This window comes from Akebia trifoliata, chromosome 15 (genome assembly GCF_017979445.1).
Source record: "Akebia trifoliata isolate Shusen 1 chromosome 15, ASM1797944v1, whole genome shotgun sequence".
Classification (NCBI taxonomy): Eukaryota; Viridiplantae; Streptophyta; class Magnoliopsida; order Ranunculales; family Lardizabalaceae; genus Akebia; species Akebia trifoliata.
This window is the reverse complement of record NC_141389.1, coordinates 19,614,791-19,758,969: the sequence shown is the minus strand read 5'-3', so window position 1 is coordinate 19,758,969 and position 144,179 is coordinate 19,614,791. Positions and strand designations below refer to the sequence as shown.

At 34.1% G+C, this 144,179-nt stretch overlaps 2 protein-coding genes and 2 long non-coding RNA genes across 10 annotated transcripts; 2 read left to right on the top strand and 2 right to left on the bottom strand.

Annotated features, from left to right (window-relative positions):
• The first annotated feature begins 43,451 nt into the window (after nucleotides 1-43,451).
• On the top strand, nucleotides 43,452-63,461 carry LOC147384528 (Tetratricopeptide repeat (TPR)-like superfamily protein). The gene is made up of 8 exons (XM_086425535.1): nucleotides 43,452-43,649; nucleotides 43,765-43,893; nucleotides 44,706-44,801; nucleotides 44,896-44,968; nucleotides 62,016-62,077; nucleotides 62,280-62,361; nucleotides 62,964-63,024; nucleotides 63,131-63,461. The coding sequence occupies exons 1-8, from the start codon at nucleotides 43,512-43,514 to the stop codon at nucleotides 63,180-63,182; spliced, it is 693 nt and encodes a 230-aa protein (XP_086281661.1). The 5' UTR covers nucleotides 43,452-43,511; the 3' UTR covers nucleotides 63,183-63,461.
• A 734-nt stretch (nucleotides 63,462-64,195) lies between these two features.
• On the top strand, nucleotides 64,196-113,340 carry LOC147384527 (callose synthase 5-like). 7 transcript variants are annotated; one of them, XR_015172591.1, is made up of 5 exons: nucleotides 103,895-105,123; nucleotides 111,555-111,659; nucleotides 111,791-111,883; nucleotides 112,761-112,867; nucleotides 112,991-113,340. XR_015172591.1 is itself a non-coding variant. In XM_086425540.1 (5 exons), exons 1-4 carry the CDS (start codon nucleotides 104,866-104,868, stop codon nucleotides 112,785-112,787), a joined length of 327 nt encoding a protein of 108 aa, XP_086281666.1. In that variant the 5' UTR covers nucleotides 103,895-104,865; the 3' UTR covers nucleotides 112,788-112,859; nucleotides 112,991-113,340. The 7 variants fall into 7 exon arrangements, 4 of the variants coding, with proteins under 4 accessions (XP_086281663.1, XP_086281666.1, XP_086281665.1 ...); XM_086425540.1 differs by having other exon boundaries at nucleotides 103,895-104,967; nucleotides 112,761-112,859; XM_086425539.1 differs by having other exon boundaries at nucleotides 103,895-104,967.
• Nucleotides 113,341-115,448: 2,108 nt separating this feature from the next.
• On the bottom strand, nucleotides 115,449-117,530 carry LOC147384526 (uncharacterized). Its single transcript, XR_015172430.1, has 3 exons — nucleotides 116,904-117,530; nucleotides 116,366-116,495; nucleotides 115,449-116,278 (listed from the first exon to the last, which is right to left on the bottom strand). It is a non-coding gene; the product is annotated as an uncharacterized LOC147384526 (long non-coding RNA).
• Nucleotides 117,531-117,921: 391 nt separating this feature from the next.
• On the bottom strand, nucleotides 117,922-118,981 carry LOC147384525 (uncharacterized). Its single transcript, XR_015173115.1, has 3 exons — nucleotides 118,786-118,981; nucleotides 118,531-118,614; nucleotides 117,922-118,450 (listed from the first exon to the last, which is right to left on the bottom strand). It is a non-coding gene; the product is annotated as an uncharacterized LOC147384525 (long non-coding RNA).
• Nucleotides 118,982-144,179: the final 25,198 nt, after the last annotated feature.

The following is a 144,179-nucleotide window of genomic DNA, read 5'->3' as shown; positions in this document are numbered from 1 at the left end:
CTTAGTCCATTATCTTCTTCAATTTTAATATTTTCACTGAACTTAGTTCTATAACTTTTGTAATAAGATATGAACTTGAGCATTTGTTCTCATTTTAAGTTCTAATATTAGTCTATAGGTTATGTAACTCATGGAAATTGATTCTTGAAAAAACATATGATCCTGAGGGAAAAACTTGATTGTTGAATTTTGTGTTTATGGAGTCAGGATCATATATTTTTACACGAGTAATTTTCAATGAATCATTAGAACCCAAACTTTCAATTTACAATTCACATTTCTTAAGTTGTAATTGTAAATTATAAAATAGCTCCAAACCATAGGCTTGCCCCTTGGTTCTTCAAAACAATATATTTTGAAAACTATTTTTTTCTGTTAGAAGTATTACTAATGGAAATTTTCTCCAAGAAGTGTCCTTTTTTAAGTGTCCTTTTTTATATTGTTTTTGTGTCAAAATTATTAGGAATTTTCATCTTTGGATTTATAAATTGCATTGAAATTTCAAAAATGAATACAATCGATCTAGATTTTGTATTCTTTGAATACAACTAGGCACCAAGAAGATTTATGAATCTTTGTATCTACATAAAGTTTCCATATGATTGTTTTGCATGGGTGCCATTTGCTTCTGCAACAAGGAACTTTTGTAAGAGTCATTGTAGAATTTTTTTTTTTTTTTTTAAGGATTCTGCAAGAAATCCCTCATGTTTTATATATATATATATGGGTCTCGTTCGGCACCCTACGCTTTACCCTACATGTTTTGTCCTACGGAGGAGATCATCCTTACAAAAAATCAGCCCATTCCAAAACTTCTAACCCCATCAAAAATGGTTTCCAAAAAATGGACGATCCACAATTTTTCAACTTGTAAACATGAGGTTAGAGATTTCGGAATGGGTTGATTTTTGGTGGGTGCCAAACATTTTCCTACATATATATATATATATATATATATATATATATATATATTATTTTTTAAATAAAAAAATGAGTAATTTTAATGAAATTATTATGATAGTTCATGTCTTATGAGTTGGTTAACCCTTACCATTAGGGGCTAGCTGAGATGGTAAGGGTGGTTTGTACGTGCAGCCTATCATAGCCAAAAAAAGAAAGTGTTAGCTAACCGTTTATAATCATTACACTCAAACATAGGAAAAAATGTGGTTATTTGTTAGAAGTTCATTTTTTTTTTCCCATGATTACCTTAGTTTGTATTTATTGGCTCTGTGAGACATTTGTCTATTGGTTTTGGATTTTTATCGAAAACCCAATGTCAATGGCCTATATCTCACTTTAATCAATCATTATTTCAATTTTTGCATATAACAATAGTTTTGTGAGGTACTCATGAATCAATTTGCTTTATTTAGAATTACATTAGAAATAAAGCAACAAATGGTTGATTCTATATGCACCAATAATTAGGTTTGAGCTTCTCGGAATGTCGCTGTTAACATCAAGAGTAATTCTGTCTTTTAAGTCGAATGAACTCTCTCACAATTTTTTTTTCCTTCTAATTCTTCTTTAAAAAATATCTGAGGTATTTTGTTTCTCTTGTCAACTTTTGTGGGTTTTGATTTGTCTCTAAATATAGGTTTTCATTTTCTAATGCAGAGGGATAGGGAAAGGAATCCCAATGAGGTCTTTGTCTCCTTTGAGTAGGTGCTCTCTTTCTCAAATCTATAATACTCTTTTTTATTTAGATTTCATTGATGAAAAAATTGAATTTGGAAATGACCTTTTTATTTATTTGCATTCATGTTCTGTTTTAGTCTTTGTACAAAATACGGACCATAAAATGTGAGATTTTTTTGTCCCTTTGGTATAATGACTTCCATACCCTTGTTTGTCTAACTATTTTTTGGATATTTTGTTTGAAAAATTTGTTCGTCTAACTTCATGCCTTCTTGGATTGTAATTTTTGCATAAAGAATGGTTCCTTAAAAGCTTTTTTGGAGCAATGTTTATTTTTTCTCCCACAAAATGATGATGATTTGAATTTCATTATTAAAAAATGAAGGATGCAATTGATTTTAAATCCCAATCTAATCAGGTATCTATAACTGACACAATTAGTAGGAAAAAAAGATATTTTGGAGAAGAGTGGGATTACATTAGTCATGATCCCACAAGCTAATTAATCCACCAAATCCTATTCGCAAGAGTATCTTTCTCCCAATTCATAAATTTAGTTAGTGATCCAAAGGATAATTCTAATCCAAAGAATAATTCTATGAAGATACGTAATTTATAGAATACATGACATCAGATATATTGGAGTTGCTATGATAATCTCAATCAAATATGAATTATCGTTCAAAAGAAAGATTCAACTGATTTGTCAAATGTGAAACAATGGCACAAACATACTTATAAGAGTGAGCGCTATTTATTCAAAACAGAGATTAGATTAATTCCAAATAAAAAGAATATCATGAACCTTTGTAATGCATATCAGAATGTCTCATGTAGTTGGTAAAACGTTGAAAACCTCTCTAAAAAAAATAAAAATAAAAATAAAAATTTAGAACTTTTTTAGGATAGACTAAATTAGGTACAAATAATTTTAAATTTTTATAATCTATAATTTCATGTTAATTAAACATGTATTTCACGTGCAACGCACGTGCATTTTACTAGTATATATATATATATATATATATATATATATATATATATATATATATATATATATATATAGGGAGCGGTTCGGCAACCCTAAAGTTTGTCAAGTTTGGTGCCAAACATTTTTTTTAAATCACTTTTGATGGGGTTAGAAGTTTTGACATAGGCTAATTTTTTGTGAGGATGATCTCTACGGTAAAGAGATCATCCTCACAAAAAATCAGCTCATTTTGAAATTTCTATCCCTAGTTTACAAGTTGAAGAATCGTGGACCGTCCAATTTTTGTAAATCACTTTTGATGGGGTTAGAAATTTTGGAATAGGCTAATTTTTGGTGAGGATGATCTCCTCATCATAGAGATCATCCTCACAAAAAAATCAGCTCATTCCAAAGCTTCTAACCCATATTTTGAAAAATGTTTGGCACTAGACTTGGTAAACTTTAGGGCTGTTGAACCGTCCCCATATATATATATATAAATCAAATAAGACTAATGTGTATTAAAGTACAATCATTGAAACGCGGGATACAATATTTTTTTAAAAATAATTTTTTTTTCAAACATGTAGATGATGTAAATTCTAATAAAATATGATATTACATCAAATGATGATGAACCAAAACGTAGTGTGAAAACAATGATTTTTATCTCATTTGATATAGATTTTCTAATTTTAATGATGTTGTGTCCACTCCTAAAACACTATTTTGAAAAGACATTGTGAATAATAAGATCGAATCCATTATGCAAAATCATACTTAAAAACTGGTAAGTTTTTCACCAGAAAACAAATCAATAGGTTGTAAATTGATCTTTAAGAGAAAAATAAAATTCGATGATTCTATTGATAAATATAATAAGACAAAATTTATTGTCAAATGGTTTAAATAAAAAAAAGATTTAAATTATTTTGATATGTATTCACCTATTACAAAAATAACATCCATTCAAATATTAATATCAATTGTTGTTTTATACAAACTTTAAATACATAAAATGAATGTGAAAATAATATTTTTAAATATTAAATTAAATGAGAAAATTTATGTAAAACAAATAAAAAAGTTCATTGTCAAAGGATAGGAAAAAAAAGTATGCTAACTTTTCAAATTATTTGATGGATTAAAATAAACACCTAAGCAATGACATGAAAATTTTGATAGTTTTATAATAAATAATGATTTTAAAATCAATGAATATTACAAATGTGTCTAGTTAAAAATATTGATAATGCATGTATCATTCTTTATTTTTAGGTGGATGATATATTTGTTATGGAAACTAATACAAATATCATTAAATCCACTAAAAATAATGTTAACTAATAATTTCGATACGAATGATTTAGGTTTAGCGGATGTTAGTTTTAAAATTAAAATTATAAGAACTTCAGATAACTAGCTTTATCTTAATCATACTATTTGAGAAAATGTTGACAACATAAGTTTGACATTAGTCCTATAAAAATACCTTTTGATCCTACTCATAATTTGAAGAAAAATATTAATCCTAATATATCTCAATTAGAAATTTTTTGGATAAACGATTGTTTAATGTATATCATGAATTGCATAAGATCAAATATTACTTACTTAGTTGAAAACTTAAGTAGATATACTAATAACCCTAAAGTTACTAATTGAGAAGTATTACTCAGGATTTTGAAATACTTAAGATACACCCTAGATAATGAGTTGTATTATACCGAATATCTAATTATATTTAAAGGATATAATTATGCCAATTGGATATCAGATTCTGAAGAGTCAAAATCCTCTAGTGATTATGTATTTATACTTGGTGGTGTAATCATTTCATGGAAATACTCGAAACAAATGTGTATAACAAGTTTCACAATGGAATCTGAATTTATTATTTTAGATAAAATGAACGAAAAATAATAATGACTTCGTCATTTCTTAAAGGATATTTTATTATGAGAAAATCTATGTCTGTAATTTATGTTCATTGTGATAATTAAACGATTATCCCCCAAACATAGAATTTTGTATATAATGGAAAGTCACGACATATACGTCGTAGATATAACATTGTTAGACAATTGCTTTCAAATGAAATTATTTCTATTGACTTTATAAAATTTAAAAAAAGTTTTGTGGATCCATTTACTAAAGATTTGTCTAAAGAGTAAATATAGTATACATCGAGAAAAATGAGATTAAAACCTATGTTTATGAGTCACATCAATGAAAACCTAACCTAGAGATTAAAGGTCACATAGATTAAGTTTAATAAGAAAACTAGTTGTAAGTGACTCAACCAATAACATTTAGAAAATTTTTCTTTTAACTATTTTTGTGATGCATTAAGAGCTGCATGTAGTAAGTGTTTAAGATAAGCTAAACTTTTAATGACATATATATCTTGTATTTACACGTGGGGTACAATATGATACTCTTAATATGATACCACCTATGTGAGTATAGAACTAGATCGATTTTATGAGAACATTAAAAAGGTTGGATTCTTTAAAGTACTCATGGACCAAAATTGTTCAAGTCCAAAATGAACACAATTGTAAGAACTACCTGTGATTGAAAAAAAGTGTGCGGAGTCTATTGTCTTAATTTACATGAAAGATTGAATAATTCAAGACTAATGTTCATTATTTAATTTAGTAAATTCGATAGATTTTCCTTAAGAAAAATTCAAAGTCATAAATTATTTTTTTTATGCATAATCTTTCCTATTGTGTTTTCTGTATTTTTTAAAATATTTTATTATATTCTTCCTCTACTTTTGACTTTCTCCATTCATGTAATGTAGGGAATTATTAGAAAAATATGAAATTTATCCCAATGTTTGAATGGAAGTGGAAATATAAATAAAAATGGTTTATTTTTAAGTTATGATTTGCAATGCACCTTCTGTTTTCAAGATATTATTTGTGTGCTATCGAAAGTACAAGTTCAGTTGTACGTGTACATTAGGATTGCTGTATTTTACACGTGTGAAACGTTGTATCATAAGAGACAAACGTCCAAAGTTTGTAAGTACATCGCAATGGTGAAATCTATTTTAAGGTTATTCTGTCCAATACAACTTTCATTCTATTCAAAACTTAAAATTGCATTTTTATGATATTTATTTAATTATTTTGTTTTACATTTTTTATATATTTATTTTCTCTAATTTAAAATCATATAATTAATATGTACAAGTAATTTTGTTATAATGGGAGTCTGTAGACATGAGAATGTTCATTTTTGAACCTCCATGCTACGTTGTTTGGAGTCACCACCATTCTTTTTTGGAAATGGGTGTGAATGGGCACCCGAATTGATTATTTTGAAAATAATTTTTTCATGGCATTGTAGTGACTCTCAATCATGAAAATGTATGGTCTACCTAAGATCTAGGTAAGGGGATTCGGTTAGAGAATGGGGAAGGTGTTAAGCACCCCAGTCTCTCCACCTATGATGGTTACCTTTAAATTTGGCCATTTTAAAAATGAATAATATAACAAGTAAAGTGCATGGGATGCATGAAGTGGGTGGGTGCACATGGTGTGTATGTACCTCTATAGAAAAGGATTTGATGTTGGTGTTGACATAAGAAATATCTCATGGAAGAAGATATTCTATGTAGTCAACACACTTTTGCATGAGTTGAGATGTTGGTTTAGGATTTTAGAGAAATTCCATGGATGGAGTACCCATAGATCCATAACCTTAATGCATGCATGTTTAGCTAGAAACTTAGTGTTTTAACCCATCAAGAGAGTTACACATTTCTTCATCATAGTCAAACATGTGTGAGGTGTGTGCATAGTGTACATTATGATGCATGATATGAGAATGGGTTAAAAAGGGCTTCAACCTCCATCCTTTCGACCAAACCGCCTCAAGCATTCCATGCCCAAGGTTGAGGTTCAATCTACTCGGGATGAAGGAGGGTTCTCCATTACATCCTAAAGGCTTCTAAAATAAAAAAAAAAGAGGGATAGGAGAAGAAGATGCAAGTTAAAAGATAAATAGATAATTATTGTCCCACCTTGTCCCTTTTGGAAGTCTTGAAATAACTTGAGCTTGAGTAATGGACTTGAGAGTTGAAGGATGTAGTTGAGGGTTGAGAGAGTTGAGGGTTGAGAGATGGGAGATGAGTAGAGAATTTGGTAGAGTTTTAGGTTAAGAGATAGGGGCTTGAGAGCATGCCTTGTTCATAAAAAATGAGGGTATTTATAGAGTTTTTGGAGAACTTTTGGGGATAAAGTGGTCCAACTCTAAAAATAATGCGAATGGACATAAGGTTTAGGTAATTTCTTTTTGGATTTTTCATTTGTATGGGGGTAAAGATGACATTTGTGAAGAAACCCTAAAAGCATTCTTTGGTCCTTGGTTTTTTGGTAAATAGAGGTGAGAGAACAAAAGGACTTTTGGGAGGATGAATAAGGGAGTGACATGTGTAAAGGTGGAGTGGTAGGTAAAAAGTAAACCTTGGTTGATTTGTAAATAACTCATAAAGCGATGGTGGAAGTGTATTTTTGAAATGGACCAATAGGAGAACAAAAGTGCTTTTGTGAGGGTGAATGGGAGCATGACATGTGTAAAGGTGATGTGGTAGGTAAAAAGTAGATCTTGGTTCATTTGTAAATAACAAATAAAACAAGGGTGGAAGTATATTTTTGAAATGGACCAATGGGAGAACTTCATGTATGTACTTGAAGATTCCCACCTTTTGAGGGTATGATTGGAAATTCTCTTACCTTTATGCATTATTACTAAAGACCAAATAACCTTTTTGGTTTGACTAAACTTTTTGAGAAAGGCATTATTGAGTTTTCATAAGAGGGAAGTTGACCCTCCAATTAGATGATGCATTGGGTATTGGGGACTTATGAGGTATCAACATGTGTCATCTTGTGAAGGGGTGAGAGAATGGACTTGGAGTGGGTTTGGTGTTGGGCTTGGGTTTGGGTTAGGATATGGACTTGGGTTTGGGCTTAGAATAGACTTGACTTTGGGTTAGGATATAGACTTGGGTTTGGGCTTAGAATGGACTTGACTTTGGATTTAGGATATGGACTTGGGTTAGGTTAGAGGAGGAAATGGACCTTGGTTATGGTATGGGTGATGGAGCGGTGAATGGAAAATAGTTACGGGTTAGGGACAAAGTTGAGCATGCAAATTATATGACATGATGTATGTATGCATGTATGCATGAAAATGATGCCACGTGGCAATGCGGGTCCATTGAGAGGCTTGAGTCTAACTCGGAATCAATTCGAGGAGAATTGAATTTTCTTAACGGGTTCGTGCAAATTGGGGTGTCTACAGAGTCATAACAGTGAATTCTGAAAATATTTAGAGTAGATTTAAAATATTTTGGAAGTTATATCTTAGTATACAAAGTGTTAAAAATCAAAGTGGATTTGGATGGGATCTCAAAATAAAAATGGTAATGTGCTTGGAAAGATTTTATTAAGGTATGTGAATTTTACATATGTATATTATTTACTTTATATCAATTTGCATTTAATATTTATGTTTTAAACTTAATTATTTTTTTCCTAATTAGAAATATCTTTAGAAATTAGGATATAAGTCGAAGCACATCCCATATTATAATGATTTTGTAAAATTAATTAGAAATGATTAAGTAATTGGTGATCATAGTACAACATTGTTAAAGTTAGACGATGATATGCCACCTTTTGATGAGATAAATTAGTTGTCATATTTTTTTAATTTAAAATAACGATAATTTATTACAATTATTCACATATTAATTTCTTGTCTTAGACCAAAACACAATCCAAGATGATGATAATTTGGATGATATTATTAAAGAGGTTACTTATAATATTGTATATTAATCCTTCCGTGTTTCAAGTGAGTACATTTTTGAAAGAAAAGATAAATCATTGTGTTAGTAATCAAAATAATGTTTTCTAAAACTTAACTGATGCGGTTGGACGGATAGTTGTTGCATTGAAATTTAGTAATGTAACAAATATAATTATTATACATGATGAGTTGCAAAAGATGTTTGATATCTTTATTGATATTCTTATGGACACCATAAATTATCTTGGAGACAACCCAATTTCTGTTACTATGGGTACACATTGGATGGGTCAAACCAATAACCGAACCGAACTTTGGTAGTTAATGTTGGTTTGGTTCAATTTTAGAGACAATCAATTCTATTGTGGATTGAAAAGTTGAAAAACCAATTGATTTACTTTGGTTATCGAGTTTAAGGGTGTCGTAGAATAGAATCAAATCGAGACCGAACCAATATTTATATTGCATGTTAATATAAGTAACTAGTATTTACTACTAAAGAGTAAATACTTTCATTTATCATATTTCCCAACAGAGAAAGCAACCTAATTGACTTTAAATTTTTGTCTTTGAGAAAGAAACCTAATCACCATCGTCACCCCACCAGTGATCCATCATTGATTCATCGTTGCTAAAAAAAGTTTTATTTATTTATTTATCTATCTATCCATTTGTAGATTTGCATGCATATCATAGTCATCCATTTGTTTTGTTGATCTTGGTGTTGGACGGTTGATACCATCACTTTAACTTCAAACATTTTAGCAGAAGTCTTAAAATTACTTTCAAGAAAGTATAGTGGCCAATTATCTATTTTGATGAGAGCTACAACTCCTCTCTTTAAGCTACTGCCCAAAACATTGAGTAATGAAAAAACCATCAATTGGATTAACATATAATTACAATGAGCAATCTATTGAAATCTTGAAAATAATATCTTTTGAGAAAAAAAGGTTATTAATATTGGATTGGATTCATCAATTCTAATCATTACTCCATAGAAATCACTTTGTGAATAGTAGACTAAGCATAATACTTTTATCACTCTGGACTTTCTAAATATTTAATGATCCTACTATTGGATTTGTGAGACATAAGATGAAGTATATGCTGTCATTATTGTTTTATCCAACATTTGAAAGTGAGGTGCATTAAATTTTAAAATACCATTGGCACTGAAAGCGCCCTCAATCCGCGGGGTGCGCGGATCCGCTTTTGATCTTTGAGGTTTGAGAGTCGCCACCTAGTTATTACGGTCTACGAACCGAACTTTAACTCTAAAAGACAAATAATCTAATCTACGAAAGAAAAATACGGGTCCGGGGATCACGTTACGGGGTTGGAAGGTGTTAGGCACCAACCCCGCCCGGCAAACGCCGGTCTCTATTAATTCTCAAATAAAACTACATTGCTAACAAGACCTAAATAATAATAATAAAATACTCACTTTTTCTGAATGCAACGATTTTGTTCCCTCAGATCTGATAGAATAGCTCCTTGTATAGTATTCATCGTTTTATTCTGTCTCTGGATCTGATCTCTGAGCTCCGAGGCAAGGTATCACTTTCTTAGATCTGGATTCTTCGGATGTATTTATGGATTTCTGGGTGTTTTTGAAGCACTTATAGGTTTTTTTGAGCTAAAGTTAAAGTAGGGGTGTTAAGTAAGGAGTTAGGGCTTCAAAATTAGGGTTTGTGGGAGGCTAGGGAAGCTTTTTGACCTACTTCTCTTAGGATTTATTTTTTTATACGAAAAGAGGGTATGAAGGCTCTTATTTATAGATTTTTTTAAGTGTTTGTTTAGACAGAATTAGACGATGTTTGTTTGCGCTATTTTTCAGCGCTTATTGCTAAAAAAAATTAAATTCAGCACTTTTGTCAAAATAGTGCGTTTGTTTATTCTATATTTTGAGCGTTTATTGCTGAAAATAAGTGAAAAAAATTCAGCACTAGTTTGATGCTGAAAAAAAGTGCTGAAGCGATAAGCACTTCGCTTTTTTCAACACAGACAAGTATGCCCTTTGTTTTTTTTTAGCATGGACAAGTATGCCCTTATTCTTAAAAGGATATTACCTCTTATATCCCATAAATAAGTATATAAACACCCCACAAATTAATAAACCCATACCATAGCTAAATTATTTTGTCTTATATGGGTTAAAAGTTTTGGAATGAGTTGATTTTTGGTGAGGATGATCTCTATAATGAGGAGATCATCCTTACAAAAAATCAGCACATCTTGAAACTTCTAACCCTATAAAAACAAGTTCAAGAATCGTAAATTGTCCCTTTAAAAAAAAAAAAACTATTTTTGACGAGTTAAAAGTTTCAAAATACACTGATTTTTGGTGAGGATGATCTCTAGACCATCCTTACTAAAAATTTGCTCATTCCAAAAAATTTAACCCATATAAAATAAAACAAAAAATGGCTATAGTATGGGTTGCCCTTATTAATTCATATGGTGCTTTTATAATTACACATCCTTCATTTCCATCGAAAATTATTCATACAAATTTAAGTTATTTTAAAGTTGATTTCAAATTTTGGTGACTTGTATGACATTATTATTTTTAATTTGAAATTTGTGGGCTTTTATAAATAGAAATTATTATTTATAAATTGAAGATTTGAGTATTATTTATTATTTAAAAATAAATTATATTTTAATTTTATAAGAAATAATATATTTTATTGTGTTTGATAATAAATAAGCATTTGAAACATGCAAACAATGTATAATATGATTATAAGGGTAACAAAGACAATTTATCAGTTTCAGCAATGTGTAACAAACATGATTCAACATCTAAACAATCAACTTTTTCCGTACTTAAATTCAGTGCTTATAAGTTTCAGCGCTTAATGCTATTCAGCACTTATTTTTTCAGTTTAATAAACAGCACCTTAGTGCTTAATTATAATTCTTTTAGTTAGAGTTATATTTTAATTATAATTGTTTTAGGTAGAGTTATATTTTAGTTAGAATTCTATTAAATAGAGTTATTATTTAATTAGGATTGTTTTAAATAAAATTATTGTTTAATTAGAACTCTATTAGGGTTTTGACTTTTAGTCTTATTTAATTGACTTTATGATTTTGACTTTAGTCTTACTTGATTGACTTTTATATCTTGACTTTAGTTCTACTTGATTGACTTTAATTTTGACTTTAGTCTTACTTGATTGACTTTAATATATTGACTTTAGTCTTACTTGATTGACTTTAATTTTTTGGAGAACCCCCCTCTATTATATCTTTAATTCTTTGAACCCCCAAATGGAGGGGTCCTTGAATAAATATCTTGGCAACCATCAACAATTTTGCTTAAGAGCCTGATTGATCGATTTTTTTTGTTCAAAATTTTAAATTAATTTTATTAATGTTTCACTTTAATTATTTAATATTTTATTTATTAATTTCGAAAATTTTAATTATAAAAATTAAAAAATTACCGTTTTACCCTTGAAGAGAACTTTTACTTTTCAAGTCGGTTTTTGATGTTTCAGGATGTTTTAGAACCGATTTTTCGTAAGAAATTCAATGAGAATATTGGTTTGTGTCATTTATAAATTTTTTTGTGTGAAATGGTCGTGAACTTTATGAGGGGCATTTTCGTAATTTTGTCGAATTCTGTGAAAATTGGCGGAATGGTTTATTTGGTTTCGATTTGTTATTTTATGTGTTTGAATGAGTTTTCCTAAGCGTAACGTAGGCTCTAGGGATATTTAAGGTTAAAGTATTTTGATAATTTGGTCATTTTTTAGTGATTTTTATCGTGAAACTTCTTTTTATCTGAAAAATGATGATTTCTATGTTTCTGGGGTCATATTTTCCTAGCGTAGCATGGTTTCTATAGTCTTGTCAGTTCGAGATACCTCATCCGGATTTCTGAAACATATCTAGTAATAAAATAAAGCATTGGAATAAACATCCATCATTGGGAACCATTGCGTTCGGGTTGACGAGTTGATTAATCAGGCGAGTGCAAAAATGGGATGTCTACAGATGCCCCTCTTTGGCAGAGGGTTGAAGCAAACTAGATAGCAAATCTATTTTGGTGGATAGTGCGATATCCGAATGCCAAAGCTAGTGACAGTTCATTTTGCAGCCTGATTTAGCAATTCGTCGGGATGTTCAGATCCTTGAGCGTAAAACTTTTCCCGAACTAAAAGGTTGTCAGGTCATTGAGCGAGAACTCTCACTGACAGTGTCAGATCCTTGAATTTTGGAAAATTCTCCTTGACTAATGTAACAACTATGCAAGTGTGTGCACTTAAAATCTGAGATAAATTTCAAAGAGTCTGAGTAAAATCTGAGCACAAAGTGAATATAAATTGAGCATAATTTGAGCATAATCTGAGCATAAATCGGGCATAAACTGAGCATAATCTGAGCATAAATTGAGTATAAACTGAGCATAAACTGAGCATAATTCCGAGAAAACCCTCAGTGGTAACTAAGCATAATTTCGAGAAACCCTTGGCGGTAACTGAGCATAATTCAGAGAAAATCCTCGGCGGTAACTAAACATAATTCTGAGAAAATCCTCGACGGCATCTGAGCATAATTCTGAGAAACCCTCGGCGATAACTGAGCATAATTCTGAGAAAACCCTCGGCGGCATCTGAGCATAATTCCGAGAAAACCCTCGGCGGCATCTGAGCATAATTCCGAGAAAACCCTCGGCGGTAACTGAGCATAGTTTCGAGAAAACCCTCGACGGTAACTGAGCATAATTCAGAGAAAACCCTCGGCGGTACTGAGCATAATTTCAAGAAAACCCTCGGCGGTAACTGAGCATAGTTCCGAGAAAATCCTCGGTGGCATCTGAGCATAATTCCGAGAAAGCCCTAGCCGGCAACTGACTGAGTAAAACTAGGAAGGAATGAATGAATCTAGAAAAAAATGATTGACAATAAATCTGAAAAAGAACAATTGACAATGAATCTGGAAAAGAATGATTGAAAATGAATTTGAAAAATGATGATTGAATATGGGCATGAATAGATCTAGGAAAGAATGATTGAAAATGAATCTGAAAAAGAAGGATTGAATCTGGGAATGAATAGATCTAGAAAAAAAATGAATTTGAAAAAGAATGATTGAATCTGGGAAATAATTAATGAATCTGGAAAAAAATCAGGGATATAATGAATGAATTTGGGAATAAATCTAGGAAATAATGATAAAAATTAGGAAAATAATGAATGAATTTGGAAAATTTTTTAGTAGAATAGAACTTAAAGGTTGAGAAACCTCTGGAAAAAAAACAAGTTTAGCGATACTTTTATCCCCAAACAAAAAAATTGAATAAACACTAATGAAAAGAAAGTTTAAAAAAGAAAATCTTGAAAACTTCTGTTCAAAACATATTATGCATCTCATTCTCTTTGGGCACATGTTCCAAAACGATCTTTAAATCAGAATTTCTTTCTTTTTGATAAACCTGGTTTGACAATATCTGGATTTATTGAGATGGTCAATTTTTATTAGGTCAAGATTGCTCAACAGACAATTTGAACACATGAAACATAACAAGAACTTCTACGACTGAGATAAAAAAAATGTCCTTATTTAGAGATGACAAAGAATAGACGAACATGCTTGACTCAAATGACCTTATCCTTTGAAATTCTGAGACTCTTAAGAGCATCATATGTTCAACTTTGAATAGATGAACATTATTTGAAAAACTCAAAATTTGATGATCATTGAAAGTTTGGATTTTTCTTTCGAAGTTTGAAATTAATCTGTCTTTTTCCCTTTCAGATCATTTAATCAGATGAACATTCCTTCGAAAATCAAAGATGATTTCGATGTCTTCTGAGTTTTTATCAACTTTGACTTTGATATTGTCCTTCGTCTGATCTTTCTACTACGGCACGAGCCTTGAAGGAAGTTTCTTAGATTCTCCTATCAGATTCTTCTTTGATGGTACCTTAACTTTTGCCTAAATTGCCCTTATGGGTTTTCAATCTAGCAGGTTAGAAATTTTATTTTTATTTTTTATATGCTCTTCTTTTTGCTTAGACCGTCATTTCGGATTTTCAACCTAACGAGCTTTGATTTTTTTTTTTTTTTTGCCTTGACTTTTGCCTAAGTCGCCCTTATGGGTTTTCAACCTAGTAAGCTTTTACTTTTCTTCATTAATAGATCCTTATTAGCGATAGAAAGAACTTCCCTTGACCATTTTACGTAATATCCAAGAAGACTTTTTAGGTGGGCTTAGGAGGATTTAGAAAAAAAGGATATATGGTTCAAAATCCCAAAAAAATGCCCCTAGTCTAATGTACTCTCCATTTCTAAGTATCTTTTTTCTTTGATTTTTTTTTATTTGAAAGAATGCCCGTAGTTTGGCATTCTTGATATTCTTTCTTCTATACTTTGGATGAAAGATTTTTCTTTGAAAAATACTCTCTTCTTTATTCATTTTTTCTTTGTGTTTATTCTGGGAATATAAATTTTTTTTTTTTTTTAACCGGGCCTGAAGTAACTTCTCAGGTTGCCTACGTACCCCAATTTAGTTTGGGATCAGGTCTAAATGTAGTTCGAAATACCCTCCCCTAGGTTGGTTGGTTGGTGTGGTTTAAAAAAAATGGTTATCTTTTCATATTGGATAGAGGGGCTAGCAAAAGAAAATATTTTTTTCGAAAAAGGGTGAGATTGGGAAAAGTGCATCTATCAAAGAAAGGCCTCCTTAAATGGGGTATCACATAATTTGATTGAGGTTAGTTAATGCTTTGCCTTGTAAGGTCTTTTTGATGATAATTGATCTATCCTAGTTGGGCTCAAACTTCTGAACGAGTGATTTCATTTTTAACATTGAGTACTTGAGCTGGTTTTCTCTTATAGTATTGAATTTCAATTCTGGCTCTTAGAGATAGTATTTTCTCTAAAGGAAATTTTTTGCCCCTTACTTGATGTCCCCTTTTTGACATCCATTATATAATGTTCCTTTCCTTGATACTTGGGATGATAAATTCTGAACACTGTGATCTTGAAGTGTTTAATCCAATTTGATGGATTACTTTGAGTATTTGAACTCATTGGTGACATTTGATTCTTCTGAGTGTAATTCATGTTCTAAATTTTCTATCTCTTGACCATGACTCCCTCGAGGTGCGATGTGTCTTCGAACTGTCAGAATAACCTCCGATTCTAAAGATATAGGCCATGCCCATATCATTAGATCAAAGATTCATTGTTGAAAAATATTAATGCTCACATTAGGCGTATCTTCATAGGATCATGCAAAAACATCTCTGAACTCTTTAAGTAAGTCCATTATTTTCTCATGTTCCTCTTTGGATTGGACAGTTTTGATTCGCACCTCTCAAGAATTATCCTTAGATTCAATTTTTAATCAAATTCATTTTTAAAATTTGAAGACTTGTTGCACACATGATAATCGAAAGAATCTTTTTATTTAATTGGAATGGAAGGATTTCATTATTAACCTAGAACAATGACCCTTGTAAAAAGAAATACTCTTTAAAACTTGACACAACTTGAAAATTAACAAGATAAGAAATAATAGAAAGACTAGGATAATTAGATGGTGTTTTATCCAGCAGACTCAACATTTCACTTAAAGGTTATCTTCCCTGCGTCGATGAGGTCTTGAATAGCATGGCGGAGAGATATACATTTGTCGGTGTAATGACTAGTAACTTGGTGAAACTCGCAGAACTGGTGACTTTCGTCATTACTTTGAAGGGCATTGGGTACGGATTTAGGCTGTAATAATCCTTTCTTTATTAACATCCTCAAGGCGATACTCAAGGTCATCCCGAGATTATCAAACTTTCTTCTAGGCTTAGATCGCTTAACAACATTAACTGTCAATTGTGTTGGATTTGAGTTAGCGACCTTCAGACTAAAATATTTCATAAACTCTTCCATGATTTCTTCCCAAATATGAAGTCGAGACTGTATTAGTAATGTAAGCCATTCAAGAGCGGGTCCTTTGAGAGTGGTGCAAAATAATTGTGCCATTTGTTCACTCCCTAAACCTCGAAGATACATGTCCCCGACATACAAGCATAGGTGAGTTCTTGGACAGGAAATTCCGTCGTATTTAAGCATGCTTAGTAATTCATATTTTTTTGAAGTATAGATTTTAGTCGTTGAATCCCCTCTATGTCTGTCTTCGTTATCTTGATATACCCCCATCGGATGGCATTGGCAAGCATGATTCATTTGGTTCACAAAATCTTGCATGATTTGATGTAGATTAGCTGTGTTGAAAATTGATGATCCTTCGGAAACAAATTAGAGATCACGATCAACAAGGACAAAAAATTTGACCAAACAATAGAGACTATGCTTAGACGATAAGTTAGATGACTTGATAGAATGACTGAGGTAAAGACACAAAATAAGATGATGTAGAATGTCTCAGAGCAATTTCGACTAAATAAAATATTTCATTCTTTAGTGAATCCGGATGCATCATTTATCATTACCAAGTTTACCAAAATAAGAAATTAATATAATGACCTACAGTCCGATGGGTAAAGTGATGTGACCAATTTAATTCATTTGATCAGATGCAAGTATAATGAAATAATAGGAACTCGTTGATTTGACTGGTTCCATGAATGAAACCACGCGTCCAATCAAGTTGTTAGTTCTATTTAGACCGATCTAACCGAATGGACTAAATTAAACTTTCTTTACTTGTAATCAATTGATCAATTTGATCATGTAAAAGTTGATCAAAACGTTTATTCCAAATAGGTCAATCGATTAACTACGAACTAACTAGATCTATAGGTATTTTAGTACGTTTCCAAAGTCCATGCAAAATATATCTTTGTAAGTAATCATTTTCCTTCATTTTCTTTTCTTTTGGAAAATATTTTTCTTCTGAAAAATACATTTAAAAAAAAAATACATTTCTTCATTTAAGATGGGTTGAAAACCGAATTAGAAAAGGGTTTGAATTCCATTTTGATTTAAATGGCCCGGCTCATTATGATCGTTGGATCGAGATGGACTGGGTTATTATGAATCATTGCTAAGTTTTAAAATAGATTTTTTATTGGGTTGATACACCTAGTAATACAGATGTTTTAAATCAGGTTAAACAAAAATATTTATTCTTGAGGACAAAACACACATTCCTGATCTCATCATTCCTGAAGTTCGATTCCAATAAGCAACCCAGGAACACCCATGATAATTTCGAGTTGTGACCTATAGGGTACGTTTCTAGACTCTAAGCTTACTATATGCAATGCATTTTTATCTGGCCACCTTTGCCCAAGTACACCTATATACCTCTCGAGCGTATTCAATCAGATGGTACGTGGTGACTTGGTTTGATATACCGTATAGGTGATAACCTAAAACTCCAACTCACTTCTCTGAAGTCAAAAACAGTCAGTTTGATCCCCAATTGAGAGGTGGCGCACGATGCTGAGCAAGGGCCCACTTAAATACCTCTCGTCTAGAATAAACGTAGTCTATCCCCCTCGTACAGCGGGGCAGGATCTCGCTTAGGCACCGGTTTTGACCAAGAAGTGCAATTGATGTACTTGGATTATCTTTGATATACCTATGGGTATGGGTCAAGAGTTGTAACTTTCATAAATGGTTTGACATCCCACGAGGGGACCGACCACGTACTAGTACTACGTTGCCATACGGGACATGTGACTGTGCGACTTACAGTAGGTCAAAGGCTCAAGTCGCTATAACCTGGGTGTATCGATATACCTTTTAAAGTCACCTGATCAGACGGTACTGATGCCCCAGTTTTATATACCCTTAGGTACGTGATTAGAGTTGTGATTTTCATGAATGACGTCGCATCTCCGAAGAGATCGGACCACGCACTAATACCACGTTGGCTATATGGGACGTGTAAGCGTGCAAAACAGTAAACGTACATGTGGTGTGTGCAAAACAGGGTGGGGTGTGCCCAGGACTTTTTCAAACAAATGGGCTCATGGGCTAGATCATACTATTAACATATCAAAATACATAAACCATAGCATTGAAATCAAAATCAGGGCATGTATATCAAAATTAGGATCATGGCATGTGTATGAGATATCATGTAAATATTTACTATCAAATCAATAAATGAATGTGATCAAGGTATTAAAGAAAGATGGATATACCCGGGGTATCAAAACATGGTCCAAGGTCAATAATCAAGATATATACCAATCAAGATCAATCAATAGCTTAGTTAAATCACAATTACACACATATCACGGCAAAATGACGCACCAAGAAAAAAATCGAATATCACATGGTATACTACGAGTTTAACTAAGAGATTTCCCAAAAAAAAAAAAAATTAATGGTTCAATCAGGGGTCACTTTTGACAACCCAAAATAATCCGAAATTTCAAGGGATATTGAAAATAGAACAATGATTAATGAGATGAGGAGCAAAAAATTATTTAATACATACATATATATATATTTTTATATATATAAAAAATCGCTGCAAAAGTCTAAAAAAAATAAAATTATGTAATCCGCAAATGAGTCGTTATTGCTATACCACCTTTTATTAAGGTCACACCAGTTCATAGTTTGCAATTACAAATAAAATTCGCCAATATCTAAACGTGGTGTACTATAAGTAAAAGTTGGTGTGATAAAAAAAATCTTTTTATCATTATTGCAACCAGTGAGTCCCCTTTTTTTTCTGTTGTATTTTTTCTTTTCAAAGATCCACGATTAACAAAACCAAAGGTGAATCGGACACAAAGCCCAGTTGTCCCAACCAATTATCAATCTAATCGAGATCGATTTAAATCAATTAGCTCATAAATCCCAGCTTGAACCATGACCACAGGATCTGCAGAAGTAGTAGAGGAAAAGTTTCCAACGAAAGAGAATAATCTAGAGGTGACTAGTTCTTAGGCGTCTAAAAACAGATCTCTTTAGATGCGCCAACCGAGCCACCAGAATCAAACACAAGAATTCCAAGACTCGATTTTAAAGATCCAATTCCAACAAAATCCTTAAATTTTTCTTCTGTTTTTTTTTTAAATTGGACCCTCCAAAATTTTGAAAGATTACTCAAATAATGATAAAAGAACATAAAAAAACCAGACCAAAATTTTGATATTTCGTGTTTATCACAAAACCGTTGAACACATTGAATAATCCTCATAACCTGCAAAGTCATTTAAATTTAATTCTCGCATATCTCAAGCTTCTACTCTTCTTCGAACACTAAATATGAGGATTAAAAAAAACGAGTTGAATTTCATGATTTTTTTGTCGGATAAAATCCATTTCTTTGAGGTCGAACCTAGAGCACAAATAATTCCAAATCTTAGCATGAGAACAAAGACGATGAACGATCCAACACTTGTGAGGAAGATAACAGTGAATCGTTTTCTTCTCTGATTCTCCAAAGATCGCGAAGGTCTAGGCAAGGTTTGATCTATTAGAGTCGTCCTCCGACGACTAGCTTCCATCACTTGTCGTTGTTTCTATTAAAATCGCAAAGGGAGAGAGAAAGAGAGAGAGAGAGAAAGAGAAAGAGAAATGAGAGAGAGACGTCTCTCTCTTGCTGGTTTTTTTAATTTAATGTGAAGAAGAAGATGGAAAAAAGAAAAAAAAATCGCTATCAGCACACCATATTAAGGGTTTGGAAATTAACATAACATCTTTACTAACGACACCCCATAACGATTTATCCATTGTAGTTGCTAACAGTATTTTTTATCTGTTTATTTTATTTGCTGTCAATGGACAGCACAACTCGCCATACTTAAAAAAAAAACTAAACACATCTAAAGCAAAATAAATAAATAAAAAAAAATTGAAAAAAAAAACTATATACAAAAAAAACAAATCCCATTCCTAAACATGAAAAGATTTTTCTTTATTATTTTTGAAAAGCATATTGTCCGAGGATAGATTAGACACGTCTAAATTTTTTTTTTTATTTAAAAAAAAAACTATTAAAGGAAAAATCATACACCTAAAAAAAAAATAGCTTCACGATTCGACAAGCATTATTCCATCCTCAAATAACTTCCATAAATCTTACATTATCTAGGGTCATTCCAAATAGCCCTAGATTGAACCATATAAAATAATATGCCAAAGCCAAATATTCAAAGTCCAAACACATGATCAATAATTGAACAAAAAAATAATGATAAAAAATAAACAAATAAACAAACAACTAAAAACATTCTAGGTCGTTTTATCAATGCTCTCATACTTGGTGTAGACACCCCATTTTGCATCTGTCTGATTAATCAACTCGTCAACCCGATCACAATGATGGATGTTATTTCCATTGCTTTATTTTGTTATCAGAAATGTTTCAGAAATCCGGATGAGGTATCTCGAACTGATAAAACTGTAGAAATCACGCTACGCTAGGAAAATACGACTCCAGAAACATAGAAATCATCATTTTCTCATATAAAAAGAAGCTTCATAATAAAAATCACTAAAAAATGACCAAATTACCAAAATACCCCTAATCTTAAAATATCCCTAGAGCCTACATTACGCTTAGAAAAACCCTTTCGAACACATAAAATAACAAATCGAAATCAAATAAATCATTTCGTCAATTTTCACAGAATTTGACAAAATTATGAAAATGCCCCTCATAAAGCTCACGACCATTTCACACAAAAATTTCATAAATGACACAAACCAATATTTCCATTGAATTTCTTATGAAAAATCGATTCTAAAATATCCTAGAACATAAAAAATCGACTTAAAATCCTCTTCGGGGGTAAAACGGTAATTTCATAATTTTCATAATTAAAAATTTTGAAATTAATAAATAAAAGATTAAATAATTAAAGTGAAACATTAATGAAATTAATTTAAAATTTTGAACTAAAATAATCGATTAATCGGGCTCTCAAGCAAAATTGTTGAGGATTCGCAAGATATTTCTCTAAGGACCCCTCTATTTGGGGGTCCAAAGAAATAAAGATATAATAGGGGGGGTCTCCAAAAAAATCAAAGTCAACCAAGCAAGACTAAATTCAAGGTATTAAAAGTCAATCAAGTGAGACTAAATTCAAAATTAAAGTCAATTAAGCAAGACTAAAGTCAAAATCTTAAAGTCAATCAAGTAAGACTAAGGTCAAGGTATTAAAGTCAATTAAATAAGACCAAAAGTCAAAATCATAATAGAGTTCTAATTAAATAATAACTCTATTTAATAGAGTTCTAACTAAAATATAACTCTACCTAAAATAATTCTAATTAAAATACAACTCTACCAAAATAATTCTAACTAAAAGAACTCTAATTAAACACTAACTCTATCTAAATCAATCCTTAAAAAAATCTATAAATAGGGGTCCTCACACCCTATTTTCGTATCAAATCAAAAATCCTAAGAAAGTAGGTCTAAAAACCCCCTAGCCTCCCATAAACCCTAGTTTTGGAGTCCCAACTCCTTACCTAACATCCCTTTCTTTGATTTTAGCCTAAAAAATACCTAAAAGCCCTTCAAAAACACCCTAAAATCTATAACAAACTCGAAGAATCCAGATCAAAAAAGAGATACCTTGCCTCGGAGATCAGAAATCAAATCCGGGGACAAAACGAAGCAAGGTATACGGTACAAAGAGCAGTTTTTGTCGGATCTGAGGGAACAAGGTCTTTACTATCGGAAAGGTATAATTTCTTATTTTTTATTATCTAGGTATTTTTTTAGCAATGTAACTTATTTGGGAAATTAGTAGAGACCAGCTTTGGGCGGGCGGGGTTGGTGCCTAACACCTTCCAACCCCGTAATGTGATCCCTGGATTCAGTTTTTTCTGTTATAGATTAGTTCTTTATCCGTTTAGAGTAATTGATCGGTTCCTAGATCATAATAACTAGGTGGCGACTCCCAAACCTCAAGGGTCAAAAGCGGATCCGCGCACCCCGCAGATCGAGGGCGCTTTCACTTGGGGCTTTTCAAGTTTGATCCTCAAAGTCCCCAGTGGAGTCTCCACTGAAAGCGCCCTCAATCCGCGGGGTGCGCGGATCCACTTTTGACCTTTAAGCTTTGGGAGTCGCCACCTAGTTATTACGGTCTAGGAACTAAACTTTGACTCTAAAATGCAAATAAACTAATCTACGAAAGAAAAATACGGGTCCGGGGATCATGTTACGGGGTTGGAAGGTGTTAGGCACCAACCCCGCCCGGCAAACGTCGGTCTCTACTAATTCCCAAATAAAACTACATTGCTAACAAGACCTAAATAATAATAAAAAAATAAAAATACTCACTTGTTCCGAACGTAACGATTTTGTTCCCTCAGATCTGATAGAATAGCTCCTCGTATAGTATTCCTCACTTTGTTCTGTCTCCGAATCTAATATATAAGCTCTGAGGCAAGGTATCTCTTTCTTAGATCTAGATTTTTCGGATTTATTGATGGATTTCTGGGTGTTTTCGAAGGACTTCTAGGTGTTTTTTGAGCTAAAGTTGAAGTAGGGGTGTTAAGTAAGGAGTTAGGACTTCAAAATTAGGGTTTATGAGAGGCTAGGGAAGCTCTTTAACCTACTTCTCTTACGATTTATTTTTTTATACGAAAATAGGGTATGGAGGCTCCTATTTATAGATTTTTTTAAGTATTAGTTTATATAGAATTAGTGTTTAATTATAATTCTTTTAGTTAGAGTTATATTTTAATTATAATTATTTTAAGTAGAGTTATATTTTAGTTAGAATTCTATTAAATAGAGTTATTATTTAATTAGGATTGTTTTAAATAAAATTATTGTTTAATTAGAACTCTATTAGGGTTTTGACTTTTGGTCTTATTTGATTAACTTTAAGATTTTGACTTTAGTCTTACTTGATTGACTTTAATTTTGACTTTAGTCTTACTTGATTGACTTTAATATCTTGACTTTAGTCTTATTTGATTGACTTTAATTTTTTGGAGAACCCCCCTCTATTATATCTTTAATTCTTTGGACCCCCAAATGGAGGGGTCCTTGAATAAATATCTTGGCAACCATCAACAATTTTGGTTGAGAACTTGATTGATCGATTTTTTTTGTTCAAAATTTTAAATTAATTTTATTAATATTTCACTTTAATTATTTAATATTTTATTTATTAATTTCAAAATTTTTAATTATAAAAATTATAAAAATTAAAAAATTACCGTTTTACCCCTGAAGAGAACTTTTACGTTTCAAGTCAGTTTTTGATGTTCCAGGATGTTTTAGAATCGATTTTTCGTAAGGAATTCAATGAGAATATTGGTTTGTGTCATTTATGAAATTTTTTTTTGCGAAATGGTCTTGAACTTTATGAGGGGCATTTTCGTAATTTTGTCGAATTCTGTGAAAATTGGTGGAATGGTTTATTTGGTTTCGATTTATTATTTTATGTGTTTAAATGGATTTTCCTAAGTGTAACGTAGGCTATAGGGATATTTTAAGTTTAGGGGTATTTTTATAATTTGATCATTTTTTAGTGATTTTTATCGTGAAGCTTATTTTTGTCTGAAAAATGATGATTTCTATGTTGCTGGGGTCATATTTTCCTAGCGTAACGTGGTTTTTATAGTCTTGTCAGTTCGAGATACCTCATCCAGATTTCTGAAACATATCTAGTAACAAAATAAAGCATTGGAATAAACATCCATCATTGGGAACCGTTGCGATCGCGTTGACGAGTTGATTAATCAGGCGAGTGCAAAAATGGGGTGTCTACTAGCGCTATCATTTTTTTTTTGCATCCATTAGTTGAAAATATAATTTTGAGACAGTATCATCCATTGACTCATAGTATGATTTTATAGAAAACTCACTTGGTTGTGTATGATCCCATATTACAATTTGTATTTCAAATTGTTCAAGTTTAGATTATTGTTAAGTTTGCATTTAAAATCTTGTAGTCCAATTTTGAAGTTAAAGACTTAAATCTGGACCAAATTGTAAGTTTCATATTTTGTTAATCCCGAGACATATGTTGAGTATCGGATTGATTTGAAGACATATAAAGACTTCAATAAAGATGCTCAATCGCATGCGCCTAGACAAAAAGCTTTCATGTGTGTGTACAAAGCCTAAAAGGTAATAAAACCATTCTCCGACACTTAGATGATTGATAGGTCGACTCGTAGTGATTAGGAAAACTATTTCCTCGACCTATTCACTCATCGGATCTTTTGAGAATCGAAAATGTTAATAGAATGGATATTAGAGATTTGAAAACCCTAAAACCATCTTCTATCCATGGTGATTTTTTCGTTGCTGAACTTTTCGAAAGCTCATTTTGCCCAGAAATAACAAAAAAAAATATTTTTGTCATTTTACTAATTTTTATCATGACCTACCCCTTGGTGGCAGTTTGGAGATGTTATACATAGTAAGATCTATCAGATCCCCGAACGACATGTGAAATGGAGCTACTATTGAAAGTTATGGCCAAAATACTATTTGATGACATTTTTGTAATTATTCCGATGCTACCTTTGTGTCTAATGGCGTCATCGTCAGCAAGTGCTCAACGGTCATATTTCTGGCTGTTGAGGTACGAACTCAACCTCTTTTTTTAAAACCAACTCCATCTCATTTTATTTTGTTGGTTGAAGCTTTAGAGATGAAGTTCTTTCATTTTCAAACCCTTTCTCTGGCCATGGAGGGTCTCATACTTAGTCGAAAATCCTTTCAACCCAAGCCCTTCCCACAGTTGAACCACTTCTTCCATTAACTTTACTTGCACACACATTAGTAAATCTCATGGAGCTCAAAACATCATCTTGAAATAAGGAACACTTTGGATTTAAGAAGTCCTTCTCAAGGATATGGAGAACTCGACTGATACATTGGCAAATTAATCTAGTTAGGTCAAGTCCTTGTGAGTATTTTTGTTATTTTTTTCTTTAATAAAAGGGGTTCTTGGTTCCAACACAAAATCAAGCTCTTGAGAATAGTTGCAAACTCTACTCAAGAGAATAAGGTTCTAAGTTTCCTAAGGATAAAAATTAGAGTTTGAATGAGTTTCTACCTCTTTTGAATACATTGGTTTAGGGATTCAACCGATGGAAAAATCCCATTTTAAGATAATGATGTTATCTTGATCTTAAAGGTTAAAACTTGTTGTAGGTATTAAAAATTTGTGTAAGGTTTTGAGATGAACCATAAACTTTTATTTGATAATGAAACCCAAGACTCGAGAGTAAGGTACTTGGTAGTGGATGTAGGCAAGTTGTCAAACCACTATAAATCTTATGTCTTCTTTTCTATTATGCATTATACTTGATTTTATGTGAATGACATAGATGCCATGACATGTACATTAAGTGTTTGATAAAATCTCTACTTTATGATTGTATGTTGTATGTTATGCCATAACTCAAAATAGATTTGTAAAAACCCGAGTTTTTTATTCGTATCTCGAAAAAAATAGTGAAATTTTAAGAAAATCCTAAAAGTGAGACTTAGGATAAAACTGTAGGATGTTGTTCTGATCATTTTTAATAAAATATGATCTTACCATTGGATTCAAAATGATCAAAAAACATACTTTAGCCTGTAAGTACGCTCAAGTGCGAGTCCGAATAGAAAAGTTGCAAAATCCTTGATTACCGAGTCGGACCAAGCTAAAATAATGACTTTTTGCTAGAGTAAGAATTATTAGGATTCAATTATACCATTGGGTTCATAATAAACAATTATTAAACATGGACTATTTATTTATCATTTTTGGAGCACAGAAAGTCGAATTATCGTCAAAAACGAAAATGACGTCAGTTTTAAGGGTTACCTCAGGCCAAAAATGTAAATTTTTGTTAGAGATAGAATTTTTAGAAATTGACCATACCATTAGATCTAGAACAAAAAATTAGACGAAATAAAGTATTCATTCATCACTTTTGGAGTCCAGATGATAAAATACCGATTTCATCCCAAAGTTTATATATATAAAAAAATTTAATTTTTTTTTATCATCGTCTTCCCCAACCCATCCAAAAAAGACCAGCCAACGATTTTTTTTTTTAAATTTATTTATTTCTCAATGTTCCAACTCAGATTCGTCACGAACTGCTCGTCGTTGACGATCAACGCAGAAGGGAGAAACGTCCGCAGCCGCGTTCTCTACAAAACTCACCCAACCTCTTTCCATTTCACTTTCTTTTTATCCCATATCGTCAAAAATCAGCCGTATTTATATACGGGAATTTTGAAACTTCGACCTCGAATTTCATCCGTTTCGGGATCAAATCGTCCTTCGTCGTAGAAGGGAGAAAGGACGACGACGTCGAGATCTTCAAAACCACCGGTTAGATTTAAAAATCAATCATCTTGAAGTACGAGTCACCTCGATTTCCGTGTTATTCATCTCGATTTTCGCACACGCATTTTAATTCTTTCGCATAGAGATAGTAAGGAACTTTCAATTTCTATTAGTAATCGTAGATTGTGAAAAATTGTATTTAGGATTTTATTAAAAATTTGTGATATGTTTCCAAAAATATAGAATTCTTTTTGTTATTTCAAATTCATGCAAGAACTTACATGTTTGATATGTTTAACTGTATTTTATAACAAAATATACGTGGATAAGATATATTACTGGGTTATTTTCGTCAGGTGGGTCGTTTGCACTGCTCGGACCCCGTTTTGATTTAAGTTTTAGTATTTTTTCAATGTTATTGATAAAAATGAATTTCATAGTTGGAAAAATGATTTAATATTCAATGGACTCAAATTGAGTTGATGAATATCAAAAAGTGGATATTTTGTTTTAAAGATTGAAAATGGTAAAAATCAAAAAATGGGAAAAAGGGTATCAAACGGTAAAATGTCAGAGTCACACTTGAGGGGTGATGTTTGCATTTTACATTGTTGTGTTGTGTTGTGTGTAGGTTGGTGAACAGATATCTAGAGATAATGTTACTGGTTGTATGTTTATTTACTTTCTGTTAGTGCGAGGCGTTGTTTATTTTTCCGTTATGTTGTTTATTTTAGGCCGGATGGTCACACTTGCATGATAGAAAACCGGATATCCATTCTCAATCTTGTATTGTTAATTTCTCTTTTGTTTTCAAATGAAGATAATATATATATATATATATATATAGGATTCCATTCGGCACCCAACCATTTACCCAACAATTTGCCCAATCATTTTTGTCTTACATGGGTTAGAAGTTTTGGAATGGGCTGATTTTTGGTGAGGATGATCATCCTCATCAAAAATTAGCCCATTTCAAAACTTCTAACCCCATGTTTACAAGTTGAAAAATCGTGGACCGTCCATTTTTTTTGTAAAGCATTTTTGATGGGGTTAGAAGTTTTGGAATGGGCTGATTTTTGGTGAGGATGATCTCCTTACCATAGAGATCATCCTCACCAAAAATCAGCCCATTCCAAAACTTCTAACCCATGTAAGACAAAAATGGTTGGGCAAATGGTAGGTTGTTGAACATTTATATATATAGGGGACGGTTCAACAGCCCTAAAGTTTGCCAAGTTTAGTGCCAAACATTTTTTGTAAATCACTTTTGATGGGGTTCAAAGTTTTGGAATAGGCTGATTTTTTGTGAGGATGATCTCTACGGTGAAGAGATCATCCTCACAAAAAATCAACTCATTTTAAAACTTCTAACCCTAGTTTACAAGTTGAAGAATCGTGGACCGTCCAATTTTTGTAAATCACTTTTGATGGGGTTAGAAGTTTTGGAATAGGCTGATTTTTGGTGAGGATGATCTCCTCATCATAGAGATCATCCTCACAAAAATCAGCTCATTCCAAAGCTTCTAACCCATATTTTGAAAAATGTTTGGCACCAAACTTGGTAAACTTTAGAGCTGCTGAACCGTCCCCATATATATATATATATATATATGTAGTTATTTTATGAGCTGTTAAAAAGTCTGTGAATGCCTAAAGAGATAGTGCGTCATATCATCCGGAGTGGTGTACTATCTTGGGATGTACGGTAGGGACCACCAATCTCATACGTGGTATGGGACGCGTATTAGAGTGGAGTCACAACTAGAATCTGGGTTTATTCCTCTTTATCTTTACCAGTGAACTTATAATTTAAAGGTGACCATATGAATGGTTTGTATATTTGGGAATAACATACACGCCTGATAGGCATAGACGAAGATGATTAGTTAGTGATTACTAACAATCTACAGTAGTCGAACATTCTAACACATCAAAAAGAGATCCATTGCTTACGGTCACGTCAAACGGCTAGCCTGAGCTTGATAAATGATCCCTCAAGTGTGGTAAACAGCGACCAGCCACAAAATCAGGAACTAATACTTATTATGAAACATCATGTCCCGACTAGGAATGATCAAGTCGTGAATCCCAACTCTCTAATTCCACTACTTTACCATTGTGTATTATGTATATGTTACTTTATTTTAATATATAAAATGAAAGGCATGTTTAATGTTTTCATTTGATCAATTAGATTTGTATAAAAAAAATGTTATAGTGAGTACTGCTGATCGATGTAATGTGAGTTTTAAAATATTTAGTTGCCATCGTTGGCTATATGTACCAGTTAATCGTAATTTCTTTTGTAAAATTTTACAGATTTTAAAATGATTTAGTATGTTTATTCGTTTATGTTAGAAGAGGTTATTGGCATAAATTTTTTTCTTCTTTACTGGGTAACCATTGTTACTCACCCTTTCCTTCTTTATTTTTTTTGTTTCAGATCTGAAGCTTGGCAAGGCAAGTGTAGAAAACGAGTGAGAATTATCTGATGGATTAGATAGACAGTCAAAGTCCATCACTTGGTGAGTATTGGGGTTATAGCCCCTAGTGGTGTCGATTGTCCAAAACTAATTGATTTTGTTCTGAGCATTAGGACTTTTGTTAGAGTAAGGAATATTTGTATAATCATGTATTCTGGTTATTCTTTCGCACTCTGATCTTTCGTACGTTATTAGATGTATATAAGTTTTCGCTAGTATTATATTTTGTATATATATATGCAGGATTGTATGTTGTTGATCAGGTGCAAGTTGAACGCCTTAGAATGCTAACATAAATAGAGGAGACCATGCCGAAATTTCGAGGTGCCACATAATACCTCGAGATCTGACATAGGGATTTGTGTTAGCGTTTGACGAGGCACCACAGATGGTATCAGAGCATAGCATTAGATCCGTATGTGATACGTATCTACTATATTTTGGGGAATTGGTTGATTCCACAAACATTGGAGATAATTATAGAGTGTCACTAGGAATCTGATATTCGAGCTCATTAATAGTTTCGTATTGGAATTATGAGTTCTTCCGTGTATAAAAGTCTATAGAATTTAGTAAGCCTAGGATAGGATTATAGGTTTGTTATGTTAGTAATGAAAATGGAGGCCATTACTAAATTACAGTTTACGATAGCAATTCATAGTTATATAAAAACGGTTTTGGCCTTATTCTGATAAGTACCTTGTTACGGATAAACATAAGCGAGAGGAGTGGACGAACCAAATGTCGAAACGCAATAAAGACAAGACAGGTTCTGAATCAGACCATTGACCCGATAGCACAACTAATGTCATTCATCAGACAGATGGTCGAGTCTCATGACAAGTTAGAGAGGAAATATGAATAACACAACCACCACCATCTCGAAGTCAAATGGAAGGAAGGCAATTAGTATTTAATAAGAGATAAATAATTACGAAACTAGAAAATTCATAGAAAAAATAACCATACATGAGGAATGAGATTATAGATATACTAACTCAATGGATGAAAGAATTTTATAAGAAATAACATATACTACTAACTCAGTCGAAAGAAAGAATTGTTGTATGTTGTAAATGTGACATGTTATGAATGTGGCAAACGAGACATAAAGGAGAGAAATGTTCGGATCGATGTCAACTGATTAAGGATGTATGGCTTAAAAAGATGCTAGACAAATCAATTGAGGGAAAAATAGGGCCACCATATCTCAATAAAGTTGATAACGTACTCGTGCCATCCCGAACAGACAAGACTAGCAATCAGAAATAAGAAATGGTACAAAACTTACCACAATTGCAAGGTGCACTACTAAATCCAAGAAGTGAAGGAGCGTTGGACTTCTTCGCAATAAACAAATACTACTCCACCTCAGGGACCACTACCACAGGGCGTGCCTTTAAAGAATGAGAGAATTCTTTAGCCCAAAAGATAGGTAAATCTAGGGATGTGATTGTAAAATTTCCAACGATTACGTCTACCAAGATTTAGGGGTTTTTCTAATCCGATTGAGGTCAATGAGTGGGTTTTGAAGACCTAAGAGATTTTGAGTGCCATGTAGTGCCCGAGAGATCAATGGGTGACGGTGACTACATTCCAATTGGACGGGGATGTCATTATTAACGTTTTGAAAGGAATGTATTGGGAGATGGATTGTTTGAGTTGGTAGACTTCGAGAATATGTTTTTTGATAGATTTATATCTGAGACTACTCGAGAAAACAAGCACTATGAGTTTTTTAGATTAGTGCAAGGTAACCTATCGATTATAGACTATGGTATGATATTCACTAACTTGTCATGATATGCGCTCGAGCTTATCCTAACAAATCTGCAGAAGGCTATAGATTATTTAGAGGACTATTACCCTATCTAAGGGCTAAGGGGTCAATGATTGAGACTACCAATTATAGAGATATGGTAAATCGAGTTTAAAAGATAGAACGAAAGGAGATAGAGTTACAGACCTCCAAGAGACAAATTAGTTGACTTTAGATTTCTTTTCTTCCCAGAACAGATTTAAACAAAAGGCCGATGTATTCGAGGCCAATCTCCTCCGGATCCATGTATCCATAATATAGAACTCCTCCACTATCAAGTTGTAAAGTTTCTCAATCGTTGAGTTATAGAGCAGCTGGAGCTCCAATGATGCCAACAGGGCCAAAAGAACCAACAAGGCAGGCTCAGAGCTTACAGACCCAAGTCCACCAACTGTTCGTTTCACAGAGATCTACGAAGACAGGATTGTCAACATGTTACGCATGTGTTCAGGTGAGACATATCAGGAGAGAATGCCCTTTATCATAATCGCGAGCAAAGGTTGTAACCTAGGAGAAAGTACCTGTCTTCGACAAAGTTTTGGGAAGGTACGATTTTTAATTATAATATTAAAAAGTGGAGTTATATTCAACATTAGTTCCTCTAGATCATATAATTTTGTTGAGATTTTGCACACTTGCTAGAGCTAAAAATAACTGACATAGGTCAAGTAATGAAATTATCTATACTATTGGGAGGTCTTGCGAAGAAAGAATGAGATTTTTGGAAAATCATTTAAGAACTTGCAGAACATAGGTGTTAGAATATTTGTAAAGTGTGAGAAGACGAATGCGATTTGTTAGGCTAGTGATGTGACTATATAACAAGTAAAAATATGTGTGATATGGGAGAGATAAAGTTAAATGAGTAAGGTTTAATCGATATTACAATGATATTTAAGTAATATTTAATAGAAGTTGTAATTTTGGGAGTAGAGTAAGAAAGTGTGTGTCTTGCAGAATGATTTTACCACCGCAACTCGAGTAAGCCTTCAATGTGTTCCACGTGTTCATGTTGAAGAAGTATTTGCTAAATCCTTCACACGTGGTTAATTTGCAAGATAATTTATTGGATGTGTTTAAAGGAGAAGGATAGGATGGTTGATGTAAGGTAGAATGGGAAGTACAAATATATCTCGAATTAGAGTTGATGGGATGTAGGATTTATCCCCTCGAATAAGATTTAAATTATAAAGGTTATGACAAAGATTTTGATGAAATATCATAATAAGTAGAAAATGTAATATTGAATTGAATATAAAGATAATAGTGTGTTTGCGGTAAGATTATGCATTGAGGAATAATACTCATAACAAGTATGAGTAAAACATAATAGACGGTGTAATTGATTAGAGAAATAAAGATAAAGAATAGAGAAGATGTGAAAGGATTGTTGTTGATAGACATTGGTGGGGAAGTGATACAAGGTGAATTGACTATTATCTTAGGGTTATACAAATAATTGATTAGTTAGAGTATGAGTTTGAATTAAAGTGATTAATTAATGAATGTGTTGGGTTGACGGAATATGGGAGACATAAGTCTACGAGTTATAAATGAGATTGGCTTGAGACTAAGAATAGATGGTAATCGAAAATTGGTGTTGTTTATTATACATGTCGTGTTAGTGGAATTGCGACAAAGCTCGATAAAGTATGATTTTAATTTCGATGACGGAATTTTTTTTAAGGGGGGAGAATGTAAAAACCCAAGTTTTTGATTCGTATCTCGAAAAAAAATAGTAAAATTTTAAGAAAATCATGAAAGTGGGACTTAAGGTAAAATTGTAGGATGTTGTTTTGATCATTTTTAATGAAATCTGATCTTACCATTAGATTCAAAATGATCGAAAAACATACTTTAGCCTATAAGTATACTCATGTGCGAGTCCGAATAGAAAAATTTCAAAATCCTCGATTATTGAGTCGGATCAGACTAAAATAGTGACTTTTTACTAGAGTAAGAATTATTAAGATTCAATTACACCATTGGGTTCGTAATGAAAAATTATTGAACATGGACTATTTATTTATAATTTTTGGAGCATAGAAAATTGAATTATCATCAAAAACGAAAATGATGTCAATTTTAGGGGTCACCTTAGGCTAAAAATGTAAATTTTTGTTAGAGATAGAATTTGTAGAAATTAACTATACCATTAGATTCGGAATGAAAAATTAGGCAAAATACAGTATTCATTTGTCAGTTTTGGAGTTCGGCTGATTAACTTATCGTCGATCGAAACAATAGGTAAAATATCTATTTCGTCCCAAAATTTATATAAATAAATTTTTTTAATTTTTTTTTATCATCGTCTTCCCCAACCCATCCAAAAAAAATCAGCCAAAGATTTTTATTTTTATTTTTTAAAGTTATTTTTTTCTCAACGTTCCAACTTAGATTCTTCGCGAACCGCTCGCCGTCGACGATCGACGCAGAAAGGAGAAACGTCCGTAGTCGCGTTCTCTACAAAACTCATCCAACCTCTTTCCATTTCACTTTCTTTTTCACCACGTATCGTTAAAAATTAATCGTATTTATATACGGGAATTTTGAAACTTCGACCTCTGATTTCATCCGTTTTGAGATCAAATCGTCCTCCGTCGTAGAAAGGAGAAAGGACGACGACGTCGAGATCGCCGCCTCGAAGTATGAACTACCTTGATTTTCATGTTTTTTATCTCAATTTTCACACACGCGCTTTAATTCTTTCGCATAGAGATAGTAAGGAACTTTCAATTTTTATTAGTAATCGTAGATTGTGAAAAATTGCATTTAAGATTTTATTAAAAATTTGTGATGTGTTTCCAAAAATATAGAATTCTTTTTGTTAATTCAAATTCATGCCAGAACTTGTATGTTTGATATATTTAACTATATTTTATAACAAAACATACGTGGATATGATATATTACTGGGTTATTTCCGTCAGGTGGGTCCTTTGCACAGCTCGGATTCCGTTTTGATTTAAGTTTTGGTATTTTTTCAATGTTATTGATAAAAATGAATTTTATAGTTAGAAAAATGATTTAATATTCAATGGACTCAAATTGAGTTGATGAATATCAGAAAGTGGATATTTTGTTTGAAAGATTAAAAACAGTAAAAATCGAAAAAAGGGAAAAAGGGTATGAAACGGTAAAATGTCAGAGTCACACCCGAGGGGTGATGTTTACATTTTACATTATTGTGTTGCGTGTAGGTTGGTGAACGGATATCCAGGGATAATGATATTGGTTGCATGTTTATTTACTTTCTGTTAGTACGAGGCGCTGCTTATTTTTCCGTTCTGTTATTTATTTTAGACTGGGTGGTCACACTTGCAGGGTAGAAAATTGGATATCCATTCTCAATCTTGTATTGTTAATTTCTCTTTTGTTTTCAAATGAAGATAATATATATATATATATATATATATATATATATATATATATATATATTTATTTATTTATTTTGTGAGTTGTTAAAGAGTCTATGAATGCATGAAGGGATAGTGCGTCATATCATCCGGAGTGGTGTACTATCCTGGAATGTACGGTAGGGACCACCAAGCTCATACGTGGATGCGTATGAGAATGGAGTCACAACTGGAATCCGGGTTTATTCCTCTTTATATTTACTAGTGAATTTGTAATGTAAAGGTGGTCGTATAGGAATGGTTTGTATATTTGGGAATCACATGTACGCCTGATAGGTATAGACAAAGATGATTAGTCAGTGATCACTAATAATGTATAATAGTTGAACGTTTTAACACATAAAAAAGAGACCCATTACTTACGGTCACGTCAAACGGCTCGCCTGAGTCGGATAAATGGTCCCGCAAGTATGGTAAACAGTGACCAGCCATAAAATCAGGAAGTAATACTTATTATGAAACATCATGTCCCGATTGGGAGCAATCCAGTCGTGAATCCCAACTCTCTAATTCCACTACTCCACCATTGTGTATTATGTATCTGTTACTTTATTTTGATATATAAAATGAAAGGCATGTTTAATATTTCCATTTGATCAATTAGATTTGTATAAAAAAAGAATGTTATAGTGAGTACTGCTGATCGATGTAATGTGAGTTTTAAAATGTTTAGTTATTCATCCCTGACTATATGTACCAATTAATCGTAATTTTTTTTGTAAAATTTTGTAGATTTTAAAATGATTTAGTATGCTTATTCGTTCACGTTAAAAGAGGTTATTTGTAGAAATTATTTTTTTCTTTACTGGGTAACCATTGTTACTCACATTTTTCTTCTCCATTTTTTTTTAGTTTCAGATCAAAATCTTGGCGAGGCAGGTGTAGAAAATAAGTGAAAATTATCTTATGGGTCAGATAGACAGTCAAAGTCCGTTACTTGGTGAGTATTGGGGTTATAGCCCCTAGTGGTGTCGATTGTCCAAAAGTAATTGATTTTATTCTGAGCGTTAGAACTTTTGTTAGAGAAAGGAATATTTGTATAATCATGTATTCGGGTTATTCTTCCGCATTCTGATCTTTTGTACATTATTAGATGTATATAGGCTTTCGTTAGTATTATATTTTGTATGTATATATGCAGGATTGTATGTTGTTGATCAGGTGCAAGTTGAATGCCTTGGAATGCTAACATAAACAGAGGAGACCATGCCGAAATTTCAAGGTGCCACCTAGTACCTTGAGATTTGACATGAGGATATGTGTTAGCGTTTGGCGGGGCGCCACAAGATTAATCTTGTACATCTTTATGTTGTATCCATTTTAGCATATTCGAGAGACTTAATAACTTTGTGGGGTGATTTTAAAACATAAATTTTTATTTACCTATTCACCCTTCTCTAGGTTTAGACATGGTACAAAACCCGTAATTTCAATTAGTATCAGAAAGGGTTGTTCTAAAAAGGTCTAACAACCTTGAGTTGATTTTATCGGTTTCGAATCATATCTAAATCTGAGAAATAGAGTTCTACTCGACCTCCCATGTTCGATGGTATTAAATACACCTTTTGAAAAAATAAAATGATGATAGATATCAACTCCTTAAGTAGGGACTTGTAGAACATGATAGACGAAGACTGGGAATCTCCTATTGATACCATAGAAGTTAATGGTGTCTCACTACTGTTCCGAGACAATCAAAGAATTGGTCCGAATAAAATAAGATTGATAGTAGCAATAACTTCAAAGTACTTAATGCTATAACTAGTACCATCTCTGGTGATGAATATCAAATGATATACACGTGTATGTCGGCCAAACAAGCTTGAAAAATCTTAGAAGATGAACTAGCATTGTTAAGAAGTCTAAACTCCAATTTCTCAGAACTCAATTTGAAAACATTAAGATGGAAGAGAGTGAAACTATCTAGAAATTCTATGCACGGTGAAGTGACATATGCAATTCCATGTTTTATGTGGGAGAGTTTGTCCTATAGGGTAAAATTTGTGCTAAAATTCTTAAATCCATACCTAAGAGGTTCGCCTCTAAAGTCACCTCAATTGAGGAATACCAAGATGTGGAGACATTGACAGTTGACGAACGAACTCATGAGCTCATTCACAACCTTTGAACTCAATCATGAAGGTCCTCCCTCTAAAAGGAAGACATCAGTCCTTAAAACCTCATCGTCCAAGACACCATCTAAACGATTATCACGTCATCCTATCGAATCCTTTTCCCAAGAAAATAATAAAATCACTTATGAGGAAGATGATAAGAGTGACTTTGAAGAAAATGACTTGGCCTTGCTTTCTTCAAAATTTAATAAATTCTTCAAGAGGAAGGGTTTCAATAGCACCGGTAGAAAAAGTCATCCCATGGATAGACGACCAACAACAAGAAAATTCTCGTCCAAATTCAAAGAAGATACCGAGTGCTTCAACTGTGGCAAAAAATGTCATTATTCCACCGTTTGTCCCTCCAAGCCAAAATCTAAAGGTCTTCAAAGGCTTAAGTCTAAGGGAAATACTATGACTGCAAAAATTACTTGGGATGACAACTCAAATGAGTTTGAAAATGATGAACAAAAATCATCGTATTTTGAAGACTACAAAACCCTTCGAATCCTTATAGCCTCCACCATAGTTTTCATCCCTGAGGATGATGAAATTGAGGAATGACTAAAATCTGAAAATCAAAATCACCCTCAAGATATTTCTTCCTTAGATGAAGAAAGAGAAGATATTAATGACGATGAACTCGAATTTCAATCAACATTCGATCAACTGTTCATTAGTCATGTGAAACTGATCAAGAAATATGGTTAAGAGAAACTTTTAAAAGAATAGTGGCATACTGAATATGATCAAGTTAGTGAGGAAAAACACTCTATAGGACTTCAATTAGAAGATATTAAAATTCAACTCTCAACAGCCTTAGAGAGACAGTCTAGCATGATCTCTATATTTGAGAAAGCCACGAATGAGAAGATTAAAATGCTCACAAATCTTCAACAATTGAAAATTTTTCTTACTATGGCAAACTCTACTATAGCCCGTCGAAACTTAAAATTATCAAACCTTTGTGATAGAAACAAAGTTCTTAAGTTTGACATCAATGAGTTGCAAAAATAAAAAACTAGACTTGAGCGTAACCACTTAAGGAAGTTCGAAGTTAGAAAAACTTCTAGGAGTTCAAAAATCCTATGGAGATAAAAAATGTTTGGGCTATCATAGGTATACTTCTACATCACTTCCATCTCCTACTATGTTTGTTCATAGAGAATTATCTAACACTAAGAAGAACTCCAAGAAAGTCATCACATGTAACTTCTGTGATGAAATGGGTTACTTGAAATTTGAATGCATCGAATTTAATACCATTTACCATACAACCTCATAGGCCCCTATTGGTAAATCCCTATCGGTTGAAAAAAAGAAGCATAATGAAAGGAAGTCTCTACTGCAAAACAAAATTGAAAATATTAAGAAAAAAGTAGTCTCCAAAGTGGAAGGAACGAAGAATTCATCACCTCCCAATCAAAACAACAATATAGGGGAACTCTTCAAATAGATTGCTCGCCTGAACCTAAAAGCTAAAGAACTTTCTGAGTCAAGTGGAAGCAATCAAGGTGTAAGAAGGTATCCAAAGAAAAAATGACCTTTAAGATCACCCAAGAAGAGTAGGTCCCCTAAGAGGAACTCACATGTCCAAGAGAAAATAGAGTCGAAAAGGAAAATTCCTTCCCTTCCTAAACATAATTCTCAATCACCCAAGACAACTCTACAATGGAAAGTCAAAAATGAGGACAATAAGTGCCTCGTAATTCACACAACTCTTAAGACTGGCAATTTTATAGATGGTACCTTAATAGTAACTTTTCCCGACACATGACAGGTGATTGAAGTTAGTTTAGTCACATGGTTGATTTTGATGGAGGGTCCATTACCGTTGGTGATGGCAAGACCACTAAGATTATTGGGCGAGAAATTGTTAATGGTCCAAGATTGCTCAGGATGGAAAGTGTGCTATGAGTTGATGGTTTGAAACATAACCTTCTTAGTATATCCCAAATATGCGACAAAGACCATCGGGTGAGTTTCAATCGTGAAGTCTACGAGATCTCAATCCCAAATGACAAAATTATTGTGAGAGGTTTTCGTACTATTGATAATTGTTATGTAATCGAAAACATAAGAGAAATTATCGTCTCCTGTGTAAGCAACATGACTCAAGTTGATGAAGTCTAGCTGTGGCATCAACTACTCGGTCATGTTTATTACAAGAACTTGTTTCATCTTGCCTCAAAAGACTTAGTCAAAGGATTACCCAAGCTGGGTAAACAAGTAAGAGATGTCTGTGGGGGAGTGTCAAATTGATAAACAAATTCGAATTACCCACAAAAAGACATCAACTCTTGCCACCTCAAAACCCCTAGCTATTTTACACATGGACCATGTGGGTCCCACTAAAGTTAGAAGTCTAAGAGGTAAGAGACATTTCTTGGTGATCGTTGATGATTACTCTAGATTCACTTAGGTCATTTTTTTTTAAGAGAAAAATTTGATACTTTTGATGAATTCAAATAGATCATTAAACGTATCCAAATAGAAAAAAAATATGTCGTAGGTAAGATTAGAAGTGATCGTGGTGAGGAGTTTGAAGACGGTCGATTCATACATTTATGTGATGAAAATGAAATCCGACATGAATTCTCAACTCCTAAGATCCCTCAGTAGAAAGGAGTTGCTAAGAGGAATAATCACGTTTTTCAAGAAATAGCCACAGTCATGCTTTATAGTAAAAATCTTTCAAAAAGTCTGTGGGTCGAAGTTATGAAAACTGCTTGCCACATTATCAATCGAGTATATCTTTGAGTAGGCTTAAACAAAATAACTTATGAACTGTGGAACAACAAAACTCTCAATGTCAAATACTTCATAGTCTTTGGAAGTAAATGTTATATCCTAAAAAATCGTGAACACTTGAAAAAATTTGATTCAAAAAATGACAAAGCAATTTTTTTAGGATATTCTTCAAACAGTCGTACTTTTTGAGTCTTTAATCAGAGGACTTCTTCCATCCAAGAATCTATAAATGTGGTGATCGATGATCAACCCATGAAGGACAATGATCCCACTAATGCCAAGGTTGAGGACGAGGGAGTATTTCCTACTCCACCTTCACTTCCTTCAACGTCTCAGGTACTGGAAACATTACCTATTGTTAAGGATCATCCCACCAATTAAATCTTTGGAGATCCTAGAATCGGTGTTAAAACCAGACGATAACTTGAGACGTTGAACAATCATTTCTGTTTCACATCCAAATTGGAGCTCAAAAATATTAATGAAGCCTTCATTGATAAATATTGGCTTTAAAACATGTAAGAGGAACTTCTTCAGTTTACTTAGAATTAGGTGTGATACTTAGTAGCAAGACCATCTGATAATAATGTCATCGTAATGAAATGGATATACAAGAACAAATCCGATGAACTTGACAATGTTGTCTGAAACAAAGCTCGTCTAGTAACTCAGGGATACTCTTAGATTGAGGGAATTGATTTTGATGAAACCTTTGCCCTTATTGTCAGACTTGAGTCAATTTAGATTCTGATGTCCATAGCATGCTCTATGATATTTAAATTATTTTAGATTGACGTCAAGAGTGGTTTTTCTGATGGTATCCTAGATGAGGGAATAACCCAAGGGTCTAATTGATCCTAAACAACCTCACAAAGTCTTCAGAGTCAAAAAGGCTATTTACCGTCTTAAACAAGTCCCTTGTGCGTGGTATGAATGGTTGACTCAATTTTTGATCGACCATAATTATACCAGGGGTAGTATTGATCAAACACTCTCTGTTCAAAAGGTCAAGGGTCATATCCTCATTGCCCAGATCTATGTGGACGACATTGTGTTCGGCTCTACAAATGAAAAGATGGTCCACAAGTTTGCCCACTTGATGCAATCTGAATTTGAAATGAGTATGGTGGGTGAGCTCAACTTCTACATAGGGTTGTAGGTTAAACAACTCAATGATGGTTTGTTTATCTCCCAGACTAAATATATACGTGAATTGGTAGATTGTTTTGATCTTCAACCTGGTAAAACTCATCACACCCCAATGAGCACCACACTCAAGTTTTTTAAAGATATATTTAGAAAAAGTGTGGATCCACACCTTTATACGAGTATGATTGGTAGTTTTTTCTACTTGACAGCTAGTCGGCCAAACATCTATTCTATTAGAGTTTATCCCCATTTTCAAATCGATCCTAAGGAATTGCATTTAACGATTGTCAAACGAATTATTCATTATGTGGCTGACACTTTTGAGTATGGCATCTCGTATTCATTTGATTCATCTTCCATTATTACTAGGTACTTCAACGTCGATCGGATCGGCAACATTGATGATCGTAAATCCACCAGTGGTGATTGTTTTTATATTGGAAACTATTTAGTTGCTTGATAAAGTAAGAAATAGAACTCCATTTCCTTGTCCATTGTTGAGGCCAAATACATTGCGGTTGGAAGTTGTTGTGCACAACTTTTATAGATGAAGCAAATGCTTTTGGACTACGGGTCATCTCAAGAGATGATGAGCTTATTCTGTGACAATATTAACGCCATCAATATCTCAAAGAACCTTGTCTGACACTCTCGGACAAAATCTATCGATATTCGGTATCATTTCATATGCGAACTTGTTAAAAAGATCACGTTATTTTTCTTGAATATGTTCCAATCGAGAGTCAATTTGTCGACATTTTCACAAACCTTTGGATTTGATAGATTTTGAACATCTTCGAAAATCCATTGGGGTGTGCTCTATGAGAACCCCTAGTTTGAGATAATTGGCCGAGTGCTAAATAACACTCCTGGAAATCCTCAATTTTTTGCTTCTCGCCCAATATGGGTATACTTGAGTCTCTGGGTTCTACTATTATGCTTTCTAATCATATCCGAGGTTCTTGTCTTTCTTGCGTAAAAAAAAAAATTATCGTCGTTTTTGCGTTACGCCTTTGAGCAATTTCACCGATGTTTGAACCTTTCTCGAACTTGGGATTATTGGTACATTCGGGTTCATAGACTCCTCTTAAGTTCATTTGCGAGTTTCTATTGATTTCTTTTGCTCATTTCCAACTCATTTTATCTTTTTCAAAATTTTGAAAATTTTACGTTTTGGAAAAATTTTGTTTATTTTTTTTGTGACTTATTGAAAGAGTTTTGAGGAGTATCAATAGTGTTTTTTGCATGTTGGAAACATGAGGAAAACAAAAAAAAAAATTTGGAACATTTTTTGGAATTAACGACAGCATGCTAGCGATGTTAAAATGCTCATAAACTTTGATTTTTTCTATTCTTTTCTCACTTTTTCATTCTTTTACCTCCAATCATCTTCCTCATTACTCTCTTTCTCAATTTTCTCTTGTTTTTTTTTCTCTCTCTCTCTCTCTCTCTCTTTTAAGTGAGATTTCACCATTTCCTCCAACCTTTACCCCATCACTCATCTCTTCATCACCGTGTTTTCTTATTTTCTTCTTCTTTGCCTTTTTCTCTATCTCATTGCTCGTCGTTGTGATGACTAAACGGGGGCAACTTTTGCAAAATCCGCCTTCACGACACTCCTCGCATTCCAAGAAGTCTAAAAATGTAGCTCATTTTCCCACATCGTTCCACCAACCCCTCATTTGCCTCTATCGTCTCAGATGCTGGTTGCGGTGACGGAATCGAAGTCGGATGACAAGTTCCCCACGGTTCGTGCTAGCTATGTATCTCGATGCACATCATTTGTGAGATCAATGCCCAAGAATCCACCGTTTACAAATATGGCGTGTTTAGTATGCTTCATTGCGTGGGTTGGGGTGAAATACTTCAATTTGGTAGTGATGTGTACTCTATGCAAGTGGTAAACTTCTATGCCAGTGTGACGGAATCCGAATACAATCCTTCATCACTTGTCGTTACAACATTTCACCATTGGCCACCTCTTCGCACGGTGGTAACCCCTCACACAATTGGTAGACTTTTGGGGTTGCCCGTCATTGATGTGCCCATGCTTGAGCCAGAGTCTGACTACTTGATTCAACAAGAACAACTTCAACAAGTGTTATGTGGTCCTAACAATTAACTCCGATGGTCCAAAGGTGTTATATGGTCAACATGCATGCTCACTCCTTTGCGCATCCTACACAATATTTTCTTATGCAACTTCTACCCTCGCGTTGGAAATTCCACTGAATTGGCATCCCACTAGTATGGCTTGCTGTATTATGTGGCTTACGGTGTTCCTATGTGCTTGCCAACACTTATCTTTCAACACATCATTATGACAACACAATCACAATCTAAGAGGAGTCTTGGCTTTGGTCATCTCATTTATATCCTTGCTCTGGATTGTCAACTTGGAGTCAACCTTCCTCGTATGATTTCAAAAAAGACGTTTGACGACACAAATCTGACCAACATCCTCAAAACGATCGCCGACCCATCCGCTCTGTGTTAGTTACCCGCCTCTTTTTCAGATGAGGAGCCCCCTCCTTAGATTTTGTTTAAATAAAGGATATTTTGATAATTTCATATAAATGAGGGTATTATAGTCATTTTACCCTCTCGGTTAATAGAAATGTCCTTTAAGGATTTGACCAAGTCAACCAAAGTCAAGGAGATAGATCTTATTTTGCGGGAGTACCACTAAATATCAACCAAAGTCGATTTGTCAGATCTAGGGTTTTTAAATTTTAATCTATTGTTCATCAATAAGGGATTTGATCTCCATTAGGTTTTGTTTAAACGAAGGATATTTTGGTAATTTTGCCTAAATGAGGGTATTACAATCATTTTACCCTCTCGGTTAATAGAAACATATTTCTCTTAATGATTTGACCAAGTCAACGAAAGTCAAGGGAGCAGATCTCATCTAAAATTTTGTCGATTTGATAAGAGTCGACTAAATTTCGCCGATTGTACAAGAGTAGGACTAAATTTCCTTTCTAAAATTATACTTAATTACCCTCCCAAGTAAAAAAAATTTCATACTTAACTACTTATATAAAAAAATATAGACGAAGACAAAAATATATTGTGGTCGGATAAGGCGAAAATGACGACAGTTGTTTCTCTCTCACAGAGTCCTAGCCATGACGCTTCTTCTCAACGGTCCGCTCTTCTGTTCCAAATTTACTTCAAAATCTCGTATCTCTCACCACTCAAAACCACCATATTTATGCTCATGTTCCCTCGCAGGCTATCGTACGCAGCAGGAACACTACTCACCTGTAAATAAGCCATCCACTCTTTTCCTCTCCTCCTTATCCTACGCACCATTGATAGTATAAATTAATTGTTTACTGTACTCGGCTCATTTTAGATTATCTTCTTACATTGTTACAGGGACTTCTGAGAGTCAGAGCTCCCGAGGACTTCTTCCCTTCATTTGGAGAATCTCTCGCTAGGGCGAGCATTGTTGCTTTTCTCTCTGCTTCTTCTCTTTTTTTTGTTGATCCCGCTCTTGCATTCAAGGTAATTGATCGACCAATTCTCTTCTCTTCGGTCATTATTGATTTTATAGATGAAAGACAATGGATAAAACCCCTAATTTTTAGTTTTTTTTTTTTCTTTCTGTGTGCACAGCTATTCATGGTTTTAAAACTCGGTATTCTGTCTCGTCTCGTAGTCACTAATACCGAGTTGATTCATCCTAGTCATCCATCTCAGATAAACTATTTAACTCGGATTATATGTATTAATTAATATATATTTATTCTGAAATAATTATTACCATTTTATAAAATAAGTTTGGTTGAAATCATGGTTTTAAATCTCGTCTGAGACTGAGACGACTTGTCTGATACGTCTTGGTATTGTCCACCAACGAGATGGATATACAAGTGAAATGTTTCGGACGAGATTTAAAATCATAGTTCATTTTTCTCATTGTTGAAGTTGTCCTTGAGAATTGTGATGGAATTAAATCCCAACCCATCTTTATAGTTGTGAGGGGGGAGGGGTGGATAAAGGTTGAGACAAAGGGGGGACAACCATCCTATTTTATCATATTGTTTATGAAATTTTAAATATCAAAAGTTTAGGTGTTTTTATCCAAAAAACAAACAAACAATACAAAAACCCAATCGACTTAGTCGAGTTTTATTGACTTAGCTGAAATTTTCAAAATATTGGAATCGATGTAAGGACGATTCACATTGCAAATGAAAGTCATCTCAATCTCGGACAATATCTAAAATCATGCTGCCATTTTGATATTTTCCTCTATTTTTGTTTTTCTGAAGTGTTAAATTCTGTGTGTTGGTGTTCTCTCTCGACATGGAAAGGGAGGAGGTCCATACGGCGCTGAAGTGACAAGGGGTCAAGATCTAACTGGGAAGGATTTTAGCTCGAAAACTTTGATCAAACAAGATTTTAAGACGGTATAGATCTCTAAGTTTACACGTATTTAGTTTTTTTTAACCTTGGATCACTGCTTGGCTTAGTGATGGTTGATTATCATTTTCTTTGTTCCAGTCAATATTACGACAAGCAAATTTTAAAGGTGCGAAGTTACTGGGTGCTAGCTTCTTCGATGCTGATTTAACAGGCAAGTAAACTACATTTGGTCTTGTTTTTGGATTGAGTGGCCGAAGGATGTATTCAGTTCACTTTGTCCTTCTATGCATTTCCTTGATGGGTAAATCTCATGTAAAGGGGCAAATTTTGTGTCGTTTGTGATTTATCATTTCCATTCTGTCTAATATGCTGATATGAATGGAGTCCCTATGAGGCACTCTTTCTTAAGATTTCAAATCTCTTGAAGTTAGTCCCATTTTAATCCAAGCATAGGAGGAGAAAGAATGACAATACATATTTGGATCATGTCCTTTTTCCAAGTAGTTTTGTCGGAAACAAATTGTATTAGAGAAGGGGCTCTAGATTGTTGCCTCTATGTACTAAAGAAAAAAAAAAGATTTGATAAAAATAGAATAAGTCCTAACCCTTGGACTACAAACACTGTTGTTTTTTTTTTTTTTTGGATAGATAAAAGAATTTATTATAAAGTAGGTCGAGAAGGCCATCCAAACATACAAGGCAAGACTGAAGCCAAGAGAGAAAAAAACTAACACAAGACTTATAAGGAACACAAAGAGTCCCACCTAAAATCAAATTCTTCGAAGAAGACCTCTTTAAAGTCCACATTTAACTTACACCAATGATACATAAACCCCAAAACCATCAAGACCATAACATGGAACGAACTTTCCAAATCCAAGAAGATTCTCTCATTTCTCTCCTTCGAAATGCTCTAGCAAATAGCAAAGGGGAGTAAGGCCCAGAGACTTCTTTTCCTACTAGTGAAACAATTATTATCCCAACTCAAGAAAAGTGATTTTGACGAAGCCTGGAGGACCCAACACATTTTGAACATCCTCAAGAAATGATACCACATTTTGGAAACTAAGGAACAATGAAGCAACAAATGATTAATAGTCTCTCCACTTGCCTTACACAGTCAATAAAAGTTTGGAGTTGCAAAACCCTTAGAAATGAGGTGATCTAAGGTCAATAACTTTTTTAAAGTGTTAACGAAGCAAAAAAAGAGATTTTAGAGGGAACCTTTGAACCTCAAATGATTTTAAAAGGGAAAGAATCAAGACCTTGGGGTTCTAGAGTAGCCCAGAAAGAACTCTCCAAAAATCTTCTCTCCTTGTTTCGAGTCCATTCCCAACTGTTACTCCCTGATTGTTCCGTGTATTGAAGATCCAAAATCGAAGATAGGTCAACTAATTCTTGAATTTCCCAATTGTTAAGAGACCTTCTAAGGCAAGGATCCCAAGAGGTACCATTATTAGAAAGGCTCTGGAAAGCCGAAAAGAGCATCTCTTTTTTAGAAGAGAGCTCATAAATCAAAGGAAATTGTCAAAATAAAACAATCTCACTAAACCAGATATCTTTCCAAAATTGAGCACAATTCCCACTTTAAAAACAATCCACTTTTGAAATTCTTGATACCCTTTTCTAATTCCATTCCACACTTCACAACCATTAGATGATTTCACATCCCTAGTCTCCCACCCTAGCATTTTCTCCCCATACTTAGTCTTAATGACTTTTTTTCACAAATTATTCTTCTCACTATTGGAGATAATGTCGTTTATTAGTAGTTTTTTTCTATTATTTACACATGAGTTAATATAAATATCCGCCAAGCTCTCATTAAGAGACTTGACAATTACTTTTCCATAATTCTTCTTGGTATCAAAGCCCTAGAGGACCCATCAACTCCTTCTCCTTGGGTTTTCCTTTTTGATTCTTGGAATCTTGATTCTTCTCTTTCTTCTTCTTCCCTCATCAACCCTCCAAATCTTGAAGATGAGGATTGTGCTGGTGATGACATATTGCGATAGAGTTTTTGCATTGTGTTTCTGCCCTCCGATCGTTATTTTTATGCCTTGTGATAGGCTGTTTAGAGTTCTCCCTAACCTGCGATAAGGTTTTTCTACCCATGCTGGACTGCTTGGTGATCTGCGACTGTGCAAGAGTGTAATTTGGTGATCTACGACAACAATAAGTGTGCTGTTTGGTGCCTGTGACATCAGCTGAGGTGTAGTTTTTGTGATCTGTGACAGCAAGGGTGCTGTTTTTGGAGTCTGCGACAGCAATAGAAGGTATTTGGTGGCTTGCGATAGCAACTAGTGTACTATTAGGTGCCTACAACAACAACTAGGGTGTTGCTCTGTGATCTGCGACAGCCAGGGTGCTATTTTTTGGGGTCTGCGACAACAACCAGGGTGTTGCTTTGTGATCTATGACAGCAAGGGTGCTGTTTTTTTGGAGTCTTGACAGTAATAGAAACTATATTGTGGCCTGCGATAGTAATAGGGTACTATTAGGTGCCTGCGTGTCATGACCATGTTCTTTCAAAGCGAGGTCATGTGGCGCAAGGGGTGTTAATCCATAAGCAAGTCTGTAAAAATTATCTCCAAACACAAAACGTAGCTAGCAAGCAAGAGAATGGGGACAATACGAGGAAAAGTCCAGAGACAACTTTGTTGATATAATATTCAATGACACGGAGTATTATGTTACAAAAGCAAATAGGTGTGTTACAAGCAACTGATGATCTATGACATGCGGGACTCCACGTAACTTGGCGTGAGGGCTTGAAGTCAACGTGGGTGTAGGTTGGGGATTGGAACACTAGACACCCTTCCTACAAAGAGTATGCTATGTCTTTCCTAGGTTTCCAAAAGGAAACATCAAAAGTAGAGGCTGATCATATTCTTTTATTACTAAAATGCCACTAAGCTAATAGATATACCCTGGCACGGGGTTGATATGTGAGCCTTACACAATATTACATGGGTGCTCCCGGGTGACTCTGGGGCAAGTTACACCTAACTCTAGGTGTCAAAGTACATGGCCTTCACGTTGCGGTAGCAAGGGTTCCGCTGTTTTTGAGGCAACCTCTTTTACCTTGTGGTTTATCCCATCATGGTTTGAGACTACAAGAGATCTCCTGTCAAGCCAAAGTTCCTACAAGTTACATCTTCCTTGTTCGTACTGAGCAATGACATCGCATCAAGAGACCAAGGATTCCAACACTTTTCTTGGGGTAAATTCTTTAGCCCAACGCATTACCATTGCCCTATTAGATGGTTGGAATTTTCAACCTTAATCTCGATTTGTTAGGCTTTATTTGGGAAGTAGAAGGAAATCTACATGACTTTTGGGCACCATTAATAAGTCACCCTTCACTGATCCCAAAATTGAATAATGGGAGATCGACAACTGCATCATTTTTGGATGACTTTTAACTCCATGGAGTAGCGCATTTACACCATGTTTATATATCATGAGACTGTCTCATCTTTGTGGTCAGTCCTTACTCAGACATATGCGCATGCTCTGAATGACATAGTGTAGTTGATTACTTTGAGTTTCTTTAGTCCTGTTGGGAAGAGCTATTTCATTATGAGTCTATGATTAAGTTATCTGCAGAAGCAACCAGTAATACTTACGAGGATTGCTCGATATCAGACTTATCAATTTCTCATGGGTTAACGTCCTGAGTTTGAGGCACTTCGGACCCATATTCTTAACACCACTTTTTTAACTTCTTTGTTTGAGACATTTGCAACCATTGATAGTGATGAGCGTTGTCGTGGCATTCCCTCTTAGGCCTTTAGTATTTTTTTTGCTCCAACTATACATCAGATGACTCTAACAGCCAATTCAGATTTTTCATACCCTCGTTCCCAGGGATTTAGGGGTCGGGGTCGTGGTAAAGGGAGTGGTCTTACATGCAACCATTGTGGGAAGATTGGCCATGAGAAGGCTTACTGTTTTCAACTCTATCTCTATTTGTTGAGATCTTCTGCCATTCAGTCTTTGGAGCATTCTGCTCCCCGTGCTGCTGCTGTGGAGTTTCCTCCTACTGATCCTCCTATTTCCCTTGGCACTATTGATTTGTAACAACTCCAGATTCAGATTGCCACTATTATCCAAGATCAGATCTATGCTCATACTCATTCATTTTCGACTGTGGCCTCAGTTACCACGTCTCTAGGTACATCCTCCGCATTTCATGTTTCTCAGTTTGGTTCTACTCCCCTTAATTTCGTTTTTTTCATGTAATCATAAATGTAACCCATTGGTGGTTTTTCGTCATCATCCACCAATCTTAGGACAATAGTTAGTGGTTCGGCATTTCTTAAGGTCTTACCAAAAGTTTTGAGAAAGAATAATATGGACAATGAGTTTTCCTTCATTCTTCTTTGACTAAGGCCCTTTATTCCAATCAGTTGGCACTACAAAGCTTTTAAGTTGACTTTTATTTCCATACAAGCTTTGTAGTATCAAAAAAGCTGTTGTAAATCGGGTAATAGCCGGTCTAAGTAATTTTTCACTAATATTTTTTGTCATTCTTTGCAACAAGAAAGCATGCTTATACATGAAAATAATAATTTTTCTGACCCTAACAACAATTTTAATATGTAACTTACCAATGTCTTCTAAAATAGATCAATACTATGTGCCGCACAAGGTGACGAATACAAACGAGGTCTTTTGTCCATTAACAAGTGATTGCAGTCACATATGAATTGCATTGTTCGTGACCACTTGGACAACATTTTTTTTTTTTTTTGATTTCATCAATTACATTATCTAGTAATTTTAAAAAATATTCGGCAATTAAGGAACATAGTTTAAGGAACATAGTTTAAGGAACATACTTTGGGCCGATGCATCAACAAATTTAAGGAACATAGTTCTAGTCGGACAATTAACTAAAAAGTTAATTAATGTTCGGCTAGGTCTATCAGTCCATCCATCGGCCATTAGAGTACACCTATAGGTCTTCCATTTCTCTCGATATTCATTAGGAAATCTTGAGTGAACTCTACTTCTTTCTTTAGATACGGCTATTTAATTTCATGGTAAGATGGTGCTTTAATCCCGTTCCAAGTTGTCCAATGGCCTCAATCATGACCTTAAAACTTTTCAATTTAATAGTATTAAAGGCAATACCCACTTGGTAAAATCATTTTATTATGTATTGGATAGTAGTTTTTCTATCCTTTGCATGGCTCTCGATTGTGGTTTTTGCGGGGCCTTTTACTTTTTCTCTTTGGGTAACCACATCTTCGGGATGTGGCCTACACCATCTATCTAGTGGACCTCCACACATGCTCTTTTAGATGCTCTTCTTGTTGGTGCAATAGTTGGTCTAGAACGCCTAATCGATGTGGTCATAGGGAGATATCATGTTCATGTACATAAATGTCCTCATCGTCGTCCTCATCAATCCCACCACTACATCTACCTTCTATGTAATTTTCTAATATGGCAGCATCATCTCTTATTTTCCTAGAGGTCTTGTCTAAATATTCCATTATTTTCCGTTTGATTTCGGGACTAACTTTTGGGCATGCCTTAGCACTTGACCCCGCCATGTGAGCAAGGTGTTGCTTGTGGTGTGTGATTCCTCCTTGACTTATGTAGTCACACAATTCACACACCATTTGATTTTTTTTGGTGACACTACGGTAATTACCGAATTTCCAACCGGGGTCATTCGATTTGGGCCTTAGGGAGGAGTTGGCCGATGAAGAAGCCATGTTCTTCAAATGTCTAACAAAAAAGTAAACAAGTAAAATAATTTTATAAATACCTCAACTCCAAGGCTTTATGCTTATTGATTCTTGAATCTTGATATTTGATCTTCTTGAATGATTCTTTAATCTTGATCTTGAGTCTTGAATCTTGAATCTTGATCTTGAATTTTGAAACTTGGAGAGTCTTGATTGATTCTTGAGAGTTGAGTGATGAGTCTTGAATTTGACCTTGATTCTTGAAAGTTGAAACTTGGAGTCTTGCTTGCAAGAGTGTAGAGACTAGAATGGAGATTTCTAGAGAAATTGAGATTAGAGAGAAGAGAAATGGATTGGAGATTGGAGAAATGGATTTGATCATGCTTCTTGATCTTGAATAAACTTGATGATTTTAATGCTTAAACTTGTAGAATGCTCAATGGAAGTTGTTTTTGAAGTAGCGCAAATGAGGGATCCAAGAGTGGAGTATTTATAGGCAAATAAGAAGGCGAAGAAAAAAAAAAAAATCAAGTTGCTGTCCAACGGCTACTTTTTTAGCCGTTGGACACGTATGCCATCACATATGCTATATCTGATCACATATTTTTTTGTGCCATTGCATACACAGCAGCCCCTCTATTTTCGCATATACCACCATGTTATATGCAATTTATCCCTCAGATTTTGCATATGCGATCGCTTTTGACAAAATTGATTGTCTTAGATGATTGTATTTTTTTTTGTGTGTATTCGTAAGTTGCAGTTAAATAAGTTGAACCGATTGCCTTCTTTGGGGGGGAACGGAGAGAGCAACCTGCCTCGCCGATAAAGACCTACCTATCATGAGTTGCATCTTACGTAGAAATGCACCGGACTGGGATAGATGACTAGTTAAAATTTCATTTTTTCCATTTTCCATTTTCAAGTTTGTGAGTTTATGCATTCTTAAATACTTTTTAAACATGAAATTTTAATAAAAGCATATAATTTTTTTTCTTTTCTAAAGTTACTTCAATTATTGAAGTTTTTTTTAAAGTTTTTATTTTTATTCTCTATTTAAAAAAAAAAAAATTGTTTGCATATGCTGATTGCATATCATATCATAAGCTATTCGACAACACTGCTGGGAATTCAAATGAGACATGGAACTGGATGAATTGAATTTAATTGTGAATTTGTTCGGAGAAGGATCTAAAGATTCAAGAAAGAACATGTAAAAACTAGAAGTAACTGACATTCTGTTTAAGATCATAGGAGTCGCTAGAAATTGGCACAACTATTACCATAGCAAGCTTTCAGTTGTAGAATTATAAAGTTCTATGTGATGGGAGAAGAATACTTACCAGGGAACATTTTACTACTTCAGGCGTTTCCGTGGATATTTGTATCTGTTTGGCTGTACAGATGGGTCCTGTTACCTAGGATAATCCAAGTATAAAACGGGAATACTAACATAGCAAAGGTACATATGAAGTTCAAATTATTTTTCTATCCTATACATTGGATGACTGACCTCCTTGCATGTGGGAGAATTTTAGTCATATCACATTAGGCAGAGAAAATGAAAGAGAGAATATGGAAATAATTCAATAGAAAAATAGTTCAAATGTTTAAGAAGTCTTGCAATTCATATGGTGGCCCCAGTGAGGATTTCTTGTGATATAATAAATAAGGGAAAGAATGACCAAAATAATCAGGATGGAGGATTGAGTACTCGTTTCATAATTTTATCAATTTTCTAGTATGGGGTTTGGCAAATCTCAACTTACTTCAGGTATAGGCAGGTTCTATTTTGGCTCACTCCTTGAGTAGAAGGCGACTCGACCCATTGCCTCTCCTAGTTTCCATCTGCTCCATTTATACTGTTATCCACTTCAATAGTACTTATTATTGTTGTCAAGTGCATTAAAAGCGAATTTTAGAGATTCTTGGTAAGAGGTGAAGATATTAGGGAAAGGTGGTGGGGTTATTTTCAGAAATTATGAAATCAGGACTACCAAAGACTCCTTGTGCTTAGCGAAATCAACACTAGCAAAGGTGAAAACATTTGGGGCTTCAGCATCGGATGATATCACAGTAGAAGTATGGAAATGCATGGGAAGTTTTGGATTGTCCTCCTTAACTAAGCTATTCAATAATGTTTTAAAGATTAAAAGGAAGTTAGTTGAATGGAGAAAAGACATGTTAGTATTATATATAAAGTTAAATGAGACCTATAAAGCTCTACTAACTATCAGGGTATTAAACTTATGGATCACATTGTGAAACTATGGGAAAAGAGTGATTTAACAAAGGTCAAGACAAAAAACAAATATATTGGAGAGCTAATTTGGTTCTGTGCAAGTTAAGATCAACCATCGAGGTAATCTTTCTGCTTAGACAAATGTGAAGAAGTATAGGGAAAATATGAAGATTCTCTATATGATTTTTATTGACTTAGAGAAAGAATATGACAAAATACGTAGAAAAATAATTTGGTGAGTAATACCCATCTTGTGCACATCTATCAAAATTATCTTTTGGGCATTACTGAAATTATGATGCATATATCTCCATATTTACATAAACACACATAGTTCTCATTAGGGGCGGAGCCAGGATTTTCTTGTAGTGGGGGCAAACTATAGTTTTCCAATAAGGTTGAAGAACATGAAGATGAGTGGTTTTGAAGCAAAAATTCATGGGTTGTTTGTTGGAGGTTGTAGAAAAGGGCATTTAGGTCATTTCTTATTAGTCTATGAGAAAAGACCTCAGTCAATGAACAATGTCATCAGTGAGAGTAGGGGCAACTGCCAAATATTAACCAAGTAGAAGAGTTCTAATAAATCGAAAAACTTGAGTGGGGTGGGGGCAAACTCAATATATTTCAAATTCTCAAGAGAATCTAATTTTTTTAAAATTTTTGTGGGGGTAAGTGCCCTGGTTGTCCCCACTGTAAATCCGCCCCTGATTCTCATCATTACATTATAGATTCTCTTAGGGATATCCATGAGAAATTTTACATTCCCATGTATAGTAGAGATTCCCCTTAAAGAACCTTATTTTTTAGAAAGACTCATTATGTGTATTTTCGCTCGTTAGAAGTCTAGGTGAGTTTTGAGAGCCATGGATCACTAGTGGAGCATTCAGGAACATGAGATCATGGAGTGCTTGCAATTTTTTTTGATAACCAAAACAATTAATTAAAAAAGGCGGTTGAGGTGACCAATCACTAGTACAAGAACAAAAGAGCTCGAAAACAAAATAGAACCTTAAAAGGAGTGTAAGGACTCCCATCTAAAGACAAACTCCTCAAAAAGTACACCTTTAAAAGCAACACCTAGCTTGCATCAATAAAAAAAATACCCTAATATAAACAAAAGCAACTCATGGTGATGCCTCTTCACCTGTTTCTCTCCTTCCACATGCACCAACAAATAGCAAAGGAGAGCAAGGTCCAAAGGGTTATTTTCCTACCACCGAAAATATTCTAACCCTAGCAAAAATAAACTTAAAGAAATTTAGGAGAGCCCAACTAATTTTGAAAAGCCTCAGAAAATGGGACCAAATCTTTCCCACAAATGGACAATGAATTTGTAGAAATTCTTATAAGGGTTTCTTGGTTATTTACAATCTTCCAAGGGTTCTTTCGTTATTAGTAACACTCTTATGATATATATATATATATATATATATATATATATATATATATATATATATATATATATATATATATATATATATATATGAGTGAGAGAGAGAATAATAGGAACTCTTTCTTTATCTCTTTTCTTCTTCTCCACAAAAACCCTAATTCTGAAACTCTCAAATCTAGCTAGTATCAAATCTTAAGATAAAATAGGACCTTAGAAATAAATTTAAAGAAAAAGGAGAGAGACAAGAAGACTTTTACTTGCTGTGTCTGATGACGCCAGCAGTCGACGTGTTGACGTCATCTGACGCTGTTTTATCAGATATTTTGATATTTTCTGATTGTTTCTAAGAGGGTGATTTTAGAGAATTTTTGAAACAAGTTTCATGGGATTTGGAGTTGTTTTGAGCAAGTTATAATGTTTTTAGTGGAAAATCAACAAAATGACAAAAATTCAGGATTTTTCATTTTCTCTCCATCTGTTCATTTCAATTACTTGCTCTAGTGGAGTGTATTTCGTGCTCACAAGGTGGTGGTGGTTTTTTTCGAAAGGTTTTTTTACAATGTTTGAGGTTAGTCAGTCTTTGAATGTGCCTTTGAATGGTGAAGGGAGTATGAGTATGCCTCAAAGTATTGTTCCTAATCTTCAAATCATTAAAGTGAAGCTAGATGGCCATAATTTCCTTGTTTGATCTAAATCGGCCATACTATACATTAAAGGAAAAGACAAAATGAGATATTTGATTGGTAGTTTACCAATTCCTGATTCTGAAGATCCAATCTTTGACAGATGGGATGCAGAGAATGTTATTCTATGCAACCCGACATTAGTAGTAATTTCTTATTTTTGCAAACCGCCAAGGAGATATGGGATGCAGCTACAGAGACATTCAAAAGTAGGCAACACAGCTTGTGTGTATAAGTTGCACAATAGTATTTGGCAGATGAGCTAAGTTGATAAGCCCTTGTCTACATATTACTCTATTCTCTGACGTCTACGGGAAGAGTTGGATCATTATCAGATATTTTGGGCCCATTGTTCTATCAATGCTATTGCGTATAAGCAGTTGGTTGCAGAAAATTGTGTATTTGAGTTACTTGCCGGTTTAAACTCTGAGTACGAACAAGCCAGGGTTCAAATTTTAGGAAAGGAGTCTCTTCCATCATTAATTGCAGTATATTCCTACTTGCATCATGAGGAGTGTCGTCGTAATGTTATGCTCCAACCTACCATTCGTGAAAGATCAACTTTTGCCCTGATATCCCAAAGAGGAGGTTGCAATGGTGGTCGTGCTCGAGGCGGTGGTCGTTCAGGGACAACTTTTGATGATAAAGATAAATTGAAATGTGACAATTGTGGTCGTACTCACTATACTAGGCATACTTGTTGGGATCTTCATGGTCGTCTATCACATAGAGGTTCATTAGCCGTTGGTTGAGGAGGTAGTTGTTACAATAGTGGGAGGGGTTCAAGCGTTTTTTCTATTATTTCCATGAAGATATTAGAGCCTACTCCAACTCTAACACCTGCATCTGGTAGTACTAACCTCTCTCAAGGTGAGGTTGAGGCTTTTCGACGTTTTCTGGCTCAATTGGAGCCTCTTAGTACGACTTTTACATGTGCTGTCGCTTACTCACGTTCTTCGGCCTCGGCCTTCAGTGCATCTATTTCCACTCCTAACAACTCTTGGGTTATTGATTTAGGGGCATCGGATCATATCACTGGTATGTCTTCATTTTTTTCATCTTATCATATCTGTTCTGGTAGGGACAAAGTAAAAGTTGTTGATGGTTCTTATTCTTCTATAGTTGGCAAGGGTAGCGTTATTGCTTGTCCATATATGAGCTTATCATCTGTTCTTCAGGTCCCTAATTTTGCTTTAAACCTCCTTTCTGTGAGTCATCACGAAATCATTAAATTGTAGTGTCACTTTTTTTCCTTCTCATTGTGTTTTCTAGGACTTGGATACGAGGAGGATGATTGGTATGGGGCTTGAGGAAGGAGGACTTTATTTTTTGGATCCCCCATCACGGGTTGCTACCTCAGTCTAGAAGCTTCCATCTACTGTTGGAGTGGCCATTGTTTTAACGAGTTATTACAGTGGCATAGGCGGCTTGGCAATCCCTCTTTTTTGTTGCTTGAACGCTTGTTTCCTCAGTTATTTTATTCTATTTCTGTGTCAGATCTTCAATGTGAGATGTGTGAATTTGCTAAACATTGTTGAACCTCTTATCCTGCTAGTGGTACAAAAGCAGTTCACATTTTTCTCTTGTTCATTCTGATGTGTGGGGATTTTCCACAGTTACCTCATTACGTGGTTTTCATCATTTCATTACGTTTGTGGATGATTTTTCTCGTGTTACTTGGGTTTACTTACTCAAAAGTTAAAAGTGACGTTTATTCTGTGTTTAAACTCTTTCACAAAATGATTGAAACACAGTTTTGTGTAAAAATTAAAGTCCTTAGATCTGATAATGGTGGAGAATACATGTCTGATGGTCTTTCTTCATTTTTTAGTGAGCATGGTATCATTCACCAAATCACTTGTGCAAGCACTCTTCAAAAAAATGGTGTGGCTGAGAGAAAAAATTGTTATTTATTGGAAGTTACTAGAGTTCTCTTATTTACTATGAACGTAGCAAAAGTGTTTTGGTTGGATGCTCTCTTAATTGCTATGTTTCTTATTAATCGCATGCCTTCGCATGTCTTGGGATTTAAAATTCCCATTGAGGTTTTGTCTTCTCCTGATAAGGTGTTTCTCATTCCTTCCGAAGTCTTTGGGCATGTGTGTTTTGTTCATGTCTTTCGAGCCGACCGCACCAAACTTGGCTTTAAAGTCATCAAATGTGTCTTTCTTGGGTATCTTTCTAATCAAAAGAATTATAAATGGTATCATCCCCTTTCTTGTAAATATTTTGTATATATGAATGTAACATTTTTTAAGTCTACCTCTTTTTATTCCTCTTGGAACACATCTCTCTAGGGGGAGACAAATGAAAGTAGAGAGGTTTTTTTCCCCAAGAGTTGTTGTCTTGTCCTCTTCCCTTTGACAATGTTGATAGTGGTCATAAATAGTGGTGATGATGACCAGGGGAGATTCTTATTATACAAGAGAAAGAATTACAAGTCGGCAATAATAATGGTCAGGGGGAGATTCCTATCATGCAAGAAGAGAAATAATTACTTGTGTATTCTAGACGTGACAAAGGCACTAAAGAGAGTTCTCATGAGCCCAACCAAGAATCCTCCCCAAATCCATCCGTCAACGGTAATATCCCTACTCCTAAAATTGATAATTCTAATCTTCCCATTGCAATTAGAAAAGATGTTCAGTTATGTAATCGACATCCTATCTCCAATTTTGTTTCATATGGTTCTTTGTCTTTCTCTTATCGCGCTTTTGCTAAAGCTTTGTCTTCAGTATCTGTTCCTCGTAGTATTGTTGATACCCTGTCTCAACCAAGTTGGAAAGAGGCAATGGAGGAGGAAATGCAGGCCCTTGAGAAGAATAATACTTGGGATATGGTTGTTTTTCCTAGAGGAAAGAAACCAGTGGGATGTAAATGGATCTTTACTGTGAAGCATCGTCCGGATGGATAAATGGATAGGTATAAAGCCAAACTTGTCACCAAGGATTACACTCAAACTTATGGCATTGACTACTGTGAAACATTTGCTCTGGTAGCAAAAATGAGCTCGATTAGAGTCTTGTTATCCCTTGCAGCCAATCAAGATTGGCCATTGCTACAATTTGATGTGAAGAATGTTTTTTTTGCATGGTGACTTGGAAGAAGTGTATATGATACCACCTCTTGGTTTGAAATGTCCAGCTGTTGAAGGGAAAGCATGCAGACTAAAAAAGGCATTACATGGCTTGAAACAGTTTCCTAGAGCATTGTTTGAAAAGTTTAACTGTGCCATGGTGGGGTATGGGTACAAGCAGAGTCAACCTGACCACACATTATTCATTAAATATTCCAATGAGAAAATTACTGCTCTCATAGTCTATGTTGATGACATTGTAGTGACTGGTAATAACCATGATAAAATAAAAAAATTAAAATGCCAATTAGTGAAGGAGTTTGAGATTAAGGACTTGGGTCAAGTGAAATACTTTCTTGGGATTGAAGTCGCAGCGGAAATATGTTATGGATCTCCTTCATGAGACAAGTATGATGGGTTGCAAGCTTTGTGATACTCCTATTGAGTCAAACCATAGGCTTCGTCAGTCTAATGGTGAGCCCTGTATTAGTGTTGAGAGATATCAGAGACTTGTGAGCCGACTTATCTACCTTTCTTTAACCTGTCCAGATATTGCTTATGCAGTTAGTGTGGTAAGCCAATTTATCCATGCACCAACTACAACTCATTTAGATGTTGCTTATAGAATCCTAAAGTACTTAAAATCCATTCCTTGACAAGGTTTATTATATGCTTGTCATGGTAGTTTTCGCGTTGAAGCCTATGTAGATGTTAATTGGGCAGGTTCAGTGTCAGATCATCGTTCCACCTCTGGGTATTGTGCATTTGTTGGGGGTAATATTGTTTCTTGGAGATGTAAGAAACATACAGGGGTTGCAAAATCCAGTGTAGAAGTTGAGTTTAGGTCAATGGCTCATGGGGTGTGCGAGTTTCTATGGCTTCAAATCCTCTTAAATGAATTGAACCTTTCTATTCATGTGCCGATGAGTTTGTATTGTGACAATAAGGCAGCCATTAGTATTGTTCATATCCCAGTGCAACACAATAGAACCAAACACATTAAGGTAGATAGGCACTTCATCAAAGAAAAGTTGCAGTCTAGACATATTTGTACTCCATTCGTGCAAATTGAAGATCAGTTGGCTGACATCCTTACTAAGGGGCTAGGTAGTTTACTTTTTCATAGCATTGTTAACAAGTTGGGCATGAAAATATATATATGCACCAACTTGAGGAGTGTAGAAATTCTTATACGGGTTTCTTGTTTATTTACAATCTTCCAAGGGTTCTTTTGTTATTGGTAACACTCTTATGATATTAATATATATATGAGTGAGAGAGAGAATGATAGGAACTCTCTTTTCATCTTCTCCACAAAAACCTTAACCCTAAAACTCTCAAATCTATTGAATTAGTATATGATCAACCAATTCCCCACTAGCTTAGCATAAAGCAAAAAAAGTTTGGCATTATGAATTCCCTACTAATTAGATGATCAAGAGTTAGTAGTTTATCATAAGAAACTAACCAAGCAAAGATACTTTTGAAGGAACCTTAGCCCCTTAGATAAGGGAAACTAGAAAAGACCCAGGACTTCAGGGCTTTAGAATAGACTGAAAAGAACTAACTGAGATGCATCTCTCTTTGTCGCAGGTCCATTCCCGACTGTCATTCCAGAAGACTCAAAGCATACTTGGTCCAGCTTGGAGTGCTTGCATTGAAATCATCCTGGGGCTATTCGAGATTATCCATCTCCTGTATAAAGCATTTTCGAGAAATGAAGAAACAAAAGGTTAAGGGAGATGATTAAAAAATCTTAATAGAGATTTAAAATACAAGTTTCATTCCAAGTTGACTTGTGGAGGTTTCCTATTACCTTATCACCATCTAATAAGGAATGAAACATATTACTAGATGGTCACTAAAGTCCAATTTAGACTTACTCTTCTTGGATTGGACTTGCTCTCCTTGGAGCATTTTTTGAGATGTAGATTTTAGCCATCCTTACGAGTTTAAAAGCACCACTTCTCATTTAGAACATCATGGAGGTCACAACCTTATACATGGAACCCACAACCACCTTTCATCTTACATTCTAGAGACTAATTATGCAGATGAACAAATGCATTCAAAAGTTGACAGAGACCTGACCTAGGAGAGGCCAATACTCTTTCCAAAGAATTTGAAATTCACCAATGAGAATGAGAATGAGAATTTTTTCTAGGCCTCCCCGTCTCCCCTTTCTCTTTTCCCCATGCTCATTACCACATTAAGTTTAAGCCGGATTTCTTTTTGGTCATTTTTTCATACTTGTCATAATTTGAGAAATAGTCAATTTTGCCTCACATCTACCTCACCATTTCCTTGTCATTCCTATTGATTTTCTCTTCCTCATGCCTTATTTAATTTTTTTCTCTTGTTTCCATTTTAGTACAAGGGGGAGAAGGCTAAAAAAAGTATAAGTGAAATTCAAAATAGAATAAGACACGAAGAAGAGAAAACTAATAGAAATAAATGGAGAAATGGTGAGAGGGATGTGATATAAAACGGAATTTTTTCCAAATGGTGTTAAGTAGGAGAAAATGATCAAAAAGAGGTTAGGACTTAAACTTAAAGTGGTAATGAGCATGAGTGAAAAGAAAAAACACTTAGAAAAAAGTCTCATAGCTTTTGAATGCATTGGTTCCTTCACCTGATGAGTATCTAGATGTTTAGATAATGCAAAATGAAGGGCTGATGTGAGTTCCATATGTAAGGTTGTGATATCCACGATGTGCTAAATGAGAGTGATGATGTCCAAGCTCCTATGGGTGATTCAAATCTCGAAAGATAATCAAGGGTTCTCACTGATGCTTCAAAGAGAGTAGGTCCAAACTAAAAGATAAGCCCAAGTTGGATTTGGTTGGCCCATCTAGTATTATGACTCATCCCTTGTTAAATGGTGGTAAGGAATTAGGAAACCTCTATAAGTCAACTTGGGGTGAAACTTTTGTCTTAGGTCTCTGTTATGATTATTTATTCATCTCTCATAATCTTTTATTTCTTTATCTCTTGGAGATGCTCTATAGAGGAGCTTGATACCCTCGAATAATTCCAAGATGATTTCAATACAAGCACTCCATGGTCTTCTGCTCTTGAATGCTCCACTGGTAATCCATGGCTCTCAAAAATGATCATTGAGAAATAAATGAGTCCCTAATGAATATATTGACTTAATTAGCAATGTATTCATAAGCTGTGACTAATGTGAAAGCAAACAGAGATGAGACAAATGAGTTCCGATTAATATTGGTAGCCAAGGATCAGATTGAGTTCGTACTTGTTTGCTCTACTTATAGATCGAGTAATTGCTCATATTCAAAAGTACATAACTTGGTGTATATTATTTGTTCATGATATACTATAAGTTGATGAGACTAGTGGATTGTGTTAGGTTGTCAGTTGATGTAAAATCCCCCCTACATGAATCCTGAAAATTTTAATCTTTATTTCCATGAAGAGGAATGTTCACTATAATTTGATGGTCTGGAAATAATCTGAAATGACCATTTTTGTTATCTCGAGTCTATTATACATAAGAATGAAGAGATTTGGGAAGATGTTGCCCATAGAATCAGTGTTGGACGGTTAAAGGCTTAAAACGGAGGTGCTCTTTTGGAATGTTTGCAAATGACTTGTATGAACTAAATTAAAAGAAAAATTCTGTAAGACTCAGCAACAGCAGCTATGCTTTATGGATTTGAATGTTGGGTTGTCAAGAAACATCTCCAATAGACACAGCTATGAAAAAATCGATTGAGATGGCACATTTAACGAAGGCCTATTACAACCCCAGATATAAGGAATATACAACTTGTAGGTTCTAGACGAGGTCGATTACAGCCCTAATTAGAAGGATCATATAAGTTGAAGGATCTGAAAGAGCAATAGAAAGGACCAAAAGAGCGTGGATTGAGATAGTGAAAGTGAATATGAATACACTTTCAATAGCAGAAGACGTGGCTTTGGACAAAATTGAATTGAGAAACATGGTTCTTTTAGCTGACCCCAAAGCTTTGGGATAAGGCTTTGATGATCATGATATTTTGCTGCTGTTATTTTAGATGTCACTTTCACCATTTGTATCACATATTTCGGTGGTTGATCTGTCCAATGCTGATAAATGTATGTTATTCCAATTTTTATTTTCTCATCGCTGTCACCATTTTTAACATGTGTTCAGGTGCTGATCTTTCCGAGGCTGATCTCAGGGGTGCTGATTTCTCCCTGGCAAATGTAACAAAGGTGATTCAGACATAACTTACTATACCTGTGTGAATGTAAATAAATTGTCCAAATAAGTTAATTTAAGGCTGGTATTGACATGTTAATGTATTTTATAACTGTAATTTATGAATCTGTGATCAATATTTTACCTTCAATGATGGAAAGAACTGCGATCCTATAAATCTATTACTGTTCTTGTCTGTGTCCTTACTTTCTGCAGGCAAATTTGAGTAATGCAAACCTGGAGGGGGCACTTGCTACTGGAAACACATCCTTTAAGGGATCGATTATAAATGGGGCAGGTATGTAGGAAATAAACTAATTGATTCTAGTTTTAACGAGTTTATAATGCAAGTTTGAGGGCCAAAAATCAAACAACACCTATATTAGTGCAAAGCAATACTGTCGTGAGTGTACGCTAACGTGGTCCAGTCCGGTTCTTCGACCATTTGAACAATGCATGGCCCACTGAAGTAAATGAACCATTTACACTGGTATACTGTCACAAAATACTCCACAAAGTTTTCTAAAAAATTGTAAAATTTGCTGAATAAAGGACTAGCTGATTAAATCAGAGATTCTCTTCTTCAACCTTCAAATCTCTAGTCTAAGATAAGATTTTTAGGGAGGTTCAAGATAATGGGTTTAGGAAGAAACCCAAAAACACCACCATTTGTATAATTCACAAATATATCCCAAACTTATCTGAATTAACTGACCGAATAATTGCCAAACCCAAACTTGGTTACTATGGGTATGTGTACCGCGAGGTTGTTTTCAACATCCTAACAAAGAAGCATGAGATTTCCCATCTCATACTCAATGTTTGAAGTCTTGAATAATCTCCCATATATTCCGTTGGAAGGCATTTATCTAATTTTAGCTTGATTTGTGGTGTGGCTAGACTTCACAGATGTACCATTGAGAGAAGATCAACGGGAATACCTTTGCAAAGTTGCAGACGGGTAAGAAATTCTTCCCTAATACTGTTTTTCAGTTTCTTGATTTGATTACTTTTCATTGTAAAAGCTGAGGTCTCCATTTAACTTTGAAAAATAATTTGTTCATCAGGGTGAATCCAACTACTGGAAATGCAACAAGAGAGACATTGCTTTGCAACTGATACTTCAAGTAATCATCCATATGATTATTAAAGGAAAATTTGGGTGGCTACATCTGTAACAATTGCAGTTTCTCCCGAGGCATTTTATTTAATTATAATGCTCTTCTATATATGTAATCCAGTATACACGAGAGGAATCTTTTATAATGTTATGATCTTTTTGGGTTATATACACTGGACATTGTTATGTTCCAAGATCTGATATGTAGATAATCCCATATTTCTAGGGTGAATTATCATAACTGATCAAATATGACGTGTGTTCCATATTTGGTGGAATCTAGTGTGCATAGGGTGATTACTCCTTTGGGGGTGTAGGGTTTGGGCTTTGCTTTTGGCTGTTGTTTCTTTTGTTTTTCTGGCCTTTTAGCCATTGTTTGTTGCTTCTTTCTTTGAGGATTCCTTGTCCTCTTTTTAATAAAACTTCTAGGTTATCAAAAAAATGAAAATAAAAATAAAATTGGTGTATTAAAAATTGATAGTTTTCTCCATACATATATATATTTTTTTGGAACCAAGGGATCTGTGTTTCTAAGCGCACCCGACTAATCCTCGGGTACACGTGCACACCCCGCCCCCCACATGCACCAGGTAATTTTTAGGATATATCCCTGAGCTTCACACCTAAGGGGGATTCAAACTCAAGACCTTTGCTTCGTGAGGTGTGGTCTCGCTCATCTGACTATACCTTAGATGGTTTTTTTTTGTATTATTATTATTATTATTATTATGTTCACGAAGTGGTAAGTGAATTTTATCTACATTAATTAATGCCTAGAAAATTGGCAAGTGTATATTGACACGATACTCCTAAGGGCGGGCCAAACTTTTAAAATAAAGTATAAAAGAAGCTTGGGACAATGTATTGAAAGACCTATTTTTTGAAAATATGTACGAAAAAGCCCCTTCTAAAAAAAAATATGTACTTTGTATTCTCAATTAAATATTAGTCTTAAAAGGATTTTTGAAGCTAAAACGTTGTAATTACCTTTTCAATGATTTTTTGAGGTTTAGAGAAACATGTTTAATTGAGAATATTTGGTACTCTAATGTTTTAAAATTAATGGCATGTCCCTTGATTGTAGTTATCCTCTAGATCAATGACAAAAAGATGAAATGGTCTTCTCCCATTGTTCGTGCTTGTTAACAGTCGTATTTATGAATCCTCAGGATTTTGAATGACACAATGATGGCTCTTAACTCTGCCGACATTGATGTTGTGTTGTTCGCGAAACCCAAGAACGACACTTATTGCGTTCGCCATGTGTTTGTTCCTTATTTGTCCCTTTTGCATGTGTGTCCGTACCGATTGTTTTGACTTGGGTGTCCCATTAAGGCCACGACAACCCATCATTACCTTGTCTTCCCATGCCATCTTGATCGTTTGTTTTGAATCATGAATCTCGAGGATTTTTGATCTATAATACTCCCTTACCCTTCTCATTCATTTTTTACGAATTGTCTCCCTATTTCTTCTTCTTCATTTCTTTTGCCTTTTTCTCTATCTCTGATTCTTGGTGTCATTTGCATCCTTGTGAAGCTTTCATTCAATTTCTTAGCGGGGTTAGAGAAGTCACTTGCTCCCACTGTCCTCCAATGTAGGTAAAGGTTTCTTTTGGGGATTTTTATTTATTTTTGTTCTTATTCTCTTCTCTTATATGTTTTCTTCTTGGGTTCCTCCATGGCTAAGAAGAAATCTTATTCCCCCACTTGCCCTCCTATGGGTGTGATAAGGGATGCCTAAAGAGGTTGGGACCTCTTTTATTGAGGAACTCTCATTTTCGCATGACCTTCCTTGGGATATCACTGTGGTATTCTGGGGACAATTTAAGGTAGGCCTTTGAGTTCTGGTTAATTGATTATTTCGGGAGGTCTTACACTATTATAGGAAGGTCCATGGTCAAATGAGTGGTAACTTCTACTGACTCATGAGGGTGAGAAGATGAATGCTCACCTTGATTAGGGTAAGAAGCTCAGCTTGATGAGGGTGAGAAGCACAAATTGCTAAACATCCGATCTCACTTTATCCTCAGAAGGTGCCCTAAGAAGAAGGGCTACTTCTTTTGTCCAAGAGGAAAGGGAAGACTCCCCTTTTTGTTCTACCCAACTTGGCTAAGGATTGGTTCCTTTTTTCAATCAAACTTATTGGAGGGTGGGAGCATGCAATTGGGGATGGGGATCCCACTCTTTCCTTCAACACCTTCAATAGAGTCGTTAACTATTCCGATCTATTCGAGTTGCCTTTTCAGTTATTCTTCTATCTTATAACCTAACTTGGGTGCTTTTTCTATTTTCTTAGATCCAAGAAAAAACAAGGTTCTAGACTTGACGATCATTGCCAACCTTCTCACCGGCTGAGCCCTTTAAGACAGGGTAACTAACTTTTTATCCCTCAAAAAAGGTGAGAAGGTGAACGAGGTTGTAACAAGATTCTCTCTTGGACCCTTGCACTTGTTATGGGATAAAGAAGAAGACGTGCTCGGTGACATGGCATTCATTCGTTCAAATTCCTGTAGACATGAGATGTTCATCATAGAACTTTAATGCTTTGTTATTTGGAGTCGCCACCATTATTTTTGGAAATGGGTGTGCATGGGCACTTGAAATGATTTTAAAATTGATTTATCATTATAGTGACTCTCATATATGAGAAATGCATTGTTTAATTAAGATCTAAGTAAAGATGTTAGCTTAGAGGATAGAGGAGGTGTTAGGTACCCTTTCCTGTTCACCAAAGGTGGTTTGTGCAATATGTGAAAATGTTCTCTTAGAAAAGGGTTTTGATATCAATGTATGATATTGGGAACATCCTATGGAAAATGATGACCTATCTAGCCTACATCATTTTCATTAATAGGAATATTATTTTAAATTTTTTAAAGAGATTGCATGATGGAGTTCCCTTAATGCCACAACCTTAAAGTATGTATGCAAGGGTAGAAATTTAGTGTTTCAACTCCAACAAGAATGTGACACATTTTTTCATCATTGTCAAGCATATGTGAGTAGGTGCATGATGTATAATATGATGCATGAGATACATTACAAGGGAAAAAGGGCATCATCCTCTACCTTTTTAATCGACCAAAATCCAACCTACCGGAGGTAAGAGAGGGTGTGCATTACATCTTAAAGGCTTTGTAGAACATAAAAATAAATAGAAGATTATGAGTAGAAAATGCAAGTGCTTAAATGAAAATCCTACTATACACCCACTTTATCTCTTGATGTTCTTAAATGATGTTGAGTATTGAGAGAAATAACGTGAAGGTTGAGAGTTTTAATTGAGAGTAGATGGCTAGCGAAGCTGAGGGTTGTTAGTTGAGAGATGAAAGATGGATAAAAGTTCTTAAGTTGAGGATTGAGTTGAAAGAGGAATAAAGAGGTAGAGTAGGGATTTTGATAGGGTTTTAAGTTGAGAAATGGGGGCTTGAAAACATGAATTGCTCATAATAAATAGGGATATTTATAAATTTTTTGAGGTAAAGTAGTCCAACCCTAAAAATAAATAGCAAGGACATGAGGTTTTGGTTGTTTTTTTTTGGGATTCTCAATCTTCATGAGGATAGATTTGGAATTTGTGAGATGAAATCCTAAAAGAACTTTTGGTGTTTGGATTTTTAGTAAATATAAGAGAAATAACAAAAGTATTTCTAGGAAGGTGAGTAGGGGAGTAACATGTAAAGGTGGAGTGGTAGGCAAAAAGTAGATTTGAGTTCTCTTGTAAATATCCCCAAAATTAAATGTATATATATATATATATATATATATTGAAACTGACTAATGGGAGAGCTCTATGCATGTACTTCAAGATTCCTATCTTTTGTGGGTAAGATTAGAAGTTCTCCCAACTTTAGGAATTTTTATCAAAGATTAATGTGTTTTTTTAGTTTGACCTTACTTTTTGAAGAAGGGATTCTTAGGTTTTCTCAGGGGAATTCACTCTCCAATTAGGTTGGAGCATTGGCCCACCAATAAGGACGATATTGAAGCTTATGAGAGTCCAACATGTATTGGGGGAGGTATAAGACAATGGGCTTATAATAGGTTTGGTATGGCTTTGGACTTGGGTTATGAACTTATCATGGTTTATATTTGGGTATGAGCTTAAGATGATTTAGATTTGGGTATTTGGACTAGATTTGAAAGTAGGCTTGGTATTGGGTTAGGGTATGGATAATGTATTGGTTAATGAAGAATGAGTTTGGATTATGGAACATGGATGAAATTGGGTCGATCCATGGATTCAAAAACATGGGTTAGGGAAGTGGGTACGGAGTTATATTGGATTAGGGAAGTTGTTATGGAATTGGATTGGATTAGGGACAAGGTTTGGGATGCAAAACCATATGAAATTATGCATGTATGTATGTATGCATGAAGAAATGTGCCAAGTGGCAATTATTATGCAATGTGGGCCCATTGAAGGGTTTTAAGCTTTTAATTGAAATCAATTTGAGATTTTGAACATTTGAACTTTTTCTAATAGGTTTATACAAATTGAGGATCTATAACTGCCCCTTTTTGTATGAGTTGATTGCAAAAAACTACAAAGAATAGATTAGATCCTTATTTGTACAAATCTGAAATGACTATTTGCAAAACGGTTGAAAACATTGAATGAATTGAAGGTTTTTTCTTGTAGAATGTGGCTACCCAAGCACGGGATATGATAGGGTTAGCCCTTTTTGAAATCTTCGATTTTGTGGCATAGAGCTCGTTTGAAATCTTGGATGAAATTTGATGGGTTTGTTCAAAGTGATTGATGCTTATAACCATGCAATGAAATTTTTGAAATACTTTTTCTTCTCTCTTTGTTGACTTCGAATTTTTAACTTCTTCCCTTCCATCATGGCAGTTACGAGATCGTCATAAGAGGGCTTGGTGTAACATGGTTATTCTTAATCATCTTATTTCCCTAGCTATTATTTTCCTGATTACGTGTTTTGGCCGAGGATGCAGATTGTTGAACTTACCGGCATTGTTCCTCTTGCTGAGGTAAGGTCATCCTTGACTTATTTTTTCTACCAACGAGATAGGTTGGAAGAGTTGCAAGTATTTAACAAGAGAATTGAAACAATTTGGCTTCGTTCCAAGAATGAATTACAAGCCTAGGTAACTCAATTGAAATTAGAGAAATCTTGACTAGAGTTTTTGAGTGATGAGATTGAGATGTTCAGGTTTGAGCATATTGATTTGCGAGAGAGGCTCTCTTCGAAGATGCATGCTGACATGATTGTTGAGAATTATTATTAACTAGGTTGCTCAGATCAAAGTCTTAAAGGATAAGCTTGATACCTACTATGCTTCTCATGGAAATGTTTGACTGATTTTTTCTTTGTTGTTTTTTTAGTACCTTACCTTTAAGAAGAGTGATGTAATACTTTTTAAAATGAATAAAAATAAAAAAATAGGTTTTTTACGTAATGACCTTAGATATATCTACTATTTTTGAAAATTCTTGATTTTGAGAAAGTCTTAGATTCTTTGTCACAAGCCAAAAATAGTAATTTTGATGATACATTTTTTTTTGTTTTAGATTTTAAAAGATTGCCTTTTGTTCAATAATCCATGACAGACCAATGTTTTATAACTCTGAATTTTGACGATCCTAATGCTTTTGCCAAATGTCAAGGATACAAGTGCCAACTAATCCTAGGCATCTTTAGAGTCATCCCCGAGGCTCTAGAATTTATGAGAATTTGACTGAGCTATCTTCGTCGTACTTATTGGAACATTGAGGATTTCAAAATTTTTTGCCGTTCACAATTTATACTTTCATGGGCTAAGAGTTATTGCTTATTTATTTATTTATTTTTTGTGTTCCCATTACTGTCCCTAATGCTAATTATGATTTTCACCAAACCTGATTTCCACGTTTTTGTGCATCGACACTTTTCAAGTTTTCATCGTGCTGGTGGTTTTGATTTTGCCATATACTGATTCTTTTACTCACAGCACCCTTATGGGTTTTCACTATGCCCCTTCAGTCTATGCTCATTTTATAGATTTCACTTTGAATTCCTTCTCGATTTCTTTATGCCCCTCGTGGCTTGGCGACTCAAGTTTATCTATGAGATAAATACTCTACTCTTCTAGTGGAAATTTTCCTTGAGTAACAAATCTGGACTCCCATCTTAAGTTCCTCCGATGATTTTTCATGGTGCGATAACTCAAGTTGAGCTTCGAGATCCATGACTCTATACTTCAAGTCATTTTTTTAAATATTCGGCCTGACTTCCCCTCTCGGGTCCTCTAACGACTTTGTTGGCTTGAATTTCGAATTGAGTTGCAAGATCAAATATTGTTTTCCTCAACATACTTCCATCATCATTGAGTTACTTTAAGCCATTCCTTAATCTGAGAAAACTTCTAGTAGGACGAAACGTAAGTTTAGGCTAGGGTTGCGAAAGGATAAAGAAGGACTGAATCTGGATTTATTGAGGGATAAAACGGGTATGGGTTTTGTCTTATTTTGCTCCAAAAATATGATATATGTCTCCTATCAACGTCTTACGAACTTGTTTAGGCTAGATATTTGGGTTGAGCTTAAGAACAAACGTTCGAGATTTTTTTTTTTTGACTTTTTGATTTTTTTGTATTTTAAGCCTTTCAAAATTTATACTCTTGTAGGCTAAGTGTCTTATTTTTGTTTTCAATTCACAGTTTATACTCATGCAGGCCAAGAGTAAACTTTGATATATATTTTTTTGACTCTTAATCTTGTTTTCTTTTTTTTTTCGGTGAAGATGACTTGCTTAGGTCTTAGGTTAAGAAATGAACGTGATGGTTCAAAAAGAGTTAACCAGGGGTGGATAATTGTTCAGGTAGGAGAAAGATGGTCTCTCTTCATTTCAATGTTTGACTTTATGCATAATATTTCTTAACGGTGTTTGTATTGATTGGTTGTGGAAAAACTTTCCCGTGTATCTCTGAGAGGATTAGAACTCCCCTCGACAATACCTTTTGGATGACAAATGACCCTTCATAATTTGGACGAAACTTTCCTCTTGTGTCTTTTAGTATTTGTAGAATCTTCTTTAAAACTAGGTCATCTAGTACAAATTCTCTAGGTCGAACCTGCTTGTTATAAGCTTGTGCCATTCTTCGTTGATAAGTTGATCATGACAGATTGTCGAAAGATGTTTATCTTCTATTAAGTTCAACTAATCGAATCAGGCTTAAATCCATTTTGCTTCCTCTAGTTCGACCTCCACGGGTAAAACTACTTCTATTCCATAGACCAATGAATAAGGTGTTGTTCAAGTTAAAGTTTGGATTGATGTTCGATAGGCGTATAGAGAAAATGGTAACATCTCATGCCAATCCTTATAAGTGACATTCATTTTCTCTTTGGTCTGTAAATGGCTAAGTTATGATGGGTGATCAGAAAATCTTTCCACATCTTGGACATATCTTTATTCTTGAGATTTTTGGCGTTATCGATTACAATCCCGCTTGGGAGGCTGTACCGATGTATGATATTGTTCTTCACGAATTTCAAAACGTTATCTTCCGTGACATTAGAATAGGACATGCCTTCTGCTCATTTTATAAAATAGTCAATGGTGACCAAGATGAAGTAATGTCCATTATAAGCTTAAGGAATGATTTGCCCGATGATGTCTATGCCCTAGAATGAGAAGGGTCAGGGAGAAGTCAGTAGTTCTGAGGGTGACGCATTGATCTTGTTGACAAAGATTTGATATAAATGGCCTTTTCGAACATGTTAGTAACCATCGCTTTCCATAGTCATCCAATAGTAACCTATTCTCATTATCTTCTTTGCAAACATATGTCCATTTATGTGAGGTCCACAGACTCCGTCGTGTACGATTTCGATCAAACATTGAGCTTCTACTTCTGTTATACACCTAAGAAGGACATCGTGGTGTGACTTCTTGTACAAGCTCCACAACTTAAGAAGAACTATCTTTTCAATCTCTGAATAGTCTTCCGATCATTCATTATGGGATTTGGTGGGAAAATTTGATCCTACAAAAATGCCTTTATGTCTACGTACTATGGTTTTTCTTGAGGTTATTTAATTTTCATAGGCAAATAATATGTTGATTCATCTTGAGTATTGATCTCAAGAAGGTCGATGATGGTGTCCTTATAAATGCTAACCATTGAAGCAAGAGTGGCTAATGCGTCTGCAAATTGGTTCTTATCCCTTGACATGTAACTAAATGAGATTCAGGTGAAGTTTGAACTTAAATCCTCAAGATACTCATGATAAGGAACTAGTCTCTGTTCTCGGGTCTTCCATTATTCTGTTGTCTGGTAGATTACCAAACTTGAATCTCCAAATACATCTATTTCATCTACTTATAGATCGATTATTACTTTTAGTCGCACAATGCCTACTTCGTACTTGACTTCGTTGTTGGAGCATTAAAAACTTACTCTGACTACAATAGGGAAGTGAGTTTCATCTGACTTGACAGGACTGCCCCAAATCTGTTTCCCTTTTGGTTTACTACTCCATTAAAGTATTTTTCCCAACTAGAGTTCTTGCCTTCATCATCCTCTTTGACTTCTATGAATAAGATGGCTTTATTGAGAAAATTTGTCTTTAATGGCTCATAGTTAGGCAAAGGATGCTTGGATAAGTGGTCAGCAATGACTTGTCCTTTAATGGCTTTTTGAGTGACATAGGTAATGTCAAACTCAGATAATGGTAATTGCCATTTTGTAGTGCGTCTCGTTGATGTTGAATTCGTGAAAAAAATACTTCAAGGGGTCCATCCGAGCAATGACCATGGTTGAATAACTGAGCAAATAATATTATAGACGTTGTGATACTAGACGAGAGTACAACATATTTTTTTTGAGAGATGAATACTTCACCTCATAACTTGTGAACTTCTTGCTAAGGTAGTAGATGGCTCATCCCTTTCAATTGATTTCATTGAATTGTCTCATCATACAACTGATAAAAGTTTCTTGTACATAAAGATACATCAACAGAGGTTGACCCGATGTGGGAGGAACTAAGACTGATAGATTAAGAAGATATTTTTTGATATTTTCAAAAGCTTCTTGACAGTTTTCATTCATTTCCTTCGGCTCATTATTCTTTAATAGTTTAAATACTGGTTCATAGATCGGTGTAAGTTGTGTTATGAACCGACTAATGTACTAAATTCTACCTAAGGATCCCCTGATATCTTTTTTTGATATCGATGGTTCCATGCTTAGAATGTACTTCGTCTTGGCTAGATCAATTTTGATGCCCTTTCTACTGATAATGAATCCTAACATCTTTCCTGATGTTGCCTCAAATACATACTTTGCCAGATTAAGCCTTAGACTGTACTTCTTTACCGATCAAACAATTTCTTCATATTTAAAAGATGATCCTCATCGAGATTGATTTGACTATTATGTCATCCACGTATACCTTTATCTCTTTGTGAATCATGTCATGGAATAAAGTAGTTATTGGTCGTTGGTAAGTTGCCCCAACATTCTTGAAATTGAATGACATGATTTTATAGTGAAAGTACCCCAAGGTGTGATGAACGCAATGGTCTCTTGGTTTTCTTCCACTATTTTTATCTGGTTGTAGCCTGAGAAGCCATCTATAAACGAGAACATATCATGCCCCAGTGTATTGTCGACTAGGGTGGCGATACCATAATAAGTCATCTTTAGGATTGGCTCTATTCAAATCTCTGTAGTCAACACACATATGTACTTTTCCATTCTTCTTTGGTACATGAATAACGTTAGCAAGGCATTTGGGTATGTGGATTTCGCTAGAAATCTTGCTTGAAATTGCTTTATTACTTCATCCTTGACCTTAAATGTCCATTCTAGATTTAATTTCCTCAATTTTGATTTAACTGACTTGCTTTCCGGCATGATAGGTAACTTATGATTGACCAAATCTGTGCCTAAATTGGACATGTCTTGATAGGACCATACAAAGACATCTTGGTATTATTGTAAGAACTGTGTCAGCTCTTCTTTTTTGCTTAGTTGATAATAGGGTTCCAATCTTGACGATCTGTGGGTCATCTTCGGTGCCTAAGTTTATTGAGTTTGTATCCTCTGTATTTGGCAGAACACCATTCTCATGATGCTTCATAAGTTCTTTGATTTCTTTCGGAGGATATTAAGCCTTTTCTTTGACTCTTCTTCGATCACTATTAAGTCAAAGTTGATTTTGAGGTCAAATTCATCTTCATCTTTCTAATACTTTATTTTTTAACAAGGCACACTCAACTGAGGCAACTCCTTGAAAACCTTTGGTATTTTGAAGATTTTTAATTTTTTGAAAATTTGAAAATATTTGAGTTTTTTGAATCTTGCAAAGTTTTTTTTTCGAAAGGTTTTTGAATTTTATTTTTACTTTTTGAAAGTTTTTTGATATTTTTGAATTTTGTAAACTCTCTAAACTCTTGAAATTAGATAAAGAAAAATCATGCAAAATCATTAGCAATGAAAGTGAGTAGTCTTTGTTCCAAGGAAGATGTCTTATTATGATCCTTGGGAAAATGAGATTTTACTAATGACATTTTTATAGGTTGTAGGGATTTTGTACCCCATCTTGGCCTCATAGTTGATTGGGTACTCTTCCTAATTTTTGAGGATTTTTCCCTCCTTTGCATGGTAGATAGGTTGATAGGGTGGCTCCCTTGACGGTTCAAATATAATCAATACTTCTGACTGACAAACGTTAGAACTGGGAACAGATACCTCAAAGGTGGGTGAAATTACAGTAGATCCCTTATCAATCTTGAAAGGGAACGATGATTCTTCTTCTTCGCATACTGCAACTTCCACCTCCAAGTGCTCTTTTTTTTCTTCTTGACTCTCTTCAGAATCCCCTTTGGATAGGATGTTAATGCCCTCCATGGAGGGAGGCGATGACTCAACAAATGAGTCTTCTTGTATTTGAATAGGCTTAATATTTACAACCCTTGGTTCTTCTATATAGTTTGCCACTGGTTGCTCTGACAGACTATCTGGTATTTTCAATAATCATGGGAAGCTGACTCTGATGTGTAGTACTTTACACAAGTTCCATATATTGGGCTCATGATTCTATTTTCTTGAGAGTCTAAGTTTACTACTTTTTGTCATTCATGTCAAAGATATATTTTTTTGTAGGCTTGAATCCGAGGTCAAAGTAGGGAGTGTGTTTTTTGGCATTGATTAGAGTGACCCTACCTTTTCCTCCAATTCTCAATCTTTACCTAAGACGATACCCTACTTTCTTCATCATTCGCCTGATCATCAATTTTTTTTGACAATTCTGCCTTTATTCTTTCTTTTCTTCTTGGCATGTGATTCACGGATGTGAACTGAAAGACGTGATACCTCTCTTTATCCCTAGTCATTTCTAAGTTGATATAAGGCATATTTGAAGATTGGTTGACTAGTATGAGATTCTCTATGGATTAATGAATTTGAATCATTAGTATAAAGAAGAAATGACTGCCTTAACGATATGGATCCAGGGTCTTCCAAAGAGGAAATTGAATGCTAAGGATATGTCCAAGATTTCGAACGTCACTTTAAGAATGCATAATCCGATAGTGACAGATAGATCTAGATCACCTAGTGACTCATTCTTTCTATTATCAAAAGCTCAAACCATCATTTTAGTTTGCTTGATGTGAGATAAATATGCATTTAGCTTGTGTAAGGTTTGTAAAGGGCACACATTCAGAGCTGAGCCATTGTTGATCAACACCTATGCTACCATCATGCCCTTGTACATTACTATGATATGTAACGGCTTGATGTGATCATGTCCTCCATTGATGAATTCATCTTCTGTGAAGGTGATCGGATTAGGGGTCATAGTCTCCCCCACCGTTTTTTCCAATTCTTATGGTGAGGTAGTTTCAGGTATGTGTGCACCACTAAGAACTTTAAGTAAAGTTTTTAGGTGTTGTTTTGAATTTAATAGGAGGTCAGCTGCTCCATTGTGTTATACTCACTTTTTTGAATGAGTTTAAAGAGATCAATTGCTTCCTTGTCGGTTACCCTGCTCGTCTTTTTTTCTGACTCTTTTCGCGATATCCATTCCTCTTCCATAAGCTTTTCATTCCCCTTTTCTTTCCTTGTTTCCTCCTTCTCTGTTTATTTCTTCATTTCATCTTTCTTTTGCTCTTTCTCTGGTGCTTTATACCACATCCCTAATTTGTTTATGTGACCAATGTCCATAACTATAGCTTCCTTCGACCTCTTAATCCTAATTAATGTAACGATTATTCTCTCATAAATCCATGAGACGATTTGATTTGAATTGTATATGAAGGATTTAGGGGATATGATGGTCATAGGTGGAGGTTATGGCTTTAGATGAAGGATGATAGGCGGTGGATTAGGTTTGGTGATCAATGTAGTAGGGTTAGGGATCTGTGGACTAGAACAAAGTAGGACGAGAGGTGGTCGAAGGAAAAGTTTGAGATTTGAGAGGTTGGTGTAGTATAAGGTATGACAAGGGGTGGTTGAGAAGAAGAACTTGAAGCTGGTAAGGTGTAAGGTATGATGAGGGGTGGTCGCGAAGGATTCAGGGTTTGAGATTAGGGTAAATAGTGAGATCATCCATTCTGACGGAGAATTTCGAAGTTGTATTTTGAGGTAAGGCAATTATACTCGAGGACGCTGGCTCTTTCCTCAAGTTGACTCTAACCTTTAAGCTAATAGGTGTTATCAAAACTGAAAGGTCGAAGCTTGGTTCATCTCTTTCTATAGTATTTACTAACGGTCCATTGCCCCTCTGTTGTGCATTGGTAATGGGTTTTGATTGATGTTTTGCTACGATACTTGGGTTATCGAACCATCTAAGATATTTGTTCTTTTATCGATCAGATTCTATATTTGGTGTTTAAGCTGCCAACATTAGTCTGTGGCATATCTCGGTGCACCCATATGAAATTTGCAGAATTGATTGGGATTGTACCCTAGTTTCTTTATTGCCTCTGGATTTGGTTGTTTCTTGGTGAGATATTCTCCCCTAAGTAGTATAGGGAATAGTTCTAATAGTGTCATAGGTAGATGAGTGAAGACTCGAGGGATCCTATTGGGTTTGCACTACTTGGCTTGATAGTTATGAACGAACTGTATGTTTTGACCAAATATCGGGTTCTGACTAAACTGTGGTGCTTGTGGAATCAGTGCCACTTGAGGTGGATTAACCGAGAAAAGAACCTAAAATTCTAACGATTTTTTATTCATCGTTGGTACTGAGATGAAGAAAGGTCGAATAGGCTACAAATTGTTAACTTATGTTTCCTCCTTATTCTTGTTGAAAACTACCGATTTTCATTGGGTGGACCTACCTGTCGGTGCTCTTAGATTGGGTAGGTCATAGATCAGACTTGACTAAATACCATCTTCAACTTGATCCACTACTTGGACCAATGACGAGAAGCTTGCAGTTGTGTGACCCATCAAGTACGTGTAGAATGAATGGTATTGATATCTTGTTCCATCATTGACGGTTTCATTTTAGAGGTAGATTCCTTCCATTTTTAAGCATACTTCTTCACATTTTCCTATGAATTTCGAGTCATCTTTGCCATGTCATTTCTATCCAATCCCATGCCAGTATTGAATTTGTATTCCTTTGAAAAAATCGTAGTCATATCTTGTCAACTCTTAATTCGAGAGTAATCCATTTGAAAGAACCATGAGAGAGCTGGTCCTCTTAAGATTCTTTGAAAGAGTTGGACTAGTAGTCTATTGTCATCCCCAAACTAGCACATGGAACCACAATAGAGTTTCAAGTGGGAAAAAAGGCACCTGATGCTAGTATACTTCTCAAAATGAAAGCACTTGAACTTCGACGATAATAATACATTTGGGTATAGGTAGAGATCTCTAAATCTCATTCTATTTGTGAAATCATTTCTTTTCATTCTTCTAATTTCTTCCTTGACTACCTCAAGCTTATAGGCCAATTTTTATTCTATAGTGCTTCTCACTTCGACTGCTCTAAATTCACATTCTTCTTTTTGAAAGAACTCATGTTTTTGTTGGTTGTAGTGAATATGAATTGGTGGCCTTTGACTGATGGGAGTCATGGGTGGTAAGGTATTTTACACTGATTGTAGTTATTGCATTTGTTCCAACATAGCCTAATTTGAGCCAAAAACTTGATGTTGAACAACCTTAATGATGCTTGAATTTGACATTAGCAGACCCAAAATCTTGTCATATTTTATAGTGCCTTTACAACTACATCTAGCTTCAGTGTAAGATCCGTTATTACTTATGTCATTGATTGTTAAGGTTACTTTGAAGTACTCATGGTTAGTTGTGAACATAAAATGTACGGATGAGGATTATGAGGTGGCAAGTACTTCTTTCTCGGTTGTTTGGCCACCTATAGACAAAGGGTTAAACGTTATTATATTATTTACATAATGAGGATGCATGATGATTTGTTAGGTCAAATTGGATTAATTAGTAAAGTTGAATTAAAAAAGCTTTGGATTGGGTTTGGTATAACGATATTGAATTTGTGAAGATTTGTCAGTATTGAGCCAGAACTTTGTCAGCAAGGGGTTGGAGGTTCATCAACACGGATCCAGATTTTTGTTAACATGGAGTTGGTGTTTGTCAGTATGGAGTTGGAGGTTCATTGGCATGAAGTTGGATGTTTGTCAATATGGATCTAGGGTATGTTAGCATAGGGCTGGGAGTTAGTTGACACGGAGCTAGATATTTGTCAACATAGCACTAGTGTTTTTCAGCATGAAGTTGGAGGTTCGTCGACACAAAAAAGGATGTTTTTCAGCCCAAAGTTAGGATTTGTTAACTCGAGACTAGAGGTTCATAGGCATAGAGTTAGATGTTGGTTAGCATGGAGCTGGATGTTTATCAACATGGGGTTTGTTAACATGGAGCTAGAGGTTCATCGGTATGTGCATGATGTTGGTCAGCATAGAATTGAGATTGTTCATAGTGGACCTAGCTTTGGGTCGATTGTGGGTAATAGTCCTTATTAGGATCGATGATTATGGTAGACCTAATTAGGGTAAAAAAAAAGATGGTAGACTTGGGGAAGGGTGAATGATCTAATTAAGATTGAGTTGATTGGTCTTAGACCTAATTAGGGTTGATTTGATGGATATGGACCCAAATAGGGTCAAAGAAAAATGAATAACCCAATTAGGGTCAATTTAATTGGTGTGGACCCAATTAGGGTTGGAGCGTGATGAATGACCCGATTAGGATCAACTTGATGGATCTGGACCCAATTAGGATCAAAGAGCAGTGGATGACCCAATTAGGTCAACTTGATAGATGTATACCCAATTAGGGTCGAGGAGTGGTGAATGACCAAATTGGGGTCAACTTGATAATTGATAGAGTCTAAGGGTGATATGCTCTTTCCTAGGATTCATTACGACATAGTGGGTCAAACTCATGCCTGAACCTATGGTAGGCCATCAGACATGGTATAGATGGCTAAGTGAGAAATAGGTCCTAAAGAGGACTTAAATTCTTTTTGGGAAATTGATTTCGAATTGGTAAATTGGAAGGCTTGGATAATGAGGGATGGATAATGGCTTTTAGGGCTGGAAAATTGGTTAATGGAGGCCCTCAATCTAATGGGGAATGTCTTAAACATAAGCAAATATTTCTATAACTTCTGCTCCATGGTGGAATTTTCAGAATTGAAGAAATACATTGGTCCATACTTATAGTATGGTCTGAGATAAACTTTTTTAGTCCGTACTGTAAGTATATACTTTTGTTAATTTCTTCAGTTCGTGTTGTATGCATGGACCAGTAGTTATATTTTGAAGACCAAGTTATTTTGTTGTTTACTGTTTTGGACTTAGTGCTTGCTATTTTTTGACTTAGTACTCACTATTTTTTTTTACTTGTTTGTTAACATGATGCAATTGAGTTAAAAAAAAAAATAAATTAAAAAAAATAGTTTCTCCTCTTTTATCCAAGGGAAAGAACAAAAGAAATCGTAGGGTTTATACAACTTTGCCTCTTTGTGCATTACAACTTTGCCTTCAAGGGCTAAAAAAAAGGAAGATTACAAGCTATCCAAGTTGATACATCTTGAAACCTTTGTCTCTTATGCCTCTAATCGTATTGATGAATGTGTGTATAGGTGGTTTAAGGTTACTCAATTTTCGAACCTCCATGCATATTGAAATGTATAATTCTTAGGTTGGTGATTGGGGTAGATGTTTTTATCCCCGCCTCTCTAAACGATCTACGGGACTTGAGAGTACTGGCTTCTTGGGTTAAATATTAAGTAGCAAAGGGGTGATTTATGCATTGAGCTATGAAGCAAATGTGCACAAGTACATTTACAAATGTGTATCAACCCCTTACAATTTTAAATCAAAACATAATAATAAAAAAATATTACATGTACTCTCACAAAGAAAATAAAATAAACAAAAGACCATCAATATATTAAAAACCAGCAACAAATGAACATGTTAGAAACAAAACAAAAATCCAAGATAAAAAGGTTGAATATCTTTGAAAACATAGCAAAGTAAAATTAGTTTGGACCCATTAGTATCCCTAGTGGAGTCTCCAAGTTGTAGACATGAGATGTTCATCATAGAACATCAATGTTACGTTATTTGGAGTCACCACTATTCATTTTTAGAAATGGGTGTGAATGGGCACCTAAAATGATTTTGAAATTAATTTATCATTCTATTGACTCTCATATATGGAAAAGACATGGTCTACCTAAGATCTAAGTAGGGAGGTCGGATCGGAAGATAGTGAAGGTGTTAGGCACCCTACCCTCTCTACCAAAAATGGGTTTCCTTCGAAACTTGACAAATCTTTTGAAAAAACTTAAGACGATAAAAAAAATGCACGTTTAGAGGTAGCATGTGTAATTTGTGAAAATATTTCCTTGGAAAATGATATCAATGTGAGACATTGGGAACATCCTAGGGAAAATGATGATACATCTGGTCTACATCATTTTCATTAGTAGGAATGCTGGTTTGAGATTTTTAGAGAAATTTCATGATGAAATTCTCTAAATGCCACAACCTTAATGCATGTATGCAAGACTAGAAACTCAGTGTTTCAACCCCAACAAGAGGGTGACACATTTATTCATTATTTCCATGCATATGTGATTGGGTACATGGTATACAATACGATACATGAGCTATATTATAGGGGAAAAGGGCTTTAACCCTCACTTTTTCAGTCGAACCAAAGTCCAACCCTCTAGAGATGGGAGAGGGTGTGTATTACATCCTAAAGACTTTCTAGAATATAAAAATAAATAAATGATTAAGAGTAAAAGAAGCAAGTTCTTAAATTAAAATCTTATTCTATACATACTTTTCCCTTAATGTTTTTGAATGATGTTGAGTCTTGAGAGAAATAACTTGAAGGTTGAAAGTTTTAGTTGAGGGTAGATGGTTAGAGAAGATGAGGGTTGTTGGCTGAGAGTGGAGATATGGATGGAAGTTCTTGAGTTGAGGGAAGGTTAGAGAGGTAGAGTAGGAATTTTTATAGAGTTTTAGATTAAGAGATGGGGGCTTGAAAGTATGAATTGCTCATATGAGATATGACTATTTATAGAGATTTTTAAGAATTTTTAGGGTAAAATGGTTTAACCCTAAAAATAAAGAAAAAGAATTTGAAGAACAAATGTATTTTTGGGAGGGTGAGTAAGGGAGTGACATGTATAAATGTGGAATGGTAGGTAAAACAAAAGACTTGGGTTCTCTTATAAATATCCCAACAGGTAAAAGTAGATACATAGTTTTGAAAACATAGTTTTGAAATGGACTAATGAGAGAGTTCTATGCATGTACTTGAAGATTCCTAGCTTTTGGGGTAAGATCGAAAGTTCTCCTAACTTTAGGGATTTTTACCCAAGACCAAAGTATTTATTTAGTTTGACCTCACTTTTAGAGGAGTGTATTCTTGGGTTTTCTCGAGGGAGTTGACTCTCTAATTAGGTTGGGGCATTGGTCCACTAATGAGGAGTCTTCTTTGATGTTGAAGGATATAAGAGACCAACATTTGTCCTTTCTTGGAGGAGGTGTAAGACCATCGGCTTGGTATGACTTTGGAATTGGAAAATGGGCTTAGGATGGTTTAGATTTGGGTATGAGCTGATGATGATTATTTAGATTTGGGTATTTGGATTAGGCTTAAAAGTAGGCTTAGTATTGGGTTAAGGTATGAATAATGTATTGGTTAATGGAGAATGAGTTTGGATTAGGGAGTGGGTATGAAATTGGGTTAGTCCATGGATTCAAATACATGGGTTAGGAAAGTGGGTATGGAATTGGATTAGATTAGGAAAATGGTTATGAAATTTGATTGGATTAAGGACAAGATTTGGGCATGCAAAATAATATGAAATGATGCATGTGCGCATGTATGCATGTAAGCATGAAAAAATGTGCCAAATGGCAATTATTATGCAATGTGGGCATATTGAAGGGTTTTAAGCTCTTAATTGAAATCAACTTGATATTTTAAAAATTTGAGCCTTTTCTATCGAGCTTTTGTAAATCGGGGTGTCCACAGTTCCCTTGAGAATTTTGAATTCGAAATGAACGTCCAGGAGACACATCCGACCTCGATTTCAGTTTTAGTAACTTTTCCCCCTAGAGAAGTCCCGGATCTCAAGAGGTTGAAGAAAGGCACCTCCTTGAATGCCATGCCACCAGAGGTAGTTCCTCCTAAGAGGTAGGATGGGGCTACCATTTGTCCTTCCACTTTCACAACTTTAACTCTTATAAATGGATTGGCTTCAAAAAGTTATGACTCTTTGGGGACCCCTTGGTTGATTGTTCCTAAAGTCAGTGATATCTAAATCACCGATGAACATTCCATACTAAACAACTCTCGGGTTGCATATGTGGTTATGGAGGCTGCCTGCCTCCCAAGGGACCTAACTATGACTAACTAGGGTTTCTCAAATAACCTTTTAAGATTCTTTAACAATGTCTTCCAAGTATTGGTGGTGGTAAGTTTTTATCTTAGAAGACTGCCCCTATTTCCGTTTTATGTTTAAATGTTTTTCTGAGACTATTTTAATCCTATTTTCTTTTTTTTGCAAGTCTAGCACATAATGGACATGCTTGGTCATTGCCGAGACAACGCTATCTTAGAAAAAGAAAACAAAAAGGCTAAGGTGGCCAGTCTTAAGTTTATCACGGAAAGTAACTTCTTCCACGTTCAGCTTAAGAAGAGTAAGGTCGAGTTTGAGGCTAACAAGTCTGAGTTTTTGTGCAAAAAATTATAGGTCAAAGAAGCTGCCAAATAAGCCTCCATTTGAAGAAGGTGCATGACTCATCCTAGGCCAAACTTATAGACATTGTAGCTAAGAAGGAGGAGGAAAAAAAGGAATGCCCTGTTCGACCATGTAGTCTTGGTCCAAGTTGAGGTCGATGCTTTAGATGCGAGGTAGATGAAGGCTTAAACAAGGACAAGGCTAAGCTTTCAAAGGTGGATGTGACTCTGCTAGCTAAAAAAGCTCCCTTTCCTTCCATCCAAGTGGGCATTTTTGATCGATGGATCCTCTTGTGGTAGATTGGATGTCGCTAACGTCGACAATTCATTTATCTCCAACACTACTGATGTTGCCTCCAACATCGAGCCTGATCAGTTCTAGCTTCCAAGGTTTGAGGATGCGGTCAAGGGGACTATGGCTCAGAACCCATCGACAACCAAGCATAAAAAACTTAGGCTTATATTTTTCCTTTTCCTTATACTTTTGTTTTTTTGTTTTCGAATGTAATTTTTTCAAATTAATGAAAAATTCATTTTTTTGATCTCCATGTCTTGTAATAATTGTTTTTAGTTTTCCTTTTCTCCATCCCATGGGATAACTAACTTTGAATGAATCTTATGTGTATTGAGACTGACTCCCATCCGGATCAGACCCTTATGTGTAGATATTTTGATTGTAATCCATCTCTTTAATGGTGCAACTTGGCTTTCCTTTCGAGCTACGGCTTTCATATGTAAACCCCTCTTATGGTCAGATTTGGCTCTCTTTATGAGCTGAGGCTATTTTTGTAATTCAACTCCTTTATAATGGGGCTTGATCCCCTTATGAGCCAAGGCTTTCGTTGTAAATCAACCCCCTTATGGTCAAACTTGGCTTCTTTATGAGCCAAGGTAATCCAAATCTTTTATGGCTGGGCTTGGCTCCCCTTTTAAGTAAAGGTTTTTGTTGTAAACTGTCTCCCTTATGGTCGGGCTTGACTTTACTTATGAGTTAAGGCTTTCATTATAAATTGAGCCCCTTATGTTCGAGCTTAGATCCCCTTATGAGCTAAGGCTTTCATTGTAAACCGACTCCTTATGTTCGGGTTTGGCTCTTCTTATGAGCCAAGGCTTTTGGTTGTAAAGCGATCCTCTTATGATCGGGCTTGGTTGTCTTTATGGCCAAGGCTTTTATTGCAATTCGACCCCCTTTACGGTCTGACTTGGATCCCTTTGAGCCAAAGCTTTCATTGTAAATTGACTCCCTTATGGTCGGACTTGGCTCCCCTTATGAGTCAAGCTTTCATTGTAATTTGATCCCTTTACGGTCGGGCTTGGCTTCCCTTATGAGCCTAGGTTTTTATTGTAAATCGACCACTTATGGTTGGGCTTGGCTCCCCTTATGAGCCAAGGCTTTCGTTGTAAATTGACCCCCTTATGGTCGGGCTCGGCTCCCCTTATGAGCCAAGGGTTTTGGTTGTAAATCGACTCCCTTATGGTCAAACTTGGCTCCCCTTATGAGCCATGACTTTCGTGGTAAACTGACCCCTTAACGACCGGGCTTGGCTCTTCTTATGAGCCAAGGCTTTCGTATTAGAAAGGATGGAGAGAGTGATGTAGAGGTAATAGACTTTATTGATAATACTTCTTTAAGTTAAAGATATTTCATGGAAAGGAAATTACATATCTGACTACTGTCTATAGATAATATGTCCTTACTATTTTGAGCTTTTGTATTATGTACGATCCTTCCCAATTTGATTTGAACTTTACACTTTTGATCTTTCGGGTGTTTTTCTTCAGTACCATGTCTCTTGGTTTGAAAACCCTTTTTGTACTTTTCGATCGTAGGCCCTTTTGAGCTATTGCTAGTACCGTCCCAATCTCTCTAGCGTTTGCTTCTAAGTTTCGTCTAACAAATTATGGTTCTGAGCTAACAACTTTTCGTTCGTCGTGGTCTGGGTGATTTGTGTCGTTGTTGACACATGTATCTTGGTTGGTATGGTTGCTTTCGACCCAAATGAATATGGATCAGTCTACAAATCAGATAAATAGGTAAGGGGACAGATTACGGGTTTCGAAAGGTGTTAGGAACTGAACCCGCTCGATCAAGATGATCGGTCTCTACTAAGATCCAAGAAAAATCTTAAGGTCAAACGGGGAAGACTATTGTCAAGGCTATGGTCCAATCATCATCATCAATTTATATTGGACGTTCTAAACGAATCTTATGGCTAAAATTGTCCCAATCATTACATAATTATTCCTTGAATTTTGCACCAAAAAAGGGAAACTTTGAAAAAGCCTTTGATCTCATCCCATATTTTAGAATTCACATGGCATTATTTCCAAATCATCCAAAATAGAAACTTATGAAAAATCTTCCAGATAGAAAAATTATAAATACAAAACTGCTAAATTGGAACTTATGAAGCTTCTAAATTAGGAATATGAAGCTTTCTAAATTAGAATTTGAAAAATATATGATGAGTTCCCAAAATGGAAGTTCATAAAAATGAATTCTCCAAAATAGAAAGTTTCCAAAAAATATCAAATTTTCGAATTAGAAAATCCGAAATTTCCATGAATATGAAATTCCTAAATAGGAAAATGTAAAATCTTCTAAATTAGGAAATTACTAAAATGTGGAATTTCTAAATTAGAAATTTATGAATATATGTTTTCTCAAAATAGAAAATTATGCAATTTCCATATAAGAAAGTTTCAAATATCGATTTTCCAAAATAAAATTATGAATAGGAGTTTTTGAATTGGAAACTTATGAATTTATGACGAATCACCAAATTGAAAATTAACAAAATAACAATGAAAAATTCAACATTATCATACTTACCAAATTGGAAATCGACAAATACCAATGCATACGAAATTTCCAGTTTTGAAGAAAAAATTGACATTCATCTAATACTTAAATTAACCAAACGGGCATGCATACATAATTCTTAATTTTTCCCAAAACAATTATCATTCAACGACATGCATATTTTACATGTTAAAGACACATTATCACATTGAATAATCTTCAACTCATCACAAACTCATTGTAAAAACTCATATAGGACTATTATTCCTAAACACGAAGATCACGTTATTACAAACTCATAAAAAAATGCAGAAAAAAAATACTCTCCTAATCCTATCAATATGCAAGAAACAAATAAAAAAAACATAAAAAATTCCCCTAATCCTATCGATATACAAAAATAAAGAAAGAAATACATAAAAAAAATGTATATTCTCCTAATCCTATCGATATGCAAATATAAAAAATCATAAAAATAAAAATAAAAAAATGTTCTCCTAGTCCTATCAATATACGAAAATAAATAAAAACATAAAAAAATTCCTTTAATCCTAGCCATATACAAAAATAAATAAAATAATGCATGAAAATTAATTTCCTAATCCTATCGATAAGCAATAAAAATAAATAAAAACATAAAGAAAACATATAAAACAAATATTCACCTAACCCAATTGATATGCAAAAAACAAATAAGAGAAATGCATGAAAAACATTTTCCTAATCCTATCAGTATGCAAAAAAAAAAAAAAAAAAAAAAAATGCCGTGAAGAACAAGGAGAAAAAGAAAATAAAAAATAAAAAAATAAACTTACCTATAGAGAGAGATAATAGGAGTTGATTCCTTCAGGTATAACCCCAAGAATTGCGATTATTCGCCACTGTGAAGATGTGAGAGACGCGGGCAGAGAGAGAGGTGTTCTTATATGCACTGTAATAGTGCTGTAACAGCAAGTTGAATAGCCCAGACAGAGAGAATGGTGTGCTGGGGCGTTGTTGAAGATGAAGGCTGAGAGAGACGAGTGTAGTAGGTGTAATGGAGAGGGAGAAGGCGGTAGCAAAGGAGTTGTTAGGACATGAATGTAAGTTCAATGGCATGCAGGTTTAAAGGGGTAGAACGTGAGTGCAGGTTCAATGGCTGGGCAGAACGTGAATGCAGGTACAATGGAGTGCAGGTTTAATGGCTGGACAGAACGTGAATGCAGGTTCAATGGCTAGTTTGGGACATTCAAGAGAAGGTAGAGAAGATATTCAGCCAGCCATTAGAGAGAGGGAGGAGGGAGGACGTGAAAAAGAGGAAGGGCAGAGTCTGAGGGAGAAAAGAGGATGTGAGGGAGATGAAGAGTGGTTATGTTTTTTTAGAAAGAAGAAAAAGGAAATCAGGGAGTTGCTGGTTTGTTAGAGAAGAAGAAAAAGAGGGTGTTTTGCAGAGAGAGCCGTAGAGGCAGCAATGAAGATGAGTCTAGTAGTTTCACGTTTTTAGAAAAGGGCTAAGAGAGAGGGGCCTGTTGCAGCAATTCCACGTTTTTTTGGAGAGAGGGTTGAGAGAGAAGAAGAAGACCTTAATTGAAGGGGCTGTTAAGAAATATAGGGTTATTTTTTTTATTGTTTATTAAGGGTAGAATAGTCTTTTTCAGATTCTTTTGATTTAGCCTATATATAGTCTCTTTGTATTCAGGTTATATTATCTTTTTTAATTCAAAAGCATTATGCAGAATCAATAAAACAGTAGCCTCATCTTTTTTTCTGGATTGTTTAACATGGTATCAAAGCATTCAAGGAATGATGCTTAATTTTTTCAGAGTTTTCATGGATCCAACTCGGCGGTGAGTTGCCTGGGGGTTGTAGGGGACAGCGCGCCCCTGCCGGGGTTCGGTGCGGAGCCCCAATTTTTTTTTAGAAAAGAAACGATTTCGTTAGGGTTTTTGTTCAGCTTCTGCAATATGAAAATAGATGATTTCGATAGGGTTTCGTTCAGTTTCTGCAATATGAAAAGAGACAATTTCGATAGGGTAAAAGAGACGATTTTGAGAGGGTTTTCGTTCAGTTTCTGCAATCTGAAAAGAGATGATTTCGATAGGGTTTTCATTCAATTTCTGCAATCTTGTATTTCATTTTCCTTTCTTTTGCAATCTGGTTATCTTTGTTTTTTTTTTAATATGATTACTAAAAGAGATGATTCGCTTCAATCTGTGAGTGTGAGGTTGGATAGAAAGAATTATTCGTATTGGAGTTACGTGATGAGAAAATTTCTTAAGGGTAAAAAGATGTTGGGATATGTTAGTGGAACTTCTGTGAAACCTAGGGATACCGATGAGGATTATGCTGCTTTGATAGATACCTGGGATACAAACAATGCAAAAACTATTATGTAGATTAACAATTCTGCTGAACATTCCATAGGTACACAGTTTGCAAAGTATGAGACAACAAATGTGGTTTGGGATCATCTGCAAAGTTTATTCACTTAGTCAAATTTTGCAAAGCAATATCAATTGGAGAGTGACATACGAGCTTTTCAACAGAAGAACATGAGTATTCAGGAGTTTTATTATGCTATGACAGATCTTTGAGATCAATTGGCTCTTACAGAATCAACAGAATTAAAGGCATGTGGTGCCTATATTGCTCATAGAGAGCAACAACGGTTGGTACAGTTTTTAACGGCCCTTTCGTAGTGATTTTGAAGGACTTAAAGGTTCAATTTTGCATCGTTCTCTACTTCCTTTTGTTGACTCAGTTGTTAGTGAGTTATTGGCTGAAGAAATACGACTTAAGTCTTATTCTTAAAAGGGAATTCTTTCTACTTCTAGTCCTTCTGTGTTAGTAGTACCTTCTAAGTCGTTCTCTAATAATCAGAATAAGCCTTACCCAAGAGTTGACTTTGATGAGTGCAGTTTCTGTAAGCAGAAAGGACATTGAAAGTTTCAATGTCCTAAGTTGAGACAGAAGAATCAATTGCAACAGCAATCTCAAGCTTGGAAGCCTAGCAACCAATATAGACTACCTTAGGGTTATAAACCACTATAGTCTAATATTGTAGCAGTAGTTTCATCAGGTCCTTTTACTGATCCTAGTACTCTAGTTGAGCAATTTTAGAAGTTTCTCTCCTTGCAATCACAAGCTATGTCTGTTTCTTCTTTCATAGGTCAGTTGGCTCATAATTCTTCAGGTATGTCACATTCTATATGGGTCTTGGATTCTAGTGCTTCACATCATATGTCTCCAGATTCTTCATCTTTTGCTTTTATGTCTCCTTCAACTTCTATTCCTGTCATGACTGCTGATGGTACTCCTATTCCTTTAGTAGGTGTTGGTTCTGTTGTCACACCTCACCTGTCTCTCTCTAATGTTTATCATATTCCTAAACTTACATTAAATCTTGCTTCTGTTTGTTAGTTATGTGATTCTGGTAATTTAGTCACCTTTTCTTCTTGTTATTGTTATGTGTAGGATCTGCAATCTCAGAAGCTGATTGGGACAGGCCATAAGAAGGGAGGACTATATATTTTAGATGAGTTAAAAGTGTCAGTTGTTGCTGCTACTAGTGTTGATTTGTCTTCTTTTCGTTTGAGTCATTCTTCTTCTAGTTTTTATTTATGGCATTCTCGTCTAGGTCATGTTTCATCTTTTCATTTGAGATTTTTGGCTTCTACAGGGGTTTTAGGAAATTTGCAAACTTATGATATTTCTAATTATAATGGATGTAAACTGGCAAAATTTTCAACTTTACGTTTTAATCGAAGTATTTCTGTTTCTTCTTCTCCATCTGATTTGATTCATTTTGATGTATGGGGACCTTCTCTTATTATCACAAAAGGAGAGTCTCAATATTATGTTTCTTTTATTGATGATCATACTTGTTATTGTTGGGTTTATTTAATGAAACATCGTTAGGAATTCTTTGAGATATACACAGCCTTTCGTGCTCTTGTCAAAACTCAACATTCTACTGTTATCAAATGTTTTAGGTGTGATTTGGGTGGGGAATACACTTTTAATAAATTTTTTGAGTTCCATGCCTTAGATGGAACTTGAAAGCGCCCTCGATCCACGGGGTGTGCGGAACCGCTTTTGACTTTTGAGGTTTGGGAGTCGCCACCTAATTATTACGGTCTAGGAACTGAATACTGACTCTAAAAAGGTAAATACTACTAATCTAAAAAAGAAAAATACGGGTACAGGGATCACGTTATAGGGTTGGAAGGTGTTAGGCACCACCCCGCCCGACAAACACCGGTCTCTACTAATTCCCAAATAAAACTACATTGCTAACAAGATCTAAATAATAATAAAAAAATAAAAATAGTTACCTTTTCCGAACGCAACGATTTTGTTCCCTTAGATCTGATAGAACAACTTCTTGTACAGTATTCCTAACTTCGTTCTGTTTTCGGATCTGATTTCTGATCTTCAAGTTGAGGTATCTTCTTCTTAGATTTGTGAGTTTTCTGATTTTTTTTATGAACTCTAAGGTAGTTTAGAAGGGTTTTTGGGTGTCTTTTGAGCTAAAATTAAAGTATGGATGTTAGGTAAGGAGTTAGGACTTTAAAATTAGGGTTTGGGGAGGTTGGGGAGGCTCCTGAACCTACTTCTTCTAGGATTTATTTTTTTCATATGAAAATAGGTTGTAGGGACCCCTACTTATAGATTTTTTTAAGTGCTTGTTTTGATAGAGTTAGTGTTTAATTATAATTCTTTTAGAGAGAGTTATTATTTATTTAGAATTATTTTAAATATAATTATTATTTAATTAGAATTCTATTAATATAATTATTATTTAATTAGGATTGTTTTAAATAGAGTTATTATTTAATTAGAATTGTTTTCATAGAGTTATTATTTAATTAGAATTGTTTTAATAGAGTTATAGTTTAATTAGAATTGTTTTAGGGTTTTGACTTTTAGTCTCACTTGATTGACTTGACTTTAGGATTTTGACTTGAGTCTTACTTGATTGACTTTAAGATTTTGACTTTAGTCTTACTTGATTGACTTTAAAATTGACTTTAGTATTACTTGATCGACTTTAATTTTGACTTTAGTCTTATTTGATTGACTTTAAGATTTTGACTTTAGTTTTATTTGATTGAATTTAAGATTAATTAGAATTTCACTTTCCACATTATTAATATTTTAATTATTAATTTCGAAAATTTTAATTATTAAAATTATTAAAATTATAAAATTATTGTTTTACCCTCGGAGAGGACTTTTTGTGTTTTAAGTCATTTTTCAATGGTCCAGGATGTTTTGGAATCAATTTTTCTTAAGGAATTTGATGGGATTATCGATTTGTGTCATTTATGAAATTTTTTGTGCTAAATGATCGTGAACTTTATGAGGGGCATTTTCATAATTTTGTCGATCTTTGTGAAAATTAGCTAAATGATTTATTTGGTTTCGATTTATTATTTTATGTGTTTGAAAGAGTTTTCCTAAGCGTAATGTACGCTGTAGGGTTGTTTTGAGATTAGGGGTATTTTGATAATTTGGTCATTTTTAGTGATTTTTATCGTGAAGCTTCTTTTTATCTGAAAAATGATGATTTCTACATTTTTGGGGTTATATTTCCCTAGTCTAGTGTGGTTTCTATAGTTTTTATCAGTTCGAGATACCTCATCTAAATTTCTGAAATATATCTGGTACAAATAAAGCATTGGAATAACATCCATCGTTGGGAACCGTTGCGATCGGGTTGACGAGTTGATTAATCAGGCGAATGCAAAAATGAGATGCCCCTCTTTGACAGAGGGTAGAAGCAAACTAGATAGCAAATCTCTTTTGGTAGATAGTGTGATATTTGAATGTTAAAGCTAGTGACAGTTCATTTTACAGCCTGATTTAGCAACTCGTCGAGATGTTCGGATCCTTGAGGGTAAAGCTCTCCCCGAACGAAAAAAATGTCAGGTCCTTGAGTGCGAGCTCTCACTGGCGGTGTCAGATCCTTGAATTTTAGAAAATTCTCCCTGACTAATGCAAAAGTGCATGTGTGTGCATTGGTGTGATGCTAATTTTGGAAAAGTACGCTTCTATTTTGCGCATTCATGAAAAAACTGATTAAGGTGATTGAGTAAAACATGAAATCAGGGCAAAACCTGAGAAAAAATTTGAGTTTGAATAAAAAAAATAAGATCTGAGAAAAAATTTAGTAAAAGTTGAATGTCCTATTTTACCTACCCTGGGTGAAACAGTAATGAACTTAGCTTTTTGGGAAGTTTTACTCTACCTACTTGGAGTGAAAGAGTAATAAACTAATTTTTTGGGAAGTTCTACTCTACCTGCCTAGGGTGAAAGAGTAATGAACTAATTGTTTTGGGAAGTTCTACTCTATCTACTCGAAGTGAAAGAGTAATGAACTAATTTTTTGGGAGTCCTACTCTACCTGCCCAGGGTGAAAGAGTAATGAACTAATTTTTTTTTAGGAAGTTCTACTCTATCTACTCGAAGTAAAAGAGTAATGAACTAATTCTTTTGGGAATCCTACTCTACCTGCCTAGGGTGAAAGAGTAATGAACTAATTTTTTTTGGGAAGTTCTACTCTACCTACTCGGAGTAAAAAAGTAATGAACTAATTTTTTTGGGAGTCCTACTCTACCTTCTCGGAGTGAAAGCGTAATGAACTAATTTTTTTTGGGAAGTTCTACTCTACTTGCTCAAGGTGAAAGAGTAATGAATTAATTTTTTTTTGGGAGTCCTACTCTACCTGCTCGGAGTGAAAGAGTAATGAACTAATTTCTTTTTTTAGAAAGTTGTACTCTACCTGCCAGGGTGAAAGAGTAATGAACTAATTTTTTGGGAAGTTCTATTCTATCTGCTCAAGGTGAAAGAGTAATGAACTAAAGGTATGTTTGATTGCATAGAAAGTCACTTTCCATGGAATTTGAAATCCATGAAAAATTAGTTGTGAAAAATAGGTAGGGTTAGAAAATCAAATTCCATAGTTTGATTTCACTTGGATAAAATGATGGAAAAATATGAGAAAAAAGAAGAAGAGGAGAAGGAGGAAGAAGATGAGAGGAGGGGGAGAGGAAGAAGAAGATGTAGAGGAATAGGGAGGGGGGAGGATGTGGTAACGGTGGCGATGAAGGTGGCGGCGGTGACGGCAACGACGACGATGGCGACAACGGAGGTAAGTGAGGAAGATGGGGGGGAGAACGTGGTGGTAGTGGTGGCGGAGGAGGTGAGGGAAGGAGAAGAAGAAAAAGAAGAAAAGAAAGAGAGAAGGTGGTCAGAGACGGAGTCGACGACGACGGCGATGACGACGACGATGAGGTTAGTATAATGGTGGTGGTGGTGGTGGTGGTGGTAGTGGTGGTGGTAGGGAAGAGTTGAAGATGGAAAATATGGGTGGATTTTATTTTCCCACTCATATGGGTGGGAAAGTGAAATCCATGATTTAATGGACTTTTTGAATGGGGTGGAAAATGAATTTCCATTTCCATGTGCAATCAAACACTTGAAAAATATCATTTTCCATGGAAATTGATTTTCCACCCTATTTTCCATGTGCAATCAAACATACCCTAAGCCTTTTTGGGAGTCCTACTCTACCTGCTGAGGGTGAAAGAGTAATGAATTATTTTTCTGGGAGTCTTACTCTGCCTACTCAAGGTGAAAGAGTAATGAATTATTTTTCTAGGAGTCTTACTCTATCTACTAAGGGTGAAAGAGTAATGAATTATTTTCCTGGGAGTCCTACTCTACTTACTCAAGGTGAAAGAATAATGAACTAATTTTTTTGGGAGTAAATGGGGGATTTACACCGCATTTGATTTTTTTTTAAAATAAAAAATTGACTTTTATGAAGGTCCGGTAAACATTTTAACTCTCTTCGAATCTTAGAAGTTTTCAAAATTGCTATCAAGAGGGTAATCTTTAATTTAAAGTTAACCTTATCCTTTGGGGTTGGAATTGACCAGGCTTCAGAACCAAAATGCCCCTAGTTTGACAGGGAACATTGCACTAGGGATAATTGAACATAATTTGAAAACAAATGCCCTTTGTATAAGGAGGGAAATTGTACTCTTTAGAAAAAAGAAGTGCCTTGGTTATTAAAGTTTGAAATCCTTGATTACCGCAAGCGTAATAAAGGTTTAACTTTTAATTTTAACTTTTTATATTGAAGATTTTGAGTCAGGCTCAAAGAAATTGGAACAAAATATTTCTTTCTGATATTCATTATAGAATTTGTTCTTTTTCCCCGTCGATTCGCTTAGGGACATGAAACTCTTCAAATCAATCATAGACGAGATACTTATATCCACTGAATCTATATTTGGTTCAAACTGGATATTGAAACTTGATTATTTGGACTTCTAATGTTTCGGTTCAGATCACCTCTTCAGCTTCTCAACTCAACGGAGATTTTCTTTTATTTTTTGGTTGATTTAAGTTTTGCCTAGATCACCTTTTCAAGTTTTCAATCTAGCAAGCATGCTCTAGCTTTTGCTTAGATCTCCTTTTTAGGTTTTTGATCTAGCGCTTACAATTTTTTTTCTTTTCTTTGCTCTGATTGTTGTCAAGGTCGTCCTTTCAGATTTTGAACCTTGCGAGCTTGCTTTAATTTTTGCCTAAGTCGTCATTTCCAACCCTTTCTGGGTTTTCAACTTAGTAGGCTTTAGATTTCTTTTTCTTCCATTTTGAAATTTTGGAGTTATTGTCTGATTATGTTTTTGTATCTTCCTTGACTTTTTCGTACAGTACTTAGGAGGACTTTTATGGGTATAAAAATAAAGGAATTTTGAGGCTCAAAAACCCAAATGCCCCTTGTGTGGTATTTTTGTTTAAATTATTTTATTTTTCCTTGAATTATCTTCCCCATTTTGGATGATATTTCTTTTTCTTTTGAATTTTTTCTTTTTAGATTTTTTCTTTGTCGGGGAATCTATTTTTTTAGTTTGATGTGGTCGGGCCCGAAAAACTTTTCAGGTTGCCTATGTATCCCAGAATTTTGGGATCAGAACAAAACGTATTTCAAATTTTTCCTTCCCTTAGGTTGGGTGATGGGGCTGAGAAAGAAAACGGTTTTTTTTTTTTTAAGAAAAAAAAAACAAGCCGTTTTCTTTCTCAGCCCCAACACCCAACCCAGGGGAGGGAAAAATTCGAACTACGTTTGGTCTGATCCCAAAATTCTGGGGTAAGTAGATTTTAAAAAAAAATGTTGCAAAGTACTGAGAAAGGAGATATTGAACTGGGTAACAAGAAATTGATTCGGCCGAAGATGACCTCCTTAAGTGTAGTACCGTTTGATCTGATCAAGGTTGGTTGGTTCTGGTAGTTCACTTCCATCATGTCTTGAAGTCTGACGACTTTTCCAAATAGTATTTCCTTAATGAATGAATCTCTCCAATTGGATTCAGATTTCCTCCTATAGTCGAGGAGGAGTGTTCAATTTTCTTTGAAGCCTGATAGTTTTCCTAAGCAATGTCTCTCTACTGATGAATGAATTTCTTTAATTAGGTTAAGATTTCCTCCTATGGTCAAGGAGGGGTGCTCAATTTTCTTTGAAGTCTGATGGTTAAATCCTTGACTTGTAAATAATGAGCCTTGACCTTCTTGTCAAATGCACGGGTGACTCTTCGTAGATAAACTTGCACGTGGACAGAGCTTTAACTCGTTTTTCTTCGATCAAGTTTAATTCTTCATACCGCTGATGAGCCCAATCTGTTTCTAACAAATGATTTCCATCAAAACCTTGAGATACATGATTTTCATTTCAACTAGTAAGACTTCTTCCATACCACACACTATAGAGTAAGGAGTGGTTCCAGTGACAGATCAAATTGAAGTGGGATATGTCCATAGCATGAATGGTAACTTCCATGACCAATTATGGTGTGATTGACACACTTTCACAATGATCATTTTGAAACTCTTTTTAGCTGTTTTAACTTCTCCATTTATTCTAAGGACGGTAAGAAGATGATTTGTGATGTCGAATCTCGAACTTTGAACACAGAGTACTAACCTGGACTTTGAAGTATGACCCATTATAAGATATCAATTCCACTTCTACCGCTCCATAGGTCTGAGGAAAGTAGGGGAATGATTTGTGAGGTCGGATCTTAAACTTTGAACATAGGATGATGACCTCGACTTTGAAGTGTGACCCATTATCAAAGACTAATTCCAAAAGTAGCTTGTATTGACTTATAACATTTGCTTTGATGAACTTTGCAACTTGAGATTGAGTAAGGACAACATCATTACATTTTGTAACATCTTCTTTGATCTCATTGGTATTTCCATTCCATCGAGTGAATACGTATAACGTGTCGGATAACATCCAAGCTTACATCCTAACATATCTTCATAGGATCACGCGAACCAGTCTTTTGAAATTTCTAAGTAAATTCATTATCCCCTCGTGTTCCTTTAGGGATAGGATGGTTTCTATTTGAATTTCTTGGAAATTTTTTGTTCCAAGGTCAAGGACTTTTACTTTTTCGAGCAAGACATTTATCTTCTCATTCAAGGGGATTTTTATTAGAGGAATTTCTCCTTGAAGCAAGTTTATTAGTTAATTCGTTAATGCGCTCAAGGTATTCAAAATTTTTCTTTATTCAATTAAATTCAAATGGGACGATAGACACCTTTAACTTGACAAATTAACTTGATTCAATAGAAAAAGAGTAGACTCGATCTATAGAAAACATGACATTGAAAAATTGGACTCGAGCTAACTCAAATAACTCATGAAAACTCAAGACAACTACCCACAACGGGCTTGATTAGGACTGAAGACTGAGATATTGTCGACAACAAACAGGATTGAAGCACGATAATCTTCAGGGAACAACTGGACGATATTGAGAAATTTTGAGGCTATTTCTAACTATTGACTTGGTACTGATGTTTGTTCTAACTGACCGGACTTACAACCTAACTAGATGATGGATGATTGAGCTTAGATACAATGATAACCCTTAAACCTCATTGAAGGTGAATTTAATCAATTCCAGTATTACCCCCTTGATAACATTTTAAATGAACCTTGAGATTTTATTGAATTCTGTGCACCAATCCATTAAAAAATTCATCCATTCAATGATTATTCAGAAGGAAAATAATTTTATTGCACTCTTGAAAATTATTGAAAAAATAATGTTTTTATTGAATAATAATTTTCACAATTTTGATTATTTTTTGCAATCATTTTCTTTTTAGAAAAACATATTTTGGTAATTTTCTAAGCTCTATGCAAAAAATTTTGGTAAAAATCATATTTCAAAAAATTTTCATGCAAAAATAAATCTTTTGTAAATTATTATTCCTTCATTTTCTTTTCTTTTGGAAAGCATTTTCTTTTGGAAAATATTTTTCCTAGAAAATACTTTTCTTTTGTAAACCATTTTTCTTCTTTGAAAATGGGTTGAGACCCGAATTTAGAAAAGAATTTGATTTTCATTTTGATTTAAATGGCCTGGCCTATCATGATTGTTGGGTCGAGATGGACTAGGTCATTATGAATTATTGCAACAAATGGATTTGTTATTGGGTCGGTGCACCCATTTTAATCAAGTAAAAGAAAAACTTTAATTTTTGAGGACAACCACACATTCTGATCTCATCATCCACATACATTCTGATCTCATCATTCATATACATTTAAACAACCCGAGAACACCCACGATAAGTTCGATTCGTGACCTACATGGGAGGTTTCTAGACTCTAAGTTTAGTATATGCAATGCATTTTTATCTGGCCACCCTTGCCCAAGTACACCTATATACCTTTCGAGCGTAATCAATCAGACGGTACATGGTGACTTGATTTTATATACCGTATAGGTGATAATCTAAAATTTTAACTCACTTCTCTGAAGTAAAAAACAGTCAGTTTAATCCCCAGATCAGAGGTGGCGTGTAATGCTTGAGAAAAAGGCACTCTTAAATCACCTTTTTTCTAGAATAGACATAGTCTATCCTCATAGTAAAGTAGTATATCGGAGCAAGATCTCGCTTAGGCACTGGTTTTGACCAAGAAGTACAATTGATGTACTTATATTATCTTTGATATACCTATAGGTACGAGTTAAGAGTTTTAGCTTTCATAAATGGTTTGCCATCCCACGAGGGGACCGACCAAGTACTAATACTACATTGGCAAACGGGACATGTGACTGTGCGGCTTACAATAGGTTAAAGGCTCAGGTCACTCCAGCCTGGGTGTATCGATATACCTCTCAGAGTCACCTGATCAGACGGTACTAATGTCCCAGTTTGATATACCCTAAGGTACGTGACTGGAGTTGTGATTTTCATGAATGACGTCGCATCTCCGAAGAGACCGGACCACGCACTAGTGCCACGTTGGCTATATGGGACGTGCAAACGTGCAAAACAGTAAACATGCTTGTGGTGTGTGTAATACAGGGTAGGGTGTGCCCAAGGTTTTTTTCAAACACATAGGCCCATGGGCCTAGTTAAATCATACAAGCAAATGTATACATTGATCAGAAAAGATTAAAAACATATCTATATGGTTTAATTCAAAATTAAAGTATGTACATCTCAAACATATATCAACAATAAATCAATCAATGAATATAACATGGAATAACTGATCAAATCCATTCATTGAAATAGGCACAATTTTTATAATTTTTATGGTCCAATCAAAGGTTGCTTTTAGGTGATCCAAAAATAAATCGAGATTCCAATAGATGCTACATTGATGATAGAATGATAATTGTTGAGATGAGGAGCGATAAACCCTTTTTTTTAAATTATATATAAAAAAAAATTAGAAACACATCCTAAAAGAAAATCAAAGAGAAAGATCATAGTGCCAAATGAGCTCGCTCTCATAAAATAAAACAGAAACATTAACTGTGCTAACACTAGATAAATTCGGATTTTCTGTGAATTAAGAACATACAATCCGAACTTTCATCGATGATATCTAAGGCTCCCGATAATGAAATTGAGTGAATTTAGGTTCTAAATTAATCTACTCGATGGGATCTACGTTTTATTAATAGGTGCCCAGACCTAATTCGAACTAGAATATTCTATAAAAAGGTTTTAACATTGCTGTCCTAACTTTCTTTCAGCAACAATTCTAGATTTATAGATTAATCCGAACTTCTATCGATGATATCCAAGGCTCCCGATAATGAAATTGAGTTAATTCAGGTTCTAAATTAATCTACTCAATGAAATCTATGTTTTATTAAAAGGTTCCTAGACTTAATTCTTACGAGAATGTTCTGTTAAAACGTTTTAACATTACTATCCCAACCTTCATTCAGCAACAATTCCAGATTTACAAAATACAATCTGAATTTGTATCAATGATATCCAAGGCTCCCGATAACGAAATTAAGTGAACTCAAATTTTAAATTAATCTACTCAATGAGATATATATTTTATTAATAGGTGCCTAGACTTAATTCTTACTAGAATGTTCTGTAAAAACGTTTTAACATTGCTGTCCTAATCTTCATTTAGCAACAATTCCAGATTTACAAAATACAATCCGAATTTCCATCGATGATATCCAAGGCTCCCGATAACAAAATTGAGTGAACTTAGGTTCTAAATTAATCTAATCGATGAGATCTACGTTTTATTAGTAGGTGCCCAGACTTAATTCTCACTAGAATGTTCTGTAAAAATGTTTTAACATTGCTGTCTTAACCTTCATTTAGCAATAATTCCAGATTTACAGATTAATCCGAACTTGCATCGATGATATCCAAGGCTCCCGATAACGAAATTGAGTGAACTCAAGTTCTAAATTAATCTACTCGATGAGATCTACGTTTTATTAACACGTACCCTTACTAGAATGTTCTGTAAAAACGTTTTAACATTGCTATCCCAACCTTTATCATTCCATCCTTTTCATATGTCAAGTTGAATATTTCATTATTTAGGGGTCATCAAAAAGTGACCCTTAATTGGACAAAAATACAATACTCAAAATCATCCACAATCAAGTCACAAACAAATAAACAAATAAAATAAATCGAACTAAATAATAATAAAAAACTAGGTCATTCTGGCAATACTCCCATACTTGGGATTTTTCAAGTCTAATCCTCAATAGTCCCCAGTGGAGTCGCCATTGAAAGCGCCATCGATCTGCGGGGTGTGCGGATCCACTTTTGATCTTTGAGGTTTGGGAGTCACCACCTAATTATTATGATCTAGGAACCGAATACTGATTCTAAAAAGATAAATACTACTAATATACGAAAGAAAAATAAGGGTCCACGGATCACGTTATAGGGCTGGAAGGTGTTAGGCACCAACCCCGCTCGGCAAACACCGGTCTCTACTAATTCCCAAATAAAATTACATTACTAACAAGACCTAAATAATAATAAAAAAATAAAAAAAGTTACATTTTCCGAACGTAACGATTTTGTTCCCTCAGATCTGATAGAACAACTTCTTGTACAGTATTCATCACTTCGTTCTATTATCGGATCTGATTTCTGATCTCCAAGTTGAGGTATCTTCTTCTTAAATCTGTGAGTTTTCTAACTTTTTTTTATGGATTCTAAGATATTTTAAAAGGGTTTTTAGGTGTCTTTTGAGTTAAAGTTGGGGGTATGGATGTTAGGTAAGGAGTTAGGACTTCAAAATTATGGTTTTGGGGAGGTTGGGGAGGCTCCTGGACCTACTTTTTCTAGGGTTTATTTTTTCATACCAAAATAAGTTGCAGGGACCCCTATTTATAGATTTTTTTTAAGTGCTTGTTTTGATAGAGTTAGTGTTTAATTATAATTCTTTTAGAGAGAGTTATTGTTTATTTAAAATTATTTTAAATATATTTATTATTTAATTAAAATTCTATTAAATAAAGTTATTATTTAATTAGGATTATTTTAAATAGAGTTATTATTTAATTAGAATTATTTTAATAGAATTATTTTAATAGAGTTTTAAATAGAGTTGTAGTTTAATTAGAATTGTTTTAGGGTTTTGACTGTCAGTCTCACTTGATTGACTTGACTTTAGTCTTACTTGATTGACTTTAAGATTAATTAGGATTTTACTTTACATTCATTAATGTTTTAATTATTAATTTCAGAATTTTTAATTATTAAAATTATAAAATTATCGTTTTACCCTCGGAGAGGACTTTTTACGTTTTAAGTCGTTTTTCAATGTTCCAGGATGTTTTGGAATTGATTTTTCATAAGGAATTTGATAGGATTATCGACTTGTATCATTTATGAAATTTTTGTGCAAAATGATCGTGAACTTTATGAGGGGCATTTTCGTAATTTTGTCAAATTTTGTGAAAATTAGCGAAATGATTTATTTAGTTTCGATTTGTTATTTTATGTGTTTGAAAGAGTTTTCCTAAGCGTAATGTAGGCTCTAGGGTTATTTTGAGGTTAGGGGTATTTTGATAATTTGATCATTTTTAGTGATTTTTATCGTGAAACTTCTTTTTGTCTGAAAAATGATGATTTATACATTTTTGGGGTTATATTTTTCCAACGTAGTGTGGTTTCTATAGTTTTATCAGTTCGAGATACCTCATCTGAATTTCTGAAACATATGTGGTAACAAAATAAAGCATTGGAATAAACATCCATCATTGGGAACCGTTGCGATCGGGTTGACGAGTTGATTAATCAGGCGAATGCAAAAATGGGGTGTCTACAGAACTATTCATCAAACTTCGTGTATAGATACTCTTGAGAAAAATGGTGTTACTAAAAAAAACATAAGAACATTGTTGAAACTACTCGTTCTCTCTTGTTGTCTACTTTTGTTCCTAGTGTGTTTTGGGGTGAAGCTATTCTTACTGTTGTAGGTTTGATTAATACAATTTCATCTTCTCATATTTCAGGTTTTTCTCCTTTTGAAAAGTTGTATGAGTATGCTCCTGATTATTCTTTCTTTAAAGTTTTTAGTTGTACTTATTTCGTTTTTCGTCCTCATGTAGAACGCAGCAAGTTGTCCTCTCAATCTGCTATTAGTGTTTTTCTTGGTTATTGTGAAGGTAAAAAGGAGTATCGTTGTTTTAATCCAATAACTCAGAAACTTTATGTGTCTCATCATGTTATTTTTCTGAAGCATATACCTTTCTTTTTTATTCTATCCCCTACTCATAGTTTGACTAGATCTGATTTTATTTGTATAGATCATTTTTTTGAGGATTCCGATAGTTTGTCATCTCAGGTTTTCAGTACTTCAAATACCTTTTTTCATGTTCTTACCTCATTATCTTTACAACTAATTCGTACTGATCATTCTGCTGGTACTGACACTTTGCTCTCCGGTACACCTGAAGCTCCTTCTTCTCATATGGTCCCTCAAGCTCCGTCTGAGATTGTGGATCCACTTCTACGTCAATCCATATGCATTCGTAAGTTTACAAAGTTACTAGATTTTTCTTATTCTTGTTATTCTTCATCTTTTAATTCCTTTTTAGCTTCTATTCATTGTCTCTCTGAGCCCTCTTCCTATAAAGAGGCAATTCTTGATCCTCTTTGGCAACAAGCTATGGATGAGGAACTTTCTGCTTTGCATAAGATAGGTATTTGGGATTTGGTTCCTCTACCTCCTGATAAGAGTGTTGTTGGTTGTCATTGGGTGTATAAGATCAAGACTAATTCTGATGGATCTATTGAGTGATACAAAGCTAGGTTAGTTGCAAAAGGGTACTCTCAACAGTATGGTATGGATTATGAGGAGACATTTGCTCTTGTTGCAAAAATGACTATTGTTCATACTCTTATTGCAGTAGTTTTGGTTCGTCAGTGGCATATTTCTCAACTTGATGTTAAAAATGTCTTCTTGAATGGAGATCTTCAAGAAAAAGTTTATATGACGCCCCCTCCTGGTGTTTCACATGATTCTGGGTATGTTTGCAAGCTCAAGAAAGTGTTATATGGTCTCAAACAAGCACCTCGTGCTTGGTTTGAGGAATTTTCTTTTGTAACATCTCCCCTTTTTTGTTTTCTAGTTAGCAAACTCTTGATGCTTGTAGCTGCCGCATCGTGAGTTTGAGGGGAGATGTTAAGAAATATAGGGTTATTTTGTTTTATTGTTTATTAAGGGTAGAATAGTTTTTTTAGTTTATTTTGATTTAGCCTATATATTATATCTTCGTATTTAGGTTATATTATCTTTTTGTATTCAAAAGCATTATGCAAAATCAATAAAACATTAGCCTCCTCTTTTTTTCTGGATTGTTTAACAGGGGTGAACGGGGGCATTCAACTAAAAGAGGTGTTTGTTGTAAAGGATAAGGGACGTAGTAGCCCAATGGAGAAGAAGAAGAGATGTGGAAGAGAGGACAGGTCCTCTAAATGTTGGAGACGAGGGACCTTTTATAGAAAAAAAAGTTCTATTTTGGTTATCTTTTTTACACATTGCAATTTTTTTTCTTTCTTCTTTAAAGAATGAGAATAATTATCCTGCGCTACTCGTAGTGTGATTATCATTGTTTAACTTTTACTTGATTGGTTTATTTCAAATTTGATTAGTTTTTTTTGGCTTCCATTGATTGATGTTCTTTTAATTTGATTTTTAAATTTTGATTTGAGTTTGCATTTTAATTAGTTTCTTGGTTAAATTTGATTTTTGATTGGATTTTAATTGTTTGCTTTTTAATTTGAATTTTGAACATGTTGATTAATTTTTAATTTGAATTTTAGTTTGAAATTTAAATTGATTTTAAATTTTAATTGGTCGGTTCATTTTTAACTTTGAATTTGAATTGGATTTTGATATTTAATTTGAGTTTGATTTTTATTAGATTTTAAATTAGATTTCGATTTTTTATTGTTTTCCTAAGGATCAGGGTTTCTAGGTAAGAATTGGACATTGAGGGGCATTTCGGTCATTTTGGTGATTTTTTGTAAATTTCTCTATTTTCATTGATTTGAGTCTTATTAGACTTGAAATCATGTTCTAAGTGCAATGAAGAACTTTCGAGATTTTTCGGAGGTCCAAAATTTATGAGGGGTATTTTCATAATTTTGGTATTTCTTTTTTTGCAGATTTTTACGAATTTTAGCGTGAGATTTCTTTTAGTTTCTGCGTGATTATTTCTAAGTCTCAAAGTCATATTTTCTTAACGTAGTGAGGTCTCTAAGTTATCAAACTCTGTAGCAAATCTAAATGTACGTGCTTGCTAAATCATGTATAAAGTGTAACGATCCTAGGCATGCGTAAATTTCTATGTCGAGTCGTAACGATTATGAATTCATGGCAACCGGGAAACACATTGTCGAATTAGGCAGATGCAAAAATGGGGTGTCTACATTACCCAAGACAATGGTATTGTCTCGATCCATTTTGTAAAATAATAGATTGCTGCTAGTACGAATGTTCAACCTTTCGACTCTCGTGATAGAGGACATACTACATCCATTCCCCATATCGCGAATAGCCATGGGGTCAACATTGGGTGAAGCTCCCCTGCTGATTGCAAAATCATTCATGCGTGCCTTTGACATTGATCGCATTCCCTCATGTACCTTTTGTAGTCCTCTTGCATCCTCGACCAATAATACCCCTAAGTGATTACTTTGTTTGTTAAGGATCGACCCTCAGAATGGTTTCCTCAGATTCCTTCATGTATCTATGCCATATAACTAGCTCGACCTTGTCTGAGCTTAGGCATTTCAAGAGGGGCCCCTTGCAAGACAACTTGAAAAGCTCCTCTCCGGCCAAAGTATGCCTCAAAATTTTGTACATGAGGTATCTTATTTTTTTTTTTGTCCTCTAGTAGTTTTCCTTCCCTCAGGTTAGTTATGTAGTCATCGATCCAAGTCAGAGATGGGTCAATTTGCATACACATTGTCTTCCGTTCTTCTATACTAGCCCTACAAGAAATTTGTTCTATAGCAACGGATTTCAACGACGACCTCATCTAAACCATCGCTCTATCTATTTTTAGCGACCAAAAATTGTTACCGTCGTTGTAGCATATGAACAAAATCGCAAAATTTTCTCTCCTTTTCCTTCCTGCATTTGTTAGGTTCCTCTAGTGATGAGGAAGCAGAGCTAAGTCGCCATTTGCTTCCATCGTTGGCAACGTGTTCTCTCTATCTTTCTCAAACAAACTTTTTGACTTTTGCTGAGTTTTTCTATAAATCGCACAAATACATTCCCAAATCCTTAGTAAACCTTTTTGCAACATTTATGAAAAAACCTAATTTTCATTTTGCACTTTGTAGTCGACAAAAAACCTAATTTGCTCTTTTTGTTCCCAATTCAAATAGGTATCTTTCTCTATGGACCTCAAAACCAAACGAATTGGATTAAAAATCCCCTAATTTTCATGGAGGAATCTTGATCTCAGCATCAAGTTCATCTTTAATTTTCGATGGAAGTGAATTCGATTTAGGAGAGATGCCATGGTAACTTACCTCACAAATTCGGAATACTGGACTGTTAGTGAGATTGAGAGAGAGAAAGCATGGCATTTCTTTTCTATTTTGTTGAGTTTTGGATGCCTGGCTCATCCTGCAGAACTCACCATGAGTGGTTTGTTCGAACCGTCGCCAGATTTTGTTGTGTTTCTATGTTCTATCCCTGATTCTCCAATGTTCTTGATGGGTGATTTGTTTGTGATGATCTCTTTGGCTGCAATTTCTTCTCTTGGATAGTTTAAACGAAGGCGGATTTTCGCCACGGATCAAACTTAGGGTTTCTGAACCCAAAATGATTATGGGATGATGTGGTTAGGACGCATTTTTGGAAGAGAAAGGGCTAGAGAGACAATTTGGTTGTGTTTTAGAATGCGAAAAGGAGATTGCGTTGGACTCCTGAATGTGGTAAATTTCTTTGCTTTTATGATGAAGTTATAGCACCTTTTTTGTTTAATTTTCCATTCTAGTTGAATTGCTAGTGATGGAAATGAACTGAATACAAATGAAGATAATCAGATTCGGTTGCCCTTAACAAATACGATCCAAAGTTCTTCTACTAAGGTATTATTGATTCGTATTGTGGCGCCCCGCCGAACACTAACACAAATCCCCATGTCAGATCTCGAGGTACTAGGTGACACCTCGAAATTTCGGCATGGTCTCCTCTGTTTATGTTAGTATTCCAAGGCGTTTAACCTGCACCTGATAAACGACATACAATCCTGCATACATATACAAAATATAATACTAGCAGAAGCCTATATACATCTAATAACGTATAAAAGATCAGAGTGCGGAAGAATAACCAGAATACAGGATTATACAATTATTTCTCACTCTAACAAAAGTCCTAACGCTCATAACAAAATCTATAATACTTTTAGACAATTCGATATCACTAACTCACCAAGTGACGGACTCTGGCTGTCTATCTGAACCACCAGATGATTCTCACTCAGGTTCTACACCTGCCTCGCTAAGCTTCGGATCTGAAACTAAAAAAATGGAGAAGGAAAGGGTGAGTAACAATGGTTACCCAGTAAGGAATAACACAATTTCTGCCAATAACCTCTTCTAACATGAACGAATAAGTATATTAAATCATTTTAAAATATACAAAATTTTAAAGAAGAAACTACGATTAACTGGTACATATAGCCAGGGATGAACAACCAAACATTTTAAAACTCACATTACATCGATTATCAGCATTACTCACTATAACATTCTCTTTTCATACAAATCTAATTGATCAAATGGAAACAATAAACATGGATTTCATTTTATATATCAAAATAAGTAACAGATACATAATACACAATGGTGGAGTATTAGAATTAGAGAGTTGATATTCACGACTGGATCGCTCCAAGTCGGGACATAATGTTACAATTCTTCTCTGGCTTTTAGTTCCTGATTTTGTGGTCGGTCGCTGCATTTACCACACTTGGTTGACTATTTATCCGGCTCAGGCTGGCCGTTTGACGTGACCGTAAGCAATGGGTCTCTTTTCGATGTGTCAGAACGTTCGACTACTATAGATTGTTAGTGATCACTGACTAATCATTTTCGTCTATGCCTATCAGGCGTGCATGTGATTCCCAAATATACAAATCATTCGTATACAACCACCTTTACATTACAAGTTCACTGGTAAAGATAGAGAGAAATATCCCGGATTCGAGTTGTGACTCCACTCTCATACGCGTCCCATACCACGTATGAGCTTGGTGGTCCCTACCGTACATCCCAGGTTAGTACACCACTCCGGATGATATGATGCACTATCCCTTCAGGCATACACAAACTCTTTAACAGTTTACAAAATAGGTACATATATATATTATTTTCATTTGAAAACAAAAGAGAAATTAACAATACAAGGTTGAGAATAGATATCTAGTTTCCTACCATGCAAGTGTGGCTACCCGGCCTAAAATAAATAACAAAACGGAAACGTATACAGCGCCTCGCGCAAACAGAAATTTAAATAAACATGCAACCAACAATATTATCCCTAGATATCTGTTCACCAACCTGCACACAACACAACAACGTAAAATGCAGACATCACCCCTTGGTGTGACTCAGACATTTTACCGTTTCATACCCTTTTTCCCTTTTTTTTTTTTCGAATTTTATAATTTTCAATCTCTCAAATAAAATATCCACTTTCTGATATTCATCAACTCAACATGAGTTAATTGAATAATAAATCGTTTTTCTAACTATGAAGTTCATTTTTATCAAAAACCTTGAAAAAATACAAAACTTATATTAAAACGGGGTCCGAGCAGTGCACAAGACCCAATTTATGGAAATAACCCGTTAAAATATCATATCCACGTATAATTTGTTAAAAATACAATTAAACATTTCGAACATGCAATTTCTGGCGTGAATTTTTGAAATAACAAAAGAATTCTATATTTCGGAAATACATCCAAAATTTTTTTTTCAATAAAATCCTAAATGCAATTTTCACAATCTACGATTACTAATAGAAATTAAGAGTTCTTTACAATGTCTAGGCAAAAGGATCGAAGCGTGTGCACGAAAATGGAGGCGATTAGTACGAAAATCGAGACGGATCGAACTTCAAAGTGGCTGATTTTCAAAACCGGCCCGGTAGTTTCGAATATCTCGATGTGCTCATCTCTTCTCCCTTCTACGGCGAAAGACAGTTTGACCCCGAAACCAATGAAAATCGAGGTCGAAGTTACGAAATCTCCGTATAAAAATACGGCTGATTTTTTACTATACGGGGTGAAAAAGACGAGAAAATGGAAGGAATTTGGGTGGATTATGTAGAGAATGAGGCTGCAGACGTTTCTCCCTTCTGCGTCGGAAGACGATTTGACCCCGAAACGGACGAAATTCGAGGTCAAAGTTTCAAAATTTTCGTATACAAATATGGCAGATTTTTGACGATATTGGATGAAAAAGAAAGTGAAATGGAAAGAGGTTGGATGGGTTTTGTAGAGAATGCAGTTGCAGACATTTCTCCCTTCTGCGTCGGTCGTCAACGGCGAACCATTTGCGATAGATCTGAGGTTGAAGTTTTAAAAAAATAATTTTTTTTTTTACGTCGGCTGTTGGACGGTTGGAGGAGACGAAGTAATAAGAAAAAAAAATTTTTAATTTTATTTATATAAAATTTGGGACAAAATCGATATTTTGTCAATTATTTTGATCGACGATAATTTTATCATCCGGACTTCAAAATTGACAAATGAATATTCTATTTCACCTAATTTTTCGTTCTGAATCTAATGGTGTAGTCAATTTCTACAAATTCTGTCTCTAACAAAAATTTACATTTTTGGACTGAGGTGACCCCTAAACTTGATGTCATTTTTGTTTTTAACGATAATTTGACTTCCTGATCTCCAAAAATGACAAATAAATAGTTCATGTTTAATAATTTTTCATTACAAATCCAATGGTATGATCAAATTTTAAAAATTCTTACTCTAATAAAAAGTCATTATTTTAGCCTGGTCCGACCCGGTAATCGAGGATTTTGCAATTTCTATATTCGGACTCTCATTTGAGCGTGTTTACAGGCTAAAGTATGTTTTTCGATCATTTTGAATCCAATTTTCGATCATTTTGAATCCAATGGTGAAGTCAGATTCCATTAAAAATGATCAGAAATATCCTAAAGTTTTATCCCTAAGTCCCACTTTCAAGATTTTCTTAAAATTCCACTATTTATTTTTCCTCGAGATACGAATTGAAAATTCGGGGTGTTACACGTATTGTTATGTATTGGTTAAATAATTTTTAGTTATATTAGTTGTTAGGTTTGGCTTCTAAAAATTGTTATCTCCAATCTCTCCAAGTCTATGTTTTTAAGATTCTAGTATTCTTATTCAAACCATCGAATAACCATACTTTTCTGTTGGTAGTTTCCTAACCCTAATTTGTTAGGGGTATTTTTTCTAATTTTCTATGAGAGAAATATTGTAATTCCTTTTTGGCTTTTGAACATAGTGAAATCAGGGCGGCTTGTTTAGTGGTTGATTTCTTGGTTATTGTTTTCTTGTTTGTTCTCTTCAATTGATTTCTCTTAGTTGAAGGTTGGATTTTTTCAGACATTTCATTCCCTATAACCTGAAAATTATCATATATGTCATATAATAACACTATTCTGCAAAATATCCTTTGGTTCATATGTTGCTTACAAGGATATAAGATGAACACCAATAAATCCTAAAGGGATGAAACTCATCATCATTTGAATTTCAAGATAGCTGGTAATCTGTGTGTACTGGGAATTGATATAATGGATCTAATCAATGAAGGATCAACCCTTGTTGTTAAATCTTTTCAAGCAATATCTGTATCAAACTGGCTAGGCAATGTTTATTAGATCTAAATACTATACTTCTCCATGCATTATACATTTCTTTGTGAATTTGTAGCCATTGGAAATTTTAGTCCTTTTGGATGCATAAACATGCCTCTCTTTTGCCATGTGGCACCCTTCAATTGGCTGAAATTGTTCCATGCCGAGGTATTGTGTAAGAAAAATTCTGTATTTCATTGAGGGGTTTGGAGTGTCTCTCCAAATATCTTTTCATAGTAGATAATATAATTACAATATGGATATAGGGCAAATATATATTGCGGGAAATTTTGTACCATTATTCAAGTTTTTTCATCCTTTTTTTTTTTTAATTCCACAAGGAAAACTATCTTTAAATGTTTGTGTTCCTTCTATGGTGGTGGCTGTGATTTTGTGCTGTTTATGATCTTATTGTTGGCACGGTAAAGTCTATGTGTGGTGATACCATAGACACACTAAACCTATAAAAATTAAGTGCAAAGATTGTTAAGCATTAGCATCCATTATAGATGGAAAGAACTATGATGTGTGCTAGCATGCACATATTTGTACAAGGGTTTTCTGGAACATCACTTTATACCTCTTCACTGGAGTAGTTGTGGTGATGTGGCCGAACAAGATTGTTGATCTGGTAAATGACACTTTGAACTAGCCATGTGGACATTGCCCTATTCCCTATTGTGCCCAAACCTTCCAATATATTGAACTTCCCTGATGAATTTGCAGCAATTGATTTTAAAAGTTTCATGGTAAGATATGCTGAAATATGCAGGTTAATGAAGTTGTTGGTAGTAGATGGTTGTTTTTCCATTATTTCATAATTGGAGGTAGGCTATAAATGCTGTTACATATTATATACCTCAACTTCTTAGTCTTTGGTCATGACCATGGTTTAAAATTGGAATGTATCAATATCGACCAAGACCTATACGTAACATTGACTCCGAAACATTGAATGTTTCGGGTATTTATCGGAATGTATTAGTTTGTATCGAATGTATCGATTTTTTCATTTATTGAAACTTTCAATAGATACGATATTTTAACCCATGATCATGACTATGATGATACATCTTTACCTTGTGATCAACTAACCTTGATGTTGAATTGCAATCTCATGATGTCTATGTACACCTTCAGAAATTTGATGGAAGTTTTAAACTCATCAATATATTTTTTCATGTTTATCGAATATGGTAGCCTTTCTTTGGTAACAGTAAAGTGGCAATTGCACCACAGATAGTGTAAAGGAGATGAGATGGGCCATAAAAGTCTTTCTCATCTCATTACTTTTTATTAAGTGTTTTCTAAGATTTGGGGTTGAGCCCCTTCCTCAATTGGTTGAAGTGCTCATGTACTACATCAGAACCATGGGGTTATGAGTTTTCTACTCCTACTTATCATTGGAAGGAAAGAAAATGCTCAGAGAGTGGTCTCAAGCTACCATACCATGAATTGGTGAGTTGTCATATATCATTAGTTTGTGTAATTTGGCTCTTTAACTATTGAGAATGGACTAAAACTGTGTTTTTAATTAGTCGGGTTTGTATTGTAAGCTAAGTTGTCTTAGAAACATGTTTTGTTGTAAGCCATGGTTCCAAGTCATGGGTGACCCCAAGTTTTAATTGATCACACAAGCTTGAAGATATCCATTTCTTGAAGGGGTTGTTCTTTAAAAGTGTAATTTGGTGCATGTTTTGCCTAATTCATGTTTTATTTTTTGTTATAGCCCAAAGTGATTGAAAGAAAATAGAGGGAGTGTGTGCAAATATCTAACTCATTATGGTCACAAAGTATTTGCCATTGGAGAGAAACCAATTGTAGCTACTCCTTGATCTCAGAAATATTAAATAGATTCTAAACAGAGTAACTGTGTAGTTGAAACTTTTAAGTTAAACTTTCAATTTTAGATGAAATTGATTCTAGATTAGATGTTGATGCACTTCAAGATGTAGCAAAAGCAGTCTATGGGCTTTTAACTCCTAAGACTTCTGATTTTTCTATCTCTAAAAGTCCAAGTATGAAAAATTTGTGCTCTTAAAAAGCCCTTTGTGTTTATTCTGTGGTCACCGTTATTAAAACAGAGATAAGGGGGAACTTAAAACACAACCAATTGACATATTGTGCTTTTAAAACACAACCAATTGACATATTGGGTATTAAATAATTTTTTCTTTACCCATGTTCCTTGATTTTAGACAAATTATGTTTTTAGGAAAATATATCAAATCAATTTTGAGATCTACACACGAGCGCCGCATACACACACACACTAAACTATCATCAAAGTTACTATTACTACTACGACTTCTACCTTCTCCTCCTTTGACAACATCAGCATTTTTGAACTTCCCAAACTTAACAGGAACAACTTTCTCTTCCAATTAACCTGGGATCATAATGCAATTATGGAAGAGGTTAGACAAGAACTAAGATCTCTACATCTAGATGATGCACATATCCTAGTTGTAAAGCATGGGGTATTGCATTAATTTGTAAAACTAATCCTGCAAACCCCTATATTGAATTGGGGCCTAGTTTAAAAATGTATAATTTCCAAGGAATGAATGCAGTTAGATGGACTACTGGTCCTTAGTTTTGTTGCTGCTATATATTGATTGATTCGTTTTATCTTTTCCAGGTTAGCAACTTCCTAAGCCACTTCAAGTCCATCCCTAGCATCATTGAGCTTGATAGTTCGAAGGTGACTGGAGATGTATGGTTTAATACTGGTATAACCCTCAAGGTATATTCTGTGTATTCTTGCAACTACCACTACCATTATTATCGTTATCTTCAATATTGTTGTCAGCATCTCATTTTGCTTTCAAAAATATTTCACAAGATTAATGACTTTTGATCTATATTGGTTCGTAGAGAGACAATGTCAGGAACCAAAGGGAGCACTTGATTTTACTGCTTGCCAATGTTCATATAAGGCTGGTACCCAAGCCCAAGCCTCTTAACAAGGCATGTACTTTTTGTCTCATTTTATTTTACTCTTTTGATGGTAAAGTTGGGGTTATGCGGGCCACAACCAGAAATATTAATATAGAAAAGGAGTTTCAACGTAAAGTATTTACATCTTCTAGTGTCCTCATCAATAATCTATGCTACCCGAATACTTCAAAATGATTTTTAAGTGTAAATCATATTCACCCTGTTTCTGATCCTTGTGCCACTAGAACAATTAGTTGCTGAGCTTACCTTTTGGCTTTGTAGTGTTCCATATTCAAAGTTTAGAAAGGTTGTAGTTGCTGCATATTATAGAAAATCTATCTTAATTCCATGGGTTGTAGGTAATTTGTTTATTTGTAGTGTTCCACATTCAAAGTTTAGAAAGGTTGTAGTTGCTGTATATTATAGGAAAGTCCATTGAATATGGCATTTGATACTTAGGAATTAAGACTCAGTACTAAATAGTTTCAGTGGGTCTTAATGATTAAACTAGCACCAAAGGAATTGGTACAATAACCAAAAACCTGAACTTAAAGTAGTTGAAAATATGGCCATTTTGAGCTATTTCTTCCGAATAAAGACTATGCCACTAGCATGTTTATGATATACGTTCTGACATTGTCAATGTTCCCCGAATTTTTATCTGAAGATACTGGGTCACATAGATTGGGTTCATGGTAATTTTTCCTTTTCCACAATCACAAATACTAATTAGCGATTAATCAAAAATAGTTTTCATTTCTATAACAATATCCACCTCTTCTTTTTGCACATATGCTTGTTGGAAGATACATTCCTCTCATTGAAAGCCTGAAGTTGAAGTTGCGGAAGGGCATCATGATTGCAATTATTTCTCAGTTCCTACTCATCCCATGTTTCTACTTCACAGCTAAATATGGAGACCAAGGCTGGATGATCTTGTTAACATCCTTCTTAGGATTAATTAACGGTTCTCTCACTGTTTGTATCTTTACTGCAATACCTAAAGGTTAGAAGGTTAGTTAATTATGTTTTTTGGATTTTGGGTTTATTGTATATTACTTGATATATCAACATCGCTATCTACTACGCCTTATCCCATTTGTACAAGTTGATAATACAAATATGATGTTTTTGTAGGGGCCTGAGCAGAATGCATTGGGGAATTTGTTTGTATTGTGTCTTTTAGGAGGCTTATTTGCAAGGGTAACACTTGACTGGTTGTGGCTCATAGGTAGAGGCTAGTGAGCTTATATCATAATTCAACACATGCGAAGAATCGTTCATAGATGAAAATATATCATTTCCACGACAAATTGGAAGTCTGCAAAACGAAGATGGGTTTTATTTTATCGGAAATTGAAGATTTTGTTCTCCATTAATGATACTTTTTTGTGTATATGGGTTTTGTTTTTTGTTATAATACTTGACAAGAATTGGGGATTATGTTCTTAGACACAACCAATATTAAGATGCATATTTATTCTCAATAGTTCTTCCTTTGATTATCGCCCATCTCTGAGGTATGGGTGAAGCGATGATAAAGTCACTTGTACTTGGGGAAAAATACCGACCTATAATGATGCTCAGTTTTAGTGTGCTTTCTATGCATTCATCCGGACTTTCATAATTGTTTGATTTTAAATTGTAGATTAGAATTTGGATTCGTAGTTACATTTGCATAATTGTTTGATTTTACCTTCTAACAATAGATAATTTACAGCATAATTGTTCTTCTATGCTAGCTAGGTTTATGATGGTATTCTACCGGAAGTTCCTATACATCTGACTCACCGAGCATAGAAGCCATATAAGCCAGTGAGTTAGCATGTCAATTATCATCCATTGATATTCTCATTATGCGGACCTCGTCGAACCCTGAAAGTTCTTCTCCTAATAGGACGGGGTATTTTACCATTCATTCATCCTTTGCTTCATACTCCCCATTGTGCTGACTTACTACTAACTGTGAATCTGTGAATGAGGCTGGCATCCCTAGCCATTTTCAACCCATTAAATACACCCTCATACTCTACTTGATTGTTGGTAACACCGAATCAAAGCTTAAGCATTTTTTCTAGTTGATCGTTGTTTGGAGTTACTAGTATTATCTCGATGCCCGGGCTACTATAGTTTGCAGAACTATCAACAAACATTACTCAACTTACCTTTGAACTCCAAGCATTATCCTTCTCTATGATGGCCACTTCCACGTCATCTTTGTCTTTTTTCCATCTTGGGGTCTTCGATTGGTAAATCCACTAAAAAGTTTGCGAGGGCTTGCCCCTTCATTGTTGTTTGAATATCATATTCACTGAGCATTACAATCCATTTCTGCATTCTTCTAGACATTTTCATCATTTACAACATGTATCTTAATGGGTAATCAGTGATCACTTAGACTTGGTAGGATTGAAAGTATGGTTGGAGCTTTTGTACGAAGTATACTAATACTAGCCTTATTTTCTCCGTTTGAGTGTATGGTCCCTTATACTCTCCGAGGGTTTTGTTGATGAAATAAATGGTATACTCCCACCCCAAATCAACTCTGAATAGTATTGAGCTTACTGATAAGGGCGTAATTGCTAGATAGATCTTAGTTCCACATTATCTTTTGGCGTGTTGGGTATTGGTAGTTCTCCTAAGTATGTCTTGAGGTCTGCCCTCTCGCATTCCTCAATCCATTTGAATTTTCTCCCTTTCTTTAGTAGCTTGAATAATAGACTAGGTCTATTTGAGGCGTGAGAGATGAATCTAATTAGTGTGGTGATCCTTCTTGTCAAAGGTTGCACTTGCTTTACGGTATTGGAGCTCAACATGTCTGTTAGTGCTCGAATTTGATCAGGACTTAACTCTATTCCCCTCTGCATAACTAGGAATTTGCCAGAAGAAACCTTGAATATACATTTCCTCGGATTTAACCTCACGTTGTACTCCTTGAGCCTTGCGAATGTTTTTTCAAGATCTTTCAGGTACTATTTTGTTAATTTACTTTTGATAAACATATAGTCAATGTAAACTTCCATAGTTACTACGAGCATGTATTCAAATATTTTGGTGCCTAACTTCTTGTTGGTGGCCCCCATGTTCTTTAGTTTGAACAACATGACTCGGTAGTAGAACAATCCCTACTCTGTTATGAAGGAAGTATTTTCCTAATCTTTTGTGGCCAGTGGTATCTAGTTGTATCTGAGTATCGATTCATGAAGGACAACCTCTTATGTATCGACGTAGCGTCTACCAGCCTATCTAGCTTCGACAAAGGGAAGTTGTCCTTTGGATAAGTTTTGTTGAGATTCGTGAAATTATGCACACCCTGACTCTCCCATCTTTTTTAGGGATTGCACTTATATTCGCAATCTATTTTGGATACCCCATTTCCACTACGTCATATTGCGGGATAAACGACTGTCTTGAACAGTCGTTTTTGACAAAAACGACTGCTGCTACAGTCGTTTGCACAGTCGTTTAAAAAGGAGTCGCGATTACAAAGCGACTGCCAAAGAAAGTAGGAAAAACGACGGCTTTGATCCGTCAAAAAGACCGTCGAAAAAAACGACGGCTTTGGGCAGTCGGAAAAAACGACTGTTATAGTCGGAAAAAACGACTGTTGATGGCAGTCGTTTTTATGAATTTATAATTAAAAAAAAATTAATTTTTTGTTGGTTCGCAGAAAACTGATAGCGTACTTCCGGCTGCAGTATTGCATTAAAATGCTACAGAACTTTGAAACGTTTATTGATGATTAAGTCAATAATGAAACTGAAACTGAATCTAATTGATGTACCCATCATTTCCGATACGGATAGCACACAACAAAAAAAGAAACCTCCGTCCTAGAAATAGATAGAAGAACAGATACATTGATACACATCAACCTCTACTATACTCACACCATGGACTCTACCAAACCTCCTTCAGCCTTTATTTCCACAACAACCTTAATGGTGGTGCTTATGTTAATAGTCTGTGGAGCCAACCTTGTTGCTGGTAGCGAGTTTACGGATTGGTTAGCGAGTTTACTGGGCTGTGACCCACTAAAATTGTGGGTGTAACGCCATCAGACTTAACGGAGGATTACAATTCGTGTACACCGAGCCGCCCACAAGGTTTTACAATCAGCCCGATTGCAAGGGTGCAGCTGCAGCTGCAGCATCCCAACCATCACCTGACAAAGGAACTGTAGTCCACACGAGGGAGGAAACAAAACAATAAATAAAAAAAGTATCTTGTATGTGTAATCCATGTGAAATATAACTTCAATCACAAACGGTAATTAGATCTCTTTAACAATAATAAGGGGTGAACATATATTAACACGAAACACCAATCATCGCCATCCCACATGCCTTGGTTGATGATTCAACGCTATCAATAGATACAATTTTACAATCGGAAATCTGTCACTCCATAGAAAAATAAATCCACCTGCACATAGAAAAAGTAAACTTGAAACATCACAATTGAAAAAATTGGATTCATCAACTAAGTGCACAAACAGAACCATCTACTAACAACAATACGAGTGGGTTCGATTTGAGCTTGCCAAAATGGTCCAACTTGTTAGACAGAATATCCCTTATGCGATCTGGGTCCATTATGTTTATCCTAGGAGTTGTTCCATACCAAATAACAGACATTTTACCTGTATTCAATAACAAATTCAATTCTTATATATGTTGATTAAATGTAAAGAATCAAAGATCTTCTACTTCAGTTGTTGAAAGATTGATTCTGATATAATATATGGTTGGCCAAGTTGCTTTTCTCAACCAAAACAAACCTTACCTTAAAACATCTCCAAGTAAGTTTTCTTAAAGGTATGTAAAATGACTAAACCGTGAATAATTTGTAGGTAAAAAGTTCCGTGTATAATTAGTGAATAATGTGGAGAATTGCTAACTATGGTGAATCCATACAGTAGACCACTCTTAAGTTTTCATTATTTTTTACTTGTATTGAATCAGGTCCAAATGACAACCACAATATTGCCAAATGAAGGGGGGAAATAACATGAAGTAGAAGACAATCTTCAAGTCGTTAAGTAAAATACCTTCCGCCCATGAGTTAACCGCAGATGTGGTTAATCTTTAAGAATGTCATGGATACACTGTGCTACGGTAGTCCAATTCTGATAGGTACACCATGAAACACAAAAATAAATAAGTTCAACTTAAAAGCTACACATAAGCTGCAATGCAGGATTCAATATGAACAGTCTAATTCAGTTGTAGAGATCAAAGCAGCCATTTTACCTTCCAGATATTGTCACCTTCAAAACTAAAATTGAAAAACTATATAAAAATACAAACGATTAGACACATCTATCAAACTATTCTTTAAGTAAAGTAAAAGATGAAAAAACTATTCCAGATATTGTCACCTTCCAAACTAAAATTGGCTACTAGCTAAACATTTAAAAAAATAAAAAAATAAAAAAATAAAAAACTTATAATAAATTGGTTAATTCCCATAAGCATCATAGAGAAAGTAAAACCTATAAAGAGATGAGGTATATCTCAATATTTCTATGGGGTGGGGTAATCGACCACAACAAATACTTATTAGAATCACTGAATCATGTGAGTCAGTAGGTCCACTTTAACACAAAAGAGAGCAGTATTTCGTATATGGTTTAACCACATCATACTTTAACACAAAAGAGAGTAGTATATGTAAATAATTGACTTTCGTATATGGTTTAACCACATCAAGGTATCTTGACAATAAATTTACGTCAATGAATGAATCTCGCGTACAATGGATAACAGAAGTATTACTTAAGAAAATGTACCAAAACAGGTGAGTTTGCATTTGTAAAAAATTAGTCCAACTACAATTCCAATGTAGCCTCACACACAAACAGCCTAATTCAGACATTTGAAAGGTGACAATATATGCCCCCTTCTCAGTACTAAATTTTAAATTTATATGACATTTTGGAAGACAACGGCAAAAGTATCCCTGTAAATTCACCCCCAGAACTCAAATTGCTTTTCTTTTAGTGGGAGAATATGTCGAATCCAGGCCCTACATCTCTGAAAAAAAAAATGTCTGTTTTTCTTTTTGGAATCAATTTTGATCGGATGGATCCCTAAGAAAAAACAAATGAATTAATTATGGATCTTTCTCACAGATGATAGCTATGACAGATGACAAATGGCAGGTATCTATTAAATCATGACTGCCACGTGTAGAGATGCTTAGTTGGCTAAATGTAACTGAGCTAACTTTTTGTTTTACTTTCTACTTTCGATATGAATGGCCCGCTCCTTTCAAGAGAAGAAAGAAAATCTTGATGAGTAGTAGTAGTATGATAGTGTAGTAAAGGTGGTCCCACAGAAGAAAATTACAGTGTTTTGTGTTCATGTTTCTGCAGCGAAGCTTGCAGAAAGTTCACTTCTTTCAGTCAGAGACGACCCAACCTGATACAGACACACCAAGCATTTTACTCAACTAATTAGATAAACATCCGGTAACAGTTGGCAAACCTCGTTGGGGAAGAAGAATGAACAAAAGATAAAAGTAAAAATAAACAGAAATAATTATAATGAAATCACCTGCAAGCTTCCTGTGTATTAAACAATGGAGACGTGGCACCTGAAAATAAAAAGGTTATTTTAAGTTCCAATGAAATCACAAGTTTCATTATTATGTAGCTGACATATGAAATCACAGACCTTTCTGGGATGCAAATGGGACAATGTATCTTCACAAAGGTCGTTGGAGCAATCATCAGGAATACCTTGATGGAACTTTAGATTCTAACCCAAATAGAAGGTCCGAGAGATATGTTAGTTACATAAGCAAAAGATCTTTTGTTATGTTTATATATTTATATAACCTTAGATGAACACAACCAATAGCTAACAAGATACGAACATAACTTAAACAATAAAAAACCAGAAAACTGTAATAACAATAAAAACAAATACCTTTGAAAGAGGGGAAAGGGAGAAGCGATCGTTCAAAAAAAAAAACCATATCTCAAAATCAGGCACCACATTCATCTTCAGAAGGATCTCTTTATTACTTGATGATTCTTGCATTTGAGCTTATTCGCAAGAGAATCCTCCAACAGTCATCTGGACTTGGGACCATTCTTTTCCCTCCTCTTTTATCCAGGCTTGGGACCGGCAATGTAAAACATATAATTTTACATTGGCGGAGTTAAAAAGGGGTTAATTAACAACAACAAAAATAGTTATAAAAGAAATCATAAAACATACGTATCTTAGTGAAATTAAATGTATCGAGATGACATTGGATTTACACCTAACTCTTGACCTAATATTAGATCTTTCTGCATCTACATTTGCATCATCACAACATTTAAATATAGCTTCTTAGTAAGGAATAATGCAACTGCATAATAATATAGGAAGTAATGAACTAAATGAATCCGAGTTTGATGCAAGCAAGTAATACAACTATAGGAAGCATGCTTTAAACGACGCGTCACTTGAAATACAAGTTTGTTGTTTCGTTTAATATAAAAGTCTTGTCTTCACTGATTAGTATTTAGTTTGGCCTAAGATTATCTTCTATATATTCTCTGATGGAAACCTACTTTCTTGATGAGTAATTCTAGTACCTATCTGCATTATGATTGGCTCTGCTTGGGAAATCTAGACATTCAACTGCGACAGTTAAGTAATAGCCTTCGTAATATTACATTACATTTTCTATTCAAAACAAATTTTAAATATAAATTCGAATTTCTTTTTGAAACACACATTTGGGGTGTTATTTAGTATCATCTATGGGTCCCACTCTTATATCATAAAGACATAACATTACTGTTTTAACAGTTGCAACGGTAATGCAAGGAATCTTACATTGTTATAATGGTCCCCTTCAAACCTTGATTTTATCTATGGCATTTTGCTGGATTATTTGGTTGCTGCATGAGGAAGTATGGTTGTTAATTTTGGAGTTGCAGCTAAATGATGCAAACTGCAAAAAAAAAAATTCCAGGTTGCTATGATGGTTATCAGTTAATCCTTCATCTTAGAAGTGAAGATCGCTGGTCCTCCATCTATGTTTAAATGTGTAATTGACTTGGGATGCATCCTCCGTGTTTTGGACTGTTGGAGAAACAATCATATAATCCTTGCATGGTTTCCATATGATAGTGGCTTACATGCAGTGTGTGTCTAATGTGACTTAATAAAATCCCACAAAACTGTTGTATCCATCAACCTATTAGCCCTTTTGTGGGGCTGTATCTCTCCCCCTTGGTGCCTTTAAATTCACATAAACAAACCCCACATGTAAATTAGGATAATAATGTACCTAATTTGATACCTAATCACATCTACTTGCACCATCTATGGGTTCAAGTCTCTCATTATTAGACAGAGGTGAGTAGTAGATGTAGCTTGGGCTGGTCTAGTTGTAGGTTAAGATTTGCCACTCATATTATTAAATATCATATGTATAATTTAACTTTATTTTTAGTAATCCCTCTCAATTATTTTGCAAAATATTAATCCTACGTTGCAATGATAAGAAGTTATCTTCACTTTCTTGGTAGATTCTTACTGACCAACAGTGTTACTTTTCCATACTATACTAGCAATATCAGCAACTGTTGACCACAGGCATTTATTCCCCAACCATCAGTTGAATGGGGCTTCATCAATCGAATCAATCCAATTGTTTCATTAATTGAAGAGAATCAATGTAAACCCCAAGATCAGAGGGTTATTTTAGCATGCTAAACAGACTTATTTAAATAAAATTTCCTAAAAATGAATGAGACTAAATTCATAAGAGAGAAATTTTACTTATTTTTCCTATATGATTTGAATCTGAAAGGCATTATACATTTCATGCCATTTTATACATTTCATAAGAAATAAATAATTTCATAAAGTAACCCATTTCATGCCTAATACAGTGGCCATTTTATACATTTCACTAAAAAACAAGGCTCTATAAATAAGAAATAAATAATTTAAAGATAATACAATGGCTTATTATGGTTCCCCTTTAATATATATAGCAATGACGAAAACAATAGTCTTAGGACCGGATGGTATTCCTATAGAAGCATGAAAATGCATAGAAGTTTTAGAATATCTTGGCTAACTAAGCTATTCAATAATATTTTAAAGACTAAAAATTGTCAGATGAATGGAGTAAATAGTAACAACTGTTTAGACAAAAACGAATATATCAGAAAATAACTTCGATTTTTTATTGGGTAGATCAACCATCGAGCCAATCTTTCTACTTAGAGAAATGGTAGAGAAGTATAGAAAAAAGAGAAAGAGCATTCATACAATTTTTATTAACTTAGAGCAAGCATAAGACGAAGTACCTAGAAAACCAATTTGGGGGGTATTGGGAAAGAAGGGAATCCTGATTACTATTGATCTGCATAAGGGATCAACTTTGAGTCTGTATTTGTTTGTTTTAGTTATAAATTGAATAACTTCTCATATTCAAGAGCACGTACTTCGTTATATGTAATTTGCGGATGATGAAATATTAGATGATGAGACTAGAGAGGCATTCAACCCAAAACTAGAATGATGGAGAGAGATGGAGGATTCCACAGGCTTAAGGATAAGAAGAGCCAAGATAGAGTATATGCAGCATAAATTTTGTATTGGCACCCAAGAACAATTAAAATTGATGGTCTAGATGTTGGCAGCATAAATTTTGTATTGGCACCCTTAGATGTTGCCCATAGAACCAGAGTTTGATTGTTAAAATGGAGGGAGTTCATATATTATAATTATATTAAGATGTGAAACACCAATCTTAACAAGAGTAGAGTTCCCAATTTCAACAAATAATTTGGCAATGTGGACATACAAGATTAAACAAGTAATTTCGACAAATAATTTCAACAAGAGTAGATCATCTACCTACTGCTTAAATTGGATACTTCCCCAACTAGTCTCATTTTACAAGTTTTCCAAAACATTCCCCCAGAAATGAACACATTAGAACTACTAAATTCTTTCAAATATTAGTTTTAGATTAACTTCTAGTTGTTTAGTCACAATAGTGATAAAAAACTCAATCGTGGCTAGGGATTTGTTGGTGGATCTTAGTTCTATGAACATGATATGAATTGCTACAATTAGAAATCAGGAAGAGGCGATTCAAATAAGGGTATTTTCCAACATAATATCAATTAAAAACCTTTAATGCCTTCAAACGTAAGAAATAATTTGAGATCGGCGAATTCGTACCTCTTTCTTCTTCAAATCTGCTAAAGATGACCTTGGTAATTTGAGAAAATCGAGTGAGAGATCGAAGCCCTAGATCACTGATTTTGAAATCTGATTGCGTCTGGAAACCCTAGTTATTTTTCTTCAAAAGTCGAGATTCTGTGAGTGAGATCGAGCGAAGAATTAATGTTCAAAATCAGATCGATTCTGTGAGTGAAAGAGAGTCGATCGAACGAAATCTAGAGTCAGTGAAAGAGAGAAAGAATCGATCGAACGAAACAAGTGTGACTGAAAGAGAGAGAGAGTAGATCGAACGAAAACCGATGAGTGAGAGAGAGAGAGAGAGATTTGATCGAAGAAAAATCAGTGAGTGAGAGAGAGAGATTCGATCGAAGAAATCCAGTGAGTGAAAGAGAGAGACAGAGAGAGTCGAGAATGAGATAGACGATCGAACGAAATAAAGTGTGTGAGTCGAGTTTGAGTCAATAATAACGATACGAGTTGAGTCAAACGAAAAAGCGTCTGAGTTGAGTCGAGTTTGAGGCGGAAAAATGGATTAGCGATTGTGGGAATCCGTCGCTTAAAACGACGGCTCAAAGCAGTCGTTTTTTCCGCAAAAATCGCTTCGCTCTTTCCCCATTATGACGTAGTATTCTAGGATAAATCAGACCTTTAGGGCCTGTTTGGATACCAGGAGCAGAACTACTCTTCCAAAGAATAGGAGCTGAAGTACTCTATGGAGGAGCTGGAAAAGTAATTTTGTGTGGAAAGGGCATTTGACAATCAACTCTGTGAAGTACTGGCAGAAGTACTTTTGTGCTGGAAGTCTGTTTGGGAACCATACTGACTTCTCATGACTTCTAGAAAAAATACCAGAATACCCTTATATTATACCAGTTACTGTTTTTTATCTTTTAGTGTCATAATATGCCTTCAAACTATACTGTTTTAGACATTTTAACTATAAATATTAATATAATATAATATAATAAATATTAAGATAATATAATATAATATTTTAGATATTAATATAATATGTTTAAATCTATTATACTCAAAATTTTAAAAAAAAATTGACAGACTGTTTTTGACATAATATGACATAATATTAAAAAAAAAATTGACAGACTATCTTTTAATGTCATAATATGCCTTCAAACTATACTGTTTTTGACATTTTAACTATAAATATAATATAATATAATATAATATTTTAAATATTAAATATTAATATAATGTGTTTTAAATCCATTATACTCAAAATTAAAAAAAAATAAAAATTGACAGACTGTCTTTTAATGTCATAATATGCCTTCAAACTATATTGTTTTTTGACATTTTAACTATAAATATTAATATAATATAATATAATATAATAAATACTAATATAATATAATATAATATAATATTTAAAATATTAAATATTAATATAATGTGTTTAAATCCATTATACTCAAAAATTTTAAAAAAATTGACAGACTGTCTTTTAGTGTCATAATATGCCTTCAAACTATATTGTTTTTGACATTTTAACTATAAATATTAATATAATATAATATAATATTTTAAATATTAAATATTAATATAATGTGTTTAACTATAAATATTAATATAATATAATATAATAAATACTAATATAATATAATATAATATTTTAAATATTAAATATTAATATAATGTGTTAAAATCCATTATACTCAAAATTTAAAATTTTTTTTTTAATATTAATAATATATCTTTCATTTGATTTAAGGGCAAATGAATTAGGAATATTTTCATAGAAAATTAATAAAGTTAAGGGTATTTTGGTAAAACGAATCGTTAGATTTTGACTCCCCGCAAGATGAGTTTTGAGAAATAAGTTTTCTCGACTTCTTCATAAAGAGTAATTTCTTGCTCTTGCGCGGAGTAACTTTTCGAAGGAGTTGTTCATCAAAACGCATCCAAACGACTTCTAACTCCCCGCAAGAGTCAGAAGTAGTCAAGGAGTCCTATCCAAACACCTACTTAGTAACTTGTTGACCTCATCATTCAACCTCTGCCTCAGATGGGGAGCCATCTTCATTGACATATACTTATAGGGCTTAACTATCTGTTCCACATTCAGTTTGTGGCATAGAACTCTCAGATCTATTTTGGGCATGTCTTCAAAAGACATCTCTTATCGTGTGTACCCATTTTCATTTGATGATCGCATTATATGTCAAGTCAAAATCTATCACAATGAACCTCATCATTATCACCTCTCATTTTGCTGAGATTGGTAGAGTTATTTCTATTTTTGGAGAGGTCGATATATCACTGAATCTGAATATGGTAATTTGCACAAACTCGAGACGTGAGGCCACCTCTATTTTCTCAACTGCTCATCAAAAGAGGATATATGTTGTCTGTTGTGTTTGCTGAATCGATCAAGATCCTTCTCAAATCTATATTCTCCATTGGTAAAGTTACTAAGAGAGCATCATAATATGGCGTGACAACTCCTTGGAGGTCTTCTTGTGCAAATACCATGGCTTTATCTCCCCAAATCAATTTTGATACTTTCATGATATTCATCTCCATAGAGACTGGATATACTTTGACCTCATGCCTCACCTTCTTTACCTTTGCTTATATGATATTCCCTATCTACCATTCTATATTGTACTCTCTATAGATTGTATAGACCGTCGTCATACCTTTTTGCCCTCGATGTCTCTCTACTAGGGACGAAAGTGGTGGCATTTGTTTATCTTGCCTTCTTCAGCCCCTTTTCCCCGTAGCCACGACCACATATCTCCTGAGGTTGTCATCCTCAATCATACCCTGAATGATGTTCTTGAATCGATAGTAATTATCAGTCGAATGATCTTCTACCTTATGATACTCACAATACGGCTTCCTTAATTTTCCTCGATAGTTTCTTGGAGGTGGCATTAAGCTCGGGTCATCTTGGATGTGCTTTAGTATCTCATATATCTTTTCATTCAATGTCGTGTAAGTTCATCTTGTTCTCAATTTTAACATTCTCCTTGTATCGCGATCTCTCTTTCTTCCAACCTTTTGCTCCTTAGGTTTTTTGTTTCCTTTCACTGGCTCTAGCTCCACCGAGATGACTGTCCTTTCCAGGTTTGTCCCCTGCTCTTCATCTACTTTTCTACCATGATGTACTTCTTGACTTTTAAGTAAAGGTCTTCTAGCCATGCGGGGTCTGCCTTGATCAGTAACTCATGTAGCTGAATTCCTAGGGTCAGTGCTGTTGTATACGTCGTGCATACGATCTCTTCGTGGGGATTTTTATCAATACCATCCTTGTTTTGAATCTAACAGTGATAGCTCGGATTGAATCCACTATTTTTTTCTTTAGATGGAATAGGGCATTCACTTCAACCTTTTTCTTCTGTTTATGAATGAATTGTGTGACGAAGACTTCTTCCAAGTTAGAGAAGTTGTCGATTGGCCTTAGAGGCAACCTATAAAACCAAGTGATGACCCCTTGCTTGAGTGTTGATGGGAAAAGTATGTAGTGTAGGTCATCATTCCTTTGGCACATAATAACTAGCTTTGATAGTGCAAGACGTGATCCAAGGGATTGTTCATCCCGTTAAACTCCTCAAACTTCAGAGGATGGAATGTTCTTGGAGGGGGGGGGGGGTTCTATTTTTAGGATTGGTTTGGAGAACGGTGTTCCTCAAAGCTCTTTGATGACGTCCCGAGTGAATCGGCTTGCATCTCTCCCCGATATTCTTGTCATCTATTTTTCGGAGAAGTTCCTCGATTTTCTCCCATGTCATAAAATTCCAAGCCTCCGAACTCCCTTCCTGTGTTTGCATTCTCTCTTAATTCACTGTTTGTTCAAACTCTGTTCGTTCAATTTCTTCAAGAAAGGGGCCACTCTGTTATTCTTCCCTATTTTCTAGCACACCCTTGTTTTTGATCCCTTCGAAAGTATCTATCTTAGTTGTCCATTCTCCCTCCTGATTGCTTGGATCTCGTCCCCTTGTTGTTTCAGTCCCTGTTGCATTTATGTCCTCATTTGTTGTTAGTTGGCGATGCATAGCTTACATTTAGATCTTGTGAGACCGGTGGAGGGTTTGCCAGTAGGAGGTTGCATCATGGATATCCTCATTTAGGTTTATCTGTCATGGCTTCTTCATTAAAGTCCATGCATGATAATATAGTTGGATGTTTGGCATCATCAAGTTAATGATCTCATAAAAAAGGAAGCTTGTCAATTAATCAGATATAATTTGTTGTACAATTCAACTCAAATTATAAAATACAAATTACCATTTGGCTACAAATAAAAACCTAATTTAATTCCAAACTCATTCATCAAAATAAATATTATCAATCAGATATTTAAATCACAAATCACAATTTCATATCAAGTCCATTGAATTCTTGTAAATTCCTATATTTTTCAATATAAGTAATTAATTTAATAAATTTAAAAAAATAGATAGTACCATAAAATACATGAAAATTACTTGCAAGACCTTTCGCAACTTATTCAAAATAATCATATATGATAATTAAATACTAACTACGATTGCATCAAATCTTCTACAATCAATTAATAATAAGAGATCCAAAAGATGTAGTAATTTAGATAATAGATGCTCAAATGCATCAATTAACTTAGTCATACCTTGGGAGAAATGGAACTTATTAACTTAATATCCCACAACTTCATGGAAATCATATATCACTTATATATATATATATATATATATATGGGAAATGCTAATGTTCAAGACCTCAATGGGATGTTAGAATTCTCCACCACATCTTTTTATTCTAATAATACCCTACCTACTTTATGTTTTAATGAAAAGGCAAGCGTATTTTGGTCTTTTATATAATAATTACTTGTCTTTTATATAATAAATGTTGAGGGCATTTAGTCTTTAGATTTAAACGTCTTGTTTGTAGTAAATGTTTGACAATCAATACAAATAAGCATTTATTATGTAAGAGACCAACATACCTCTATCTTTTTCACTAAGAGACAAAATAGACAGGAGTATTATTTGAAAAAATATGGTGGAGAATGTTAATGTCCAAAATCTCATGGTGACGTAAGTATTTTTCAACACATTTATTTTCCACTAATACCCTTATTCATTTTGTCTTTCAGTAAAAAAAATAGGGGTATACTGGTCTTTGACATAATAAATGTTTGTTTACATTGATTGCCAAATCATTTATTAAAAACAAGATATTTAATTCTAAAGATTAAATGCTCTTAGCATTTATTATATGAGAGACAAGTATTTATTATGTAAAATGACTAATATACCCTTATCTTTTTCACTAAAAGATAAAAAAGATAGGGGTATTATTGAAAAAATAAAAGTGTTGAAAAATTCAAACGTCCTCATGAGGTCTTGAATGTTAGCATTCCCCTATATATGTTTGTGTGTGTGTACATTCATGAAAAGTGATAGTGGAAAGATGCATGACAATATCTGGATAAGTCTTGACATTGGATATTAGTGTTTTACTAGTTAGGAACATGTATTTTTCCATGAGTTATATTTTATGGGTCATTGTAACAAAAACCTGATTGTAGATATATAAAAAATTTCAACCACCATTAAATTCCAAAAATATCTCCTTGGGATTAGTAATTTAAGAGTAATATCTTGATTTCAAGCACAAGATATTCAAAATTTTGAATTAATTTATCCATGACACGATTCAAATCTCTAATAGACGTGTATAATAGATATCGTTTTGAATTAATATGCATTCCAATCATTAAAATTGTATATGAATAAATGTATATGTGAAACCAATTATCAGAACATTCTATTTTAAATATATATTTTCTATTAAAAATAGTTATTATATGAAAAGGCATGAAAGAAATAATTAGTTTTTCTTATGATTCAACTAATAGCTCAATACTACATAACTTCGACAAAAGTGCAACTATTGAATTATAATTATTTATATATAATTTTATAGTTCATGTGAAGACTTTTTTATCAACTAATTCCTCGAGATCAAGAATAAAATGGATATATGTTGTTCACTGGAGCAATTGATTGGGGATAACGTGATCATCATCTTCATCAAGAGGTGCTTTAGGTCGAGGTTTAAGGGTTCAAATCTTCTTAATGTGTGCAAGAAGGAGAAAAGGAAATTGATGTCATGCCTGCAATGAAAACTTTGATGATTAAGTTAGTACACTGGTGGTGTAGTAAGAAGAAGAAGATGAACAATAAGACAAAGAGTGTGAGACAAAATTGTCTAATTTGTTGCATCTTATTTTGCCATATAATGTTGAGCTTACGATTAATCTTTGAGTAATACGTATTTCTTAAGATAAATGGTTGTTTATTATGTATCAGAAGAACTAAAATGGAGTCCTTGATTTATAATAAAATGTCGCGTTCATATCAGGAGGCAGTGGTCCTTTCTTAAGAATTGTTTGGCAGTATGTCGCTTAGCTTTAATTTTCTCGATCTTTAGTCATAATCTTTTTTTTTTATATTATAAAAGTAGTACTTCTTTGGTATTACTGTAATACCCCAAAATGGTCACACTCACAATTCAATAAAGATTCATCGAGAATTAAGTGTTAATTTGTCAACGAAAAAGAAAACGACGAAATATTAAAAATTCAAATATTGGGGGAATGCCAAAAAAGACAAAGATGCAAAAATTCAAAGAATCAAAGATATTCAATTAGAGGCAAAACCGCTATCAAGTGATTTTGATGCATTTATAGTGTTATAAATAGAGCAATGTTAGCAAATAAAGGTTTGGAGCTTATGCACCCAATGAATAGGGCAAATAACAATCATGTAGACAGTTAGTTCAAATATTTTTCAATTCGAGTCTATGATTGAATTTTGTAAATTTATTCGCTTTTGTTATTATATAAATAGAATGAAAGAAGAAAAAAAAATCTAGAAGGGAGGAGATGTAATTAAAATAAAGAGATAATGGAGACAAGAGTGAACTCAAATCTGAAAACTTCTCTCCAAATCTAAGAGAAATTCTTAAGAAATCATCAAAAGAACATGGTAAAATTGAAATATTCTATTCATCAAGGAAAAACAAAGGAAGAGTTTTATTCAAAATTGGCAGAAGATACTCATCTTTGTTTGGTTCTCATCTCATGATCTCTATTTTCTCATTCTCCTATTCATTAGTTCAAATTTAACTGTAAATTTGCATTTGAATCTTAATCTATTTATCTATAATTTCATTTCATTTATCAAAATGAATTTCTATAATAAATTATTTTATTTTTTTATTTGTTAATTATGATTTTTAATTATGAAGCTCTATCTTTCAATTTTAACAAATTTCCTAGTCAAATTTATAATTCCGATTTAAGGTTGATTAAAACTTTGTAATTTTAGTATTTTTTGAGTTTTGTAACCATAGAAAAATTATAAATCAAATTTAATCTAGTGTTGATCACCTTACATATTGTGATGATGGATTCCCGATCCTCTTCCTTGCAACAGAGATGAGATCAACTAAGAACTCATCAATTTTCTCTCAAAATTAGATTCGAGAAATATTTCGAACTACAGACAAACAATTTCTATGGGAAACAAAATGGTGCTTTCATTGAGATGATCTTGGTTATGATCAGTTATGTTTTCTTTTTTGTTTTGTAGATTTTGCTTTAATTCGTTTGATCACTTTTCCATATGTGTTTTTATTTTTATTTTTATTTTTATTTTTGATTTGATTTAATTTAATTTTGATTTGTTTTAAAGCATTTTGTTGTTTTAAAGCTTATTCTATTTAGAAAATGTGTTAGAATACCTCAATTTCACCAATTTTTCTACATAGTGATTTCGCGGTTACATTGCAACAACTTTTGGTAAAAAAAAGTTATTTTTTGACTTATTTTCACTATAATTTTTTTCGTAATTAATTTCAATTAAAAAAAATATATTCTTTTACAAAATATTTTTGCTTTTTCTTATTTTTCATCATGAGATAAAATCGCTTTTCTCAGTTATGCAAATCGCTTATATTGTTTGTCAATATCGCTTTATGTTGGTTATCAATATCATTTCATATTGGTTGCCAATATCACTTTATACTGATCAACAATATCGCTTATATCATTTAATAGTAGCACTTCATATTGGTTGCTAATGTCGTTCTACATTGGCTACTAATATCGTTTCATATTAGTTATTGATATCGTTTTGTCTCGGTTGACAATATCGCTTCATATATACTTTTGCCGTATTACTATACGACATTTTGAAAATCACTATAAATCGCGTTTGGAATCTATATACATATAAGTGGTGTTGAGACGATTATATAAGCGACTTACTTGTTGATTTCTCTTCTTATTTTTATTTTGATTTATTTGTTGTTTAGAGGATTGTGTAACACCCCATATTTTTTTCGAAAAAAATATTTTTATGCATTTTTATAAGGCGTTATGCTTCTCGATTTTTCTCAGTCAAATTTCTTGTAAATATATTTTCTACTACGATTTTTGATATTGATTTTTTAAAAAGACTAGATGAATCATGTAATGATTGTAAGAATATTAAGCAATGTATTGTAAAAATACTTTGTTGTATTATTTTTTATTTACAATTGTCTTCATGCACACAAGTTATGCAACAAGTTATCAAAGTCTGAAATTAAGAAAATTAATTATAGACCATAGCAAATCAAAATGTTAAACCTAAATCAGTTAATCCTTGAATGAAACTAGTCATTGGCATAATGGTTGCCTCTAGCATTCTTCTTGCATCCTCCATGTGCATTATATTTTAATTATTTGCTTCTTTTACCTTTTCTTGATTGGACCTCTCTTGAGAAATGTTTTCAATGTCATCATGAAATTTTGTCGCCTTAAACATGATATTTTCTTCTTGGATGGTTAAAAGTGTAATTTTTGTTGAGACTGTTTGTACCTAGGATTTGAGATTTTTTATAACTTTTTCAACTTCTTTTAGGCAATTAGACAATTCTATGCACTCTTTTCGTAAATCTATTATGGATTTCATCTCGTTTTACAACGCTTCATAGAGATATTTTTCTTGTAGTTGGATTTCTGATGACTTTTATTCTGAAACAGTTGTAATGTGCATTTATTTCGTATTCAGGAAACTTAACAGATAGTCGAGAATGGTTACTTGGTTCATCTTTTTGATCCGTTTCTATTGTAATGTGTAGGACTTTATCCTCTATTCTAGAGTTGAACCAATCATCTCGGTTTGTAGCCTACATTCTTTTAATTGTATGGCCTAGTGAAGAAGGACCTCGATCTCATATTTTGACTTTTCTTGCAAGAAGAAGACTGTGTGATGTAATTTAGCAAACTTCTCTAATAGTGAAGAAATTACATTTCTTTGGGTTCTTGAAGACTTATAAGGTGTCTGTTCTAAGAATGTCATGTTCTATGGGAATACTGAAAAGAACCACATATATTTCTTTGATACTTGCTTTAGTTCTCCATCATGCCTAATAGGCTTTTGGTTTGACTCCGACATTTTACCCAATTTCATGGGTGTATCATCAAGTAGGCATTTGTTAATTAGAACAAAAAACTCTCGTGCAACATTTCTTGGGATTTCTAAGATAAGCTCTGATAGTAATTTTAATAAAAACTCAAGATATGGAAGGATATTGCTTTGAGCGATTTTGTTATTCATATTGTCAAAACAAAGCAAAATAGAAATGTATATACCTCAGGTATAATATGAGAATATTTAGGAAGAACCAAGATGAAACATGATGTACTTACTTAAGTAAAGTTTACTATAGTGACTATGGAAGTTGGAACATGAACTTTGTGACTGAGTTGTAGAGATTCTTGCCATGAGAGTCTTGCTTGTTATAGTTTACTATAGTTTTGGGTGGTATACTTATCTATCTCTTCACTTCCTTCACCCCAATGTATTTGTGATACAATTACTCCACATTTTTCCTTGTTGTGAGTTCTTCTCATAGTCGCATCTTCTATTTCTACCTGTGCATGCATGGTATTTTTTCATTTAGTAGGTGCATATTGAAGTCATTCTTTCTTGATCATTTGATAATTAAATTCTTACCCTTATTGTTTGCAAGATTTGGTTTGTTTCTTTCAACCTTTGCTCTGCATTGTGATAAAATACTTTTCAGTGTCAATACTAGTTGTGCATATTTTGCATACATCTTTTTGCTTACCAAATTTACTTTGGTGCATTCCCTTTAGGAGTATTTTTTTTACCCTTCTTCTTCTCTAATTTCCCCTAGTATAATTTCTTTTTCATCTCCTTTCTCACCCTCATCTTCATCATTTTCATCTCATTCTGAATTATAACATTTTTTCCTCATTTTCTTGTTTTGATTCTTCTTCAGTATATCCTCCTCAATAAAAATCGATGTTTCAACTGATTTCTCGTGTTGATGATTTTTTCTTTGTACTTCTAATTTTATTGTTGCTAATTATTCCAATAACACTTTTCATCTCGAAAAAAAGTCTTCATCAAACATATTTATATATATATATATATATATATAATTATACCAAATGGGTGTGTGTGTTTCGTATCTTGGCTTTATTATTTTATTGTTTCTAGTCTTTCTCTTCATTTAAATCCCAGAGTTCATAGTATTGATACAGTGCTCAAATCTTTACATAACTCTCTCTCTTCAATTGTATAGAACAATGACCTCAGTTGTTCTCCCAATTTTTACGCCCTATTTCATTCTACAGAGAGCAATTAACCTAGTTTGTCGCATTGTTACTATGAAAGATTGATTTTTCCCTTTTAATACCAAGTTCTCAATAATTACTAACTAGGGTCTTGGTTTGCCTACCTCATTTAGTATATTAAGTAACAGGGATTTATAACTCTATTCGCCTTATCCTATTGCATCATATAATCAAATATTTTCAAAATTTCTTAACTTATTTAGATTCCTTATTACTTAACTCTCATGGTAAATCTTTTGGATCTTCTTGTATTGATGATGTCGGCTACTATTCTTCTTTTCATCTTCTTATTTTGAATTTTTGTTTGCATTGTCATTTTCACCAAAATTTTCCTTTCTTGTCATTCTTCCTCCACCTGTTATTTACAATGGAGCTGTTGTCTTTGTTGGTGCATAGTCCATATCTGTTTTTTCTTCTAAGAAATCTCTTCCCAAGACTTGAATAGACAATTCCTTTGCTCTTTTCATCTTTTTCTTTGATAAATGTTGAGTCAATATTTGGTACTTCTAGTGTTGGGTTCATGTTTCTTTCTTTCCCAATCACCACAAGGTCACATCCCTTGGTAAATTTTGCATTGCTATATATTTCCTTTTTGCAACCCATTCTGCCCATATTGTATTCTGGGAATTTGTTTGGTTGTTAATAATGTTCTTTTCTGTTTCTCGCACACTCTTATGAATCTATTGCACTTAAGCACAACGATTTTTACAATGACTATCAAAGTATCTCTCATATTCTGTTGTGCTTTGGCCTTTTCTGCTTTTAGAGGCTAGCTCTTGCTATTGACTTTGTGGAAGCCGAAAAAATGAGTGAAAACCACTTCTACTTTTGGACATTGCACTAGCATACCTTGATCATAGCCAAACTGTCTAGCTACTTTGTGTGGGTTTTATGTTATTAGCTTGGCTATTGGATCATTTTTTTTTACTTATTTACCACTAATGAGCATGTGGGCATGCCCAAAATGTAACCAGAAGTCGTTATTCTACATACATAAATCCATTCAATTGATGATCTGGCAATGACCTCCGTACCTTCAAAATTTGGTTTTGCTACAAATTCATTTTACTAATATGGTTTCCAAGATATCTTGTATCTCGGACACAACGCCTCATTGTAGCCACATGTGTCTAGGCCTGCTAGTTTGTTATTACTGAAACAACATGCTCTATATGTGTTTGGCACAATCTACTTTTCGGGAATTATCATCTGGCAATGTTGATATGCCCAAATGTGTAATACCCATAATAACCCATATGATGGTTTTACATGCTCTATCGTTCTGTGTTTAGTTGCAAATTCATCTTGGATGTTACCAAATCTTTGGTACAACTGCACTACCATTAAACTAGCTAGACAGATATCTATCTCAGCAAGTATCCTAGCCACGATGGTGAAGACTGTAGTATTAATGCAGTGTGAAATAGTTGTTTGTGTTACAAAAATAGAAAAGAAATATACCAAAAAAGGCATCTAGATGTATTTTTTCACAATAACATTGATTGTGTATCTTTCTTCAATTTCTTAGCTATATTCTCCTTTTTTTTTCTCGGATATTCAACATATGTTCTCATGATTTCTATCATCTGAATTTCACTGACATTCACTCCTTCAATTTTACTCTGGGGAATGTATGCAACTTCATGTCGAAACGGAAATCTTGCGCGTCTAAAATGTCCTCTATAGTGAAAGTGTATTTTTTTTGGGAGTGATGAATGTGTGAGTCCTTGGGTTCCACAACTCTGTCAGAACTAACATAAGAAGCATGTTCACGGCCTCTTCAAGCATTGAGATTTCTATTGCTACTAGAAGCCCCAATTTCTCTAGCCTATTTATCATAAATTCATTCCTTAACACTTGTTTCACCCAATTGGCCCATTTTATTGAGTCTTAATTGTTGACATAGCACAATTTTGGGTTGATGTTCCTGCTCTTTTTTTGTCTCAAGAAATGAAGTGGCTTCTTTCTAATTTGATTCGTGATATCCACTTTAGATATCAGTATTGGTTGTGGAGTCATTATGTTTCACTTGCAATTGATGTAAATAACATACCTACTTATTGCATATTGTTTGTGAGGCTCCTAATATATTTCTGGGTCTTCTACCTATTAACATACTTCAATGTTATCAATGAAAGGAATAACTTCCCTATTATGTTTTCCCATCATTACTAAGGATATGGTTGTACTTGCCTTTTGGGGAGATGATTTGTGCATAATGTCAGTATTTGGACCATGTTTTAAGAACTTCTGGCAAAAGAGATTTATTGGTAATCTTTTGTTGAAGTATACTCGATCGAATGTGGAATGATGTCAAACATTTTGGATTCTTTTGGGATATTTATCGACTTTAGATCACTAAAATATGTTTTCTATTTATTCTGTTAGCATCTCTTTCACCACATCACTTGTTCAATATCATTTTCCCTATATCGCTATCACAATATCGCTTTTATCTTCCAAATCTCTATATCGTTGTTGGTGTTTTCCCAAGCTATATCGTTTTATTCATATCGCTTGGTCAAAAATCGCATTGACTTTTGTTTAAAAATTGCTTGGCCAATATCGCTTTCTCAATATCATTATTTCTATTTATATTGCTCTTGGTTCTAAGCGGTTTCATATCATTATATTGAAAGAGATTTTTTATCCTTGCCATTCAAGGAATGAAATATCGCTTCCAAGGATGTTACTGTTCCATTCAAAGGAATTTTATTGTAATTTTCCAAGGATGTTACTGTTCTCTTCAAAACAATTTTTATTGTTATTTTTTCTCATTTTTTTGATTTCATCTTTTATCCCTGATTTTCTTGAATGATTTTGGGGCCTTGTCATATGATCTAAAAACCTTTTGTTCGTGTGGCATTCATTTTTGTTCGAGTTTTAATTTCGGTTGTTGTTGATTTGTCAACACCTATGCGATTATGTACTCATTATTGCAATTCTATGGGGGTTTTACACAATTTTAAATAAGGAAAAAAGTGATAGCAATGTGAATGGGGTATATTTTCGGATGCAAAGACGGAAGCAAAATGACATAGAAGAGCTAAATTACTATTTTTGTTTGGTGTTAATAACTGTTATATTGTCGTTTTGCACAAAGAATGTTAATGGTTCTTCTCTGGTCATTGATTCCCTTGAATTCTTCTCTCCAATCGTTTGACTGCTAGTTGGGTAATAAGAGAGTTCTCTTTTGCTTGAGAATGAATGAGGTTGATGCATTCCTTAATGATTATCCTTTTATATGCCGTTTCAAGTTTTTCTCGATACATGTGACATGTGTATCAATTTATTTTGCATACTTTTTCTTTTTGTGGTTTGCCATTCTATTGACTATCGAGTGTTTTCTATTTGAATGATTTATTATGATGCTTGCCTCTAAGTTCCTCTAGTAGACAAGCATCAAGGGGACTTTATTGTTATACCTCAAAATGGGCATACTCACAATTCAATGAAGAGTCATCGATAATTAATTGTTAATTCATCAATGAAAGAGAAAAATCTCTAAATAGGTCTTCTTAGTATAGAATACAATACCAAGCAATCGAGCATGTGACGATCCTTGGTTGCTAAAAATCTCTCAACAGATTATTTATCACATTCTTGGCTATTAAATATGTCTGAGTTCCCTCATTGTTTTGGTAGTATATGTGTAGACACTCCAAAATTGCAAGATTGCAGAGTTTGAGATCCCGAGAGATAAGGAAAAGAGCTGATAAATGAAGAGAGAGAAAATGATGCAAAATTAACAATTTAAAAATAAAATGTGACATTTGACCTCAAGTAGTTGTTTTTCATTGAAAATAATTTCAAAAATGAACTCAAAAGGTTGAAAAACCTTAGGAACGTTTGTAAACACATGCCAAACTCCAAATTGTATTTTTCCTAAAATACCCTCAAAATTGGAAAAAAAGGTAAAAGTTTCCTCACACTTCATAGTCCATCATTCATTTGATTCAATCTACCTAAAGTCACCAACGATGCTCTCATTTTTTTAATTGATTTTTATTCTCCCTATTTTCTCTCCCACATTTGTCAACTTAGTGTTTATCTTTAAACGAATTCAAAATTTTCTCATTAAATTGATCAATCTTCACCTATCCCTATCTTTTCTCAACTACCCTTTTTAATCTCTTACGAATATAGGGAAGTGGTAATCAATTAGATTCTCATAGAGATCTATAAATGGGGGAAGTGATTGATTGAAAATGGACACTCAATTTTTGACTAAGAAAAATCTCTCTCTCTCTCTCTCTCTCTCTCTCTCTCTCTCTCTATATATATATATATATATATATATATATATATATATATATATATATATATATAGATATATATAGGGTCGGGTTCCTGCAACACACATTGCGACACACATATAGACAACGTGTTTGTCTTATATGGGCAAAAATGTTTGGAATGGGCTGATTTTTTGTGAGGATGATCTCTGTGATGAGGGGATCATCCTGGCAAAAAATCATCCCATTCCAAAACTTGTAACCCCATCAAAATTGATTTACAAAAATTGGACGGCCTATAATTTTTCAACAAAAATGGACGGTCTAGAAGTTTCGTAATGAGCTGATTTTTGGCAAGGATGATCTCCTCACCACAGAGATCATCCTCACAAAAAATCAGCCCATCCAAACATTTTTGCCCATATAAGACAAAACACGTTGTCTATATGTGTGTTGAAATGGTTGTCGTTTGAACCTGACCTATATATATATTTATCTTCTTTCTTTACTCCCAAGTTCTATCCTATCAAGCCCTCTCTCCTTTCTTTACTCTCAAGTTCTATCCCATCATGCTCTTTCTCCATCACATCATTTTCAATAACAATTTACAGTCACATCTTTTTCCAATCTACTTCTAATATCGTTTTTCTTTTATTTCTTCCTCATTATCCACAACTTAAAAGAAAAATTGCATTACTGCAGTCATTTCTCTATCTCTATTGGCATTGGATATATTTTATTATTTATTTTTTTAACAGATTCCAAGTAGATTAAGGTTAGTAAGAATACCCAACCATTAAACCTTGCTATTAGTTATGCTTTAATTGAATCCTTTTGTGGAATGCTCGATTTCAAGGGTGAAGATAGAGTTTTCGAGAAAAATTGAAGTATTATATTGAATTCACATACCGTTTGAGACTCTTTATTGAAAATTTTTACTTGCATATATGGTGGCTGTGTTAAACTAATTATTTTGGAGCCTCAAATATTGTTTGAAGCCATTTCAGCAATGTTTTTTTTTATCAACTCACCATTTTGGTTTAGATTTGGGAAAGGATTTGGTGTAATTTTTTACTTATTGTTCGGTTGTATGTATGATTCAAAATATTGTCAGTTCATTATTTTGTGTTCAAAGGTCATACATTTAAAAGACTCGTCGATTCATTTTGGATCCGATTAACACTAAAAAATGAACCATTTTCCTAATTTCAATCTAATGTTTTAAAAAATAATAATAAAAAGGTCAAAGTTGAATTGATTCAATGATCTGATGTTGGTGGAAAATCTTATTTTAATCAATTGATGACCCAATAGTCGCAAGAAAAAAACAATTAAATTGGAGAAAAAAATTTGGTTTCGTACAGGAATGGTTATCGAGTTTTCAAATTTTTTTTTCTTTTCTTTTTTTTGTTGATCCAAGCTTAAAACTTACTATGGGTTAACTAACCCACTTGTTACTGTGATTTGGTAGCTAATTGACGTGTAGAAGAGTTAAATTAGCCTCAGTAACTCGGTAGTGAGATTTCAAATCTTACTAATTGTTGAACCCACATTGTGGTATCCAGAAAGCATGACCTAGTGTCACAAGGATGCAAAGGACAATATTCTAAGATTTTGAAAATTTTCAAACAAAAAGGAAGTTGGATAAAAAAAAAGTTCAAAAATAGATTATTTTCAATTGTTTTTTAAAACCTAGGTTTTTGCATAAAATCTAGAGGGCTGTGGTATTGGATTGCACATGTGCTCATCCATATGAGCTCAACCAACCTTAGCAAGATTTAAAATCTCATTAAGGTTGTAAGAAAAGTACATTTTTCATCTGATGCCATATAATATAATGGACTAAATTTAAAGGGGTTTTATTTTTCTTCTTCTTTTCACTGTTGAATATCAATTTTAAATTTGTAAGTTTCGGTAGCCTTCCATTTGTCAATAGCTTGGTTGAAGTTGAAAAAAAAAAAATTCTTTAAAAAATATATAATTTTCATAATCTTAGTTTGTTTATTTATTTATGTATTTATTTGCCATGAAACCTAATAAGTTGTGATGGCAGATTGCTAATGTGGAAATCCACATGGGCCGTTGATCTTTAGCAAGGCTAGGAAAATCTTTTGAGATAGTCAGATTAGTTTAACTAAATTGCATGAAAGTCCAACGTTTTGAAGTGAGTTTGTGACTTAGTTGAAGTATTGATTGCAATTCAAAGGCTAATTGCTGGATAGAATTTAAATAAGCTTTGGAAAACCACACATGCACACAATAAATCAAGTCATATTTAGTTAAATCATGAGTATCAATCAATTGATTGGGCGAGAATGAACGGTAGTGCCAGAGCATGAGCCTGAAATTCACGAACCATCAATGGATAAAATACTTATAATTTGTTTAAATCTTGATAAGATGCATGATCCATAACATGTAATATAAAAAATTAATAAATAAAAATAGTGAGTCGAAAAATAGAGTGACGTTAAGTAGGTAACTATGTAGATTATTCTCATTGAGTCAACTCACCAAAATAATGATTTTAATTTCAAAAAAAAAATCGGGTGGCCATTCACATCTAGTTAACTCAATGAATGGTGGCGACTCCAAATCATGTGACCAATCAATTCCATCTCGAGAATTCGGTCACTACAATATGTTAAAAGGTTTTGTATTGTATTCTATACTAAGAAGGCATGTGTTTTTAAAATATTTGTATTATCCAGAGGAAATAAGTGTCCTCATATAACTAAAGGGCAAAAGTAGTATCCTCAACTGTATTATTCTTAGGAAATACTTGTCCTTGTCCAACTAAAAGAAAAAGTGGTATCTACAATGCATAATAAATTCACAGTTACCAAATAAGACAACACTACACACACTTTGTGGTTAATCATATATTCATGAACAAGAAAAGATACGTGCATAACCTTATCAATAGGCAAATAATAACATTCCAATGTCAACAAACTAGTTTTGCATTCAATGATTTCAAGCCTAAATCCATGTAAAATAATATGTCATCAACCTTAGAACATGACACCTATTATTTTAGATATGTTTATAAATATCAGTTTGCAAAAGGTAAGGGGCCATGATAGGAAGTTTTGCCCTATTAACTTATATGTTGACTTCTTCATTTACTCTCTATAATTAATTTGACTTGATTATCAGAGTTTATTGGGTAGACATCACACTAATGTCTCATCCAGATTATGAAGCAGCTGGAAGAGTGATCAAAGTTAGTCTAAATACCGTCATCATATTTGATATGAATCTTGAGGGCTGTAACTTAAAAAAAAATCATCCCATCAACTATTTAGATTTGTCTTTGAAATAAGTATTATCAAGATATGAACAAAACCTAATAGTTGGATTTCATGTTTTCTTGAATCATTAGAAAGGATCAGGTGACTCATGAAAGGACTCGTGGAAAATTGCATAATCTTGACTTTTAATATAAAATCTAATGGTGATCAATGATACCTATAGTTTTTATGCTAAGTAAGCAAAGTGTGTATTATAAACAAAAAATTTACAAAGGGGAATCTTCTTTATTTGCAGTTCTGAACTGCGGTAATACAAGTTTATCTCCAACTAGACATTTACAAACTATCTGAGGAAGACTAATAGCATTATCAAAAATGAAAGATTGCTGATTTATTACAGCAAGCTTTTCTAGAGTATCGACCACTAAGTTCTTCTCCCTCCAAGTGTGAATTATTCTCCATTGGCCAATAGACAACCAGTTTTTAATGATAGCTATATTGATAATACATTTACTTATTGACTTGCATGTATTAGATTGTTATTGGTGTATGTTCTTGGTGTAATCGGAAGTTGCTAGATAATTGAAACTTGATTTTTATCTATATATATTTTAAAAAAAATCAATTTTGCATAAATCAATATCAAAGCATCAACTTGATCTCCATGGATGCCAACATGAGATGAGAAACATGGTTTTGAACCATGATTGAAGAGTAGGTCCATTAAGTGGCTAAAATTACATTCATGAGTGAAGAAGCTAAAGAAACTACACCACGTGTCATTTTTTCCCTCATACACAAACTCCTTGCATTATGGATATCGTCATTATCTAGGTTTATTAGTCATGGCTTCTTCATAAAAGCCCATGCATGATTATACGGTTTGACGCTAAAACAGGCTTGCCAACTAAAAAAGAGTTTGTCAGCCTACGTGGTTGGATGCATCAACAACATTATAACAAAATCTTATTGGTTAGGTCAGACCCATCAATAAAATGGGTCCCAACCCTCTACACTTGGGTTGCTTTCGCTCATCATTAGAAAAAAGAACTAGGATTTTATCTATTAATTCAATTAAACTAAAACAAGCAATAAAATGTCACATGAACAAAAGTCTGGGAAACCAGTTAAAATCACACTATCAAATGAGCTATTGGGTGCATTTGAGAAATAACTTTTTTTTTGTGTGTGACATTTTGATATTTTTATTAATCTTGACACTATCATAAGATAATGTTATAACTTTACATTAGTCAACTTTCCCAAAACACTGGAAGTGAAAAGCAACTTTAAGGAAGCCATGTCTTTAACAATATCAAATTATAATTTCAATCCAAAGGCATTCGTTTCCCAAATAAATTCTTAAATGCTAGGAATTATAGTGAGTACATTCTAGCATTCTTTAAAAAGAACAATTATCAAAACAACAATGATTTTATTGTTTGTTACTAAAAAAATATGAAATTTCTTAAAATTATAAATAAATAAATAATGATTTAAAACATTTGACTGTCCAATTTTTTAACTTCATCTTAACAATTCTAGAGATAAATCATTGGACAATCAAATGTTAAAAAAAAGAGAGCACATTTTATGTATTATTACAGAAAATTAAGACTTTATTGTCCAATTATTTTTAAAAAATATTAAATAGTCCGATGTTATAGATTGCTTTCGATAATTTTAAAAATATTACTATTTCTTAAATAATAAACAATAAAATCAACAAAGTTCCAAAATCATGGATTTGAGGCTTACCACCCACCCACATATATACATTACAAAATCCATGAAAAACATTCTCCAATTTGATATCAAAACATTAAGACACCATAAAATTAGACTAATTTTTTGTATCTATTAGTCTCCCAAAGAGTTTGTGAAACATTATTTTTTCATGAGTTATTTTTCACAAATCCTCATAGTAGGAAACCCCCCTTTGGATAACATTTTAGATTACTATTAGGTCCAGACATATGTCTACTCGGAATCAATAATTTAAGACTAACATTGAGATTTTAATATCAAGATATTCAAATTTATAAATTAATTAATCATTGGCATGATTCAAATCCCGTATAGAGATGTAAAACAAATATCTTTTTCAATAAATACCAAAAAAAAAAAAATCTTGAAGTATATATCATATAAATCATAATAATCAATTATCTCATACTTGAGGTTGGTTCAAGTAGAGATTGACGACTTCAAAATATTTTGACTCTTAGCTAAAATAAAATAAGGAAAAAGGTGAGACACTAGTGTGATGCCTGCCAATGGGTAGAAGAATAAAAGGAAGAAGATGAACAATGACAAAGAGTAGGGAAATCCTGAATCCCTCGTTTAGTCTTTGGTTTTATTTTATAAGCAAATGTTGGAAGACATGTGTCACCACATGAATTAGCCAAGTGTACAATAAGATGGATAGTTGGGTAGCTGAGAAACACTTGAAGTGCATTATATGTGTCCATCACATTAAGTGCTTACACTTAGAATTTAAGGTTTAAGATTCTCAAATCATAAAATGCATAGTATGAGACATTATTTTGATTTAGGGGGCGGGTTGACAAGGAACGTTTCATTTCTATCTTTCTGATAAACACTAATCTATATCTTATTTAATGCTAACATTTTTAATAAAAATGATTTGATTTGACAGAGGCCAAATCAGTTTTATATTATTTCTTACTATTTTCTAACAAAACTCTTAGCTTATGATCAATCTTCGTGTGATACATATTTTCTAAAGTGAATAGTTCTTTATTAAATACCAAAATAACTAAAATTGAGTTCTCAATCTATCCCAAACTGTTAAGCTAATATCAATAGCGAGGGACCCTTTCTTAAGAACTGTTTGACGATATTTCTCTTGGTTTGGACATGCTCAGCCTTTAATCATAATCATTTTACAAAATTAGTATTTCCTCAATTTTACACTATGATTGAATAACTAGGTGTTTGATGATTCTTGATTGCTAAAAGCCCTCGATTTCGTTATCTGCTATATTCTCGACCATTTATACTTTATTGAACTCCCTTGTTGGATTGATATAAGACAACACTATACACACTATCTTATGATTATTCATATATTCTTATACAAAAGAAGATATGGGCATGGGCTTATCAATTGCTAATTCAAGAATACTCCTATGTTAGAAAATTAGCTTTTCATTTAATAATTTCATAACTAATTCCATGTAAGATCGCATGTTGTCAACCCAAAACATGACACCTGTCATTACATCTAATATGAACCTTGATTATTGTGACTATTGAGATTTATCCTTGAGATAAGTATTATCTAGATATACTAAAATCCAATAGTTGGGTTTCAGGTTTTTTATTAGGGTTTAGAAAGTGGTTTCTAGAGCCCTATTTACATAGATTATATACTAAATCCTTCGATTAGATATAATTCCTTGGTAGTCCATAATAATTATTAATTCTAATAAAATGATGTATTTTTTAACTAATTACTATTATTTTCGTGTAACAGGAAAAAGTCACAAATTTTCATAAATAAATCTGAAAATTCAAAGAATTCAGTGCGATTTAGAATCCGAACAAAGTTAACTAGCCAAGACAGACCAATTGGGCCCAGATGGACCGTGGTGCTCAGGTTGGGTAGGGCGGCACTATGAATAGAGCATGAATTCTTCGAGATTTGCACAAAAGTTTGACGACTAAAGATACTTCATATTGAACTAGGGTTTTGAAGTTATTTTATTTAAGAAATGCTTTCAAACCCTAGAAAACCCTAACCTAGTCTCTATATATAAGAGATCAGACGAGAGCCAAATCTCATCTCATCTCCTTTGAGATCAACCTCTCTTCTTCTGTTCTTTTGGTTTTAGATATTCATATTTTCTTTTTTTCTTTCTTAGTTTCAAAATTGTAAGGAGACGTTGCAAGTTTCAGAACAAGATCAATAAAAGATGATAATTTTTTTTCTCTCATCTCTCTTAT

Bases quoted from the DNA above. Each gene is read 5' to 3' on its own strand.
- LOC147384528 (XM_086425535.1), top strand. From the start codon at position 43,512: ATGACGCTTCTTCTCAACGGTCCGCTCTTCTGTTCCAAATTTACTTCA. The intron at 43,650-43,764 runs GTAAATAAGCCA...ACATTGTTACAG, and splicing joins AGCAGGAACACTACTCACCT to GGACTTCTGAGAGTCAGAGC. The intron at 62,362-62,963 runs GTATGTAGGAAA...TGGTGTGGCTAG, and splicing joins ATCGATTATAAATGGGGCAG to ACTTCACAGATGTACCATTG.
- LOC147384527 (XM_086425537.1), top strand. From the start codon at position 68,139: ATGCAGATTGTTGAACTTACCGGCATTGTTCCTCTTGCTGAG. The intron at 68,181-111,554 runs GTAAGGTCATCC...TATCTTTTCCAG, and splicing joins GCATTGTTCCTCTTGCTGAG to GTTAGCAACTTCCTAAGCCA. The intron at 111,660-111,790 runs GTATATTCTGTG...ATTGGTTCGTAG, and splicing joins ATACTGGTATAACCCTCAAG to AGAGACAATGTCAGGAACCA.